Here is a 117,493-nt window from a genome sequence, read left to right as displayed (position 1 = left end):
CGTGACTGGCAGAGGGTTGTCTTCACTGACAAAAGTCGATTCTGTATGTTTAGGGCTGATGGAAGACAACGTGTTTACCGCCGAAGGGGTGAACGAACGGCGGCGTGTTGCGTGCAGGAGGTCGGACCATATGGTGGAGGGAGTGTCATGGTGTGGGGAGGGATCTGTGGGCAGGAAAGGACACCGATGGTCATCGTTGACGGAAACTTGACAGCTCAGCGTTACATGGATAACATTCTTCGTCCAGTTGTCCTACCATTTCTCCAACAGCAGCCACGTGGTGTCATTTATCAGCATGACAACGCTAGAGCCCATACAGCCAGAATTGTCACTAACTTCCTCGCAGCCAACAACGTCAACGTCCTGCCGTGGCCTGCACGCTCACCCGACACTTGATGGATCGTCGTGTTCGACAACGACCACACTCTCCAGCCAACCGGCAAGAACTGATCTTGGCCCTCCAAGAAGAATGGCGTCAAATCCCACGTGACCCCATCAGACGACTGACTTTTTCTGTGCGTCGAAGAGTTTTTGCGTGTATTGAGGCATTTGGTGGTCACACACGCTACTAATGACTTGTTATTGAACGTGAGCGATTGTTTATGTACTCTGCCTATTGTGCATGATTCTGAAAGCTCGAGTTTTGTACCACACCCAACTTTGGGGGCTCTGACGTCATTCTCGGTCGCGGTGTGATTGTCATTTTCAGTGTTGATTATGTGTAGGATAAAGTACGAGGCCGAGGTCATGATTGGAAAAGTAAGGACCTCATTGCGAAGCGGGAGGTCTTACTTTTACACTTCCTGAGTACTGAGGTCCTTACTTTTCCAATCATGACCGAGGACGAGTACTTTATCTAACATATGAACCGTCAAATGAAAAGATTACATTTTAATGATCAAATAAAACAGTATCCTTTATCCAAGTACTGCCGGTCCTAACACTGCATTGTTTATACCGCGCTGGGTGGCACCGAGCTGGTATATCGAGGAGCATGGTCTAATTTTAAAACAGCGCGCACGGCCGCACGTGCTGCACGGAATTTTCGTTACGCGGCATCACGTGTCCTGTTAGAACATTCATTTGACGGAGACACGATGGATGAAGCAGACAGCGACAGAGAACTGTTCATAACCCAGTCCAAAACCGTTGAAAAGAGTGATGAAGCAGAGATCGACGATGACTTTTTGTTTCGTTTCAAGGAACCTGGAGAGATGTTACGTCCGCCTTTATAAAAAAAAATACAGGCTTCTTTGGTAAGATTTCTTTTGAAAAATGGTAAACAATGAATCGTTTGTAAAATGGTTGATATATATGTACTCATCAGCGTCGGTCGAAAAAAGGAATGAATGCAGTCATATGTTATCCTAGTACTTATGTTGTATATCAAGTCATGTTGTAAGTGTCGATGGAAATTCGAAAATATTCCAAGATGTTTATTTCTTTTACTGCAGTAAGGCAGCAGGCGAGGAAACTAATGCATTCTACTTCACAGCACTGAAGAAACTGTCTATATTACCACTCTAAATACTGAACTGTACAGTTTGGAGAATGTATTTATGCAGCATGTATGTAAAACTACTATTTAAATGCATTCTCACTTTGGAGGATTGGAATCTGTTGTAATAGATTGAATTTGTTTCTTCAGTTTAATACTTTATTTAATTGAATTTCAGGTTACCGCAGTGAAGCCGTTCGGGTGTACAAGGGGTCTTCAGATGACCATAAGGCATCAGTTTCCGACCTGTTGTGCGTTGTCCCCGACAGAAAGAGAAAAGTTGATTCTGAACCAACTGCTCAAACTTCTGAACCAGAATCAAAAGTTTCTGTTAACTGTGGAAAATGCAAAGACAAGCAGTATTCGTTAACTATTAATTTCAACTGAAATAAAGAATTGTTGAAAAATTGGTTATTTTTTGTTGTTGAAGGATTAAGAAAATCAGGTATCTGAAACGGGCTCCGATTTCTCGAAACAAACTTGAGAATTCTTACTCAAAATTTTTCTCACTAAATTTCTCTACATGTTTCCAACACTAAAGTCTGATTTAAACCTATACTGTAACTTTGTACAAAATATCACACTAAAGCTTTCATGTGGGCTAAATTGGCTAATGTCGTAAATCCGGTTTTGACTGAAAACTTGGTTCGTTTCGAAATCAGGGCAAGGTTTTACTTTAAACAGTAAGACCCGGTAATAAGTCTTACTTTCAAAAGTAAGACCTGCTACTGGGTCTTACTTTTAAGAAGTAAAACCTCCAACTCGGCAAGAGGTCATTACATGAAATTCGAGTACCACCAATATAATGGGACATATCAGTGACAGGCTTATATGTTGATATATTGATCTTCTCAATACACTTTACAAGAGTGATTTCAAACTCTGGTAAAGTTTCTTTTGGACGTCAGTTTATTATCAGTTTTATTCCTAAAGATGACATTTAAAATAGTAACACAAGACGTCAATATAAGTTCAGCAGACGGTGTAAAGAGGGCGTCTCGAGTTATACAGCACGACAAAAGACGAGGGTGATATGGTAAAGGGTAATCGAATAGCACATCCCTTATGTGTGGGATTTAGAAACGTTGGCGAGTTTAGCTGTGAAAAAAGAGTGCAAACGAGTCAGCCAATAGCAGCCTGATGCCTGTTGGAACACAGGACCGTGTAACTAATAATAAAAATAAACAACCCAAAACTCGTAGACATGACTGTTGTCGGTCTGCGAGTTTGTTTGTTATTCTTATTAGTTACATGGTCCAGTGGTCGGACATATATGGAATCTACACAAACTGAGGTGTCTGGCATTATAGTGATGAAGAGAAATTATTCTTTGGAAAATTGAGAAGAAAAAGAATATTGTGGGGATGAAACCGTATCGCTTGAATTAAATAGGAAATCAATGGGCGTGCGTTGTCTTCTTGGAATTCAAACATATGACCAAAATTAATCGCAAAGAATAACACGAAATTACCTCAAACTTTTATCACAAAAACTTCGCCTGTTAGTCGACCACCAAGACGAGACAGGTACACAGACTGAGCCGTCTTAACCATGTGAGTCTCGCTGTGATATAGTAGACTGCTCGTAGCAGCATGACCCGAGCCATTAGTAAATCAGAGAGGGAACCTAGATTCATCACTGAACACGGTGTGACATGAATGACGGAACTGCCTGCCTAACGCTATGACTATGTGCCTGTCACATTCTTAACATTGACATTGCTATCCTGCAGCTTTCAACTATTTGCGTACAGTTCGATCGTACTGTGCAGAGTTGCGTCCCTTGGACACGCCAGAAACCTATGATTGTGGGTTCGAATCCCGGTTCGCCCCGATTATGTTTCTAGGTTTGTCAGCACCATACCCGTGCTCGTGGGTTTCACCGAAGTGGTAAACGTCTGAGACCTGCATCACTTCGGGCTTTCCTCCCACATTAAGCTGACACGCCGTGATATAACTGGAATACTGTTAAAAGTGGCGTTAAACCCAACTCACTCACTCACTCACTGAGAGTGATGGCACTTGAACCCAGCGTTTTTCCTTGATGATTATCTGAATGTATCCCTGAACTCCACGAGTCTTATCTGGGGGTCCCCACGGTCTGTTGTGTTGTAATCCTCTGGCGACCCTGCCGCACTTTCACATCACCGGTTTGTTTGTCCAAATTCTAAAACTTTAAAATCACACCACTGATTTCTGGACCTCCTGGGTAAGTTTTTCGGCCCAGTCATGCCTGTTGCGTGTCTTTAATGCGTCAATGTCGTGTATTGTTTCTAAATGATGCCTACGGTGAAAAGCAAAAACATCCAGTGATTAAAAGTGTAAGCAACGATCCACGCCGTTGGAGTACGATGACACTCCATCAACCAAGGCACCGAGATTTATCACCCGTTCGGTCGATGTTGTCCTACTGTTGCCAGAGAGTTGTTGTTGTCCTACTGTTGCCAGAGAGTTGTTGTAGTCCTACTGTTGCCAGAGAGTCGATGTTGTCCTACTGATGCCAGAGAGTTGTTGTTGTCCTACTGTTGCCAGAGAGTTGTTGTTGTCCTACTGTTGCCAGAGAGTCGATGTTGCCTACTGTTGCCAGAGAGTCGGTGTTGTCCTACTGTTGCCAGAGAGTCGATGTTGCCTACTGTTGCCAGAGAGTCGATGTTGTCCTACTGTTGCCAGAGAGTCGGTGTTGTCCTACTGTTGCCAGAGAGTCGATGTTGTCCTACTGTTGCCAGAGAGTTGTTGTTGTCCTACTGATGCCAGAGAGTTGTTGTTGTCCTACTGTTGCCAGAGAGTTGTTGTTGTCCTACTGTTGCCAGAGAGTCGATGTTGTCCTACTGTTGCCAGAGAGTCGATGTTGTCCTACTGATGCCAGAGAGTTGTTGTTGTCCTACTGATGCCAGAGAGTTGTTGTTGTCCTACTGTTGCCAGAGAGTTGTTGTTGTCCTACTGTTGCCAGAGAGTCGATGTTGCCTACTGTTGCCAGAGAGTCGGTGTTGTCCTACTGTTGCCAGAGAGTCGATGTTGCCTACTGTTGCCAGAGAGTCGATGTTGTCCTACTGTTGCCAGAGAGTCGGTGTTGTCCTACTGTTGCCAGAGAGTCGATGTTGTCCTACTGTTGCCAGAGAGTCGATGTTGTCCTACTGTTGCCAGAGAGTCGATGTTGTCCTACTGTTGCCAGAGAGTCGATGTTGTCCTACTGTTGCCAGAGAGTCGATGTTGTCCTACTGTTGCCAGAGAGTTGTTGTTGTCCTACTGTTGCCAGAGGGTCGATGTTGCCCTACTGTAGCCAGAGAGTCGGTGTTGTCCTACTGTTGCCAGAGAGTTGTTGTTGTCCTACTGATGCCAGAGAGTTGTTGTTGTCCTACTGTTGCCAGAGGGTCGGTGTTGTCCTACTGTTGCCAGAGAGTCGATGTTGCCCTACTGTAGCCAGAGAGTCGATGTTGTCCTACTGTTGCCAGAGAGTCGGTGTTGTCCTACCGTTGCCAGAGAGTCGATGTTGTCCTCCTGTTGCCAGATAGTCAATGTTGCCCTACTGTTGCCAGAGAGTCGGTGTTGTCCTACTGTTGCCAGAGAGTCGGTGTTGTCCTACCGTTGCCAAAGAGTCGGTGTTGTCCTACTGTTGCCAGAGGGTCGGTGTTGTCCTACCGTTGCCAGAGAGTCGATGTTGTCCTACTGTTACCAGAGGGTCGGTGTTGTCCTACTGTTACCAGAGGGTCGGTGTTGTCCTACTGTTGCCAGAGAATCGATGTTGTCCTACTGATGCCAGAGAGTCGATGTTGTCCTACTGTTGCCAGAGAGTTGTTGTTGTCCTACTGTTGCCAGAGAGTCGATGTTGTCCTACTGTTGCCAGAGTCGATGTTGTCCTACTGATGCCAGAGAGTCGACGTTGTCCTACTGTTGCCAGAGAGTTGTTGTTGTCCTACTGTTGCCAGAGAGTCGATGTTGTCCTACTGTTGCCAGAGAGTCGGTGTTGTCCTACTGTTGCCAGAGAGTCGATGTTGCCCTACTGTAGCCAGAGAGTCGATGTTGTCCTACTGTTGCCAGAGAGTCGGTGTTGTCCTACTGTTGCCAGAGGGTCGATGTTGCCCTACTGTAGCCAGAGAGTTGTTGTTGTCCTACTGATGCCAGAGAGTCGATGTTGTCCTACTGTTGCCAGAGGGTTGTTGTTGTCTTACTGTTGCCAGAGAGTCGATGTTGTCCTACTGTTGCCAGAGAGTCGGTGTTGTCCTACTGTTGCCAGAGGGTCGGTGTTGTCCTACTTTTGCCAGAGAGTCGGTGTTGTCCTACTGTTGCCAGAGGGTCGGTGTTGTCCTACTGTTGCCAGAGAGTTGTTGTTGTCCTACTGATGCCAGAGAGTCGGTGTTGTCCTACTGTTGCCAGAGAGTCGATGTTGCCCTACTGTAGCCAGAGAGTCGATGTTGTCCTACTGTTGCCAGAGAGTCGGTGTTGTCCTACCGTTGCCAGAGAGTCGATGTTGTCCTCCTGTTGCCAGATAGTCAATGTTGCCCTACTGTTGCCAGAGAGTCGGTGTTGTCCTACTGTTGCCAGAGAGTCGGTGTTGTCCTACCGTTGCCAAAGAGTCGGTGTTGTCCTACTGTTGCCAGAGGGTCGGTGTTGTCCTACCGTTGCCAGAGAGTCGATGTTGTCCTACTGTTACCAGAGGGTCGGTGTTGTCCTACTGTTGCCAGAGAATCGATGTTGTCCTACTGATGCCAGAGAGTCGATGTTGTCCTACTGTTGCCAGAGAGTTGTTGTTGTCCTACTGTTGCCAGAGAGTCGATGTTGCCTACTGTTGCCAGAGAGTCGATGTTGTCCTACTGTTGCCAAAGAGTCGGTGTTGTCCTACTGTTGCCAGAGGGTCGATGTTGCCTACTGTTGCCAGAGAGTCGATGTTGTCCTACTGTTGCCAGAGAGTCGATGTTGTCCTACTGTTGCCAGAGGGTCGATGTTGTCCTACTGTTGCCAGAGAGTCGATGTTGCCCTACTGTTGCCAGAGAGTTGTTGTTGTCCTACTGTTGCCAGAGAGTCGATGTTGTCCTACTGTTGCCAGAGTCGATGTTGTCCTACTGATGCCAGAGAGTCGATGTTGTCCTACTGTTGTCAGAGAGTTGTTGTTGTCCTACTGTTGCCAGAGAGTCGATGTTGTCCTACTGTTGCCAGAGAGTCGATGTTGCCTACTGTTGCCAGAGGGTCGGTGTTGTCCTACTGTTGCCAGAGAGTCGATGTTGCCCTACTGTAGCCAGAGAGTCGATGTTGTCCTACTGTTGCCAGAGAGTCGGTGTTGTCCTACCGTTGCCAGAGAGGTGTTGTAGTCCTACTGTTGCCAGAGGGTCGGTGTTGTCCTACTGTTGCCAGAGAGTCGGTGTTGTCCTACCTACTGTTACCAGAGAGTCGATGTTGTCCTACTGTTGCCAGAGAGTCGATGTTGTCCTACTGTTGCCAGAGAGTCGATGTTGCCTACTGTTGCCAGAGAATCGGTGTTGTCCTACTGTTGCCAGAGAGGTGTTGTAGTCCTACTGTTGCCAGAGGGTCGGTGTTGTCCTACTGTTGCCAGAGGGTCGGTGTTGTCCTACTGTTGCCAGAGAGTTGTTGTTGTCCTACTGTTACCAGAGAGTTGTTGTTGTCCTACTGTTGCCAGAGAGTTGTTGTTGTCCTACTGTTGCCAGAGAGTCGATGTTGCCTACTGTTGCCAGGGAATCGGTGTTGTCCTACTGTTACCAGAGAGGTGTTGTAGTCCTACTGTTGCCAGAGGGTCGGTGTTGTCCTTCTGTTGCCAGAGAGTCGGTGTTGTCCTACTGTTGCCAGATGTTCAATGTTGTCCTACTGTTGCCAGAGAGTTGTTGTAGTCCTACTGTTGCCAGAGAATCGGTGTTGTCCTGCTGTTGCCAGAGAGTCGATGTTGTCCTACTTTTGCCAGAGAGTCGATGTTGTCTACCGTTGCCAGAGAGTCGATGTTGTCCTACTGTTGCCAGTGAGTTGTTGTTGTCCTACTGTTGCCAGATGTTCAATGTTGTCTTACTGTTGCCAGAGAGTCGGTGTTGTCCTACTGTTGCCAGAGAGTCGGTGTTGTCCTACTGTTGCCAGAGGGTCGGTGTTGTCCTACTGTTGCCAGAGTCGATGTTGTCCTACTTTTGCCAGAGGGTCGGTGTTGTCCTACTGTTGCCAGATAGTCAATGTTGTCCTACTGTTGCCAGAGAATCGGTGTTGTTCTGCTGTTGCCAGAGAGTCGATGTTGTCCTACTGTTGCCAGAGAGTCGATGTTGTCCTACTGTTGCCAGAGAGTTGTTGTTGTCCTACTGTTGCCAGAGAACCGGTGTTGTCCTACTGTTGCCAGAGAGTCGGTGTTGTCCTACTGTTGCCAGAGGGTCGGTGTTGTCCTACTGTTGCCAGAGGGTCGGTGTTGTCCTACTGTTGCCAGAGTCGATGTTGTCCTACTTTTGCCAGAGGGTCGGTGTTGTCCTACTTTTGTCAGATAGTCAATGTTGTCCTACTGTTGCCAGAGAATCGGTGTTGTTCTGCTGTTGCCAGAGAGTCGATGTTGTCCTACTGTTGCCAGAGAGTCGATATTGTCCTACTGTTGCCAGAGAGTTGTTGTTGTCCTACTGTAGCCAGAGAGTCGTTGTTGTCCTACTGTTGCCAGAGAGTCGTTGTTGTCCTACTGTTGTCAGAGAGTCGGTGTTGTCCTACTGTTGCCAGAGAGTTGTTGTTGTCCTACTGTTGCCAGAGAGTCGTTGTTGTCCTACTGTAGCCAGAGAGTCGGTGTTGTCCTACTGTTGCCAGAGAGTCGGTGTTGTCCTACTGTTGCCAGAGAGTCGATGTTGTCCTACTGTAGCCAGAGAGTTGTTGTTGTCCTACTGTTGCCAGAGAGTCGATGGTGTCCTACTGTTGCCAGAGAGTCGGTGTTGTCCTACTGTTGTCAGAGAGTCGGTGTTGTCCTACTTTTGCCAGAGAGTCGATGTTGTCCTACTGTAGCCAGAGAGTTGTTGTTGTCCTACTGTTGCCAGAGAGTCGATGGTGTCCTACTGTTGCCAGAGAGTCGGTGTTGTCCTACCGTTGCCAGAGAGTCGATGGTGTCCTACCGTTGCCAGAGAGTCGATGGTGTCCTACCGTTGCCAGAGATTCGATGGTGTCCTACCGTTGCCAGAGAGTCGATGCTGCACTACTCGAGACTGGACCCATCAGGGAAGCGAGACTCCATTATTTTAGGTATGTGCTTAATGTTCTTATTTGTACTTGGGTAAGCGAAAATACGTATAGTTAGATGATTAAGAAGTTGGAATTAATGCAAAGAGATAAACGTGTTTTTGTTTTGTTTTAAAAACGGTTAGACGTACATTTTTGTACCTAACTGTGAAGGAATCAGATATCATACCACACCAACGTTGTCGAGGTGCACGGGTGGCCCAGTCTTCTGAGGCGCCGCAGTTCGGTTGTGCAGAGTTGCGTCCCTTGGGCATGCCATAAACTTATGATCTCGGGTTTGAACCCCGGTTCGCCCAGATTATGTTTCTAGGTTTGTCAGCACCATACAGCTGCTCGTTTTTTCACCGAAGTGGTAAACGTCTAAGACCTTCAACACTTCGGGCTCTCCTCCCACATTAAACTGACACGTCGTGATATAACTGGAATACTGTTAAAATCGGCATTAAACCAAACCCACTCACGCATAAAATGTGTGTCGTCTTATTTTACAAATGAACCGATTCTTGAATTTCCAGATGGCAACAGAAAAATAGAAGCTGGTATTCAATTGAAATAAACACGTCTTATATCTGATAGCAGTACCAAATAAGGATGAAACAAAGACAAAGCAAGACTTATTGCCCAAATAGATCTGTAAAACTATACGTCTAAAAGAGTCAAGGACCACCCGATCCTTTCATGACAGATTAACTTTTGTAATATTAAAGACTCAGATGGTACGTTACTTATTTTGAGTAGATAGAATAAACTGGTTCAGCTACAAGGGAAAGAAGTTCGATGTGGCGTAAAGTAAACTAATGGCGTAAAGGTACACGTCTTAACGACCCGCTTTTGTATTATTAGATGTTGTCTCAGGCGGTTTTGCAAGGTGTCCTTCAGAGAATATATATTGATGTGAAGATGATTATGTTTTCTTCCCACATGTGTGCGTCTTTTTAACATTTAATCAACATAAGAATATATCGAGATGTCCTTTCTGAGCTGAGCTCCTTTAGTAATGCATGGCTAAATACACCACTAAAAGAGAAACAGTACGAAAACTGTTCACATATTCCAGCAGCTGCTAAACACACCATCGTGAATACAGTATATATCCCCAGTCAGTATAGTATATATCCTCAGTCAATACAGTATATATCCCCAGTCAGTATAGTATATATCCTCAGTCAATATTGTATATATCCCAGTCAGTATTGTATATATCCGCGTTGTGTTAGAAGAGGATGGAACAGAACTGGATGTGACTACAGTGCACCCCCGTTAATCCGGACTAGACATCCTGCTCTCCTAGAACTTTGTAAATATCCGGATTAACGAGTTTCAGAATAATGGTTTTACGTCCCTTTGTATACGGACGCCCAAGAAACGCGGGGTGTCCGAAATAACGGGGATTCACCTCGAAAAATTAACACGAAGGTCAGATTGTTTTCTTAATACATAAATACACGCAGGTACTACTCACAAGAAGTAAAAGAACACTCAGTTCTTTCATATTACTATAGGGGCGATCGGGTAGCCTAGTGGTAAAAGCGTTCGCTCGTCACGCCGAAGACCCGTGTTCGATTCCCGACATGGGTACAATGTGTGAAGCCCATTTCTGGTGTTCCAAGCCGTGATATTGCTAGAATATTGCTACCAGCGTGTGTGCATGTGTGTGTGCGTGCGTGCGTGTGTATGTCCATAAATATGCGCCAGCTGCTATGCTTTTGTGGGATTAATGTACACAGATAACAATATGACGAGGAAGCCGATGGGATTAACGGGCGAAAGTCAATTAAGTGCAACGAAGAAGTAGTGGGGCTGGGTGTGTGGAAGAATGACATCATTTGCACAATGCTTGCCAGACAGTTCTTTCTTCAAGTTTAGTGTGAGTGAGTGAGTTGGGTTTAACGCCGCTTTTAACAGTATTCCAGTTATATCGCGGCGTGTCAGCTTAATGTGGGAGGAAAGCCCGAAGTGATGCAGGTCTCAGACGTTTACCACTTCGGTGAAACCCACGAGCACGGGTATGGTGCTGACAAACCTAGAACCATAATCGGGGCGAACCGGGATTCGAACCCACAATCATAGGTTTCTGGCGTGCCCAAGGGACGCAACTCTGCACAGCGAATCGCGGCGCTTTAGACGACTGGGCCATCTTCCAGTTTAGGAAGACTTGGAAATGTGATGGTGCCAGATCTGGTGAATACGGAGGATGTTCAATGAGTTTAAAGCCACAGTCATGCATTCCATCCATGACGACAACACCTTTGTAAGGTTTTCGCGAACACCTGGTATCATGTATAATTGATAGTGATTTATAAACACATGCTCATGATATAGTCGGAATCGTACAATTGACTCAAGAAAGTGTGTGTGTGTGTGTGTGTGTGTGTGTGTGTGTGTGTGTGTGCGCGTGCGTGCGCGTGTGTGCGTGTGCGTGTGCGTGTGTGTGTGTGTGTGTGTGTGTGTGATTCATTTGGAGAAGAAGTTGAATCTTTCCGCTGCTTTGACTGTAGTTTTGTCTCTGGCTGAGAGTATTGTACTTGATACATGCAAAAGGGTGTGCTATACAGCCTTCGTAGTTTGGCCTGTTATTGATAGTGTAGGTCAGGCAGTGATTGCATGACCAACGCTCATCGCCAACAGGACACCAAGACACACAGCCAATCACTTGCGTGACCAACGCTCATCGCCAACAGGACGCCAAGACACACAGCCAACCACTTGCATGACCAACGCTCATCGCCAACAGGACGCCAAGACACACAGCCAACCACTTGCATGACCAACGCTCATCGCCAACAGGACGCCAAGACACACAGCCAACCACTTGCATGACCAACGCTCATCGCCAACAGGACACCAGGACACACAGCCAACCACTTGCGTGACCAACGCTCATCGCCAACAGGACACCAAGACACACAGCCAATCACTTGCGTGACCAACGCTCATCGCCAACAGGACGCCAAGACACACAGCCAACCACTTGCATGACCAACGCTCATCGCCAACAGGACGCCAAGACACACAGCCAATCACTTGCATGACCAACGCTAATCGCCAACAGGACACCAAGACACACAGCCAACCACTTGCGTGACCAACGCTCATCGCCAACAGGACACCAAGACACACAGCCAACCACTTGCGTGACCAACGCTCATCGCCAACAGGACGCCAAGACACACAGCCAACCACTTGCATGACCAACGCTAATCGCCAACAGGACACCAGGACACACAGCCAACCACTTGCGTGACCAACGCTCTTCGCCAACAGGACGCCAAGACACACAGCCAACCACATGCGTGACCAACGCTCTTCGCCAACAGGACGCCAAGACACACAGCCAACCACTTGCGTGACAAACTCTCATCGCCAACGGGACACCAAGAAACACAGTCAACCACTTGCGTGACCAACGCTCATCGCCAACAGAACCCAATATTTTATGAGGTTACTGTTGATTGTGTTGTTGTGTTGTTTTTTACCACTATTACCAATAGTCCAGCAAGACCATGGCATTGCAGATCATGCACTGGGCCAATGTTAATCGAATCGGCTGTTTCTCGTGATGAGTGAAGTACACATCATTCCTGTGAGTGAGTGAGTGAGTGAGTGAGTGAGTGAGTGAGTGAGTGAGTGAGTGAGAGTGAGTGAGTCATAGGAAATTTTACGGACTCATAAGGGGTGAAAACAAATGAAACATTCGCCTTTCAGGGCAAGCAGGGGTTGCTGAAGACCTATTCTTCACGGGTTGCATGCAATATATAGTGACTTAGTTACACTTCTGAAGTTGGAACAAAGCCATGTAAAATGATGAGAATATGTTAGAAGCTGCATGTGTAACTATTTTTTTACATTATGATCTCTAATGCATATCAATACTAACATATGTTTGGATGACCACTGGCGGTGGCGGCTTTTGTGTAGTTGTCAATGACTGTCATTGTCCCCAGCTTTTCACAGCACGGCTTTGTTATTTTTCTTTGGCCGGCGCCAAGGTAGCCTGAAGGGTTTTGAAATTAATTATGACTCGGCTATGCCGTATTTGGAGGCCAGTTCTTCAGCTCAGACATTGTAGGACTGCAGGATATATTTTACAATTCTTATCATGCTTTCGCAAAAAGAAGATATGACGGATGTGTTATCGAGGACAATTTATCCAAAACAAACTGGCGCTTAATGAGATTGACAGATTGAAATGTTCAATCGCAGATTTAATCAAAGTCATTTAAACTGATGGTGTCTGGTGACGCTGTGGTTAGGTATCCCAGTACAAGCTGGCAGAAGCGCACGGTCCGATTCCTCCAATAATGTACACTATAAGTTCATATGGTATTGGATCCAAGGTATGCTCTTGTTGCCCATCGTCCAGAAAAAGAAGTGGCTGTATGTCATGTGACATAGACTGGGTCCAGTCTAGTAGCCCGTCAAGAGAAACAAGTGACTGGATGTTATTTCACATATACTGAGGCCAGTCTAGAAGCCCACTAAGAGAAACAAGTGACTGAATGTTATTTCACAGATACTGAAGCCAGTCTAGAAGCTCACTAAGAGAAACAAGTGACTGAATGTTGTTTCACAGATACTGAGGCCAGTCTAGAAGCCCACTAAGAGAAACAAGTGACTGAATGTTATTTCACAGAGACTGAAGCCAGTCTAGTAGCCCGTCAAGAGAGACAAGTGACTGTATGTTATTTCACAGAGACTGAAGTCAGCCGAGTACCCCGCCAAGAGAAACAAGTGACTGTATGTTATTTCACAGAGACTGAAGTCAGCCGAGTACCCCGCCAAGAGAAACAAGTGACTGTATGTTATTTCACAGAGACTGAAGTCAGCCGAGTACCCCGCCAAGAGAAACAAGTGACTGTATGTTATTTCACAGAGACTGAAGTCAGCCGAGTACCCCGCCAAGAGAAACAAGTGACTGGATGTAATGACACAGAGACTGGGGCAAGTCTTGGAGAATGTCAAGAGAGTACTGGGAAAGAACAAGGCATGATGACTGTTGTTGTTGGAACAAATCATCAGGAAAGCAGCACACCGTAATTACCCCAGCACTTGTCTACATCCGGGTAACGCTACCAATTAAAACCCACTTAACCTCCATATGCACGAGTTTCAAGGATCCGCAATGTCGTCCTGACCCGACTCCGCCTGACACTGATTGGTTAATTCAATACTTCATATGATACTGTGTAACATATTCCTTTGTCTTTGTGGTCCGTTCAGACATGCATTAGTATTGATGGCTAGATTCATTTGTCTTAAACAATACTATGAACAAATGAGATTAACGTTGGACATCGTTATCCGATATTTACTGGCAGTTTAGGGTTACGTTTGTTCAAGGTAGTTGATGAAGATCTATTTATGAACAATTCTAAATTGCGACTAATAAACATAACATGTCTTGTATTATTCTATTTCTGATGAATCTGATCTAATATCTGAAATTCAATCAGGACTTTATCGCTGCAAGAAAATGAATTCCATCACATCACGTTTTGGTGCACACAAGTATAGAGCTGTTACGAAATTCTTTAGATTTTACTCTTGTGCCGTAAAGCATATATTCTGTTGGACAAGGTAGTGTTAGGTTGGTTGGTTGGTTGGTTGGTTGGTTGTTTTACGCCCCACTCAGCAATATTCGTGTTAGGTTGAATGATGTTATTATCGACAATGCTAGTTTATCAAAATGTCTCAGTTTAAAGTTGAATGAAGGACCAAAAGGAGACAGGTCGTACATTTACACCACCAACCTGGGCATGGAACTTACAGATTAAAAATCATGTCTGCAGTGAATCTGTGATTTGAATCTATAACAAACTGATCCTGGCAGGAATAAGGGACAGAACTCCTTTCAGCAGTATTACATCAGGGACAACTCTATGGAGCAGTATCACATAAGGTAACTCTATAGAGCAGTATTACATAAGATACAACGCTATAGAGCAGTATTACATAAGGTACAACTCTATAGAGCAGCATTACATAAGGGACAACTCTACAGAGCAGTATTACATAAGGGACAACTCAATAGAGCAGTATTACATAAGGGACAACTCTGTGGAGCAGTATCAAATAAGGGACAACTCTATGGAGCAGTATCACATAAGGGACAACTCTTTGGAGCATTTTTACGTAAGGGACAACTCTGTGGAGCCGTATCAAATAAGGGACAACTCTATGGAGCAGTATCACTTAAGGGACAACTCTATGGAGCAGTATCACTTAAGGGACAACTCTTTGGAGCATTTTTACGTAAGGGACAACTCTGTGGAGCCGTATCAAATAAGGGACAACTCTGTGGAGCAGTATTACATAAGGGACAACTCAATAGAGCAGTATTACATAAGGGACAACTCTGGGGAGCAGTATCAAATAAGGGACAACTCTATGGAGCAGTATCACATAAGGGACAACTCTTTGGAGCATTTTTACGTAAGGGACAACTCTGTGGAGCCGTATCAAATAAGGGACAACTCTATGGAGCAGTATCACTTAAGGGACAACTCTTTGGAGCATTTTTACGTAAGGGACAACTCTGTGGAGCCGTATCAAATAAGGGACAACTCTGTGGAGCAGTATTACATAAGGGACAACTCTGTGGAGCAGTATTACATAAGGGACAACTCTATAGAGCAGTATCACATAAGGGACAACTCTTTGGAGCATTTTTACGTAAGGGACAACTCTGTGGAGCCGTATTACATAAGGGACAACTCTGTGGAGCAGTATTACATAAGGGACAACTCTGTGGAGCAGTATTACAAAAGGGACAACTCTATAGAGCAGTATCACATAAGGGACAACTCTTTGGAGCATTTTTACGTAAGGGACAACTCTATAGAGCAGTATCACATAAGGGACAACTCTTTGGAGCAGTATCAAATAAGGGACAACTCTATGGAGCAGTTCAACACAAAGGAAACAACTCAATAGTATTACACAAGGGACACAACCCTACAGAGCAGTTTTACATACAGAGCTGTGCGGAGTGGTCTGAGTATGATTGGCTGTGTAATAAAGAACAAATCAAATCAAGCAAACGTTTTCTTTATTTAGTTCAAAGAAATATACGTTTGTGAACAAACACTGGGCCTTCCATCAGATGAGGAAAATGAAACAGTATCAAAATGTCTAATCATGACGTTCTACATTGACACATTGAGGGAACTCCTAATGAAAGATTGGCACAAAATAACGAAGTAATCATTCAAAAATATTCAAAGAATCTGTCACGTCAATGTTTTGAGCTGGAACCTTGACAAAAATGATATGATTGGTCTGTTTGGGGTCATATAATTGGAAGAACATTGCTATTTTCATATGTGGGAACCAAAATATGTTTCTGGCAAAATATAACCAAAACATTGCAGATCAGTTAAAAAATACAGAAGAGATATGTGAAAAACATCAGTGAGAACATCTGACATAATACATTGACGGGATTTTCATCAGCGACTTTTCCACAGCATGAGATCAGTATCCCTATGCCGCTGTAGTGGCCAGGTGGTGTCTAACAGGAACCACTTGTTTAGTTTGGAAGAAAAAATCAACATGACCAGTTTTTCTAATTGTCTGGCAATGTGGAAAACATCACTAAATATTATGACAATAAAAATTGCTGAACCTACACCATGGTCCAAGGACTTTGAAAACACTAATTTACATGTATATCAGATATACAGCCAAACACCGCTGTGTTGAACTTTGAAGTGTTGACCTTATGGTTGTCTCGAAGTAAAAGCTTGATCCCTGCGTATTCATTCTTTATTCATCATTGTCGGTTATGACGAACCTATGATAACTCGAAGTACTTACCTTCAACTTCAACACAGCGTTGTTTGACTGTCTTTCACATGGATACAAATATCTTTGTTTTGGCATTCTAATAGTCCTCTGGACATTTTATCATTAGTGTTTAGAATGTACTTCGCTCAGGCTGACTGTACTTAATGTGGACAGAGGGATGAGGTTTTGTGCATGTCTAAACAGAAATATTGCACAAAAACACTGCACAAACAAACCTTTAAAATGATATCCACTTACCATATTCAGGTCAATAAGCACCCCTGACAAATTTCAAGGCCAACCTGTAAGTAATATTAATAACATCCCCATACGAGACCAATATTTTCTGGTGCATTTTAACTACTGGTATGAGCAATACTGTCCAATCACTGAAAACAATTTTTTTAATGAGCACCCCTACACAACCCTTCCCCCATCCTCTGAGGGGGGAAGATCTCTAAAACATAATAATCGTGTGTACTCAAGTTTGAAAAGATAATTGTTAACTGGACCTCCCTACACGCCAAGATATCCCAGACCTCCTGAGAACATTCTCCAGCTAGACCTCCCATTTCTCACACCTCCTGAGAACATTCTTCAGCTAGACCTCCCATTACTCACACCTCCTGAGAACATTCTTCAGCTAGACCTCCCATTACTCACACCTCCTGAGAACGTTCTTCAGCTAGACCTCCCATTACTCACACCTCCTGAGAACGTTCTTCAGCTAGACCTCCCATTACTCACACCTCCTGAGAACATTCTTCAGCTAGACCTCCCATTACTCACAACTCCTGAGAACATTCTTCAGCTAGACCTCCCATTACTCACACCTCCTGAGAATGTTCTTCAGCTAGACCTCCCTTTACTCACACCTCCTGAGAACATTCTTCAGCTAGACCTCCCTTTACTCACACCTCCTGAGAACGTTCTTCAGCTAGACCTCCCATTACTCACACCTCCTGAGCACATTCTTCAGCTAGACCTCCCATTACTCACACCTCCTGAGAACGTTCTTCAGCTAGACCTCCCATTACTCACACCTCCTGAGCACATTCTTCAGCTAGACCTCCCATTACTCACACCTCCTGAGAACGTTCTTCAGCTAGACCTCCCATTACTCACACCTCCTGAGAACGTTCTTCAGCTAGACCTCCCATTACTCACACCTCCTGAGAACGTTCTTCAGCTAGACCTCCCATTACTCACACCTCCTGAGAACATTCTTCATGCCAGGACTACTTGATGGCTTGCTGACAGGGCTAATGTATAATACCATCTAACATACAGATTACATGTAATGTGGAAAACAAGCTTGTTATTTATATCAATCTGCAGCCCAATACAAGCAAAGCTGGTCTGAACCATCTACAACCACTGATTGAATATATACACCAAATATAATTCTATCCTGGGGCTTAGAATAACATCTACTGTAAATGTTATTAAGAAATTAGTATCTTATAGAAGAATAATAACCATACACATAAAATATTGTTTGTCAATATAACTGTATACTGATTGATAATGCTTGGTTGTGCAAATGTCTATTTCTGGTGTGCTGGTGTCTTGTCATGCCATGCCACAATGCTTGTGTAATCATGATAAGAAATCTTATAAATCATATAAAAATAAAACCGATACAGAAGAAACTATAAACACAGGATACACATAGCTAATGATATATGTTAAACATTAGCTTAATTAAGAACAAAAGATGACAGTGAAATGAATATAATACTAGTGTAATGGATACTCTGGGCTCATGGAAGTTTAGCCTGGAGTTGGACAGAGAGACGGCCTGGAGTAGAGATGGCCTGGTGTTGGACAGAGAGAGAGATGGCCTAGAGTAGAGATGGCCTTGAGGTGGACAGAGAGACGGCCTGGTGTTGGACAGAGAGAGAGATGGCCTGGAGTAGAGATGGCCTTGAGGTGGACAGAGAGATGGCCTGATCGTGTTGGACAGAGAGAGACGGCCTGGAGTAGAGATGGCCTGGAGTAGAGATGGCCTGATCGTGTTGGACAGAGAGAGATGGCCTGGAGTAGAGATGGCCTTGAGGTGGACAGAGAGATGGCCTGATCGTGTTGGACAGAGAGAGATGGCCTGGAGTAGAGATGGCCTGGAGTAGAGATGGCCTGGAGTTGGACTGATTGTGTTGGACAGAGAGAGACGGCCTGATTGTGTTGGACAGAGAGGGACGAGATGGCCTGGAAATGCTAGGGCAGTTTGGAGTAAGAATCTATTCTGAGGTAGGTTTAATGATGTAGATTATTTACTAGGCTGCCCTTACAGCTATTGACTAGACAAGAGGCGTCTACAACTTTCAGTGTGTCAAATTTAAGAAAATAAAGTGGTCCCCACTTAGTTGTAAAAACAAGAACCCTGCCATCTGAAACAAAAGAAACTGATCCATATTTGGAATGATTTCTTGCTTGTGCCTTTGATTAATGTTTGTTTTTTCTGGGTTAATCAGTAGTGTAGGAGGAGAGTGTTTTATGTGATAGGTTTAAATGGTCCATAAGAGCACTGCACTAAAAAGAATCTGGCAAAAATAAGACATTTCACATGAAATAATACAATAGCAGCAACTACGAAAGTAGTTGAACTGAAGTTTATGGTACTTACACTGAAACCAAAAAGCAAAGCCACGGTCTAAACATTTGACTATTCATACCACAGATGAGTCAAAGTCATCAGACAGACATCTTGACAGACAGACACAAACTGGCCAAGGGGCATCTCGAGGGTCTGAGTCGGTCACATGTCAGACCGACCCCTGACCCTGACAACATACTAAACTAATTACACAGAATTCTCTCTACATTGCACATATTTTTAACATTAACTTTGAATAACATTGCTTTAAAACAAAATTTACATCAAACTGGAACAAACATCCTACCATATTCAACCCAATAAGTGTTCCTACAGGATATATGTATACTACTCAAAAGAAGTTAAGGATCACCCGATTCTTTCATATTACTACAGGTAATCTCTCATTTCAGGGCAGATTAACAATTGTAATATGAAAGAATCCATGATCCTTAACTTCTTTTGAGTAGTATATCAATGCACCAATTGCAATATGGTGAGAATTCATCATATCCCTAATAGCACCTTTTGTCTTTCACTAACTTCAAAGCATGGCACACATATTGGGTTGAATAAGGTATGCACAGGACTAATAGCACTGGCAAAGCAATATTTAAAACAAAGATGGAATTCAAGGAGTAGGACTAACAAATAACAAGCTAAAATAATGATAAGAAACCAAGCAGTGGACTCTTGTAAAAGGTCATTGGTACTTGGCTTGCAAGGGGCTCAATCATGACTCACTGATGCAATGGGAGATGGCCGGTACCATTACATTGCTTCCAATTCAACCTAAAGTCTACATAAATACAGATTTTTACTTTGTACATGCACTGGAGTTGTTACATTCCTTGAGCAAACTGATATAAGGGAGACAACTCCTAAGTGCAAGGGTTTCAGGAGGTAGGAAACATGAACCGACCTGGTGGTGTCAGTGGTGACATGGTGTATGGGTAGAGTGGGTAGAGAACCATGCGACTTATAATGCTACGATGGAGGAGGCTGTGTCAGACAAACACAAGCTATGCGCAGCCTGTCCCATGATAGCCACCTGGTGCAGCACCACCAGACGGACTGGGGAAGGACAACTATCTACTTTGGCATGTATACTTTACAACTGGGAAATGCAGCTGGCACTGAGAAAACATCTATCTATTGCACCTGAAAATAAGCAGAGCACTGCATGCTCATTTGCATTGTCAAAGCAGGAAAGCAAAGGATAACTGAACATTAGCATAGTAATGTACGAAACCTGTTGACGAGTTCCACTAACTTGTCTAAAAAAACTGGCACCATTATACACAGATGTGGTCACACACTCATCACGCACATGGAGACTACAAGGACTTCATCAAAGAGAACACTTGGATACACATTTAAACACCACACTACACACACTGTGAACACACATTACCCACAGTATCACATAGAACACACACATCTACACACCACACGACACATATTGTGAATGCACACCTACAGACCACACTACATTCCCTGTGTACACACAGTATCACACACACACACACACACACACTTTACACTACACTCAGTGTACACACATCTACACACAGTATCACACACACACACATCTACACACCACACGACACATATTGTGAACGCACACACCTACAGACCACACTACATTCACTGTGTACACACATCTACACACAGTATCACACACACACACACTTTACACTACACTCAGTGTACACACATCTACACACAATATCACACACACACACACACTTTACACTACACTCAGTGTACACACATCTACACACATTACTCACAGTATCACATAGCACACACACATACACTTAACACTACACTCAGTGTACACACATCTACACACATTACTCACAGTATCACATAGCACACAAACACATACACTTAACACTACACTCAGTGTACACACATCTACACACATTACTCACAGTATCACATAGCACACACACACTTACACACCACACTACACTCAGTGTACACACATCTACACACATTACTCACAGTATCACATAGCACACACACACTTACACTTTACACTACACTCAGTGTACACACATCTACACACATTACTCACAGTATCACATAGCACACACACACTTACACACCACACTACACTCACTGTGTACATATAAATATCTATAAATATCTATACACATTACTCACACTGTTCGTGTAGACACACACCAGGCTAAACACACGCTACCACCACATACATCTACAGCTGACATCCCATTACTCACATTGACATTCTCTAGACACACATGTCTACTCATCACACAATATCACACTGACACCTACACACATATCAGTTAATACGTAGATGTAACAGTTATCCAACTCAACTAGCCTGCTGCCACTGTTACATGCAGGGTTAACAAAATGTTGCGTTTCTAATAGGTTTGAGTATAGTCACAGAGTTCATGTGGCTGCGCCAACTTGTTACACACACATACAAAGTACATAGATTCAGTACACATACAGCAACATTCTGGGGCTGATCACACAATTACAAAACTCACACGTTAACCATATAGAAGATCTCACTGGATTTTTTTCAGAAATATCACAGAAAAACACTATCTTTGGCTATGAGGATAAAAAGCAATAGTAGCAAAACCACATGCACACAGGTTCTAGATGCGCCCGCATGATCAAGGGCTGTTCGTGGGCAGCATCGCGTGGTTGTACAACTCTCCATGTGCTTCACACCATCCCGGGAGCAACACTACTGCAAACTTCCCTTGTTGAAAAGTAATGTGGCTCTAAGGGAGTCAATTTCACAGCCAGCTACAGAACTAAGCCAGCACCGGGGGGAACCCATATCTGAACAAATTCAATCAACGATCAACACGCCCTGGAAACAGTCACAAATAGGCAGCAAATGTTGCAGTTTAAACACAATATTATGAGGCATTAGGTGTGAGTCCTTATTGGTTCTCAACCGGTAGCAAGAAGAGTTATCAAGCCCCGGGAGGTGAGAAGCAAGGAGTGGGGCACACACAACACGACTGCAGTGGGTATAGTGGGAATACTGACTGTTCAGTCTTCACGAGTGGGGCCAAGTAGGTGGGGTGGGGCCAAGTAGGTGGGATGGGCTAAGGTATTTCTCACATTCATTAGGCTAAAAAACACACACACCAAAACAGACAATATCTTTTAGTGTATTTCCTTTTTTTCAATCTGAAAAACATATTTGTCAAAACTCAATACAGGCAACCCTGTAGTGGAATTACAGAGGGCTAGTGGAAATACAGGCTTTAGGGGTGTGCCCTTGTATGTTATTCTACCAGGGGCCTGTTACAGAAAAATATCTTAGCTACAATGATCGTAAGTCTATATTAAAGTATGGGAGATACGATCAGCTTAGCGCTGAGATTGCTGTGTTAAACAGGTCCAGGCTTGTAGAATCATGAGGTCCATTTCTATCCCTACATATCCACACACTTATGACAGAAACTCACATGTTTCATCTTCAAATAATACTGATACAGGCTACAAACAATATCCTCAGACATTAAAATCCCACTGACCTCCATGTAACAAAATATCCCTGTAGCAGCTGTCACTGGTCGATTGCTACAAATATCTCTGACACTGGTCCAAATGATATAACACCTAATGCTGGTGAATATGATTGAAAGTCTTGTATCTACAGTGAACTCCATCTCGACAATGGCAGACTGGGGATGAAGTTATGGCTTTATGTGGTCATATCAAACTTACTACAGATGAGTTCAATGCTTTCATCCAACTGAAATGTTCCCTGTATAGTATAAGTAATGCTGCACAGTACTGGTAGTAATTGTGATGTCGCCTCACACACATCAGTCACCCACCACCCCATCCCAATTTAACTCAAATATCTACAATATCTGTACAATCATCAAGATCAAGTTCACTGTCCAAGATGTTTCATTCAGTGTACAAGCATGACAAGCATAACATAGACACATCCCAAGGTAATATTTCCTTGCAAACTTCTTCAAATACTTGCTTCTAACACTCTCCTAAATACACTAACATGTTAATGTGCTGGTATTTTGTAAATATGAAAATCACACAAAGATTAATATCTTGACCCTGAAGTGACCTGTTCCTGTCACAGTCCGACTGTCTTCACAAATAATTACAAAACATAAGTACTTCATGGTACATTGAAACCCTGTATGTGTGATGATGTACAGGAACCACGTGATGTTTGAATGATGAAAATAGACCATGATTAATCTGAATCCCTGCTAAAAAAATTCTTACAATACAAATATCTGACAAAAATAATCATATGTTGGTAATTACATATATTATGGTAAAAGTTTGACACAAAGTGAAACACAAACGATTGTCATTCCATTGAGAATATTCAAAGAGTAGTTTGTCGATTGTTCTTGGTTTCCAGGGGAACATGATGTACACCGTGTCAAGCAGCAACATTGACTGATAGGCTGCTTGTTGGCTCAACTTGCTGCAGATCAGGAGCCATGGTGAAATAAAATTAATATCTAGCATTGTTTCTAGGACAGAACAATTTAATATACTGTTGCAGATTGTCTTGGTCAATATGCCCTGTTGAAGGAGGCAAAATATCACAAATGCTGCTAGGGTTGATTTGAGCATATTTCTTTAAGGTTAAAGAGTTAAAAAAAGGTTTTAAGAAGCATATTTATCATTCTAGCAAAAGTTGTATTTATTTGAATTGTAGTGTAGGCTTGTCCAAACAAAAAGAAAATAACTTTGTCTGGCCTTGTGAAGACTTCGCAGGGTTCCACTTATAACTATCTAAACGAGAAGTTTGGCAAACGGATGTGTCCGTCAGCAAAACCAATGCACCTTGCATCATATGGCCACTCACACCACACATCTCAAGTCAAATGTCTCTCACAACACATCTCATGCCAACTAGCACACTGCCCTATACACTGGGCACAAACACTGGCACAGAGACGCCGTCATGCATCAGTCTGTTGCATACACTGGCACAGAGACGCCGTCATGCATCAGTCTGTTGCATACACTGGCACAGAGACGCCGTCATGCATCAGTCTGTTGCATACACTGGCACAGAGACGCCGTCATGCATCAGTCTGTTGCATACACTGGCACAGAGACGCCGTCATGCATCAGTCTTTTGCATACATCGACACGGACACCCCGTCATGCATCAGTCTGTTGCATACACTGGCACAGAGACGCCTTAATGCATCAGTCTGTTGCATACACTGGCTCAGACACCCCATCACACATCAGTCTATTGCATACATCGACACCGACACCCCGTCATGCATCAGTCTATTGCATACACTGGCACAGAGATGCCGTTATGCATCAGTCTGTTGCATACACTGGCTCAGACACCCCATCACACATCAGTCTATTGCATACATCGACACGGACACCCCGTCATGCATCAGTCTATTGCATACACTGGCACAGAGATGCCGTTATGCATCAGTCTGTTGCATACACTGGCTCAGACACCCCATCACACATCAGTCTATTGCATACATCGACACGGACACCCCGTCATGCATCAGTCTATTGCATACACTGGCACAGAGACGCCGTCATGCATCAGTCTATTGCATACACTGGCCTACTGGCACAGATAACCTATTGCTAATACTGTCAAGTCTATCACACACTCGCTGTGTAAGTTGCAACCTTGTAAGGTGTGTACACGTAGGTTCCACCAAGCCCAATAGTTCAATGTACAATAATAAAACAGATATCCAAATGACTGCAAGCATCTCATGGTAACATCAATTAACTACCAGGTCTTTGAGCAACATGAACAAGTTGGATAAGTAACAGAAAATGGTATCCATGGCAACGCCATTAGTTTTGTAACAATCAAGTTTTCAGAGTGATTTCCCCATCAATACTTCATGGTTGTGTTTCCACTACATTCCTCCATCACGTGTGAAAGCTTACGGCAGAATGCGGTGCACTGGTGACGCGTGTCTATAGTTCTAGATATTGAAGCAATGGGTACAGCAGATGGCAAGAAGGCTGTCACTCATTTTGCTCACAAATATTGCCATTTTTTATCTGAGCACTCGTCAGTTTGAGCAATCATTGGATTCCTGCTCGCTTGAAGCAGGCGTTTGCTTGATTGGTCGGTTAAAAATAGCAACTTCTTGACTCATTAGTTAAAATAGCAACTTCACTGCAAAACAGATGTATGAATTCACAGGTAATGAAGGAAGAGAGTGTATAGAACCCTGTGTCAAACAGACGATGATGTGAGTAATCCACTATAAACCACTGATAAATGTCATGTGAAGTTCAAAAAGTTGACATCCCTGATATCGTGCATTGTTGCAAATAACTACTAAGCTAACAAAATAACCAGCCTGGGACACAGTTAATGAGATGATCACAAAAACATAGCCAAGTCTGCCTGCTGTAAACCCAATTCATCCAAAAAAAATTAGTAGAAAATGTCAATAAAAATTACTGAGTCCATCTGACATTTTGAGAGTTGATCTTTTGGCCGGAAGCAAACCTTGAGCTTGTATGATATGCTTAATAAATTAAAACAATATTTACAAAATGTACACAACACTTATGAATGATTTTCGAGGGAGTTATCTCCCTTACTCCTCTTTCAAGTTTCCATTTGCGAATTGAGTGGTATATGACATAGAGATTGTCCGTTTCTCACGCTTGAAAGCAGCCATCAATCTGGCAATTATTTCCCTGCGCAGTGTGGCTGTAAACTTTGTGAACAAGCAGAGTGCAGTGGTGACGGCGAAGATGACGTTGTAGAGGAAGATGATGTAGAAGTTGCCCAGCCAGTCCATGCTGCCGAAACTTCCAATCAAGTCGAAGTTGGTGATACCTGAAAAGCATTACACGTTCATTGTCTTGCTTGTCTATCAGTTCACAGGTACGTCGAGTTAAGGCCAATGCTGTTATGAATAGCATGATGGCTAACAGCTATGAATATCTAAGGGGTGCAACTCCGCGTAGTGAATTGTGGCATTTCTCTCACTGACAAAACCATGCTATCTTAACAAAGGAAGGCACTTAACTAAAGGTATGAGCTGCTTTGTGTTTCTGGAATAATGGTGAAACTTTATAACATGTTGCCTCCCATCAATCATAGACTAACATCTAGTCTCTGAAATGAACACATTTTTACAACCCCCCAAAATAAGTTGTTAAATAATAGTTATAAAATATATTCAAAAGGAGCCAATTTAAGAGACTTTCTTCTTTTTCCGATGATACTGATACTGCATTAATCTAGACTTGCCAAATATTATAGACTTGCATGGGCTTTATTGGATATATTTGTTTATGGGTCTGAATCATAATTCTATACATTCTAAATGTAGCTCTTGTCTTTGCATTATATTCTGTAAAAAAACACCTTATGTGTGGCAAAATGAACAAATACACAAATAATCACCCCTTTTTTTCGTTGTTTGTTTGTTATTCAACATTGCATTCAGCACTATTCCACCTATATGTCATTGGACTGTAAGTAACTGAATCTGGACCAGATAAATCAGTGATTGATATGATGAGCAACATCCCATGCTGTCGGGGCATGATGACATACAATCAACCAAGTCACAACCAGCACAGCTTGCTGGGGACTCCAAAGAGGTGAGGTGAGGTGACATGGGGTTTAACGTCGCGTCCAAGATTATTGCACTTATATAGCGACGTGCATGCACGTGTATATGTGTGTGTGTGGCTGCTTGCACTAGTCCGGACTGATGCCGATTTATAGTGCTTGCACACTAAGATACCATGCCGCAGTTTAACATGAATACCCCACTCAGACACAGTATACTGACTCCGAGCCGACCAGTCCTTGTTTTATCCCCTTAATGCCGAGCGCCAGACAGGGTAACAACAAGTGCCATCTTTTAACGTCTTTTGGTATGATCGTGTGGGGATCAAACCCCGGACCTTCCGCTCTCTGGGCAGACGGTCTACCATTAGACCACGGAGGCGGTGGACTCCAAAGGAAGGAAAGGGTAATTGTCATATGATTTCAATCCGAGAAAAATGTTATCACACCCAAATTTTGACTGAACATGCAAGATAGATCCCCTGGTACTTACCGAGAGTTTTTGACAAAATGGGAAGCGCTGAGCTGAGAACAAGGAGCACTATACAGTTGGCGATGACCTTCACCATTGGTGTGTCCTTCACCTTAGGTTGCAGACGGCAAAAAAATGGCAAACTGTAAAAACCAACAACTGATGCAGACATTAAGTATCTGAGTCGAGTTAAGGAAGAAATAAATTTCATCTTAAGCTTGAAAAATATGAAGAATGGTTGGTTCTAAGTTTTCAATATAACTTCAGGTCTGTGTACATGGTCAATGTATGGATTAACCCATGAACGTAAAATCATGTGTCATCTTTATATTCTGCAGATACAATGGAAACATCAACTTAGTAAAATCTAAATATTTTGTACATTTGTATACATATCCTGCATTACTCCTTATGCATCTACTGCTTTCCTTTGCCAGAAAAATGAAGCTGTGTGAGGTCCAGCTGAAAAAGAAGTTATTCCAACCTGTTGTTAGGCAGACACATTACACAGCACCCCTGTGACCACGGAAGTGATGACATCATGTATCTACACATTACTGCTTGATCGTAACATCTGAAGACATCTCAGGTAGGCAAGTCTTGCGACGGGTGGGCCCTGAGATGTAGTAATCCAGGATAAGTATACAGATGTAAAAAATATTTAGATTTTACTAAATTTCTTAACTTATCCGGCATTACTCCTTAATGCATCTGTATCGGACGGTATAGAGGTGGGAATGCTCTCAGATCTGACCCTCAGGAACCCTCAAAGACGTCCCGGTATCCGTCCAGTGCAGCTTTTAGCAAGGATTGGCAACCCAAGGACCAGTCCTGTCCAAGGAAGTGAGGTGAAATTGGGTTTAACGTCGCGTCCAAGATTATTGCACCTGTATAGTGCGTGTGTGTGCGTGTGCGTGTGCGTGTGCGTGTGTGTGTGTGTCATTTTTTAACGTCTTTTAGAATGACGCGGCAGGGTATCAAACCCCGGACCTTCCGCTCTCCAGGCATACGCTCTACCACTGGACCACAGAGGCGGTTTTGTCCAAGGAAGAACGAGAGAATGAGGAAATACTGGTACAAAGCAGCGATAGAAACTAGCATATGCTAAGGTCTAAAAACTGACTAACCCAGCCAATGCTTGTAGCATGAAGCCCCCCTGTCTGGCATGCAAACACTGCAAGAGTCGGAAAAGGCCAACACCTGGAGATGGAGTGGCATCTGGGAATGGCGACCTACTGGGTGCCAACCTGAGGACCAAGACTGTGCATGCCTTCAATGTCCTCCAAGGCCACGTCCTGCAGGTAGTTGATTGCAAAGACTGTGTCAGCTGTCCAAAAGCATCTTTCCAAGATGCCTCGTAATGGCGCGTGACCACAGGGAGATGGTGTTGCGACTGACTTCCGTCATGGATGTCTTGGAGACGGGCATGAAAATCCATTTGGGGGCACCACGCTGTGTCTTGGGCGGAAGATAAAAACCTTCAAAGCCCTGACAGGGTACAGGAGGAGTTTGTCCTCATCTTCAATCCCCACAATTGATGAAAGAGGTGGGATGGTGAACGGCTCCCTGCACCCTGTTCTCAAAGTGGACCTAGGAGATGTTGAGTGGGTGCAGCTCGCTGACCCTTGCCGCTGTAGTCAAAGCCAAGAGAAAGTTCATTTTCTTGGTGAGGTTATAGATGGAAGCTGCATGTAGAGGCTTGAATGGAGGTCCGCGCAGGAATCGAAGAGCCACATTCAGATCTAATGCAGGTGGTGGGAACTTGGCCTTCTGATCCTCAAGGCGGAAAGAGCGCAGGAGGGCTTGCAGCTCCGGAACCTTGGTAATTTTTCGATTCTCCGAAACTGCCAACACCGTGTTAATGGTATCATAGGAGGGAACTGGGGCTGTCGGGTCATCTGCGATGTCATGGGAGTGTGGGAAGGCGTAGCCAGCTGGCCAGAGATTGGTGCCTGGGAAGGCGTCGAAGACATTCGTGGAACCCAGCGTTGATGGCAGTGCAAGGGATGCAGTAGTCGGAAGAGTGGACATGATCAACTTCCCACCCGAGTTGGATGGCTCAGGCATGGTACCAGGAGTCTCCAGTACAGGGGAATCCTGAGAGTCAGACATCTTGGTGTGATGAATACACTTCCGGGACACCTGCTCATATTTGTTGAAACTTGGCGGTGATAAGGGGGAGCAAAAAAAACATTTTTTCGCAGCTGAGTAAAGGTATGGTGTGGGACCTTCAGCAATTTCTTGCCAGGACAACCAGAGCAATGAGTGAGCATAAATCTGTAATTCAAGTTGCAATCACCACATGTACCCAACAAAGGGAGAATAAGTAAATGAATAAAAACCAACATTATGGTGGTTAAAATATTAAATTTACATACAATAAAGTGAGGGAAAAGTGTAATCCTGATGACAAGCAGTAATGTGCAGATACGTGACGTCATCACTTCCGTGGTCACGTGGGTGGTGTGTGATGGGGTCTGCCTTACAACAGGCTGGAACAACTTCTTTTTCACCTGGACCTCACACAGCTTCATTTTTCTGTCAAAAAATGGCAGTAAATGCATTACGGAGTGACGCAGGATAAGTTATAAAATATATACTTTGCCTGGAATATGTCTCAGGTTTATCTGGCAATCTTGCAAACTCACTATATATCAGTGCAATATCCATTATTGGAGAACAATCATTGGTCAATGTTGATGAATATACTTTTGCATGAACAAGAATACATTTTAATGATGTTAAAACCAGCGGGATTTTTATGAATATCACCCGTGTAATGAACATGTCTGAGGGCAAGGATACAAAATGAAAACAATCTCTAAAAAGGCTCCAACTGTTCCAAATGTTGAGAGTGATGCCAATCCCAACACTGTATCCTGGAATAGAACAAACACGAGGCTGTGAATAAATGGTGTTGTGGCCGACATTATATCAGAACTACAACATTGCATATCAGAAATACAAACATCTTGTTATTATAGTAATTATCAAATCTTACAAGGGAAAGAAATTGATCTAGAAAATCTACTTGCCCAAATAGTGACAACATAGCAACATCCCCCAAAATGTGTGAACTTCTACCAGCCCTAAGGAAACCATTAACATTGGTGAAACTGCATCAGGCTTGACGGCTAGTGTTAATTTCTATCCCTGCTAACAGTACACTATACCATTTCAGTGCTTTACAGGTCAGGTGAGGTGAAATGGGGTTTAACGTTGCGTCCAATATAGCGACGTGCATGTACGTGTGTGTGTTTGTGTGGCTGCTTGTACTAGTCCAGAGTGATGCCGATTTATAGTGCTAGCTCAGTGAGATACCATGCCGCAGTTTAACATGAATACCCCAGTCAGACACAGTGTACTGACTCCGAGCCGACCAGTCCTTGTTTTATCCCCTTAATGCCGAGCACCAGACAGGGTAACAACAAGTACCATCTTTTAACGTCTTTTGGTATGACGTGGCCGGGGATCAAACCCCGGACCTTCCGCTCTCCGGGCGGACGCTCTTCCACCAGACCACTTTACAAGACCCCCTCAGTTTCTGTAAGGACCAATGAAACTTATTCTTGCTGGTCCCCTGGACCCCTAGTTTTGAATGCCAAGGTTAAAACCCTGACAATCATGTGAAGTACACTTGGGGCTGCCTTTGACAAAACACGTCATCAACATTGGCCCACATCAAAGACACACACACATGCAATGCTCACTTCATGATATTATCCTACTCTACTTTTGAATTTCAACTTTGCAATGACATTTACGAGAGATCAACCATAGGGTACAGGAAAACTGTAAACAGAATAAGTCTTACCTTGGCCCCAATAGGTAGAGCTTTGATCCCCACTAGCAATAACATTGTGTTGTGTGCAACGATTAAAATACTTAATACCTGAAACAGGAGGAAACATCGGTGTAGGTCAGGTAAACAATACTGCTTGACTGGAAACTAACCATGTTTGTATGACGGTCTAAATAACAGCAGCTTCATTCATTCTTTAATGTTTGAAAATAGGGGGCCTAGGGCCCTTAAAACCTTTCTGCTAAGTAGTTATCTTAATCCAATTATTAATTTTCAACAATAGGGGTCATCACAAAAGTTCATATTCAACCACAAGACATAATTTCTTAAATATTTTGAGTGAGTGAGTTGGGTTTAACACCGCTTTTTTTAACAGTATTCCAGTTATATCGCGGCGTGTCAGCTTAATGTGGGAGGAAAGCCCGAAGTGATGCAGGTCTCAGACGTTAACCACTTTGGTGAAACCCACGAGCACGGGTATGGTGCTGACAAACCTAGAAACATAATCAGAGTGAACCAGGATTCGAACCCACAATCATAGGGTTCTGGCGTGCCCAAGGGACGCAACTCTGCACAGCGAATCCTGGCGGCTCAGACAACTGGGTCACCAGGGCCCCCTTAAATATTATGGATGGATGGTTAAGAGACTCATTAATCTTTATTCTACCATGAATTTGGAATCTACTCGATTCTGATTGGTCAGTCAGAGGCTATTAAATCACAATAAACCCCCTCTGATTGAAACAGCTGGTTTGACGGCCGCATCACCGCGCAAGCTAATATTCATAGAATAGTACTATTTTCAGTCATTGTCGGTAGGCATATATAAATAATTATATCTACAATTACAGGTTACAAAATGCACAGATGCAGTTACTACAATATTCAAAGGAAGTGTGGCAATACATTTCGTGCAGAAAACACGATAGAAATCTACAAAGGGAATGTATTTACGTTTTGGAGACAACAGAGAGCTTGGAATTTTGGCGCTTTTCTGTATACGACTGTGACGTCATATCTTTTGCGACACAATGAGCGTCATAATTGTGACGTGTGATGTAGAGCGAAAGCCTTGCAAAGCTTGCTTTGTTTTCTTTAGGGATGCCCACCTCATGTTAGCTTATCAAGCTGCCGTGCTTATATTCTTTCAGTGCCTGTCATATGTTCGAGTGAAGTATTACGGTGTAAACAAACTGCTTGAGTATATATACAGCGCCCTCTCAAAACACTGGACTCAACCCATGCCGCTTCACTCAGTATATTTGCTAACACCAAAGAGTTCGCGTTTTATTTAGTCATGGTAGAATGGAGATAAACATACTGTGTTTTCAATGTAGAGCTAGGTTACCTGGAGATTTAACCGCGCTAAATTTAACATTTGTAACCTCACGCTGCGCGTTCGGTTCCAAATTCAATTTAGCGGGGTTACATCTACAGGTAACCTAGCTCTACATTGAAAACAAAGTATGTTTATCTCCTAAATCTTTTTCGACAAATTTTATTTGATTTTGCATTTGAAAAGAACATTAAAATGTTTTCATGATTTCATGAACTTCAACTTTGATAAATGAAATAATAAATTTCTTTCAAAATATACAAACAATATTTTCCAACCTAAAAACAAGGTATTGTTATCAATTGTGAATTAACATTGTCACTAAACACTAAACAGAACAATTCACTGCATCAGCAGGATGGAGCAGGTGGTAAAAGCTATCAAGCTAAGAGCGATCAACAGTGAACTCTGGAGGCATCCCTTAGTGTTGTGACAAAGACTCCTTGACTTTATTCTTAATTTCAACACTGACCAGTACAAGAACTTACAGATACACAGATCATTATTTCTTCAAAATAAGGAATGGTACCAATCAACCATCTCATGACAAATGGCAAATTGGAAAGAAAACATTCAATCCTACAAGCACTATGATAAGAAATGTTTGGCAACATTGATGACTTAAGCATGAAATCAATAGCAGCCACAGATGCTGAAGTGGCAATGAGGACGGGGAGGTATACTGACTGTGAGTGTGAGCAGAAGCAGCATCACCAGGGGGTACACCAGGTTCCTCCGCAGGGACGATACCTGCTGCCGCTTCTCTGCAACATCACAACAAACAACAGTTATCATACCAGTGTAGGAAACGCTACAGTGTAACAATCATATCTCAGTATGTACATCCGCATGAGGCGTGTTTACGCTGGAGTGAGTGAGTGAGTTGGGTTTAACGCCGCTTTTAACAGTTTTCCAGTTATATCACGGCGTGTGGGAGGAAAGCCCGAAGTGATGCAGGTCTCAGACGTTTACCACTTCGGTGAAACCCACGAGCACAGGTATGGTGCTAACAAACCTAGAAACATAATCGGGGCGAACCAGGATTCAAACCCACAATCATAGGTTTCTGGCGCGCCCAAGGGACGCAACTCTGCACAGCGAATTGCAGCGCCTTAGACGACTGGGCCACCCGTGCCCCTGTTTACGCTGGATTATCAAAACGTGATTTGTTGTTTTTTATCTTACGTTGCAGTCAGCAGTATTCCAGCTATATCACTGCAGAAGGAAAGTATATAACTAAGGCTGGCTGTTTGATTGTGATTGACATTCTACAAGTTGGTAAGTAAGAAAATGTACAAATTAATGGATAACAACTTCTGGTTTATTGTATTAGCGACGTTTCGATGTAGATTCGCAAGCTTGAGAACAGTGTAATAATCTACATCAATACGTCGCTACTGCAAAAAAGAAAACACAAAATTGTAGGCAACCAAGGCCAGGCCAGACAAACCAGTGGTTGATATTATGAGCAATGTCACTGCGGTCTGGGTACAATGATATCCTAATCAGTAGCCACAGACAGTAAACAACAGAGTGCTGGTGACCTGTTCCTGGTTCCCACTGTGCCACTAACATATGCCAGAAACTTCAGAGCATCAGTTTCATAATCTGCATCCCGGTCAGGATTTGGTGATGAAGGATTTTAAAATGTCATAGTGGAAGTTGGTACACCCATGTACACAAACATAGAAGGGGTCAGACTGCACACTTCTTTTCTTCCTTAGCACTGCAACAGTTTCAGGTATGCACCCTCCTCAGGCTTCAGAGTGAGTGAGTGAGTATGGTTTTACGCCGCTTTTAGCAATATTCCAGCAATATCACGGCGGGGGACACCAGAAATGGGCTTCACATATTGTACCCATGTCGGGAATCAAACCTGGGTCTTCGGCGTGACGAGCGAACGCTTTAACCACTAGGCTACCCGACTGCCCTCAGGCTTCAGAGCCTTGCTGTGTGCAACATACATACCTAGCTTCTCTCTCTCTATCTGTGTCTCCTGTAACCTCTGGTGGAGAGTTTCACCATTTGCATGACCATTGGAGACAGGGCTGCTACCTACACACCAACATCACCACATCAGCACAACAGTAAGGCATCACATTCAGCAGCATCCAACAGTGACAAAGTAACAAAACGGCTACCATAATTAAGGGTAATCCGTCACAAGTTATTATATGGCGGTAAGCACTACGCCTTGGCTGTCTGTGAGTGAGTGAGTATTGTTTTAGGCCGCTTTTAACAATATTCCACCAATATCACGGCAGGGAACACCAGAAATGGGCTTCACACGTTGTACCCATGTGGGGAATCGAACCCGGGTCTTTGGCGTGACAAGTGAACACTTTAACCACTAGGCTACCCCACCGCCCCGGCTGTCAAAGAAACAAGAGAAACTGCTGACCTGTTGATTGAACAAAGCCACTCAATCAATGACCGTCAGGCAGATGTCATCTTCAATTATTGTATTGTAATAGTGTAATGATGTCATGTTGCTATGGCAACAAGAATACAATGTAATAATTGTAGCTAATTTGTCAACAAACTAAATCATGTAAACAATTCCATAATTTCTTTGATATCCATACCCCTATGAGCAATATGATAATTGGTCAAATATTAGTCTCATCTCATCAGGCCAATTGTCCTAGAAACAGTTTTCAGTGTGACATGTTATGAGCAGTGAATCCTTGATTGGACGATATTAAAACCCTGACTCTACATACACATGTATACTTACTATGGTGGTGGTTTTGAGATTTGATTTTACGGAGAAGATTTTCCTCTTCAAGAGTAACTGTGTGAAGTTCAACTTCAATGTTTCGTAAAAACTGAAATAAAACAAGAGACATAAGCTGGGTACATGAGGAACCAAAATCTATGGCGCCTTGCTTCCCTCTGTCACCTCAAGCACACAACAAACTGGTGGTTGTGATTTGAGCAAGTGAGTGAGTTAGTGAGCATGCCTTGTGCATGTATATACACATTGTGTTGGCATCCATATGTGAATGAATCCCCTTTTCTTTTGAAAGACAAGACTTTAATCACAAGGCTACACAATGTCCCCTATTCAACATGTCATGGAACTGTACATACCTTAGGTTTGACAATCAGCTGGCCCATGACGGTAAACATTCGGGATATGCCGACGGGAGTACACACTGCCAACAGGGAACACATGCTTACATCAACACACGGTCCAGCAACACATCTAATAATAACATGGTAAGAGAGCCATAAATTAACACTGGATTAAGTAGTAGCTGGAAGTACAGGGGCAGATGAACTACTTCGAGATGTGTGTCATAGTTCAGATCTTGTGGACATAGTCACTAGTGACAGGCACCTCCACATATTTGTATACATGCACTGGATCTGACTAATATACAGCTATATTATATATGACCAAAGGCAGTCATTTCTGTCTCCTATTATTATTGCACATGCTCAGAAGCCGATGATTGATTGGGATATCAAAGTAAGACTGAATGAAGACAACTACTGACTGCCACTCTGGACTTGAGTGTATCATGCAATCTGCAATATTTAATAGTTTTAATACTATACCTTTTTGAATCCCCCAGAACTTCCAGTTTATACTGTTTGAGCCTATTCTCAATTTGTATGCATATATGATGCAATATAGTGTTTGGTAAAACCCTGAAATATTAAATGCCATGTGATTAGCATGTCTAACATCTGACTTGAATCTAACCTAAAGTCAACAGACACTATCACTGAGTGAAGACCTTTTGTCAATATTCCCCTTCTCACCAACACAACACCTTCATATTTGATAGAATAGTTCTATTTAGATCAATCTACCCAAGTGTTTATTTGCCATTACAGCTGATTACTAAAACTACTTAGCAGATACAGCTAAGTTTATCTACAATTGGCTACACTGTTGCACAATACATCTGTATAAGCAGTGATTCATACCATGCATAGAGTGCAGTATGACCTATAGCTTGTGATGGCAATCATGGCAATGCCCCAGAGTGTGAATACGGATGTTATCTCCCTGTGGAGGGAGTGACTTGGGTCATGATAGATAACACTTTTTCATCATTAAGCAAAGTTACAGTTAGATGACCGCATTTACAAAGTGATCTTAACAGATACAAATAAACTCTGAAAACACTGTCAACACTGGCAGCTGTCAGTATCTGTTTCAATTGATATCCATTTGGCCCATAACACTGTATAAGACAGGTCATAACACTTGGTTATCACCTATTATTACTAACATTTGAAAACTAGTTCCAAGCATGGGGTATTCAAGCATGGGGTATTCAGACTAAGTTTTCATTTAAAGGAGCATCCAACCTTAAGAGTCTTTTATAATCCATGTGCAGCGATATAATTATTATAATGCTTCCAAGTCAGGTATGTTTTCTGACATTGGGGTTTTGGAGAAGTTCATACCTAACAGTGAGTGAGTGAGTGGGTGGGTGGGTGGGTGAGTGAGTGAGTGAGTGAGTGAGTGAGTGAGTGAGTGAGGTTTTATGTCGCTATTAGCAATAATCCAGCGAAATCACGGCGGGGAACACCACTAATGGGCTTCACATATTTTACCCATGTGGGGAATCGAACCAAGGTCTTCGGCGTGAGGAGCGGGCACTTTAACCACCAGGCTACCCCACCGCCCTTCATACGTGACAGGACTAGTGACATATGGGAGTGTCAGGTAGAAACTCCATTCATATTGCATCACATTTTTTATTATCACTATGTTATCATAATATCAAGACATGACCTGTGATAACATGGCTGCTATCAATGCTAGATGTAGGACTTAATCATTGCCCAGATTAGATGCTCTAGAACTGGGTTACTAGTGCTGCACACACAGAGTTATGTAAACAATGGTGACAAGAACGTTGGGTTGTGTGTGTGGGTGGGTGTTGGTGTGGGGAGGGGTGTGGGTGTTGGGTTGGGTGTGGATGTTAGTGTGGCTGTGTGTGGGGGGGTTGGTGTTGGTGTTAGGGTGTGTGTGTGGGTCTTGGTGTGTGTGTGGGTGTGGGTGTTGGGGTGGTAGTGGGGGTAGTGGAGGTGGGTGCTGGGGTGGGGTGGGGGTGTTGGGGTTGAGGTATGGCTGGGGATGGAGATGGGTGTTGGGGTGAATGTTGGGTACAGGGTGGGGGTGGGGGTGGAGGTGGGTGTTGGTGTTGGGGTGTTGGGGTGTTGGGGTGGGGTTGTTGATGAGAGTACTCACATAGCAGGATGTGTGTGTGTGTGTGTGTGTGGGGGGGGGGGGGGGGGGGGGGGGGTTAGTGTTGGTGTTAGGGTGTGTGTGGGGGTCTTGGTGTGTGTGTGGGTCTTGGTGTGTGTATGGGTGTGGGTGTTGGGGTGGGAGTGGGGGTGTTGGGGTTGAGGTGGGGCTGGGGATGGAGATGGGTGTTGGGGTGAATGTTGGGTACGGGGTGGGGGTGGGGGTGGGGGTGGGTGTTGGTGTTGGGGTGTTGGGGTGTTGGGGTGGGGTTGTTGATGAGAGTACTCACATAGCAGGATGTGTGTGTGTGTGTGTGTGTGTGTGTGTGGGGGGGGGGGGGGGGGGTTAGTGTTTGTGTTAGGGGGGGGGGTCTTGGTGTGTGTGTGTGTCTTGGTGTGTGTATGGGTGTGGGTGTTGGGGTGGGAGTGGGGGTGTTGGGGTGGGAGTGGGGGTCGGAGTGGAGGTGGGGGTGGGGATGGAGGTGGGTGTTGGGGTGGATGTTGGGTACAGGGTGGGGGTGGGGGTGGGGGTGGGGGTGGAGGTGGGTGTTGGTGTTGGGGTGTTGGGGTGGGGTTGTTGATGAGAGTACTCACATAGCAGGATGAGGACTCCGATGAAGGAGATGCAGGAGTAGAGGTATGGTAGGTGGATGTGCCACACATCTGAAACAATCATCTCAGGTCATGAAATCACTTCACCTGGAACATTGTTATTAGTTACATAGGAGAAAAGAAAAGTATGAATTCAAAAATTTAGAAACATTATTTCCTTTATGTTTACAGAAACATACATGGAACTTTATTAGTAAATAACATTTTGGAGGAACTAAACCATGTAAAATGCAGTTACCAAATAGTGTTTGTTTGCTGTGTTCATCATCGTTGATGAGAGCATTGGCAACCCAGGCAAGCCCCAGCACCATGATGCCAAGCAGACACAGCACAGCTAGCGCCTCCTTCACACGGCCCATAATACCCTGCAACAACATGGTATAGGTACTCATTACACCCTGCAACAACAGGGTACAGGTACTCATTACACCCTGCAACAGGGTATAGGTACTCATTACACCCTGCAACAACATGGTATAGGTACTCATTACATCCTGCAACAACAGGGTATAGGTACTCATTACACCCTGCAACAACAGGGTATAGGTACTCATTACACCCTGCAACAACAGGGTATGGGTACTCATTACACCCTGCAACAACAGGGTATAGGTACTCATTACACCCTGCAACAACAGGGTATGGGTACTCATTACACCCTGCAACAACAGGGTATAGGTACTCATTAGACCCTGCAACAACAGGGTATAGGTACTCATTACACCCTGCTAAAACAGGGTATGGGTACTCATTACACCCTGCAACAACAGGGTTTAGGTACTCATTACACACTGCAACAACAGGGTATGGGAATTACATTACACCCTGCAACAACAGGGTATGGGTACTCATTACACCCTGCAACAACAGGGTATAGGTACTCATTACACCCTGCAACAACAGGGTATGGGAATTACATTACACCCTGCTAAAACAGGGTATGGGTACTCATTACACCCTGCAACAACAGGGTATAGGTACTCATTACACCCTGCAACAACAGGGTATAGGTACTCATTACACCCTGCAACAACAGGGTATAGGTACTCATTACACACTGCAACAACAGGGTATAGGTACTCATTACACCCTGCAACAACAGGGTATAGGTACTCATTACACCCTGCAACAACAGGGTATAGGTACTCATTACACCCTGCTAAAACAGGGTATAGGTACTCATTACACCCTGCAACAACAGGGTATAGGTACTCATTACACCCTGCAACAACAGGGTATAGGTACTCATTAGACCCTGCAACAACAGGGTTTAGGTACTCATTACACCCTGCAACAACAGGGTATAGGTACTCATTACACCCTGCAACAACAAGGTACATAGCCTCTTTTTTTTTTTACTGCAACATGGTACATATACTCTTACTACCCTGCAACAACAAGGTACATATGTTCTTTGTTCCTTTAGACATGGTACACATACTCTTACTACCCTGCAATAACAAGGTACATATGTTCTTTGTTCCCTTAGACATGGTACACATACTCTTACTACCCTGCAACAACAAGGTACATATGTTCTTTGTTCCCTTAGACATGGTACACATACTCTTACTACCCTGCAACAACAAGGTACATATGTTCTTTGTTCCCTTAGACATGGTACACATACTCTTACTGCCCTGCAACAACAAGGTACATATGTTCTTTGTTCCCTTAGACATGGTACACATACTCTTACTACCCTGCAACAACAAGGTACATATGTTCTTTGTTCCCTTAGACATGGTACATATACTCTTACTACCCTGCAACAACAAGGTATATATGTTCTTTGTTCCCTTAGACATGGTACATATACTCTTACTACCCTGCAACAACAAGGTACATATGTTCTTTGTTCCCTTAGACATGGTACATATACTCTTACTACCCTGCAACAACAAGGTACATATGTTCTTTGTTCCCTTAGACATGGTACATATACTCTTACTACCCTGCAACAACAAGGTACATATGTTCTTTGTTCCCTTAGACATGGTACATATACTCTTACTACCCTGCAACAACATGGTAAATATATTCGTTATAATTTTGGGCAAAATAGTACCTGAAACTATTACTTCACCAGGAATAATATATTCTAATATCGTGGTAGTTTAATTGCAGGTTTTACGATATATATTTAAAATAATAACAACAATAACCAAGATTGTGCGGTGGTACTTTGGCATATTGTCAGATACTCTTTATGTATGGAACAATTTGACTGTTGAGGTTTCACGCAATCAAGCTTTTTCCATCGCAAAAGCAATATGTTGATTATATAATAGTCAAACAACAACACATATGACTGCTTATGAGTCAAAGTATGGCAGTTATGATATATGTATCCATTCTCTGTCAGCTAAGGTTAATTTCAAGACGGTAATATGATCATGGTTGCGGTGAATAATGTGAGTTTGTGGTGTCACGGTATGCAGTAAAGCAGACCCTGTGGAACAAGGGTGAACAGAAGTTGTAAGTATTGGAGGGACACATGATTTCGCCTAAATTAATGTTAACATCGTTGAATGAAATTTTGATTAAATTAATAAAATAGATTACAAACATAAGTCCAGATATACAATGAACACTTTTTTACACAATAAACACTTTTATTACCAGATAGTGCAATGACGGGATTAACTTGCGTAATTCAATACAGATTAGTTGATATTCTACTTTAGAAGGCAGATCATCACAAGGAGATGAAGTCTTAGGTTGGTGATCCGGCTAATGCACAAGACATCAGTGTCTTATTTTAAAATATTTATAACGTCTAAATGGGGGCAGGTAAATTTGAAAATGGGAAGCAACACTTATGGGTCACCTGCCCCAGTCTTCTTGGGTTTTAAATATATTTCAAACACTGACGGACATAACATTTTGATACAGATTTCAAGGATCAAGTTAATCATGTTAATACCTCGGCTTAACTATGAGATTGGCTTATCTATGGCTATATACAGAACCATTCCTCATTGTCACCTTCCATTGTAAGCAAGTATCAACTGGACATACCCTCTTGGACCCTGAGAACCCCTCGGCCTCTGTGAAGAAGTATGCAAAGGGCATGAGGATAAAGAGTGCTAAGTTGGAAAACCCAAAGATGTGATTCCATAGACCTGCAAAACAAAAAAATTCTGCAGATAAAATCATGATAATTACAAATGCTGCACACTAAAAACCCAGTTCTTTTGGTACGGAGAACCATCTCACTGATCATGAGGGCTGAACAGAGTTACCCACCCTAAACCAGAGAGGTGATAAGCCACTTGATATTTAGCAGCTCTTGGGGCAGAGGTAAAGCTCCTTGTTACTGATGGCAAAACAGAGTTACCTACCCTGAACCAGAGAGGTGATAAGCCACTTGATATTTAGCAGCTCTTGGGGTAGAGGTAAAGCACCTCGTTACTGATTGCAAAACAGAGTTACCTACCCTGAACCAGAGAGGTGATAAGCCACTTGATATTTAGCAGCTCTTGGGGTAGAGGTAAAGCGCCTCGTTACTGATGGCAAAACAGAGTTACCTACACTGAACCAGAGAGGTGATAAGCCACTTGATATTTAGCAGCTCTTGGGGTAGAGGTAAAGCACCTCGTTACTGATTGCAAAACAGAGTTACCTACCCTGAACCAGAGAGGTGATAAGCCACTTGATATTTAGCAGCTCTTGGGGTAGAGGTAAAGCGCCTCGTTACTGATGGCAAAACAGAGTTACCTACACTGAACCAGAGCGAGGTTAGCTACTTGACACAATAGTTCTTAGTAGCTCTTGGGGTAGAGGTGTAGCACCTCGTTACTGATGGTGGCCATGTAACAGTTACCTACCCTGAACCAGAGAGAGGTTAGCCACTTGACACAATAGTTCTTAGTAGCTCTTGGGGTAGAGGTGTAGAACCTCGTTACTGATGGTGGCCATGTAACAGAGTTACCTACCCTGAACCAGAGAGAGGTTAGCCACTTGACAGGTTATTTTCTGTTTTGTTTGTAGTTAAATGCCACACTCAGCAATATTCCAGCTATATGACGGCTGTCTGAAGATTATCAAGTCTGGACCAGAGACATGTTAAGCCACTTGACATAGTGGCACTTGGAGCAGTGGTAGAACGCCTTGATACTGATGGTAAAACAGAGTTACCTACCCTGAACCAGAGAGGCGTTAAGCCACTTGACATAGTAGCTCTTGGGGTAGAGATGGAGCACCTCGTTGCTGATGATAGAGACCGGCAGAAGCAGCACAGCCCCCGCCGACACAGAAAGTGTAAATGTACACAACCACAACCTGCAGGACAAAATGTTCATCAGTAATAAACATTCCCATCACAACAGTTTGGAGAAGACACTCTGGAGTGGGGATTAAAGTCCAGTTTCATCTTCCACACTGAATTTCATTTATATAAATGACATAATTCTCCCACACTAGATTTCTTCCTGAACGGAAGCTGTTATTGAAAATTGGTCCCCGGCGTAACGATAAAAGTTACATTGTATTCCTGAACACATCAATAGCTTATCATGTGACACATAAACTTGTTATTCTTGTAGCCATGGTTACTGCGGTAAATAAATAGAGACACTTACGCTATCCGGTACACCAGTGCATCCTCATCACCTGGAACATAAACCAACTGTCATTGTGTCATGGAATCCTCATGTTAGGAGATAACAATCAAGGAATCAAGACAATGTCCCTGATTAATTCCAATTTCCATAAACATGATAAAGCATGTTAAATTTTATCGGATATTCATTATCATCATGATCATGTAATAGAAACATTTATTGTGAGGCTTAATTAGTTAAGCAAATCAAACATGGATGAACACGGACATTTTACATTGCAAGTATAGAGTTACAGTGGTGAATAACTGATAATGGCTGAGATGTGTGTTGATACCGATGTGATCATACCTGCATACATGTCCTCAGAGTCAGCTCGCTTGCGGATTTGGCAGATGGAGGCGTAAGAGCTGACATAGAGGAGGATGAACAACAGCAGCCAGATCTGAAGCACAACCGACAGACATGTGAGATCAACTCTGTTGTACAGTGCTGGATCAACACTACATCGAAGCATGAGGGAGAGACATATGAGATCAACTCTACATCAAAGTACCACGGACAGACATGTGAGATAATCTTTACATCACAGTACAATTAGTAAGTGAGTGAGTGAGTGAGTTGGGTTGAACAACGCTTTTAACAGTATTCCAGTTATATCGTGGCGTGTCAGCTTGATGTGGGAGGAAAGCCCAAAGTGATGCAGGTCTCAAACGTTTACCACTTCGGTGAAACCCACGAGCACGGGTATGGTGCTGACAAACCTAGAAACATAATCGGGGCGAACCAGGATTCGAACCCACAATCATAGTTTTCTGGCGTCCCCAAGTGACGCAACTCTGCACAGCAAATCGTGGCGCCTTAGACGACTGGGCCACCCATGCCCCCGCAGTACAATTAACAAACATGTACAGCATTATAGTTGACTGCAGATAAATCAACTCTACATCAAAAGTTAATTTAAAAAAACATATAACGTTATTACTGTTCAGCAGTATCTTAGTTTATGTTTTTGGTGAAATGGACATTCTGCCCATGTGCAAGCCTCATCAACAACATGTCTCTGAATCCCGTACACAGATCACGTATTTGTAAATGTCTGATACAACTGTGACTTCATCTCAGGAAAACAAGCAAATAAACCTGCTCATCAGCTCTGCTGCTGAGTTTTATAATGTGGAATCCATTCTGGTTCTCACTCATTAGAACTAAACAAATAAACTCAACATATGGCAAACAAAATCAGTTGATACGGAACTAACAATACTGAAGTCCCATCAGGCCCCTCCTGGTAATGGTTGGATGTCGTGAGCTTTGTTATGTGTTGTCCTGCTCAATACTGAAAACTGCAGCTCATATCTAATTCAGGTTGTGTGTTTGAACAACAAATCTGACTTAATTATGGACGCAATCAATCGGACAGTAAATATGAAGCTGCAAATATAAGCAGTGTTTCCAACAACTGATTGGGTAGTCTTGGTATTTATAGAGACAGTGTGTCTCAAACAATCCTGATCCAATTAACTTCCAGTGGTTGAGCCTGAATGATAATCATGATAATATAATAGCATGAGCTCAAAGCCTGTGTTCACACAATTAACAGATATAGAGGGGAAAAAGATAAACTTCAAAGTTTTCTGTTTCAGCAATGAAATAGCAGCGAGGAATTTTATTTCTGTTCACAAAACCCATTAAACATGTGGTAGAAAGTATCGGGAGGGTTACCATAACAGTCTGTGCCAAAAGCTTTTCAGTTTACTTGTCTAATTGAAAGTCCTTGGCATAACGTTCTGGAGATGTAAGACTGACATATGGATTGTTAACATGGTTATTAGATCAGCTTAAGAGCACTATAACACATCATACGGGCTGTGGGCAAGGACTTGTGGCTAAAGAGGCAGACTGCCAAATTGTGAAATGTCATTTGAAAGGTACAAGGTGAGTTGAGGTGAAATTGGGTTTAATGTCGCGTCCAAGATTATTGCACTTATATAGCGACATGCATGCACGTGTGTCTGTGTGTGTGTGGCTGCTTGTACTAGTCCTGACTAATGACGATTTATAGTGCTAGCACACTAAGATACCATGCCGCAAGTAAACATGAATACCCCACTCAGACACAGTATACTGACTCCGAGCCGACCAGTCCTTGTTTTAGCCCCTTAATGCTGAGCACCAGACAGGGTAACAACAAGTACCATCTTTTAACGTATTTTGGTATGACGTGGCCGGGGATTGAACCCCGGGCCTTCCGCTCTCTGGGCGGACGCTCTACCACTAGACCACGGAGGCGGTCGAAAGGTACAAGGTACTAGGTTTGAAGGTGTTAGGATACTACCACCATTACCACAGTCACACATTAAGATGATAACATAATGATTAATACTGTGACACTACCATCACTACCACTCTTTACTATCCAAAATGTGTCACAGTCATAGCTCTCTATCCTTGGAGAGTCATGAAGTTGTCAAGCAGTGGGATGGAACTTGGACTGCAAACAGCTAACATGGCTAAGGGGCGTCACTATAATTTACAAGTGATTCAATCTGCAGCAACCAACAATCACCTGATCTAACTTACAACATATCTACTGCCACATAACCCACTACACAAGGCATGTTTATCTGTAACTTAGAGACTCAACAACCAATGGGGAAATACAATCAATCCACAGCGATGTTGTGTGACAAGTAAGTAGTGAAACCAGAAGGTATAGAATTTCACGTTCTTTCCAAACATGCTTTATCTCTAAAACATGATAAAAGGGAATGAGAATATGTAACTTTCCTTATTTGCCATTTCAAAAGATGATATAAACATGTGTTTGGCAAGATGGTATTCCATTTCAAACTGGTTGTTGATTTCTTGGAGTTCCTCTTTAAATTCAGACAATCTATATTGTGTGTTGCTTAGAGCAACACTTGTCATCATCCACTGTTTGATGAAAAGAGACTTCATTGTCTCTCCAGAGAGGTCTTGGTGTTTATCATCATTCTGCAGCATGGCCATTTGACTTAATAGGCACAGTCATTCTGCAGAATGACGATATCACTTTCTTATTATATTTCAGTGTCAAAGACTGAGCTTTCTGAATTTGAGAAAAGAGATATTTTTATTGCAGTGAAATACACTTGATATTTCACTACAGTGACCATAACACTTTGTCAGAAATACTGTCATACAAGAGTTACCTCCCTCAAATTGTCTCCCTTTATTGTACGTGTCTAGCCGGTACACAAACTGTTGACGTCCTTTTTACGTTAATTCCACATTGTCAAGGCAATTATCACTTAGTTAATATCACTTCTTGCCGTTTTTTATTCTAGCTATATGACAGCGATATATAAATAATCAAGTCTGGGCCAGACAATGCAGTGATTGATATCATGAGCATTGATCTACGCAATTGGGATACAATGACATGCATCTACCAAGTCAGCGAGCCTGACCACCTGATCTCATTAGTGGCCTGTTACGACAAGCAGTCACCTTTTCGGCAAGCATGGATTGCTGAAGACCTATACTACCCCAGATCTGCAGGGGTGGCATGACCATATGAGTTTATACCCATTCTGCAGGGAAACAATTTGACTTTATACCCATCCTGAAGAGTGGCAATATGACTTTATAGCCTGTCAGTGACCATATGACTATCACAAGCCATTCTTCATCATGACCATATGACTTTATAACCATATCCTCAAGCCATTACATGTAATAGATCCACACCTTCAAACTACCTGCCTTGTATGTATTAGATCCACACCTTCAAACTACCTGCCTCACCGATCCTTTGCAACTGTGTTGCCACCTGAAGCAATACTCTCAGTCCCTCGCTAACCATCACTGGTCAAAGAGAAGCCGAGACATGTGGATCTAACAGTTTGTGGTGCAACATTTGCCCTTTTTTTTCCACTAAAAGTGGCAACCATGATGTGTGCATGTGCTGTAACGGTAGAACATATGTTGATATGGAGACTCGACCTGATGCTTCCTAGCTCCCTCACTGACAGCTGATGGAGTGACTGGGATGTATCTACCCCATGTGACTACCTGTCTAGAATGCTTACCACATGGCAAACTGTATAAACATCTTCAGAGGGTTCAGTAGTTTGTAAACAACTGATGAAAATATTTACATTCCATACACGTGAAATACACACGCAGGGTTTTACCTTGACTTACAAAACCTGGGATCCAGGGACCCCAAATAATTAATTTTAAGGGCCCTTGCAGGCAATATGAGGGGCCTGTAAAGTAATGAAATGGTGTAGTGTACTGTACTCTCTACATTTGTGCATCGCATAAAATCCTGCACATGATAAAGCAAGCAGGAAGTATTCTATCCCCACCGTTTCTGCCTTGACAGTACGTCAGCAGTGAACCTTTGTACTGTCTTACAGGTCTAGAGGAAGCATAATCATGATAATGGAGGAAACTAACTGCGATCATCAACATGAGCAAGTGATGACACATCACCCCAGGTCATGGCAAAATGACATAAAGTAATATTGACTGGTTTTGAGATATGCTCCAAAAATAGACTTAACCCTCAACTGATTCAAAGACCTACTTTACTTTAATCCTGTGAATATAAATGGCAACATGACATTGGCAGGCTTGATGTGTTTTCTAATTAAGACTTCCTCCAAATATCAGAGCAGTATCTCCTAGGTTCCTTATCAAGCTTATTGCTCTGCTTGTCAGGGTTTGACAAATGGAAGGACATATGGACGACTGACCCCTTTTTCCCTCATCACATAGCAATAAGTTTGCCAAGTTCACTTGCAAACCTGATTCACACCTGAAAACACAGTGGTTACTAAGGCAATGGGGAGCCATGCAAATTTGTTTACTTGAGTGCCCCGCCCAGCATATCTCTCCTGTGTTAGTGCACTCTTTCACTGTGAGGAGCTGCTCCAATGTGTTCACTTCAAGGCCATGTTTACATCCCCCACACAGCTGACTGAATGAATGGGGCTCAACACACACAATACAGCCTCGCGGCCTGGTAGTTACTGGAGTATATACACCAGGGACTATATCAGCGTGAGTGAGATAGTGAGTGAGTGAGTGAAGGAGTGAAGGAGTGAAGGAGTGAAGATTTTTCAGCCATGTATTTCAGACACACTCACCTAGATCATTTCTGACAGTCACCAATCAAAGCCATAATGGCCACTCAATCACCAGCACTAATGAAGTATTGCAGCACTATGCTTCCCTGCCTTAGCAGTCTGATGTTTACATGATCAAACATAATAGATGTGGGGGTTTACAGACATGTTAGAATCACAGCCAAGAACCAAGAACACTAGTCAAATTTCTAACATCATCATTATTACAAAGCACTAGATATATATATAATGCATGCAATGTGCATGCAATGCACATGCAATGTGCACGTAGACTATGTGCACGTACATTTAGATTTACATTAATCATGTTTATCATACTAATAGGCATGTTAGAGAGTCTTTCATATGATTAACGTGATAATTATTAATGAAATGCCACATATATATATATATATAAAATGTGCACATGTAAAGCGCAAAATGCCAGCATTGATCACAGACTGTGATCCATATCATAGCCAGTTCACTGTTTCAGCAGATGCACACTTTGTGCAGTGGGCAACACATTTGAAGACAAATACCAGTAAATCATAAAGAACAGATGTGTCCAGGACTTTAATACAACATTCAAGCCCCAGCAGAACATCAATGTTAGCATGCGTTAATTATGTGATACAGCAGAAGGGGTATTGAATGTGATGATGCTCAGCCTGTGACACATGGAGGGTCTCATGGCCACGGAGGAGAGTGCTGTGACCTGGTGCCAACATGTGCTGGCGATCAATAACCAGCATACATCCACCATATGTCCAGCTCATGGGGGACAGGGGAGCTCTCACTATCCGCTCTGGTCAGCTCCTGCCACCAGCAGACCAGGTCATGCTGACCTGTGCTAAACAGTATGGGGTGTTACAGCTGACATCATGAACATAGCAGAAACATCTCAGATTCATGTATTCTGACATGAAATTTTACCACTGGTTGGTGCTTTGACAAATTGCTGGCAACAGGTGCTGCAGTTATAGGCAACATTCCAGTGCTTTATTCCAGTTCCATTAAACAGGACAAAAGCTCCCTCATCATATTCCTCTCACATTACCTATATTAACACTATTGATCTCTCGCAATGCAAATCATAAAAATTGCTCTTTGAAATAGTATGTCAATTTACATAAAATGACTGCACTACTGCTTTTTACTATCTACCATGTCTAATGGCTGATTTACCAAGAGAGAAACGGCTCATCATTGTGTGAAGCATTAATATAGCTATCTGGTGCTGTTTTACTCATTAAAACATAAAACCTTTAAAAAAGGCAATAAACATTTTTTTCAACATCTTTACAAAACTAGTCCAATATTATATCCACTTTAAACAATGTCAATCACAAGCATTGCTGGACCATGTGGATGGCAAGGTTGAAAAGGAAACTAAAGTCATGAATTTAGGAAAAAGTTATGTAATATTGTCTTGTGTCCACCGAATCTTTGGGAAATGTTTAAATCTATGTACCATGTGCACATGGTGTATTCAACCATCATAAAGCCGGTGTTACTGACTTACTGCATTTATTTTCCAAGCAAAATATTATTTGACTTACTTCACTGCCACTGTTCAGGACTTTAAATCATGAGTCATGTAACAACATCCTTTCTTTACAAACCATCACTCTTAATGAGACATGAGGGAACGATGAGGTGAAATGGGGCTTAACGTTGCTTTAAAAACTATTGTACTGATGTGCATGTACATGAGTGTGTAGATATCACTTAGATACCCTGCCACAGTTTAACATCGATAGTATCATACCCTCCTCAGAGCTGACTAGTCCTTGTTTTATTCTCTAAATGCCGAGCATATGTAAGTGTACAAGAAGCACCATCATTTAATTTCTTTGGGTATGATGTGGCCGTGGATCGAATCCCTGACATGATTCCTCTCTCCAGGCTGATGCTAAATCCACTTGACCACGAGGGTGATCTCAGGAGGGAAAGAATGTTTGCCTCAAGTGTATGGTGAACTGCAGCATGTTCAAGATGTGTCATGGTGACCCAGTGTCGTGTATGATTGTGTGCACAGCTCACACACTGCTTCCAACACGACACAGGCAGGCAAAGCCAAGTCGAAGTGAATGCTGGTTTCAGTTTCGCTCAGCAATATTCCAGCTACATCAGCAGCCCGATAACATTTTTTATTATGATGCAATTGATATCTTATTTCTGAGTCACTGTCGCAGATAAGCTGAGACACCAACTTAGGGTTGATGACATGGGCAACACTTCACAATGTGAGGGTTAGAGCACCACACAAACAGTCAGGCAACATCTGTAACCACCTGGTTGCAGTTGCACACAACAACCTTAGCGTTAGGTACAGAAATTACGATCTTCTTAGCACTAAGATTGCTTTGTACAACAGCACCCTGATCCTCAGTTTACTCGGTTCTTACAGCAGCCTTTCCAAAATCCTATTGTCAATCGGAATTACCGTATTCGTAATAAGTGCCCAGGGCGCTCTCAAAATTAGAAATAAGGGTCTCTCATAAGAGTTGAAAGATAAATTTTATGGTTTATGCTGACAACCTGAAATGTTTATGTACGACAGATAGATACTGTTTTTTTCCCCAGAATTTAATTGCCCATATTTAAGGATGCATATAACACACGAGTGCGTATTATACGCGAATAAATACGTTTTGTGTACATTGATCAATCGGAAGGGGTACTAATCGGGATTGTTCACTAGTCAATATCTTTGCAAATGTCGCTGTGGGCGCTTATTAGAGCGGGGCCCTTATTACGTCGAATACGGTATTGTTGATTGGAAAAAATATTAACGATTATCGCCATAAAAAATGTGTCATTGATAATATCTTACATAAACTATGAAATAAAGTTTAGATTTACCAATAGACTTGTTATTGCCAATAATGTCTATTGCTAAGGATGGAGAGTAATGTTTTTGTTATATCTTGAATGTCCACAAAGTAATCCCTGCATAAATGTGCCACCACTCACCAGAGAAGTGAAATATGTGGATTTCTTTCGATTTCTTTCTGCGTACTTGCTGAAAGGTACTTCTCCAATATTTATCGCTAATTGATTGACATTTAGCTAACGATTATCAATCTCTATGATCTGTATCGATAACCAGCCCTAGTTATTATGTTGGCTATTATTAGCCGAGCAGCACCAAACAGAATTTTACTAGTTATTATCCAGTAATGACACTCTGCGGTAGAGACTAACAGTTTTCTTCCACTAGTTCCTACAATGATAACATATAGCAAAACCTTCAAAAAGGCATTTTCTACTTGTCTTTATGATACTTTAACCATTGGTCAGTTTGGCAAGGACTACAGGACTAGTGCCAGTTTCTAACGCTGACTCTGTAATTACCACACACTGGAGTGGTCATGAGACTGGCACACACAACAGTAGGCATCATTAGTGGAGGCCGATTGTCGATTGTCGTGGACAATAGGACTGATGAACAAAGTGCAACACTTCTGTCAAACACTCCTCAAACAAGCATTGTTCTCACACAGCTTGCATGAGACTTGTCAAATAATATTTCAAAACATGTGGAGAAAATAAATTATATCATGTACATTGGACCTTAAGTGAGAGTAAATAAAAGTAATAAATGAAACTTATCATGGTACATGTACTTGTCACAGAAATATTATGTGTGTGTCAAACTGGGTTTGACTCAATGAAATAAGCAGAAGGTGAGGTGAGGTGAGGTGAGGTGAGGTGAGGTGAGGTGAGGTGAGGTGAGGTGAGGTGAGGTGAGGTGAGGTGAGGTGAAATGGGGTTTAATGTTGCGTTTCCGATTACTGTACTTAAACAGCAACATGCATGCACTTGTGTATGTGGCTGCTTGTTCCAATCCAGACTAATGCAGTTTTTTAAGTGCTATCTAAATGAGATAACATTCTACAGTTTTAACATGAATACCCCACTCAGACACAGTTTACCAATTCCGAGCAGACCAGTTCAGTTTTATCCCCTAGTACCGAGTACTGTTCAGGAAAATAAGCTGAAAGACAACCTGAATACTATCACCATGATAATACGTGTTAAAATCATGCTGTAATACTGCTCTTCAGCTATTCTTTGGGAAGTATATCTTAATGTCAATGACAGTAGGTCAACTATGGACCATGTTTGGTATGTCACGTTTTATCATGGGTGGCTGTAAGTGGTACAGGTGTTGGCAGGCATGTGTCCATCAAATCTGAATCTGTCATCACAAGCTGATATCCTCCTTACCAAGATAAAAATGCTATCAGGGAAACTACAGATGGGCCGGTTGAAATTTCTTAATTGCCTAGTTTAGTTTTCCCTCTGTTATCCAGCTCATCCCTCCAGGTCCTGTCATAACTGGTTACCTGATAACCATGATAACCACACACATGGCATTCAGCATGCAACACTTAACATGGCAGCAATGTGTATGCCCAAGTCTACAGGTGTACACACAGTGTCCTACCTAGTCCTGCACCATGACTGTGGAATTTATATTGTTTAGGTATCTTTTTTTACTAAAAGCCAAGGCAAGTCTAGATCAAACCAACTAAGTCTAGTTTGCTTGATTCCACAAAACAGCAGAAGTGGAAAGGTTCTTTCAAAAAGATTTTTCTAAATATTTTAAAGACATGTTTTCATTGACTAAGTGTTAGTCTATGTACTACCAAGCAATAGTCTACAGGCGTACACAGTGTGTGTGCCCAGTCTACAGGTGCACATACAGTGTGTATGACCAGTCTACATCTGAAGATTAACCATTTTAACCACAACTTTGTCAAATTAAAACAAATTCACCCCAAAACCTTACCTCTGTCATGAATAAATCTTGTAGCGTAAGACCATTCATCTCATAACAATCCATATATTTCACATGTAATACATAGTCATAATTATTCCTACATTATTTCACATGAGCTAAACACAATGTATTACATCAGTGTAACATGGCTAAATATTTCATATATCCATTAAGCATGTTTATATGTCATACATAATGTATGTGTGATATAAATGATAAATGTAACTGATACCTGACAAACTATTTTTGATCTGCAAAACAGTGTAACATGTTTAAGGGTTTGAAGTTCCTTGTATGTTAGCACCAATGGCAGAGTTAGAATTGTAACAGCACAGCTAAAATAAGGACCTGATGCCTGAAGGGCTGCGGCCCTTTTAAACAACACTAGCTTGTGACGATGTTTATTACATGAAACCATAAATAAATGTGACAAACACATGGAAGATGATGAACCACAAACACTCCTTACGATTCACTAAATGAAAAGGAAGAGGACAAATTTTCTCAATTACCCGGAACAACTGCTTGTTATCTAGCCTTGGAGGAATATCATTCACCAAGTTTGAGGATGGATAACAAATATGCTTCACGTTGGCACACTTTAAACATCATCATGAGTGGCACAACTGAAAAAATCCACACATTTCCATATCCCTGTGTATAATAATGTCGAAGTCTGTTCACTTATATGACAGTGATGCCAGCCCTTTCGAAGCACCCACTTAACTTGTGGTATTGTGAGGTCAGCTACCCAACATGACGCATAAAGTGAACAGCAAACAAGCCATGATTAACAGTGATTCTACCACAAATTTAGGAAATACTTCATTCTGATTGGTCAATCAGAGGTGTCACATCACAATAACCACCATGCTGATTGAAACAGCCGATTTGACGACTGCATCACTGTGGCAGACAATATTCATACAAAAGTACTTCTTTCTCATACATTATGGGAAGGCATGTATAAAAAATCATATCACAAATCTACATGTTTAGGTATGTGATATATGTACAATTATGGGTTATAAAATGCAGATTTGCAGTAAATACAATATTCAAAGTATGTGTGGCAGTGCATTTTGTTCAGAAAACATGATAGAAATCGACAGAGTGTATTTTGGAGACATCAGAGGGCTTGAAATTTGGCCTTTTCTGAAACTGACTGTGATGTCATTATGAGCAGTGTGATGTCATAATACTGACGTACAGTGTAGAACTAAACCTTGCAAGGCTTGCCTACTCTTCCCTCAGGGTGCCCACCTCATATTGGCTTCAGAAGTAGCTGTGCTGCACACTTTCTATGCCTGCTATATATGAGAATAAAGTAAGTTAATGGGAAAAAAATTCCCTCAAGCACAAAGTGCCATTATTTGTTTAAAGGCTTTGTTTCCTGAACTGAACATGCTGAAATCGACAACCCATTCAAAACAATGGACTAAGCCCATGCCGCTTAACACAATATCATCAAACCCAAAAGAATTCAAATTCCGAATTCAATTCAGAGCAGATATATCTACAGGTAAACTTGCTCTTAGTCTAATATGAAAACGCAGTAAGTGTATCCCCTAATCAACTTATCATGCTTATAGTAATCTGGCCCAAATTGGCATTGCTAGATTGGGTAAAAAAATGGCATGATCATAATGTCGATCACTAGATTGTCTAGCCTCAACTTGATTATTTTCTCTATCATTTGTCGTAAACTTTGAATTTGGCTGAGTGCAGCATTAAACAACGAACAAAGTCTTTTCTCCTACAAACAAGAGATAAGTAGCCAAACATGGTCACACAGTACATTGTTTTAAGACTCTCCAGAATTTGCACCTTCAGATGGAACACCTTCAACATGTTTATCACTATTTGTCTGTTGTCAGTCAGTATTGACATACTATTACAAAACCTACAGTCAAATTTAATTTAACGGGTACAGACAGGGTGAAACAGATCTATTTATGTTAGTTAAACATGGATGAGTGTTTTTTCTGAATCAATGCTGCTCTCTACGTGCATTATTGAAAGCTTTAACTGCATTCCATAGAATTGGCTACACATTAATATGCTCTACTGAGGTGTTGGCACAACAGGTCGTCTGAATGGTGTAGACTGTCCACATAAAGCTGATCACATCACCTGGGATAAAGCTGCATGCTCGTTATGACAGTCTGCCAATACCAGACTGTTCAATACACTAAAGTAGGCCACTCATGCAGCACTGACTAGACCTCCGTCCTTGAGGAACCTACATGTCAGAGTGAACAGTAACAACAGTCTGAGGGGACACTGTCTGTTTGGGTGTCGGAGGAGTCCTGTGGTAGGACAGCAGAACCTGCACTCACCATGGGCGTGGCACTGGAAGAAGGACCTGTTACAACATCTCCACCATCTCATCTAGTATACTTATGATATGCATACAACCAGTGTTGGAAGCAACAGGGGGTCCTGGGGTCCTTGAGATCCTCAGTGGAACAAGTTAAAAAAGGAATCCAACTCATGCCTAGAATGATTTGGCAAGTCTATATTGCCTTAGCTCTAGCATGTCTAGGAAATTAAGCATCGTTCTGGGCTTCATTTGGATTATATTTTTGCAGATATATATTTTGAAGTAAGAGTTAGATGACTTAGTGTATATCTGGGACTAAATCTTAGTCAAAGAGACCCCCTTCATCTTTATTTGTTAACATAAGCAATAAGGGTTATGAGAAGTACATTCGATTTTCTTGTTCAATTTCCAACACTGTGTTGGTCTTAGTCCTCGCAAGATACACCAAACTTGTTAATGATATTTTCCAAATTTTGTTGACATTGTTAAGATTGAAACAATCCACAGCTGCACAGATTAAAGGATGCACCATGATATTAAACTCAGGGTGCATTATATCATATGCTTCATTGTCTGTATCTATCATGTCTATATTTATATTTATATTGATACAAACAGTATAAGATATAAAATAAGATATTCAGTGTTAGAAAATATGGGGCAATCTGGGCTCCTTGTGGATTTCTGTTACAGTATACATATCAATGGACCCCTTACACTTATCCCTATCATTAGGGTTATATATTAACAAGGAGCCTTTGTCTGAACAAACTGGTAGTGATCAACCATTCAGCTAAACCTCATACTATTTGAAGCCCATTATTAAATCTCATTAATTTACTTGACATTAACAAACAATACAATTGACATGATAAACAAAAAAAGGTTTTGCTTCTTATCATGTTTGTAATCATAGTCACATAAATCCAAAGAAAGTTTACCTGAGAATAGTATCATGATCTGTGTCATATCACGAATAAAGAATTGTGATCCATATTGTCTAGCTATTTTCCTTTTGTGAATGTCAGCCCTAGTTATGGGATCAGAAGATTCCGTCTTGTCTATATTTCAGTTTCCCTCTCAAATGTTGAGTAGCATATTCATTCAAACTGTGGCAAAACTTATCTAAATACCGATTCATCATGATCATCACATAGTTGAAATCCTTATCATGAACCAAATATAGTAATAACTTTGTGAAGTCAGTGTGTCACAATTGAGTCAACTGACTGATGCCTTAGCATCCATTTTCAAAAATTAATACAGTGTTTTAGTAACAATTTTAGTCAACTTGTCCTTATAATAAGAACAAACAGCAAAACCCACAAAAATGGCAAATTTTGACCTGTCCTTATGATACCTTAAACTATTGGTCAGTTTGGCAAGGACTACAGGACGAGAGCCAATTTCTAACGCTGTAATATTTACATTTTGCAATAGCTCAACCAGATAACTACTTACGCTAGAGTTAGCATAATGCCGACCACAAAACAAAATGCTGAGTCTGATTGTATAAACCTACCACAACAGGCCAAACTTAACATGCTTATCCAGTGAGTCGTTTTTAAGTTACTGGTTGACAGGAACAACTTTTTATGAGCCAGGCCACATGAATTTCATGAAAAAGTGGTGCAATTTAGAAGCACAATGCATATGATATTGCGGTGCAAGTATCGCAATATGTATGCATACAGGTTAGTATTTAATACCGTATTGGCTGTATTAAGCATGCCGTTCCAATAACCACGCTCTGACCAACATCTACATTAATCTGGAAGTAACCTCTACAATTGCTCTGTACTAAACTCAAAATTTACATGACCATGATGACAGTTCATAATTTCTTGTGTATACTACAGATTTTTTACAGAAAACACAGCAGTGTAGGAGAAAAAAAGAAAATAATTGCCTTGTAACTATCATTATCATCATAAAAAACATCTGAGTTTCGACATTTGGACCAAGTTTGTCCTCTTCCACCCAATCTCCGACAACAAATTTAACTTGTGTATGGTTTTGATAAGCTAACTTAAATATACTGAACAAAATTAGGTTAAAGATCATGAATATTTTATGAAATTGTGATTTTCATCATCACTACAAAAAATATACCCCAAAATATTCATGATCCCTAGTATTTGTCAGGAGATTAGCTTTTTTTTGATAACTGATGAATCAAACCATACAAGCTACCGTCTGTTTTCCAGAAGCCTTCATGTGAAAGTGCCTGGTTTGAGGTGACCAAATCATGAAAGTATGGCCTGTTTGTTTGCCTGCTACAACTGAGTGTAATTATTTAGAGATCTACCAAAACAAGACACAATCACTGCGACTGACATGTACGCAATAACCATTATAACGTTTGTGTCAACATGGACACTTAAAATCAGTCACTGCGTCAATACTGCAGTCACCATTTGTCACTGTCATGTATTTATCTTATGACAACAGTGCAGCTTGTGGTTTATCATTCCTTATCATGTTTTTGAAAGGAACAAGTTTCATGTTTTTTAAGATATTCAGAACATTGATTATGTTGATTGCACATGTATGAAACATGCAAAACAAGAATTTTCCCATTTCTCATGTTCATAATCATGTAGCATGTATATTTAACACAAAACTGCAAAAAAGCAGAGAAAATAATAATTTCCTTTATTTTAACTAAACATGAGAAAGGAAATAGAATTCAATATGTACACATCAACACCAGTTAATTTACCATTGCACAGACAATTATGCCTATTTGACAAAATGTACAAGAAAAGATGAATTAAATACCAATGTTTGCAGTGAGTGAGTGTGATTTATATATTCCAGCAATTCCACAACGGGGTACAATCAGAAATGGGCTTCACACATTGTGAGGACGCATGTGAGGAATTGAACCCGGCCCTTTGGTGTGACAAGCAAATGCTTTAACCACTGGGCTACCCCACCACCCCACTAATGACTGGAAAAGTTGCATATATATTTAACAATATGATAACAATGGAGGTTTTTAAAAAATGATTCTATATAGAATGCTCACGTTTGCAAAAGAATAAATATACCAAATTAATATATTCAATAAATTCCATTCAAATATTTGAAAAGCAGGCTGAGTAGCACTGGGAGCTCTGATCAAACAAGCCCCTGTTGTGTGTCTGGATGATTTTAAGATCCCCATCTACCCCTATACACGGTCCAGGCAAAGAATATATTTACCATGAATATAAAACAGTCAGGTGAGTGGCTAGGTAATACAATAGGTGTCTCACTGTCTAGCCTTCCTTTTAATGTTGCGACTCACCGACCGCATGGTATGTAAATGCCACAACAATGGGGTCAGGTATGTCAACATATTTGGCACTGTAGTCTACATTTACAATAGAACCGTCAACATTCCTTCATAAAGTAAAGGGAAAGGAGAGGGGGCTGAGCAAATGGCCACTGACAAGTTGACATAGGCACTCAAGACAGGACCTCTAACTAGTAAATAAACCCCAGAATTTGGAGGTGAACAAGCAACGTCAATAGCTTACTCCAAGCAGGTGCTTGAAGGCCTCTAGGTCATATAATTTGTATCTACTATTACATAGTACACAGAAAACTGAAAAGTATGCAATAAGCATGATATGAGCCATGTTCAAAACAAGAGCCTGCCTTTAGGCCCTTGGCAGATAGATCTCATGTATGTAAAGGCCTGTAGTTTCACATTTGTATGGGTCTTATGGCCTGCAATAAATTTGTGTCGATCGATTTGTCACAATAAGCTGCAGCTTTTTTACTGAGGGCTTGAAGAGAATGTCTATAGGTCCTGGTTGGTATTTTAATATATTACCCTGACAGTTTAAATGATATAAAAACCTTAGGATGACACAACAACTTAACTACAAAGAGTGTCTGGCAAGGAAAAAGAGGATGTTAAGCTTCAGTGGTTAAATCATCAAACCAGAAATAATCAACATTTTAGTGTGCATTCAAGTATTAAGAAAGTGATGAATATCTTACCCACTTGATATCTTAACTCTTTGCAACAGTGTCATGCTTAGTATTACTATTAATCTCTTTCTTGTACCACTGTTGTATATCAATTGCACAATTTCCGGTTGTATGAACAGAATGAAGACAAACTCACATCAACAAGTAACTGTAACCCAACTGTGTCTTGTTTATGATGGTTATATTGATGGAACCAGAGTAGGAGAACCAATGCGACAAGTAAGACAAGGATGAATATATGAGGTCACATATAACAAGGATAACTAGCTAAGTTATAATGTATCTTACACTGGAATTAAAAGTATTAAAACTTACTAATACTGTGTTTTCAGACCAAAACAAACATTTCAATAGTTTGCTTTTCTCAAATATGATTAAGCTTGAAGTTATTGAGAATAGGCAGTAACACAAATAAGATAGTAATAACAATTATGAGTGTTTGGAATTGCATAAGAAAATATGAATACATCATAAAATCTAACCAATGATTGTGCCATCATCAACATGATCAAAATTAACTGGTTAGTAATTTGAAGTTGTATCTTGACAATTGATCATGTTGATAATTTCATAAATTATTTGTTTTTAGTCTGACCATGTGCAGGGTTCACTCTAGGAACTTTCTGAAATGGGCTCTTTATATAAAAATTTGAAATATTCTACAGGTACGCCCATACAGCACAATGTTAAAATGACCCATTGTATTTGAAAATGTGGGCCTTCTTTCTAATTTAGGGGCTAAAAGCACAAGGCCCCACCCTAGAATTATCCCTGCATATGTTCAATCTACCACTGAATTAATATCTATTCACCATGTTCACATTAACATGTATTATCATAATAATAACTATAACATTGGGATAAGTGGCTAAATGTTTAGAGCCAAATAAATGTATTGTTTACTTCAATACTTATGGTGCATAAATCAAACTTTCTTTATTCTTGGGAGATGATGAGAAAAAAATTGTGTATGTTTATTGTATCATGATGTTGATATATTGATGCTGCCTTGTAGTTATACTTATCTTTACAAATAACCATCAACAGTCTATGGGCAACCAGTTTGACAAAAAGCAAACATCTGTCTCCACATGTACCAAACAGAAAGTGTCTTATAATCTTCACCATGCTAACAAGGCTTTAAATTATAGATTTTTTAGTCATGCATGCACATAAATGTCCATCAACAGTGACACTTTGGGTAATCTGACCATGTGGAAGCTTTGTGTTGATCAATCTACCAATACATTCTAGTGACCATCATGAGTCGACATTACATAGTTCTCCCATATCATCATGCCTATCAGCAATTCCATGGCTATGCAGTAACCAGGTAAGCGGGGTGAGACAAATAGTGTTACTTTATCAGAACTTTGGGGAAGACTTCCGCCCGTATCCCCCATCAAAAAGTTTTATATGTATGCATTGCTGCTCAGTCCTATTTTTTTAGGGGGGAATATGGACGGAAGTCTCACCATTATTCAAACCACAATATAATGACTGATTATAGATCACGGTCAGAGAAAGAAATTAACAGTTTTAGTCCACTAGTTGTAATGATAACATATATCAAAACCATTACAAAGGGCAAATTTCTACTGGTCCTGATGATACCTTAACTATTGGGCAGTTTGCAAAGACTATAGGACTGGTGCTAATTTCCAACGCTGACGGTACTAACAACAACTTCAACAAGCCTACTGCCAATACTAATAGAACCTAATAATTGTGTATTATTACCGTCCACCTTCTTCCAAAGATAATAAGCATGGAAAAAGTTGGATTTTTTTCAAACAGAACCCCCAAAAGCAATATTCACAAGCTTTCGTTCATACATTCCAACAAACATTAACACATACCAAAAGACACGTGTACGAACTGTCAAATTGCGTTATATAGTGCTGGCCGAAACTGGGCAGTTTAGGATCTGAGCTGTCACAGATGATACTCACAATATTTTCCCGCACATAGTCGTGAAATAGTTGTTCCTGCACTGATACGTCTGGATCCTCCCACATGGTGAACCGATTTTTTTAATATGTCCTTAGAAATCAGTCCACTGAATATTTTTACTCCCTCGACATTTCATGTGTGTAATGCACTTCGGCCATTGTTGTCATTTTCCCGATTTAAATAAAGTTTCTTCGTTTTTCCACGTGACTATCTATATTGCAATATTGTTCTTGTAAATGTATCAGTTGTGTATAGAATAAACTGTTGTTATATTATCCTCATGTAAAGATATATAATTGTGTATGGTTAGTACCCCCCATTAAATATTTCGCATGCATAAATTTCGATGAAATTTAATCTTCAAGAAATCCTTTTACATTAAAGCGAATTAGTCGTAACGAAATATGTTTAAGTGTATTCAGCAATCCCATAGTTCACTACGATATGTATTAAAAGCACTGCTTCCGGTAAATTGTCATTTCCTTCATAACAAGCGTCGAGGTAAGACGTGTGGTACTAGCTGTCAGGTTTATGTCAATGGCTGTGTCCAGTTTCATGTATTCGCTCTACACGAGGGGATTGTGAGCCAAGCCGCAGATTAGATAAAAGTGACAAGAAATAATTTTGATTAAACTCATCTCTTGCTATCCAACACTTGTATCGTGATACTGTTGACAAAATTGCATAACCATTTGTGGCACGGAAATTGAGATTAATCATAACAGTAAGCAAGGATCTAGGGCTGGGACGAGTCCAGATTTACTACCCGGGTACCCAACCCCTACTACCCGGGTACCCAACCCCTACTCCCCGACCCTACCCGGATACCCACTGTAGGCCTCAAGAGATAGGTACAAAATGTCCGATGGGGAATTTTTTTTACCATAACCCTGGCAAAACGTATTGAGACACATGTATTAAACAATCTGGTCATGCATACACTGAAGTTGGCTTAAGTTATATCTTTATTCAACCCTATGAAAAGTCAGATGGAATGGGTTTATAATTTTTGTCATTTAACAATATATCACATGACTAACCACGGGTCCGGTAGTTCTGTGGGTACCCGAGTCCTACTCAGTACCCACCTGACCCGGGTACCCGAGTTACCCGTCCCAGCCCTACAAGGATCAGTGTTTCATTCAACATTTGGGGCACATCATGAAAAGCAATGGAGCATTGTTTTACTGTGATTTGTAGATTATGCCAAATTTATTGGTTCCTTTGAAACGTTTCCAGTCAGAAACTGGTTAAGGCCCCGAAGCACAAAATAATAAAGAAACCAGGGCAACGATGAATAAAATCAACTGTTCATGTCCTGTTTTATTATGTTTATCTACACACCCCATATCCCATAAAAATATATTTCCTGAAAACTGTAATACTGTCATTTTCATGGCATTGTCTTACTGCCATAGTGTTTGTTGTGTGTTTGAGAGTACACATGTGTGAGAGTATTAAGCCCTGTTTGTTTGTGTTCTGCTTTGAGATATTGAATGTACATGTATGTGGATATATTTCAGATATCATGCCAGGACATACCAAAAACCGTTTTCTCCTCCTGTATGGCTCGCAGACTGGCCAAGCTAAAGCCATATCAGAGGAGATTTGTGAGAGAGCAGAAAAGGAGGGACTCCATGCTGAGACGCATTGTCTTAGTCAAACCGAAAAAAAGGTTATTTCGTCTGATAAACTTTAGATGTTGACCTACAGTATTTTTAACTGTTCTTGCAGTATCAACAATGTGTTTACCCCTGTTAAGCATACAAGTACCTCATTATGATCAGAACTCATAGTCAAGCCCTGTTAAAATGTGTGACTCATCAAGAGTATGTTATCAAAGTAAATTAACTAGTACAGAATTTATGTAACAGGCATTAGAAATGTATAAATTATTATCTAGTACAGAATTTATGTAACAGGCATGTATAATTTAGATGTTTTCTTTGTTTATATGTGAATTATTAGTAATTAAAAGAAGACGATTAGACGGTTAGGTATTGATTCTGATCATCGACTTTGTAAAATGTGTAGTTCAGGCTGCATTTAAGATGAAATACATGTCGTATTCAAATGTCCTGCATATTTTGATTTGAGACTTATGTACATCCCCGATATATGTCATGACAGTAACATGTCATTTCACTGATAAGGCTATTAAATTGTAATAGTAATCAGTTTGTTGTTATAAATGTAGCTAAATATATGACAAAACCCCTGAGTGTACGATTACGCAATCGTTATTGTCAAATCAATTATTGTCACAAATGCACACACATGCCACCTGAGAAAATTACTCATATAAATCATGTGTACATGAGCATTTTTTTAATAGTATGTCATCAGACAATCCTAACTGAACTCAAATGTTGATGCAATACATATATGGAGTCAGCAATATATGATACAGTTTTAAGTCCTTTGATGCAACCCCCCTCCCCCTCTCCCTAATCATAAATGACCAGTCCCTAAAATGATATCTAGTGTAAGTTCTCAATAGCAGTAAATACTGTTTTATTATGTGTATAATGCTCAAGCAAGGTATGATGAAAATGCATGAAACAGAATTTGTATATATTTTCATTTGGTCTTTTAGAAAAAAAAGAATTATATAAAATTTACATTTGAAAGTTATGAACAGCCAGTATGCACTAATTGAATAAAACATCAGATGTGTAGTCTTTCATTTTTCATTACCGGTATATATGTATCTTTTTTGTAATTGTTCAGTTGGTATGATTTCAGTTTAACATAGAGAAAGAAAGATGTGTTGTCATCGTCACATCAACAACCGGTGATGGAGAGCCCCCTGACACAGCCTGTAAGTTTGTGCGGAGGTTGAAGAAGAAGACACTAGCGGAGGACCACCTTGCTGGGCTCCATTACACCTTGCTAGGTATGGCTGTGTTGGCAGACTTCATGTTTCTTGACGCATCACGTAAAGCATCAGTCAGTGGTCAACACGTTTAGTAAACCTTGATGCTTGGTAACTTTAACTTAACTTAAGAGTCAACTAGCATGATCATTTTCTGTAGACTTTATTTGGAGTATCAACTATGCTCATAAAACAAAATAATTGGACTGCACCCAATCTTTGGATGTATGGCTAAAGTCACAGACTGTACTGTAAGTATAGTATGTATGTATTTGAGCAGGGAGGCTGATAAGGGGTCCAAGGTTTTACCACAGACTGATTGAAATGTAAATTTTAAACTTATCCTATCTCAAACTATGCATTTCTCATTCTTCTTTTGATCTTAAGTGGAAACATGCTTAAACAAAGCTTTCCAGCTTCAAAACAAAGCAATCCACCCAAACGTAGATTGCCTCACCATGGTTACCTCCCAACAACCTGGGTCCTGCACGCATGTACATGCGCTGAACACAGGGTTTCCCCAGCCAACTCATTCTCTTTCTTATTGCCACACTGTGGAGATTGTAATGATATTAGTGAATACATTTGTCTTTTTCATGATGTGCCCAGTTTACCTCAGTAATTGAGGGGAAATGGAAGTCGAACCTAAAATTGTCCGACTTGTCTTTGATAAAGAAAAACAGACGTGTAATTTCCACCTATGATTCACATGTTAGAGGTTGTGTTTGTTGCGCTTACAGCACCCAAAGCAAGACGTGTCTTCTGTGTTCCCATTTTACAGATAATTCTTTAGTTTTTACTTACACAGCTACAATGACCAGTGTTCAAAGTCTAAAGACACGCTGCCAATGACAAATCGGTATCCCAATTAAAATAGAAACCTGTGAGTAAAAACTCAATTGCTCAAAAATGTATCTGGAGCTCTGCATGACATTTTGACCCCCTCATCGTTTCCTGCACAGGGCGTTCCTCCGAGAGCCACAGCTCCTGTTTAACCTGAGGTTTCTACTGTGTCACCTGTCATCTGTGTCTTTTTCACACCTCTTTTGCTGCTGGCATCAACTACGCATCCGGTGCTTTTCCTTCCCCGGCCAATCTCGATCTTCTGCCCGGGAACGCCACTACAGCGGGAATCGATACTAGTACCTTCACATGGGCTTCTTCCCTTATGCATCGCTAGGCTGTTATGCATCAGTAGTCATTATACAGATTACAATCTATGTGTGATTACTATCGATATACGCCTCATCAGGAGTGAGTTGGATACACAGATCGACGTCGACTTTGTCTCAACCTCCCCGAGATAGATTTATAACCTATCTTCACAATTTACAAGCATTTGGTGGATCAGCTGTTCAATGATTTGTTGAAGAATTCTGTACTTTCTTCAACCAAAAAACCTATGCAGACAGGTCTCCCTCATTATCGTCCCTCCCTCATCTTTTTCCCAAACCACATCATCAACCATAACTTCCCTTTTATGAAGGGGTACGCTCTATCAGTTTTATTCTCCTCAGCCGATGTTTCCCACCTGTACAGTGACCATGGCTGAAGTGCGCAAGGACACACGTTCGCCTTTTAGAGTTGTTCTGTCTTCAGCTGACCATCAACCCATACTTTTTACTTAGCCCTAGAAAGAGAATGAGTTGACTGGGGAAACCATGTGTTAAGCGTGTGTAGGTCAACCGGCACGAAAAGCGTGCAGGACCCAGATAGTTGGGAGGTAACCATGGTGATGCGAAGGTGTGTTCGGGTGGTTGCTATGTTAGAACGTGGAAAGCTTTGTTTAAGCATGTTTCCACTTAGGATTGAAAGAAGAATGAGAAATGCATAGTGTGAAATAGGATAAGTATGTAAATATACAATCTATTGTAAAATTTACATTATTTTCATTAGATACAATTATGTTCTGGTATCAGTTACTAGTACAAGCCTATCATGCCTATATCTGCTGTTATGAGGAATTGTTCATGCTACAGGCCTGGGAGATTCCAACTACACCAACTTCTGTAACTGTGGGAAGACAATTGATCGGCGTTTGGAGGATCTAGGTGCTGTCAGATTCTACAACAGCGACTGGGCCGATGATGCTGTGGGGTAAGTTGTTGGCTATTGTTAATGTAGATGCAGGGTTAAAATTAATTTTAGTTGTTACCTATCCTGAATAATTACATCCACAGAGTTGCCATATTCCTAATGGTAAAAGTAGTAGACCATATGGAAATGTCACTAGGCCTTCCTAAATGTTACAAGACATAGACAAGTACAGTCAAGTCCCGTTAATCCAACATCGTTGGTTGCATATGATTATGTCGGATTAACGAATAAGTCAGATAAACAAAATTAAGTAGTACCAACGTTCGTGTTTGAAAATTGGACAACTACACGATAGGTAATGATACAAACATGTAAAAAAAAAAGAAAAATGAAATATTCATATTGTTATATTACTTTATTAGCTGAATGTGTTTTCTAATCATGTAACCTCTTAAGCTTAGCACAAAACAACTGTTACAGACTGTATGACTGTACTATCTGCTTGACCATGATCTGTCAAAGAAGTTTGACAGTGGAATGACATTCTAAATGGTAGACTGTTTTGTTTTATCCTGAGTAACATATAGCTTGGTAAGGACAGCAAGGCAAATGGTCTCTATAGATGTCTGCTGCTTTATGTTTGTGTTTCCTAAACAAAGTTATGTTCATGTATGTCCAAGACAATGTATCTCTTCATTGGTATGTACTTCCAGCTTGGAGGTTGTAGTGGAGCCATGGATTGACGGATTGTGGGCTGCTCTCAGAAAATTTTTGGATTTACCAGAACCTGATGATCCAGGAAGGTCTGAAGTTGTTGAGTGTTGTGAGAACTCTGATAACAACACCTCCATCCCATCAGGGGACACACAAAGTAATATCCAGTCAAGTCTTCGTCAGAATGGGAACACATCTCTTGAAGCAACAGAATCTCAAGTCCCTGCCATGACTGACCTGTCAAGGGAGACAACTGTGACCAGTGTGACTGATTCTGTGACAGCCTTGACTTTAAATGATGACAAGAATAATCATATAAAAAATAGCAATACACCTTCACATACTTCAGAGGTTTTGATTATTGATCAAAACAATTTACTCAACAGGACTAATAAAGAGACTTCATTAGCAGCTCAGAATAGGACTGAGAATTCAGCTCAGAAAGGGACTGACCAGTCAGCTCAGAATGTGTCCATAGAAAAGCAGACAGTCGCATCTACCTCTGACACAACGCAAGGAGACTGTTCCGTCTCCACCTGTGTACCGAGTCTGTGTGTTTCTGTTCCGCCACTGTGTGAGAGTGATCTGTCTGTTCCAGCTCTCCCGCCTGCGTTCCTCACCTGCACCCATATGCCCGAGAACACTTTGGTCAGTTAAAAGTTCACCTGTTGTGTCATGTTTAGGCCAGACATTATTATTATTATTATTAGTAGTAGTAGTAGTAGTAGTAGTAGTAGTATTAGTTCTTCATAAATGGATCTGAATATATTGCCATGTGAGCAGTAAGGCTTGTGCCATCAGTCTTGCATGTTTTCCTCTCACTTGAATATTTTCATTACTTGATCATGCTTATGTAAAACTGCACCTCATTTCAGGATACAACTTCATTGCCAATGCAAAATGGCTCTAAGTTTCCGTCTGCTTCAAGTGATGTCGCCATGGTTACTGTTGAAGATGCAGAAGTCCTCACAAGGGATGATGCTGTCAAGAAGACCTTGCTGCTCTCTTTAAACACTGAGGTAAGTAAAATAATGAAGCAAGAATGAAATAAACAGGAGCAATAAGCTGAATAAGTCTTACTCTGTGGTCGAAACTCAGTTATTCACATGTCAGTATGCCTTGCTGAGTGCTGCGTAAATAATCTGCACTCACTGGTTGTTATTCAGTTGTGGCAGTCATCCATTATCCAACGGAATGAGACCGCCTCTGTGGTCTTGTGGTAGAGCGTCCGCCCGGAGAGCGGAAGGTCCGGGGTTCGATCCCCGGCCGCATCATACCAAAAGACGTTAAAAGATGGTACTTGTTGTTACCCTGTCTGGCGCTCAGCATTAAGGGGCTAAAACAAGGACTGGTCGGCTCGGAGTCAGTATACTGTGTCTGAGTGGGGTATTCATGTTAAACTGCGGCATGGTATCTCAGTGAGCTAGCGACCGCCTCCGTGGTCTAGTGGTAGAGCGTCCGCACGGAGAGCGGAAGGTCCGGGGTTCGATCCCCGACCGCGTCATACCAAAAGACATTAAAAGATGGTACTTGTTGTTACCCTGTCTGGCGCTCAGCATTAAGGGGCTAAAACAAGGACTGGTCGGCTCGGAGTCAGTATACTGTGTCTGAGTGGGGTATTCATGTTAAACTGGGGCATGGTATCTCAGTGAGCTAGCACTATAAATCGGCATCAGTCCGGACTAGTACAAGCAGCCACACACAGGTACATGCACGTCGCTATATAAGTGTAATAATCTTGGACGCGACGTTAAACCCCATTTCACCTCACCTCCAACGGAATGAAGTACTAAGTATGGTGCATTCAACTTCAGAAAGATCTGTGTGAATGTTGGATTCTTGTTGAATTAACAGTTTAAGAAAGAATCTGATGCTGATCTCTTTGTTGTGCAGGGGAGTGGGCTGACTTATGAGGCTGGCGATGCTGTGTCTGTCGTCTGCCCTAACGACCCTCAGGAAGTGGACAGGCTGTTGGACAGGTAATATGGAGAGTTGGTTGTTCTACACTGGTTGAACAACAGAGGATATATTGTGACTGGTTGCATATTTCACTGTTACAAAAGTTGCTGCAGAGTTGTGTCCCTTACTTAGGCATACAAGAGGCCATGAGAAGGTTTTGGGCCTGGCATATCTAGATTTTTGTTTTGCTTATGTGTGACTTACATATGAGTATTAAACTTTGTAGAGTAACTTTCCCAATTTGGCATGATTCAGTTCCATGATATGGACTCATATTAGACTCTAAGCTACCCTTCTCTTTAGATTTGGAGACCCGTGAAGATCCATGGTAGAACAGGTCTTCAGTAAGCCATGCTTGCTGTAAAAAGCGACTATGCTTGTCATAAGAGGCAACTAATGGGATCGGGTGGTCAGGCTCGCTGACTTGGTTGACGCATGTCATCATATCCAAATTACGTGGATCAATGCTCATGATGTCAATGACTGGATTGTCTGGTCCAGACTCGATTATTTACAGACCGCCGTCCTATAGCTGGAATATGGCTAAATGCAGCGTTAAAAACAAACAAATCAAACATACAAAACTTTAGGATTGAAATAGACAAAGCTGAGTAGAAAGCTGTCCTCGGAGTCGTTTCCCAGAGAGGGTCAACCACCAAAGAATACTGACCGCGTGCTGGTTGCATTCTTGTTTATGAGGATGCTTCTCCATCCTATGCCTCAATTTACTTTGGGTGAAGGAATTTAAGTGTTGGATGGAGGATTTGGAAGATGACCCCTGCTCAAGGCCCTGTTCCACAAAGCGATCATGATCATAACTCTCATAGGCTTACGACAGTTGTAGCGCTATGATTGCTTTGTGGACGAGGCCCTGGTCAACCCACCACCACTAACACTAAAGAAGCCATCTATACCTGGCATTAAGCAATAGGCTTATTACACTTAGAGTTTGACGAGACCACCGGTTTCCCTTATGGGTCTATAGAAACAATCCTTCAGGAACATTGACATATATCAAAGGTTTGTACCTGATGATTTCCGTGAATGCTATCGGATGAAATGAAGCCTGCACAAGTCATCACATCTAATGCCCCTAAAATAAGATATATTCACAACCCAAATGATTTTCATTTTGGGCCAGTGACAGAGCTGATCGTAAAGCGATCGTAATGCTACGACTGTCATTAGTCTATGTTAAAGTATGGGAGTTATGTATACCAATATCACAATGATCCCGAGAGAAAACAAGAACCCTTCGAGTGGTTCCACTTTGGGAATCAATTCCAAAAAAGTCTAAATCAGCCAGATCCAATAAGAAAGTTATGGCCACCTTCTTCTGATGATAGCAAAGGCATTAAACAGATCGATTATTTACCACACTGAACAGCTATGCACCCTTCTGCTTTATCAAAAATTGAAGAGGGTGAAGGGGAAAGTTAGAAAGTTCACAGGGTTATGGATTCTTGTGTTGAATATGGAGGAAGTTTATGTATGGGATAATTTTTTGTGCTAGATGGATGGAGTTTTGCGCTAGATGGATAGAGTTTTGTGCTGGTGGGGGTTTGTATGTGCCTTTGAGTTTTGTGCTACAGGGACATAGTTTAGTTCCGAGTGAGGAATTAGGTGAGTGAGAATGTTGTGCTAGAGGGACATAGTTTAGTTCCGAGTGAGGAATTAGGTGAGTGAGAATGTTGTGCTAGAGGGACATAGTTTAGTTCCGAGTGAGGAATTAGGTGAGTTAGAATGTTGTGCTAGAGGGACATAGTTTAGTTCCGAGTGAGGAATTAGGTGAGTTAGAATGTTGTGCTAGAGGGACATAGTTTAGTTCCGAGTGATGAATTAGGTGAGTTAGAATGTTGTGCTAGATGGAATGATGTTACATTGGTCTACAGTGCCTTGGATTAACTTTTGTGGTGATCAGATTCGATAGAATGTGTGACACTGTATGTCAAAAGTCATTGGCATGAAAAAATACCAGAAATTTATGCCCTCATATTAACTGTCGATCTCATACAGATACCTAGGTTATGGCTAACAGCTACCAGACTGACTCACGCACTCTATTATGCTCAACTCTTCTCTTCTGTGTGTCATGTTTGTGTAAAGATGACTACGGTTCCATTTTCAGACTTGATCATGCAAGTGATGCTGACTCAACTGTAGAGCTGAGTGTGATCCCGGGGACCAAGAAGAAGAATGCTACCATTCCTGCTCACATTCCTCCTCTGTGCTCCCTCAGACACATCTTCCTCACATGTGTCGACATCCGGGACCAACCCAAGAAGGTGAGACCCTTTCCACTGCCCTATAGACTCTCACTGTCTCCTCTCTCAGAGTGTGCACCCTCAGACACATATTCCTGTCATGTCGACATCTGTGGCCAAAGCAGGAAAGATTTAACTTTTCCTCATGCCAAACACCCAGATTTAAGTCCCCAAATGCCTTCTCTGTTAAACACCCTACTCACTGTTCTACACTGAAGGCTGCTTGTACCTTACATTTGATAGCATATGGATATTATTGATGGTACAAAGTAACTACAGAATAGTCATATGTGTAATTTCCAGGCACTGCTGAGGATATTTGTGGAGTTTACAAGCGATGATTGTGAAAAACGACGTCTCCAGGAACTTTGCAGCAAACAAGGAGCGGGAGATTACGCTACTTTCATCCGAGAGTCCAGATTGTCTCTACTGGATGTTCTTACTGCCTTCCCCTCATGTCACCCGCCGGTGGAGAGGGTCATCGGTGAGATGTATTTTAATGTTGTTTTTTGGCTGTGGTGTAGAGATTCTCTGTCAGGCACCCTAAAAATTGCTATGCCTTGAAGGGTAGGAGTAGTAAGGATATATGAGTACTGCAATGCTATCCTATCCCAGTTATGCTTCTTGCTGACTCATCATCTCCTGTGTTTCAGAACAACTCCCCAGACTTCAGCCCAGGCCTTATTCAGTGTGCAGGTAGGTTGACCCATCAACAGCAGAGAATTGTGTATGATGAAAGGGGCATACATGTATGCATGGTAACCTGCTATTATTACTATCCTGCTAAAACAGTATGCTGTTTGCTCCTTATCCACAACAGTGAAAACAGCTCTAACACACCCTTGAAGTCAGTCATACATACAAGTTAAGTGTCCTTGATCTTCCTCTTGCCTCGAATCGTTATATTGCATGGAATGTTGTTGTCTTGAGCTCTGTGATATCCTTCATAACTTCATGTTTTGCGTGGTTAGAGTACAGTTAGTGTTGTTATTTATAATTCTTTATTGGCTCCAGTTGTATGGTTCAAAGAATTTTTTATATCTACCACTGTTTTAATCGTAGAGGCAAAGATTTTTTGCTTCAAATATGAACTATGTTTGGTCCTCAGTTCTCCTCAGACACAACTCAACAGACTCAACATTGTCTTCAACATCGTGTGCATCCCTGGCACTGATGGAAGATCAGCCCCCAGGAAGGGTGTGTGCACTGGTTGGCTGGATACTATCACCATGGCAACACAAACCAACGACAGTTGTCAGAACAAGGAGGGGAATGATCTCAAGGTACATCAGACAATTTAGTAAATCTGTTTCATTATATCTTTTGATGGGGGAATATTATTCTAATGAATGATATTATAAAATAATAATAGTAAATATTCTATAGTGATATGATTCAAAGTAAATATATTTGTGAGAAACGCGTCATCCTTCTCAGGTTAACCGTTTTTATTTACTGATTGCAGGTTCCCATATTTACACGCACCAATCAGCTTTTCCGGTGTCCAGAAGATGTTTCTGTGCCCATCATTCTGATTGGTCCAGGAACAGGCGTTGCTCCCTTCATTGGCTTCCTCCAGCATAGAGCATGGCAGAGGAGCCAGTCAGAAGCAGACGTGCCATATGGGCAGACGTGCCTATTTTACGGGTGTCGACATCAAGACAGAGATTACCTCTTCAGGTATTTCTGATGTTATTTGGAGGAAGAAATTTGTCCGGTATAGCTGTGTTGAGCTCAGTCATTCTAATTCTGTCAATTCTCCAACAAGATTACACGGATAAGACTTTGGGCTTTCAAAAATAGCAAAACATTCTAAATTCTGATTCTACCACCAACTTGTGAATTCTTGCCACAACAAATCTGGACTGATTTGGGACAAATCCTTTGCAAGTATTTACAGAATGCTGGTTCAGTAAGTTACTAACCAGGTTATACTATCACAGCCTGGCAATATTTTGGATGTGCAAGCATTGTTTATAACATGACCCTTTGCAGCATTATGTTAGCTTCAGTTTTTCAATACGTGTGTCATGTGATTAATTGTGCAGTGTTGTGATAATAATCTTTGGTCAGTGAGCACCGTCCCCAAGCTCATGGGTTTCACCAAAGTGGTAAACATCTGAGACCAACATCACTTAAGGCTTTCATTCCACATTTAGCCAACACACCTTGATATAATTTAATTACTATTTAAAATTAGCATTAAACCAAACTCACGCACAGTTCAAAGACCACTGCAAAAATAATCAATTTTCTTTCATAATTCAGAGAATGAAAATCATCACATCATCTTTACCTCACATTATTTTAGAAAGTGATTGTGGTCTTAGGTTAGGATATCACTTGCTATATTTACAGGCAGGTGTTTAGATACATATATATCTCAGTACAAGCAAGAACACTTTGGGTTTGTTTCAGGAAAGAGTTACAAGAGTTTCAAGAATCAGGAGTCCTCAGCCATCTGTTTGTCAGCTTCTCCAGGGATGGTCAGCCGGAAGGCTCCCCCAGATATGTACAAGACCAGCTCCTGCAGCAAGGGGAGCTAACTCTAGATCTGATTGAGAAACAGGGTGCTGTTGTGTATGTATGTGGTGATGCTCGCAACATGGCCAAAGACATAACCAATGCCTTTGTACAGATTTTGAAGGAACATCAGGGTAAGTGTGACAGAGAAGGTTTTAGGTTTAGTTTAGTTTTAGAATATCACCAAATCTTGAAATGTGAGCTAATAAGTTTCTAGTATTTCGTGTACTCAGAATATATAACTCTAAAACAGTCATGTTCTGTACACAGTCCGCTGTGCAAAATTGCATCCCTTGGGCACACCAGAAGGCTATTATCATGGGTTCGAATCCCAGTTCGCTCGATCATGTTTCTAGGTTTGTCAGCACCACGCCTGGGCTCTTGGGTATCACAATAGTGGTAAACGTCTGAGACCTGGGTCACTAAGGGTTTTCCTCTGGCATTAAGCTGACAGGCCGTGATATAACTGAAATACTGTTAAGAGCGGCATTAAACCCAACTCACTCACTCACTGATTATGTTATGTACGCTCTCATTTGACCAAAGTGTTGCAAGAGTAGTTACTGCATCAATAATCAAGCTTACTACAAGAAGAAGACTGTGAGGTGATCACCTTGTTTATTACAGTTTAAGTGACATTTCATTATATATCTCAGTGGCAGATACTCCCAACCACCCCCTTTTGAAAATAACATGTGGCCCCCACTCTTATTATTGAAATACATGTATATGCCATGCATGTGTCTGTCAACACACTGCCTCAGTGGTCTAGTGGATAGAGTATCTGCCCATTGGTTTACTCCCCTGTTGCTGTCATACCAAAAGACGGTACTTAATGATACAGTGGCTTGTGCTTGGCATAATGGGACAAAAACAAGGACTGATAGCCTCAGAGCCACTTTACAATGTCAGAGTTGGGTATCCATGGTAAACTGCAACATGGTATCTAAGTGTCCTATTCTATAAAACCAGCATAAGTCCTGACTAGTACACGCAGTCACACGTGTGCATGCACGTCGCTATATAAGTGCAATAATCTTGAACGTAACATTAAAACACATTTCATGTCACCTCTTGTTGACATAAGATCATGGCGCCGCCTCTATATTCTATCTTATTCTACACAAAAATGTTTGCTGTCGATCATCATATGTTGTCATGGGCTGACATGTTAAAGCCACTGAAAGATAACAGTCTGTCTGTGGTTATGTAATAATAATGTATTGATATTTTGAAATATAAGCACAAGTTTGTTGAGGCAAATAAGTACAGGGGCTATGGGGGGCTATGAACATTAGGACTCACTCACTCACTCACTCACTCACCCAAGCACTCACTCACTCACTCACTCACTCACTCACCCAAGCACTCACTCACTCACTCACTCACTCACTCACTCACTCACTCACTCACCCAAGCACCCACCCACTCACTCACTCACTCACTCACTCACTCACCCAAGCACCCACCCACTCACTCACTCACTCACTCACTCACTCACCCAAGCACCCACCCACTCACTCACTCACTCACTCACTCACTCACCCAAGCACCCACCCACTCACTCACTCACTCACTCACTCACTCACTCACTCACTCACTCACTCACTCACTCACTCACATCTCTGTTGCAGGTATGAGTGACACTGATGCCTCAGGGTACCTGATGAAGATGAGACTACACAAGAAGTATCTAGAAGATGTGTGGACATAGACTGGCGGACAGACACAGTCAAGACATGTGGACATAGACTGGCGGACAGACACAGTCAAGACATTATGTGGACATAGACTTCCGGACAGACACAGTCAAGACATGTGGACATAGACTGGCGGACAGACACAGTCAAGACATGTGGACATAGACTGGCGGACAGACACAGTCAAGACATGTGGACATAGACTGGCGGACAGACACAGTCAAGACATGTGGACATAGACTTCTGGACAGACACAGTCAAGACATGTGGACATAGACTTCTGGACAGACACAGTCAAGACATGTGGACATAGACTTCTGGACAGACACAGTCAAGACATGTGGACATAGACTTCTGGACAGACACAGTCAAGACATGTGGACATAGACTTCTGGACAGACACAGTCAAGACATGTGGACATAGACTTCTGGACAGACACAGTCAAGACATGTGGACATAGACTTCTGGACAGACACAGTCAAGACATTATGTGGACATAGACTTCTGGACAGACACAGTCAAGACATGTGGACATAGACTGGCGGACAGACACAGTCAAGACATGTGGACATAGACTTCTGGACAGACACAGTCAAGACATTATGTGGACATAGACTTCTGGACAGACACAGTCAAGACATGTGGACATAGACTGGCGGACAGACACAGTCAAGACATGTGGACATAGACTGGCGGACAGACACAGTCAAGACATGTGGACATAGACTTCTGGACAGACACAGTCAAGACATTATGTGGACATAGACTGGCGGACAGACACAGTCAAGACATGTGGACATAGACTGGCGGACAGACACAGTCAAGACATGTGGACATAGACTGGCGGACAGACACAGTCAAGACATGTGGACATAGACTGGCAGACAGACACAGTCAAGACATGTGGACATAGACTTCTGGACAGACACAGTCAAGACATGTGGACATAGACTGGCGGACAGACACAGTCAAGACATGTGGACATAGACTTCTGGACAGACACAGTCAAGACATGTGGACATAGACTGGCGGACAGACACAGTCAAGACATGTGGACATAGACTTCTGGACAGACACAGTCAAGACATGTGGACATAGACTGGCGGACAGACACAGTCAAGACATGTGGACATAGACTTCTGGACAGACACAGTCAAGACATGTGGACATAGACTGGCGGACAGACACAGTCAAGACATGTGGACATAGACTTCTGGACAGACACAGTCAAGACATGTGGACATAGACTGGCGGACAGACACAGTCAAGACATGTGGACATAGACTTCTGGACAGACACAGTCAAGACATGTGGACATAGACTTCTGGACAGACACAGTCAAGACATGTGGACAAAGACTTCTGGACAGACACAGTCAAGACATGTGGACATAGACTGGCGGACAGACACAGTCAAGACATGTGGACATAGACTTCTGGACAGACACAGTCAAGACATGTGGACATAGACTTCTGGACAGACACAGTCAAGACATCTGGACATAGACTTCTGGACAGACACAGTCAAGACATGTGGACATAGACTTCTGGACAGACACAGTCAAGACATGTAGACATAGACTTCTGGACAGACACAGTCAAGACATGTGGACATAGACTTCTGGACAGACACAGTCAAGACATGTGGACATAGACTTCTGGACAGACACAGTCAAGACATGTGGACATAGACTTCTGGACAGACACAGTCAAGACATGTGGACATAGACTGGCGGACAGACACAGTCAAGACATGTGGACATAGACTGGCGGACAGACACAGTCAAGACATGTGGACATAGACTGGCGGACAGACACAGTCAAGACATTATGTGGACATAGACTTCTGGACAGACACAGTCCAGACATGTGGACATAGACTTCTGGACAGACACAGTCAAGATGTGTGGACATAGACTTCTGGACAGACACAGTCAAGACATTATGTGGACATAGACTGGCGGACAGACACAGTCCAGACATTATGTGGACATAGACTTCTGGACAGACACAGTCAAGACATGTGGACATAGACTGGCAGACAGACACAGTCAAGACATGTGGACATAGACTGGCGGACAGACACAGTCAAGATGTGTGGACATAGACTTCTGGACAGACACAGTCAAGACATGTGGACATAGACTGGCGGACAGACACAGTCAAGACATGTGGACATAGACTGGCGGACAGACACAGTCAAGACATGTGGACATAGACTGGCGGACAGACACAGTCAAGACATTATGTGGACATAGACTTCTGGACAGACACAGTCCAGACATGTGGACATAGACTTCTGGACAGACACAGTCAAGATGTGTGGACATAGACTTCTGGACAGACACAGTCAAGACATTATGTGGACATAGACTGGCGGACAGACACAGTCCAGACATTATGTGGACATAGACTTCTGGACAGACACAGTCAAGACATGTGGACATAGACTGGCAGACAGACACAGTCAAGACATGTGGACATAGACTGGCGGACAGACACAGTCAAGATGTGTGGACATAGACTTCTGGACAGACACAGTCAAGACATGTGGACATAGACTGGCGGACAGACACAGTCAAGATGTGTGGACATAGACTTCTGGACAGACACAGTCAAGACATTATGTGGACATAGACTGGCGGACAGACACAGTCCAGACATTATGTGGACATAGACTGGCGGACAGACACAGTCAAGACATTATGTGGACATAGACTGGCGGACAGACACAGTCAAGACATTATGTGGACATAGACTGGCAGACAAACAGAAAAAAGGCAGACAGACAGACACACAGACATGAAGATGAGGTTACACAAAAAGTATCCAGACTTTGTGTGAACACAGACAGACCCCTAGGAAACTCAAATCTTTGTATTACTAATGCAGGCAGCACACTCAGATGTGTATGTATTTCTGGAAAAATCTCTAAAATCAAGGTGGTTTGTTTTTCAGCCCTTGACTTTTTATAAGATTGGTTTTGGCAGGGTTATCCTTGTGTTTGTTAGTGAGAGTAACTCCACAGGGTCGGAGTTTTCTCTTTGTTTTTGTCAGACAACAGAAATACTGCTGGAATGTTTTACTTATATGTGGCCACTTTTATTTTGTTTATTTCTATTTATTAGATCATTAAAGGGCTCTTTTTACAAGTCAGTGTTTTAAGTGGTTTTCGATGCAAACTGGAATTATGGGCTGGATGGCCTGCATTCTTAATAAACATTGATTGATTGATAGATACGCACGCACTTACAATCAGTAATTGATCTGGAACCTGTTCCACAAATCGATATTAGTGCTAAGTTGGTCGTAACTCCCATACTTTATCATAGGCTTACGATCAACGTAGCACTTAGATCGCTTTGTGGAACAGGGCCCTGTACAGAAGGTCTGTTGTGGACCTTTGTAGGAAACAGTGGTAGAAACTCACTCTTCTACCCAGAGTTCCATGCGGCCGGCAGCCAGCCAGCATAGTACCTCTGCCACAGGCCAGCGCCATGTGACGATTCATCACATCTTTCACAGTCCATTCAAGATATTGCATATGCTTTTCATCCGTTTCATGTTTGACAAGTCTACACATTTTCATAAACAAATGTCAAAGAATGGTTACGGTTCATTAAGAAAGTATGCTAATACGTGAAAATCTACTTGTTTTTTCGTAGTTATCCTTTGTTTACATTGGGTGTACGGCTCCACGTGCTGTCATCGAAACCCAACGGAGAGCTAGCGATACGGCCACTTTGATGCATAAATATATATTGTCATGCAACTCACTGTCGCAGTTGAGGTAGCATATCTATATAATTATGCAAAACAATATGTAAAGCGCCCCATAATACTTGCTTCAGTCCGTTCTATACTGATTTCTGAAAAAGCGCGTTTGTTTACAAACAAGAGAAAAGTCCGGTCACGTGATATGCAAATTAGCCTGTGGCAGTGGTGTTATGCTGAGTCACCACTGCGCCGGAATGTGGTAGAAACTGGCACTAGTCCTGTAGTCCTTGCCAAACTGCCCAATAGTTAAGGTATCATAAGGACTAGTAGCAATTTGCCATTAATAAGGGTTTTGCTATATGTTATCATTATAAGGACTAGTGGACTAAAAATGTTAGTTTCTACCCCTGGGAAACCTGCTGTGAGGATTGACAGACATTCCGTTTCCCAATGGTGACATCCACCAAGTCAGATGATTGGTGTAAAACTCATCCAAGTGAACCTGCATGCTGTTGGAAGTGTTGTGATGGAAGATTGTGTTGTAAGAGGTTATTTTGTTGGATTAACAGTAATTAAGCAGCTTTCTTTCCCCTCGATTTGTTTGGGCAACAGGTCTGAAACTACTTGTTCATAATAAATACTTGCCCTCAGCAACAAACATTTGATTATTTGTAGGGTTTGTTGTAAGTATTATTGATGAGAATTATCTGCACACATCCTTGAGAATGGTTCTCACGTCTTTGTTTGGCCTGATTGTCCAGGGCCTGTCGGCATCTGTAAACATCTTTTCAGAAACTACTAGATAAAGGAAGCTAAAACCTTCACATGCTTGTTCCCAACATATGTTTCTTATATTTTTCACAATTGACATATTTTTTTAACCTGTTTACTTTGACCATGCTCCAAAATTCTCTCAAAATGCACTCGTGGCTCTGTAAAATATCGCCTCGGTAACCACTGCACCAATGAAGCTGAAACCTTCACGTTTCTTCCCAAAATGATGACACCTGAATTTGTTGAAGTTGTTCGAAAATTATGTTCAACATGGCTGCCATAAATAACTAATTTATTGCCACTGCCGAGGATATGACGTCACGTAATGCTCTTAAAATTCACTCAAAATGCATTTGTAGCTCTGCGAAAATCTTTTCTGAAATTGCCAGACTGACGACTTTGATCTTTGGCATGTTTTTTTCTTTTGATGACATATGTTATTTAAATGATAAGGATTTTACTGTGTTGTTTGTGAAACAAATGGAAAAATTGTACAGAATTTGGACAATTATTCTCCTTAGAAATCATGTGTCAGAGATGAAATTGTGTAAAGTAATTTAACAGTTGTACATTGCAACATTGTTGTACAATAGTACGTTTCATTTGTTTATACTTTTGTCCTCAGTGTTTATGCAGAAATATTTGAATAGGAATGCCAACAGCAACTTTTATTATTTTGTTGACATTTTAAACTTAACTAGGGGAACTGAAGCACTATTTGATATTTTGGGGTTTACAAATCAACCTATCATAGCTCTAAACCACACCGCCAAGTAGTACCCACAATATTGCCACGATTTACTCCACCTTCTTCATTTATCAATGGATGAGGAAACTGGAAGGAACCCTCCACCTACCAGATCAGTTTATTGCATTATATGTTGGTGACTCACACAAACCCTTCTGGAAGGTTATTATATCTATCTTTCTTATATCAGAATAGACTGTATGTGTTTAGTTTTCAGTATATGTTTGATAGAACATTTTATTTTATTCCTGCTTACAAAATGTCAAGCAGATTAAATGAGAGTAATATTTTGGGGGTCAAAGGTATTTTTTATAATGACCCATTCTTACTGTGGCCTTTACCATGTTAACACTCAAATTATTCCTTTCTACACAGTTTCTATGACAATTTTTGGGGGATTTGTCTTTTAGTAAATGAATTCCACATATTGCATGTTTTATCATTGGATTGTCTGGACCAGACTTGATTATTTACAGACCTCCATCATATAGCTGGAATATTGCTGAGTGCAGCGTTAAAATAACAAACAACAACAACCATGCCAGGATAGTGCGTGAAGCTCTCAAGCTCACCTTGCCCACCTTGCCCTGCAGGGAGCTTGTTGAAGTCTGCCTGGAACGACAGGGCATGGTTGGCTGTTTGTTGCAAGAATGTACAGGGGTTTTCAGAGATCAGGCTCATGGCTGTGAAATGACTTGATGAAATTCATTAAAATAGATTTCAATACAACACTTCCTTGTTTGTCATTTAATCTGTGAAAATACCTGTGAAGATCCGGATTAGAATAGGTCTTCACAAACCCATGCTTGCTGTAAGAGGCGACCAACGGGATTGGGTTGTCAGGCTCGCTGACTTGGTTGATGCATGTCATCGTATCCCAATTGCTTAGATCGATATTCTTTACAGACTGCTGTCATATAGCTGGAATATTGCAATGTGAGTGTGACGTTAATCCAGAAAGAAACTAATCCGTGAAATGTTGAAAATGAGGACAGTGAAAAAGTTTGTATTGGGTATTGTACACTGGGTATATGAGCACATTTCAAACCCAGTGTCCTTTCCTTCAACTCTTGTGATAATTTAAAATATAGTGTATGCATTTGTGCAAATTTTGTTCAACTGTAAAGTGTAACTCTTACTGCAATGAAACAATGACAGGCTAATAACGATAACGATACCAGGCACCAAAAGAAACTACATGTAATTTGTGTCTTAATTTTTTAGTCGATCTGTAGGGATCTGTGGGGATGAAACAATCGCACCACCTTCACACATGCATTGGTAGGTCATGTGACCCATTTGAAACATTGTACACGTTAATCCATGTGAAACTATTTTCTGTCATTGATTTTGCAAGTTGATAGTGGGCTCATTCAATTGTTCACCATTAGACATTGATCAGAACATTACCGTCATGCAACGTCAGTCAAACACAGAGTAACCAAGCAATTGGAATGCTATGAGTTTTAAGATCAGGATGTTGCTAGGCACTTTAACTGTCATCGAAAAACGCCATTTCATTCAGAGGAATCTAGATTTCAAGTGTCAAGTTCCCATGGTCGCCAGCGCAAGTATTGCTATAGAGTTGAGAATTAATCTCAGGAATGTGTTCTTGAGAGAAATTGTTTGGGTGGCGGCTCGGATGGTATGGGGAAGAATTACAGTACGCAGTCAAACGTTCCCATCATTCAAGGAAACTTGACAGCTCTTGCATGTCATGACTCCAGTCATTCTGCTTTTCCTTCAACATCGCTGGGGGGCACGGGTGGACCAGTCGTCTAAGGCTCCGCGATTCGCAGTGCAGAGTTGCGTCCCTTGGGCACGCCAGAAACCTATGATTGTGGATTTTGCCCCGATTATGTTTCTAGGTTTGTCAGCACCATATCCATGCCCGTGCTCGTGGGTTTCACCGAAGTGGTAAACTTCTGAGACCTGCATCACTTCGGGCTTTCCATGACACGCCATGATACAACTGGAATACTGTTAAAAGCGGTGTTGAACCCAGCTCACTCACAATTCGCTGTGCAGAGTTGCGTCTCTTGGACACGCCAGAAACCTATGATTATGGGTTCGAATCCTGGTTTGCTCCGATTATGTTTCTAGGTTTGACAGCACCATACCCCTGCCACAATCGGCCACAGATTTGTCTGGTCAAGCCTTACAGAGCACCTTGAGTGAGAGAGAAGGGTTTAACGCCATTTTTAGCAGTATTTTAGCAGTTTCACACCGGTGGTACCAGAAATGGACTTCACAATTTGTACCTATGTGGGAATAGACCCTGGGTCTTCATGGCAATGTTTTCACCACTAGGCTACCCCACAGATGACCTTCACATTGCTGTAACATTGCTGACTTGAGTGAAGAAATCACTCATAAATGTTGCTTTATCAGTACAATAGTATGGTTACACAAAATTAATTATCATGAGCTATCACCAACCACAGCATACCATCACCATCTAGGCCTGACCATGCTATCATTGGCCTGTCCGTACATAGCTGCAATACTACTGGTGAGGTTCACTGCAGTATTTACTCACATCCATGTGTCAGCATCTGTACAAGTTGGTCATAAAGCATCCTTCCAAGTATTGCCTGTGCTGCAGAAAAGGGTGCACAGGCAACCTGAACTATCCCTTCTGATGATAAGCTCAGAGCATGTCGAACCTGCACAATCCCCACATCTATCAGTGTATGTTGTACATCATTATGTGATTAGATCAACAACAGACAAATAAGTGACTTCTGTTTATTTCAAGCCTTTCAGACATACATCTATTGAGCACTGTATCTGGTTTCAAAAAACAACTTTCATCAAGTCTCCGGCATCTGCTACAACCAGGATCTGTCTCCGGGGACAAAACACAGAAAAACATATCACTTCCACTACTAGAATATGAAGATCAACTCCAGATATGACAAAGATGAATAAAGTGAATATCTGCTAAATCCAAGACATCTAAGATCTGAATATGTATTTGATTCCAAAGGCACTTGCAGTATAAGAAAGAAACCACAAAATTGATTCCTACAGCCGATGTGGTATCTTCCTGAGGCAAGGGAGTTAACTGTCTGTAACTGTCCAGTTTCCACCCTTGCCGAACTAGGCTGGAATTTCTGGACACGATCGTAGTGCCACCAGTGGCTATTACGAGTTATGTCCCTTCTTTGTCCCTCCTACTGCCTCTGTGGTCTAGAGGTAGAGCATCCACCCGGAGAGCAGAAGGTCTGGGGTTCGTTCCTTGGCCGCGCATCATACCAAAAGATGGTACTTGATGTTACCCTGTTTGGTGCTCAGCATTAAGGGGCTAAAACAAGGACTGGTCGGCTCGGAGTCAGTATTACTGTGTCTGAGTTGGGTATTCATGTTAAACTGAGGCAAGGTATCTCAGTGGGCTAGCACTATAAATCGTCATCAGTCCGGACTAGTACAAGCAGCCACACAAACACACACACGTGTATGCATGTCGCTATATAATCTTGCACGCGACGTTAAACCCAATTTCACCTCACCTCACCTGTGCATGTGGATTGTAGCACAACGCTTGAGCACCTTGATTAAAAACATGAACAGATTTAGCAAATACCTGCCAACACCCAGCTGACGGTACACATGCTTTGCAAATCCTTCAATCGTTGTTTCAGTTTCATGTTGTTTAACGCCGCACGGCATGGCTGGTTTTTGTTTGTTATTTTAACGCTGCACTCAGCAATATTCCAGCTATATGATGGTGGTCTGTAAATAATCGAGTCTGGACCAGACAATCTAGTGATTGACATCATGAGCACTGATCCATGCAATTGGGATACGATGACATGCATCAACCAAGTCAGCGAGCCTGACCACCTGATGCTGTTAGTCGCCTCTTACGACAAACGTAGGCGCATTTTAAGGCATGCATGGGTTGCTAAAGAGCTGTTCTACCCTGGATCTTCATGGGTCTTTGTATATGGACCATATGGCGATTTTGTAACGCGATTTTTATTGGACCATGAAGAGTCGTTAGTCCAGCCAAAATGTAACTCCGAAATTCCAGCCTACTTCAGCAAGGGTGAAGACTGGACTTTCATAGTCAGTTAACTCCCTTGCCTTAAGAAGATGATGTGGTATAATGGTACAACAATACCATGTGATACAACAGTACAACAGTACCATGTGGTATAACAGTACAACAGTACCATGTGGTATCATGGTACAACAATACCATGTGGTACAATGGTACAACAATACCATGTGGAAGAACACTATAACAATACCATGTGGTATAATGGTACACCAATACCATGTGGAATAACAGTACAAAAATACAATGTGGTATAATGGTACAACAATACCATGTGGAATAACAGTACAACAATACCATGTGGTATCATGGTACAACAATACCATGTGGTACAATGGTACAACAATACCATGTGGAAGAACACTACAACAATACCATGTGGTATAATGGTACACCAATACCATGTGGAATAACAGTACAACAATACAATGTGGTATAATGGTGCAACAATACCATGTGGTATAATGTTACAACAATACCATGTGCTTTAATTGTACAAAAATACCATGTGGATTGTTGTTCGTGCTATCAGCCACTGGTTGATGATGATGATGATGTTGGAGATTTAACGAGCGCTTCCGGTGTTGCCGATTTCGCACTCGGACTGGTTTGCTTGACCATGATTTGACTGCAGTGACAAAGCGGGAATATTGCTGACTGCATTGTTCGACAACACTCACCCACCCACCTACCCACCTCCCCCCTTCCTGACTCTCTGTCCCTTCCCTCCCCTCGGTCCCTTCCCTCCCCTCCCTCTTTATGATCATGTAGGTATGTAGGGGGTGATGTGTTTCTCCCACTCCTGTTGGAAGCCGACCAGTGAGGAAATCACACCACAGAGAGCCCCCACGCCCGGGTTGAACATATTCAGGCCCGACAAGGGAATAAACATATCACAGAAATCTTTATAAAAATTTGTCTGAACATTATGAAGTTCAGTTTGAATTTCAGGAGATATTTTCTCCCCCTCCACTCTCCTTTTCAGCCTGATCTCTTTTTCGAGCTTTCCTTTAATAATTTTGAGTTTCTTGACGTCGGCAGCTGTGGAGGCCACGAGTGAGATGAGCCAAACCCTCAGGGCCCACTTGCTCCACATGGGTTGGTCTATCTGAAACAAGAATATTCCGTATGTACACTGCTCCACACGTGTTGGTCTATCTGAAACAAGAACATTCTGTATGTACACTGCTCCACTTGGGTTGGTCTATCTGAAACAAGAATATTCTGTATGTACACTGCTCCACATGGGTTGGTCTATCTGAAACAAGAATATTCCGTATGTACACTGCTCCACATGGGTTCGTCTATCTGAAACAAGAATATTATGTATGTACACTTGCTCCACATGGGTTGGTCTATCTGAAACAAGAACATTCCGTATGTACACTGCTCCACACGGGTTGGTCTATTTGAAACAAGAATATTCCGTATGTACACTGCTCCACACGGGTTGGTCTATCTGAAACAAGAACATTCCGTATGTACACTGCTCCACACGGGTTGGTCTATCTGAAACAAGAACATTCCGTATGTACACTGCTCCACACGGGTTGGTCTATCTGAAACAAGAACATTCCGTATGTACACTGCTCCACGTGGGTTGGTCTATCTGAAACAAGATTATTCCGTATGTACACTGCTCCACATTGGTTGGTCTATCTGAAACAAGAATATTCCGTATGTACACTGCTCCACATGGGTTGGTCTATCTGAAACAAGAATATTCCGTATGTACACTGCTCCACACGGGTTGGTCTATCTGAAACAAGAACATTCCGTATGTACACTGCTCTACATGGGTTGGTCTATCTGAAACAAGAATATTCCGTATGCTCCACTTGGGTTGGTCTATCTGAAACAAGAACATTCCGTATGTACACTGCTCCACACGGGTTGGTCTATCTGAAACAAGAACATTCCGTATTTACACTGCTCCACATTGGGTGGTCTATCTGAAACAAGAATATTCCATATTTACACTCGCCAACTGCAATGGAAAATAGCGACCTGAGTTTATTGTAAACTTAGGTTACTTTTAAACATTGTTGTGGCAGTCTTTTTTTCTTAAGTCTGAAAAGAGGTCAGAATTGTTCTGATTTTTAGTTAATGACTATCCTGGACCCATTCACCACCACAGTTTTGTTTAATTTAAGTCTGCTTCAGGGCATCCCAACAGAATTGATAGTACTATGAACAGCAGTAGGTAACTAGGTACATTACCTTCATGATGTGAAAGACGTAGCCAAAGAATAGAGATTGTGACATCAGCAGGTGTTAACTCTATTTCACAACAAATTGATTATACAAGTTTGTTGGTATAGTTGCATGTCTTCCATAAAACAGCAATGTAGCTCACTTGAATTTGTGGAAGTTTTCAAAATAAAACAAACATTCATAATCATAATGAAAGTATAATCATTTTCAAGGGCAAATTTCAATATACTAAAAAAACAGTTGTGTATCCAATGAAAGTAGTTGTGCATTATATATCAGCAGTATTGTATCGTATGTACCCAGAAAGTAGTTCTGTGTAATCTCATTTGCATCTGCTGTGCATCCCATGTAAGCATTTGTGTATCCCATGTAAGCAGTTGTGTATCCCATGTCAACCGTTGTGTATCCCATGTAAGCAGTTGTGTATCCCATGTAATCAGTTGTGTATCCCATGTAAGCAGTTGTGTATCCCATGTAAGCAGATGTGTATCCCATGTAAGCAGATGTGTATCCCATGAAAGCAGTTGTGTATCCCATGTAAGCAGTTGTGTATTCCATGTTAACAGTTGTGTATCCCATGTTAACAGTTGTGTATCCCATGTAAGCAGTTGTGTATCCCATGTAAGCAGTTGTGTATCCTATGTAATCAGATGTGTATCCCATGAAAGCAGTTGTGTATCCCATGTAAGCAGTTGTGTATCCCATGTAAGCAGATGTGTATCCCATGTTAGCAGTTGTGTATCCCATGTAAGCAGTTTATCCCATGTAAGCAGATGTGTATCCCATGTAAGCAGATGTGTATCCCATGTAAGCAGTTGTGTATCCCATGTAAGCAGTTGTGTATCCCATGTAAGGAGATGTGTATCCCATCTTAGCAGTTGTGTATTCCATGTTAACAGTTGTGTATCCCATGTAAGCAGATGTGTATCCCATGTAAGCAGTTGTGTATCCTGTGTAGGCAGTTGTGTATCCTGTGTAAGCAGTTGTGTATCCCATGTTAACAGTTGTGTATCCTGTGTAAGCAGTTGTGTATCCCATGTTAACAGTTGTGTATCCCATGTAAGCAGTTGTGTATCCTGTGTAAGCAGTTGTGTATCCTGTGTAAGCAGTTGTGTATCCCTTGTTAACAGTTGTGTATCCCATGTCAGCAGTTGTGTATCCCATGTCAGCAGTTGTGTATCCCATGTAAGCAGTTGTGTATCCCATGTAAGCAGTTGTGTATCCCATGTGAGCAGTTGTGTATCCTATGTAAGCAGTTGTGTATCCTGTGTAAGCAGTTGTGTATCCCATGTAAGCAGTTGTGTATCCCATGTTAACAGTTGTGTATCCCATGTAAGCAGTTGTGTATCCCATGTCAGCAGTTGTGTATCCCATGTAAGCAGTTGTGTATCCCATGTAAGCAGTTGTGTATCCCATGTTAACAGTTGTGTATCTCATGTAAGCAGTTGTGTATCCCATGTAAGCAGTTGTGTATCCCATGTAAGCAGTTGTGTATCCTGGGTAAGCAGTTGTGTATCCCATGTAAGCAGTTGTGTATCCCATGTTAACAGTTGTGTATCCCATGTAAGCAGTTGTGTATCCCATTTTAGCAGTTGTGTATCCAATGTAAACAGATGTGTATCCCATGTTAACAGTTGTGTATCCCATGTAAGCAGTTGTGTATCCTATGTAAGCAGATGTGTATCCCATGTTAACAGTTGTGTTTCCCATGTAAGCAGATTTGTATCCCATGTAAGCAGTTGTGTATCCCATGTAAGCAGATGTGTATCCAATGTAAACAGATGTGTATCCCATGTTAACAGTTGTGTATCCCATGTAAGCAGTTGTGTATCCTATGGAAGCAGTTGTGTATCTTATGTAAGCAGTTGTGTATCCTGTGTAGGCAGTGAGTACCTGCAGCACTCCAATCTTGGAGAACCAGAGGCAATGGTCCAGGAACAGCCAGACGGCCTTGAATAGATTGCCTGTCACACTGAGAATCATGAGTCTGTAGTCCTGAATACTGAAGGAATCGACAGTCTTGTAGGCCAGGTCCACCGAGTTGCCTAGCCGGAACACTGAAATACAAGGAGAACACACATCAACAGCTGGAACACTTCACCAGCCAAAACAGTGGAACACATGCAGAACAAAGCTGGAACACTGGAATACATGCATCTTCCTGTGGCAAGTGTGGCCACTAGCCTATATCAAAGCCACATCAAGGCCACTTTCCTGGGCTTGACCATGGCGCCACCTCCCCTAGCTCACGAGTTGTGTCCCATGTTATGAAAACGCAATATCCAAGCAGAATGCTGTTCTTATCTCGTATAGCTTCACAAAGATGGCAACTACCATAGGCGACGACCAAGTTGATCAGACGACGAAAACAAGCGCGATTTCATCCCTGACACAAAAACATAGCCAATCATTGGGGGTTTATAAGAAGAAAAAGACATATTCCAGCAGGAAATAACTTTTATACGAAGGTGTTACCAGTTGTAGATGTTGATTTTGTGAAACATTCTCTGCTTTGACTATCGATATGTGCGATAGTCAAATCATATTTTGCCCAGGAAAGTGGGCTTGATGTGGCAAGGTATGGAAACAACACTTTGATAAAAGGCTAGTGGACGCTCTTGCCTTGGGAAGATGGAACACACATCCTCAGGCGGTACATTGATACAATAATACTCTGCCAATAAACCGTTGTTCACATCACCACACAAATGACAACGTTATCATCCAGAAACCAGTCTCCTGACCTTGACTTAACACGGAATGTCATCGTAAGAAGCAGTACCCTTGGAGCAACCTGTACCAAGCTATCACAAGAAAGCAACTGTGTTTCCAGTACAGTTACCATATACAGCAAATCATACCAAGCGACACGTATTCCTAGATTTTCTTTAGTAGACCAATAGACAATCAAACAAATCTATAGAAGGGGGTCTGCACAGGGATCTATAGAGGCAGATCTACACAGAAGATTTACGCAATCTCCCAGGATCTGCACAATGGATGCACACAGATGACCTACATAGTGAATAGCCTTGCCTTCGATTACGACTGCCATCCCACGTTAAAAACAAAAATATTACATTTCCTGGACAAAGAGAGCGCTGCTTCCAGGCGTCGAAGTCGTGTGATGAGAGGATCATCTTTCCCTGTGTCGAGGTACCATGCCATCAGCCTGGCACCATACTGGAACGTCCTGGTGGATCAGAGAAAAGACATCTATAGAGCTCTACCATATCTGCTGTGTTAAACTTAAACCTGAAACGTTGCTTTCACAGATATACTACTAAATTTGTCAAACCATACATACAAATACAGCCTGATCTTCCACACATCAGGTATAGTCTGTTATGTAACAGATTTCCATGGAATAAAATAAAGGATGGCATGATGAATGGTTAGAAACAGTTCGTATAGTTCCACATCCAATGATACCTGCATGAAAATGTTCACAGTTGAGAAATTTTGGTTTAACATCGCTTTGAACAGTAGTTCAGTTGTAGCACAGGGTGTAAGCTTCATGTAAAAGGAAAGCCTGCAGTGCTGCAGGTCTGAGAGGATAGTGAGTGAGCGAGTGAGTGAGTGAGTTGGATTTTAGCAATATTCCAGCAATATCACAGCGGGGTACACCAGAAATGGGCTTCACACACTGTACCCATGTCGGGAATCGAACCAGGGTCTTCGGCGTGACAAGTGAAAGCTTTAACCACTAGGCTACCCCACCGCCCCTCTTAGAGGATAACCACTTACGGTAGGTGAAATCCATGAACAAGGGTATGGTGATTTTAGGATTCGAACCCATGACCACAGGATCCTGGATGCCTAAGGAACGCAACTCTGCAAATCTATTTGCTGTGCTTTAAAACCTGACACACACACACAACCCATTCTGCCTTTTTGCTACAGAAATTTGTTATCAGAAAAAAGATTGGTCTCTAAAGTTTAATTTCATTCCACATTTGTGAAACGCAGACCAGGAAACCATGCTCTAGAAATTAATAATAACTCAGGTTATTTAGTGCAATACTAGTATCAAGTCTTTGAATGGCATTTAGAACTGATACATATGAGGAAGAGAATTTATGGATTTATTATGAGGAAACACAACATTTCGGAGTATATGATTACTCCTTCATCAGGTGAATGAATGCTATGAGGTAGAGAGCATATATATGTACATGTAACAAAAGTACTAAGATAACAAAAGATGGAAACTAACAAGGAGGCCAACAGATAATTGCCACTAATGGGTGAATAGCAAAAGACAGTGGAAGCCAACACTTTACAGCTGATACTAGTATGCATACATGACACTTTTTTATGGATAGCAACTTCTTTTATTCTTTATACGACGATGCAGAGCTACTTATTGCTCCTCAGGTGAATAATTCCAATGCCTACCACATACTTTAATACAAGTAGGTGTGTACCCAACAACTACCACTAAACAGGTTGTGTATCAACAGCTTAAGCCTGTAATAATATATGATTAGCTAAACTTTCTTTTCAAATAATTGCACAGGTGTGAAATCTTAGTGGATGAAAGGGTGGTGGTATTTCCTGGAGATACTGTGACTCAGGTGGAGGAGAGAAGCTATTTAGTTATTTGAACAATAGGCACTCTCCTGCTTACAGTGTGTCATTACTACATAGCTCAGTTGAATGGGAGACATTAACTGCCTTTACATGCTTAAGTGGGTGTGTCCCTCCACCCACCCCCCGTCGTGTTCATGCCCATTTCTTAAATGATCACAAGAGGGAGTGAGAGAATGTCATTTTATGTCACAGTCTACTGATAATGGGGAAGAGAAGTTATGGATGTCAACTTCTTCCTGAGGAAAATGTTTCCAAGTACCGAATTCGACGTATCATGTTGACATAGAATCGTCAAACAAAAACAAATATGACTTTTAACGAGTCAAAGTATGTCATTTATGATATATGTATCCATTCTCTGTCAACTAAAGTTTGTTTCAAGGCGTCAATAGCGGTATTCTGACCGTGGTTGCTGTTAATAACGGTGAGTTGTGCGATCTTCCGATCGCTTCACACACGATTTCGCCGAAATTAATAAAAACAATATTATAAGGAATTTTGAATAAAATCAATGACATAAGTTACAAACATAAGTTCAGATATACAAAGAACACTTTTTATAGCCAGACAGTGTAATTACATAATTATTTTGCGTACTTCAGTATGGATTTGTTGACATGGTATTCCCGGTGTTTTGTGCTCACGGTAATGTCTTTCCATGGGGGAAAAAAACATCCAAACTCATAATTCGTGTATAATGCGCACCCCCTTCTACAATGCTGTGTTTTTTCGAAAAAAAGTGTGCACTATACTCAAGAAAATACGGTAAGCACCCAGGGCGCTCTCAAAATTAGAAATAGGGGGCTCTTATTTGAAAATTATTTTGGTGAAAAAAAAACGAGTTGAAAGATAAGTTTCGTGGTTTATGCTGACAGCCTGAAATGTTTATATACAACAGATATATTTTTCCAGAATTTAATTGCCCATAATTAAGGGTGCATATAACACACGAGTGCGTATTATACACGAATAAATAAGTCTTGTGTACATTGATCAATCGGAAGGGGTGCTAATTTGGATTGTTCACTAGCCAACATATTAGCAAATATCGCCATTGGCGTTTATTAGAGCGGGGCGCTTATTACGTCGAATACGGTATATACTTACTCCTTCATCAGGTGAATAAATGCTATGAGGCAGAGAACATATATATATGTACCTGTAAGAACACCAAAAGTAATAAGATAACAAATGTAAACTTAACAAGGGGGAGCCAACAGATAATTGGTGCTGATAGGTGATTAGCAATGGACAAAAGGAAGCAACACTTAAGTTATCATTGATTGGTAATGAGCAATGGACAATGGGCAAACGGGAGGCCGGGGGTAATTAGCACTGCTAGGTAATATAATGGATTTAATATGTTCTCTGCCTCATAGCCTTTATTCACCCATCTTCTTGTGGCAAGGGCATTAACTGACTATTAAAGTCCAGTTTCCACCCTTGCTGAACTAGGCTGGAATTCCGGAATCATACTTTGGTTGGACCAACATGTCGATGCATAGTCCAATCAAAATTGAGTAACTAACTAGACATCCGTTTCGTAAACAACGTGCAGATTTCGGTCACCTGAAGAATTTGCCAAGCATGTGTACCGATAACTGGGCTTCAACAGATATTTTGCAAATCTTTTTAAGAAAGATCCTGCCAAGAAATTCCAGCCAAGTTCGGCAAGGATGGAAACTGTACTTTTATAGTCAGTTAATTCCCTTGCCTTGGGAAGATGTTATTCACCTGATGAAGAAGTAAGCATATACATATACTCCGAAACGTTGTGTTCCTCATAAGAAAGAAGCTGACATCCATAAATTCTTTTCCACATGTGTATCACTTCTAAATGCCATTTAAAGACTTGATACTGATAATTGGGTCTGAAGTATTACTGGAAACGTTATAAAATCGCTTTTGCCCCATACAAATCACTACACTGCACCATTCATAAATGAAACAATCAATTTCAAAGGAACTTATCAGTCAAAACAGCCAGTAGTAAAATGTGGCAGTGTTTTGTGGTACACATCTGAAAAATACCTGTTTTGTTGATGATTTGTCTGAGTCAATAGCCTTTACATCAGTAATTGAAACCGACAATAGGTATAGTGTATAAACATAAAACAAGCGGCTGATATAATTAGTGTTAGGGTCCACCATTTGATATTCTGTGGTTTGGAAGGTGCTGGGATTTTGTAATGAGATTAGGTTTGTTTTCAGCTACAGCTACAAAACCAGATATTACTTATCGAATTCGACGAAATAAGCGCCCGGGGTGCTTTCAAAATTAGAAATAGGGGGCTCTTATTAGAATATTACTTTGGTGAAAAAAACAGAGTTGAAAGATAAATTTCGTTGTTTGTGCTGACAGCCTGAAATGCTTATGTACGACAGATATATTTTTCCAGAATTTAATTGCCAATAATAAAGGGTGCGTATAACACACGAGTGCGTATTATACGCAAATAGGGGAAGGAAGCGGTGCGTATTAAATGCGAATAGGGGTCGGAAGGGGTGCTAATTGAGATTGTTCATAAGCCAATATATTAGCAAATCTCGACGTGGGTGCTTATTAAAGCGGGGCGCATATTACGTTGAATACGATAATTCAAAACTATGAGCCTGAATTTTCTTGTGGTAGTCAATATCTTGTTTTTTTCACCATTTTCAAGCATGATTAGTTTTTTCAAGATTTTTTTTTGACAATTCTTTGGGGGGGGGGGGGGGGTATATAATGCGAGGTCCCTCCCCTCAGAATATGAAATGGTCGGTCCCATACATTTCTTTGATAACTAATTATTAACATTACATATATTCTTTATCATCTTTATGCCAATGTGTATATCATTGTCAACAGAGTGGATCAGTAGATTCAAAGTATAGGTTCGAATCCCATCATGGGACTCGGAAATTTTATGGCCGCTACTTATGCATAGTCCAATCAGTTTAGTTAACAAAAACATCAACATTTGGCGACTGCCGTGCAGATTTCACTCGAGTGCAGGTTTGCAGAGCATGTATTCCGCCAACTGAGCGTCGAAAGATATTTTCCGAATCTTTTCATGTTATTAATCAAGGTGCCAAAGTAATTTGAAGCACTTCGCAAGGGAAGACTCATTTTATAACAATAAAGATCTTGATTATTGATCAGATGGTCTTGACTGGGTGCAGCCATTTTGTTTGAAGAAAATGCAAGTGATATGAGAGGTGGAAGCTGATTGGTCAACAGGTAGGACATAGAAGGGACACAACTCATAATCGCCCCTTGTGGTGCTATGATCGAGCCACAAAATTGTAGCCCAGTTCAGCAAGGGTGGAAACTGGACTTTCAACACCCTTGCCTCAGGATGAACTTTAGTTTGTAGTTGACAATGTGTTGTTGTTTATGGCATACTCAGCAATAGTCCAGGTATATTATGGCAGCCAAAAATAAACGAGGCTGTATTTGATAATCCAGTGATTGATATAATGAGCAGCGATCCATGCTGTCAGGATATGATGACATGCAATCAACCAATTCACCGAGCCTCACCACCCAATCCAAATAAATCGCCTCATTCAACCAGCATTTATTGCTGGAGACCTATTTTTATCTTGTTTCTCCACAGGGTGGTTGTTTATTGGCTGACATGTAGTCACAGGAATAATGTTATCTTATTTAAAAATTCATATCAACTCAATACAAAATAAAATCCAAATGGAGCCAAGAACGATGCTTATTTTCAGGCTATGGTAATCTAGACTTGCCAAATCATTCTAGGATTATATTCATTTTTTAATTTATTCTCTAGGGTCTGGGAAACAGACTAGGTGGTGGACAATGTTACAAGATTTGGACCTATAACATCTTCATGCACCGCCCCCATCTGGATCAGCATATGAACTTCTGGCCAGTTAATATTCTCATCAAGTTTAATTCAAGTCATTCAAAACCAAATGGGCTGCCAGCTCAACTGATATAGACATTATGAGTACACTAATCATATATAATATCTCTGTTTAATATGTGTGACACCCAGTGAAGATACGGATAAGAATTGGTCTTTAGCAATCCATGCTTGTATTAAGGGTGCAATTATAGAATGTGTTCGCCAACCAAAAGCATCATAAAGACTAGAGTGAGTGATTGAGTTGGATTTAATACTGCTTTAACCAGTATTCCAGTTATATCATGACAAGTAAACTTCATGCGGGAGGAGAGACCGAAGTGATGCAGGTCGTAAGCATTTACCACTTTGGTGAAACCCAAAAGCATGGGTATAGTGCCAACAAACCTAGGAACATAATCAGGGCAACCTTGGATTTGAACCCATGATCATAGTTTACAGACCGCCATCTTATTATGTATATAAAGCTGGAAAATTGCTGAGTATAGTACAAACAACAAACAATTATGACTAAGACAAGGCCCAAACTGCAGCTTCTGGAAGTGAACTGGAAATGGACACAACACCATGGAGCATAGTCCCCTTTAAATCCCGGAACATTGTGTACAGTCAGAAAAGCGCTACATCTATAATAACTTGCTTAAATTTGTACTTTGGACACGTCACACAAGACCTAGATGTAATGCACATCTCGATTGCTCATGGCCTAATGGATGATTATGCGTCGATTACGATTTTACCTGTAGAATTTATCTCTTGCTGACGTATGTGTGTTAAATTTGATGATATTTCTTGACAAAGACATAATGACTGCTCACAAGAGGTCGTTTGTATGCACATCGACATGTGTATGTATGTTTACAAAGGGGGGTTACTCTGTTTGCCTTACAGTATGTGTATACCACTAGAAAGAAATTAACATTTTGTTCCGATTGGCTTTTTTGACATTGTTAAACGTAACAGATATCAGAAACTCATTGTTGGAATCGGATAAATGTTACGTTACATATCTAAGACCTTTTTACATTATGATTTGCCGATGATCAGGTGTGACGTTCTGACGTAAGTATCTGTTGCGGATCTATTTTGTTTACAAAAAACCCGGCGCGTTATCAATGCCAGGTATTCCATGTAAACAGAAACCTGCTGAAAAGATATGACCGTACAAACACGTGGCGGACCCGTACTGACCTCCTGGTTAATTAGTTCACGAAAATATCACGTGAGACACACGCGTACACACCTCTGGATCTGCATTTGAGTTGTATGAGCTTCGTGCCAATAATGACAGTCTCATCAAGTCATTCAAAACCAAATGCGTCTGACAATGATATATTAACGGCCTTAACAAAATCTTTTTTTAGGAAATGGTTAATCGTTTTGTTACATTTACCTAATATCATATTAACCGTGGATAGTGACATCCTCTAATCCGTCCCCCAAAAATGTCCAAGCTTAGAAATAAAGCATCAGCAATGCTTAATTTTCTCTCTTATGTCTGCCTTTCTCAGCCTTGTCGCAATTAACTCATGTTTTCATGACAATGAGTAGCTGCATCAATGAATGAATTGTTGTGCGAATAAAAAAGATAAAAATAGATAAAAGATTGCACGAATTCAATAAGTGGCGACAGCCGTAAAGATATCCTAATGCTCGCAGAACGCTGATATGACCGGGAGGGGTTGTTATCGGCTTATAACGCCACATACATTCCGTGCAAAACGTATGATCTGACAACAGGTATTGATCTATCGACCTGCGTGTGCTTTGATGGAAATACTTGATGACACAATAATTGTTGGCGGAGATAAGGTAAATGATGCATGTAAGTGGACGTGTACGATCTGATGTCACACAACACGACGCATAGAGCCACACAAATACTGCAAGCCGTATTTCATGATTAAAAGACGCACACCTGTGCATCAATGCCTTATGACGTCATGAATACCATGAGGTCATGTCACTGATAAGTCAAAGTGTCCGTCTCATTTACCCTAACATCTAGGAACTAGTGTTCATTTCCAAAATGATGTTCTTATTCTGTCAATTAAGATAAATATGTTCGGTTTTGAGATACAAAAAGCATATATGTATGATGTATTATCCCCTTGTTAAATAATAACTAAACTTTATTGCTTTCCATCTAATAGCCATATTTATGGCAGTAGCTTATATTTCCATGATACATCCTGCAAGACACGAAGGTAGTATTTATAAACCATGCAGGTGTTCTGCTGTTGGAGGAGGCGTTCTTTGAGACAAGCAATCTGCCGCGAGTTGCTCTGAAGTGATGTTGAGCTGGAGGCTAATAAACAGATTGGGCTAATCAGCGTTTTCAGAACACGTAGAGTGAGTGACATTTGTAGGCTTGCTGGGGTTTAGGCGTGCCGGAAACCTCTGTTCGTGGGGTCGAATCCAGATTCGCCCTGACTAGCTGTGTTGGTTTGTCAACACCATATTCATGCTCGTGGGTTTCACGTCTAAGACATGCATCACTTTGGGCTTTCCTCTCAGATCAGGCTGACACGCCGTGATATAACGGGAATAATGTTCAAAGCGACGTAAACCTAACTCACTCACTTGATCTGCCTCCTTCTTTGGCGCTCTTCTCGTTGTTATTTGTGTCCTGCACTTCCGTTGGCATCCTTCCCTCAGAAGAATAGTTTTTAGAATAGGGTTGTGTGTATGATGTAACGATTCGATACAGCTGTGGTTTTGAAAAAAACCCGAAAGCGTTTCAAAAAGCATCCCTGCTCTACCTTGATTCATCACGTCATATTGACCAGTCAGATCACTCGTATAAGCTCCGCCCACCAGAATGCGGTAGTTCCTACCGCAGATGCCCCTTTAAAGGATTCTATGAAACCCTTTTTAAGAAGATAAAGCGCAACTTTGCACTAAGTATTCCATCTAACTGTTTTGACGACGCATGGTGCATCATATTCTTGTTTACCGAACTCGTTTACCGAACTATTTGCAGGACGTATTATTGTAGGGCCTGGGGGACCGTAAAAGCTGATTTATTATGGTTATCATATAGATCGTTCATATGACAGACGTTAGTCGCCTCTGATGGCATGGGTTGCTGAAGACAAATCGGTGACCCGCCTCTTCACGGGGTTCATCCGCAAAGAAGATACAAGGTGCAGCAATACAATGGGGCTAACGTCGCCTTCAATATTATTGCACTAATAGCGACTCAGGTAGACTCAAACCTTCCGTGATATTGGTCGCGGTGTCGAAGTGTCGAAGCTGTGCAGAGTTACGTCCCTTGTTCGAGCCGGGAACCGCTTGTTGTGGGTTTAAATCTAAGATTGGTCCCAATTTAGTCAGCGCGACCTTCGACCAGGGTTTCTTCCCGCATAAAGCTGGCACGCCGTAATAACTCAAAGTCACGCATACAATTAGCTGCTTTGTCCTTTCTGTGACCGAGTAAATGCGCTGTTTTAAGTGAAGAAATCTTAAAACTTCTGGTTCACTCTCCTACATTAAACTGACACACCGTTATATCATTGAAATAGGTCAAACCAAGAAAACTTACACACGAGAACTGCATAAATTAATTCCGGAATATAGATTTGTAATACTGTAGGAAGTCTTTCTTGACCCTCCAATTGTGAAGCCCATTTCTGGTGTCCCCTGCCGTGATATTGCGGGCATATTGCTAAGAGCGGCGTACAACCATACTCATTAGCCAAATAACAGAAATCTACTTTGGTTGGGGGAATTCGCGGTCATCATCGGATGTGATTGTTCAGATGCTTTTGCAAATGATTTCACAGATTTTCCTTGTTTTCAGACTGAAGTTTAAAAATGTGAAATATGTTTTTCATATTTTATATTTCGCTAGATTATTTTGCTAATATTGTTCATAGTCATTAATGACCTTGTCATCCGTTACAATATCTAAACTGACGGCCAAAAGAAACGTTACCAACGATATTTCTAGGATAAAATATGACCATCACAATTTGAAGCAGCAATAACAATTGTATTGTAGAAATTCATCATTCAGAACAGTAAAACGCGATTTTACTAATTCAACAACAAAGTCCTTGACCTCCAACAGGGACATTTCTTGACAAGGGGTCATTCGTCAAGTATTCGATCAACAACATTGGTTACAACTTTAAGGTGACGACGGCCCAGACCGTTCAATACGGGATATGACCTCCATGAGCGGCAATGCATCTTCCGATGCGGCGTCGAACTGAGTAGACAAGCGTCCTCACATCGACTGCAGGTATCCGATTCCATTCCTCACGGAGGGCAACGATCAACGCTTGTCTCGTGAAGGGAGGATGTTGACGTTTCCGAAGACGACGCCCCAGCTGGTCCCTGAGATGTTCTATGGGTGACAGATCTGATGATCGAGCTGGCCATGGCAGGACAGTCACGTTGTTGGCGTTGAGGAAGTCTCTAGTAATACGGGATTTATGGGGTGTGGCGTTATCTTGTTGGACCACCGTCCGTTGTTGACGCTGGATGAAAGGAAGAACCACTCGCCGTAAGATATTGTCAATGTAGCGTTGTGCTGTCAGATTGCCTTCGATGATGACAAGTCGTCTTCTCGTCCCCGCAAATGCCGCCCCAGACCATCACACTTCCGCCCCCGTAAGGTTCCACCTCCTGGACACAACAAGGAGCCGTACGGTTACCACGTACGTCGTCGATAAACTCGCGTCCGCCCATCAGGTTTGAAGAGTTGGAACCTGCTCTCGTCACTAAACAGCACTCGCCGCCATTCCCTTTGTTGCCATCGCTGAGTTTGCCTACACCACGTCAATCTGTCACGTCGATGTTGACGGGCCAAGGTCCCGTGAAAGGGCGATAAGCCCGGAGACCATAATGTCGTAGTCGTCTGGTCACTGTTTGTCTGCTGACCGTATGTCCTAAGCTGTTGGCAGCTGATGACGTCACAGTATGAAATCTGTTCCTCAGATGAAGTACCCGTAAATAGCGGTCATCCTGCGGGGTCGTGACCTTTGGTCTGCCACTCCGTGATCTGTCTACGGTTCTGCCAGTCTGTCGGAGACGTGCGACCAGTCTGGTAATGGTCATCTTGGAGCAGTTCATGGCAACCGCTCTCTGTGTCGCTCCCATCTGCAGCATACCTATGGCTCTCTCCCTCTGGACAGCGGTCAGTCTTGGCATGTTCGTTGGTGTTAATCATCGCAACCAATGATAGGGAACAGATCCGTGCGTAATTTATACCCGGAAATTGCACGATAATTTGGGAAGGAATGTTTTATAAAATTGCTGAAAAACACCAATATCTCCCGAAATTCGCAAAGCACGTGCAAAGAACGACAGAGAACATGAAGGCTGTATTCGTGAGATGTGTTCTTTACTGTTTTTGAACAGGTTGGCATCTTTGTTTCAATGTGGCAAATCAGTTAATGTTGGTAACGTTTCTTTTGGCCGTCAGTTTACAACGGCAGGCCATGCGTGATTTACAAGATATACTAGTATGCAGAGCTCTAGATAAGCCTTTTGGTTATTTGGGTATTTTACCAAGGGGTTTTGATTGGGTATCCATTATTTTAGCGTTTTCAATTTACTTTACCCACCTGTTTGTTGAATGTAACTTTTGGTAAGTGAATTTCGCGATCGGCTGATACACACTCATTTTATCTATAGTTGTAATATACGCATTTGTTATATATCAGTAGCGTATTTATAGTTTTTGTTGCGTATTTGATCTGTCTGCGTATTCAGTTTATTTCAAGTAAATCTCATTAAAATCAGATCCTAGTTCTCGCTATCGCTAAACAAAGATCTGAGGACACCCCATTATGGGTCACGTCAGAGCGACCTTTCATCCGACCAATCAGGGCGTCGCTTACCAGATCATGAAAGTGACAGTCGGAATGTGTTTCCTAATCATGCAACCTCGAAAACGTCAACACGGGGTATTCCGAACGACAGTTACGACCCGTACGACTCATTCGTCAAAATTATCGTCTATCTCTCGCTTCAGTGGGATAAACATTTGAACGGAGGAGGCGTTGAACGGTATGTGGGAAGCATTGCTATACAATCTCAACAATATATGAGACATTCCGGAATGTTCGTTTGTTCAGTTTTCAAAATTTTAATCGAGAACTGTGTCAACATATTCAAACGTAATCTGAAATGGAAGTCGCCAGGTTGAAACGATTGCCGTAAAGCTCGAGAAAGCTGCTTTCTAATAGGCTGATGTCGACTTCTTGTTTGTCATGTCAGTCGTCGGTCAAAGTTCGTGAAAGGTCGTCCTGACGTGACCCATAATGGGATGTCCTCAGATCTTTGTTAAGCGGCAGCGAGAACTCAGATCTGATTTTAATGAGATTGATTTAATGTGTATTTTACGCAAATATGGAGCTTATCTGGAGCTCTGATGTATGCAACTTCAATACATATTTTTGAAAGGAGTGCAAGGGCTCTGTTATATTAGCGTGTAAGTGACTTGCTGTTTGTGTCTAACAACCGTGTAGACCTTGTAGGAAAATAGACTGTTAATGACGTCAAAACCTTGCCCTAATTGGATGTTCGTCATATTCCTTGAAAATAGAATCTCGCAGATAGCAGCATTTATCATAATAATAGATAGTGTTATCGATGCGATAGACCAATCCGAAAAACTAGGTATCACGATCCGATAATTATAGAAATGAGGTCACCTTTCAGGATCTACTTTTAATCTCCATACATCGATTCCACGTCTGATTGGCTAATAAAATATTGACCAAAGTTCCCAGTAAGTTTAGATAATAACCGTAGTTCGTTATAAGCATATAAACAGCATATATTTATCAAATGGCCGAGACTAAAAAATAAGTTCGTTATCAAAATAAGTTCGTTATATCCGTCAGTTCGTTCTAAGCGTGTTCGTTATAAACGTAGTTTACTGTAGTTTGTTTTATGAGGTATTGGTTGTTGGATGATAAACATGGCTGCAAATCATTTGGCACTATATGATAATTGTGTTGGATCATTCAAACATTGTATTCATAGCCGGTTTTTAAAGTTCCTTTATTGAGCGAAATTACGACTATTAGCAACTCTCTTTCTTCGCGTACTCGAAAAGCATTGAGACAGTCTCGAATGCTACGAGATCACTATACAATGAATTACGTCACATTTTAGCATGACAACTTACTCCACCATGTGAGGAAAAATCAACTGGTTTTCCGTTTGAAACATATTGAAGTCAGTTCACATTAATAAAGAAATGAACAATAATAGCTTCACAGAATTCTTATTTAATCATGAACACATTTTTTCAAGACAACCCTACGATATCAGTGATACCGTTATTAGGCGTGGCTTACTTGTTGTCGGTTTATAGAAACATAAACGCAAAATATATTCCTTCGTTAGTCAATCAAATGGCATGAACTGACTTGCAATTCATTTATATCATTTCTTTCCATTCACTTTACATTTAGTATTGGTATATTTTCATGTTTTTTTGTTCTGTTGTAAAGTGTTACCAAACCCAAACCCAACTAGTAAAATTGAGTGTTAATATGGCATCACCAAGGGCTACAATAGCACGGTTCTGGTACCGTGAGCACATAACAAACACCGCTTTTCTGAACAAATATCTGTCAGCAAAATACTTATATGAATGTATCATAATTGAGTCAATCGGTTAATGACCGATACTGTATGCCATGCCATTCAACATCTTCCCGAGGCAAGAGAGTTAACTGACTTTAAAAGTCCAGTTTCCACTTTTAAAGTCAGTTAACTCTCTTGCCTCGGGAAGATGGCCATTCAAGGGTTTAAACGAACTCGGCCACTTTTACTTGTTTTGTGATTTATGTCATGAACCTCCACACTGATCTCACGACATTTGTGACATCATTGACCTCGATTGTCCGGCATATAATAAATACGCATTGTTACGTGTTGATTCCCAAATTCAAACGCGAAGGTTAACCCTAAAATCGACAAGTACAGAAATATATTGTGAAATCAGCAAATAACAGCAAAGGATTAATGAATATTTAACAAATTATATTGAAACGCAGGATTAGGTTTACAATCATAAATGGTAATACAATGAGTCAAAATATATGGCAGCAACAATAATTAAATGAGGCACGTGCTCCGTACTAGAATCCAGGAAACGGTTGAAACAGTCAGAAAAGTAGCTAATTCTCAAGTTAGATCGTAAAGGGCTGGACTCTTGCTCTTGGATAGGTACAACCAGCCTTCTAGAAACTGTTTCCTAATGAAACTTCTTGAACAATGTAGTCTATACCAGCGTCGATAGTCAAAGTCGGACAATTCTCAACCGTCGTTAACAAAATCTAGAAAAAACGGCACTTGACATTTTACGACCGTTTCAATCTGCTACCACTAATATAATAATCACCACAAATAGACTTACTACATCTACCTCATAACACCATTATCTTTCATGACTTTTGGAACGTGATTCCCAGAGAATTAGTCTAATTTGATTGTACAACTATATTAGCCGTAAAAGGCGATTATGCTTGTCGTTAAAGGCGACTAACGGGATCGGGTGGTCAGGCTCGCTGAGTTGGTTGATGCATGTCATCGTGTCCCAATTGCGTGGATCGATGCTCATGATGACAGCGATGAATTGTCTGGTCCAGTTTCGATTATTTACAGACCACCGTCTGAAATATTGCTGAGTGCGGCGTTAAACAACAAACAAAATCATTCGAATCGTTCTCAAAATGAGGCTGTAACAGCATTAGATCCAGGATGCACAATAGAATGGAAATATTCTAAACAGGATATAGTCGAAGATGCAAGAGGGTCTCTCCCCCTTTATTCCTACATTGTATTATCACTGCATGGCTCAATAAAAAGAAAAGATTAACATTGTAAATCAATCAATAAGTTGCGTTTCTTTATTTCTTCAGTAAAATGTCTCTGTTTCTGCCTCGACCATACTTGCTAATTCCGAATGTGGAGGAAAGTGATCGTCTATTAAGCCTATTAAGAATCTGGGGAAAGGAAGTGACACGAGTTTTGTAGAATAATTCGCGTATCACTTTTATGATTTTAAAAGCGCTGCCAATGCAGCATCTGTGAAACGCAACACTAAAATACATTAGTGTTACGCTCACGTTCCAGGACGGTGTACGTTTTCACATTCGTAGAGATGCAGCACTATGCGACAGGACAAATAAAAATGTGCTTGTACAAAAACTTGTCATTCTACCACTAATAAAATATTTACAGATAAATTAAAACTAAGAGCAAATAGTGTTAGACTGAACTAGAATGCATGTATTGATTCCTCTATGATATCAGTTTGGCTTTAACGTATCTGCAAACTGCAGAGACCCGGGTTCGATTCCCATCATGGGTACAATGTGCGAAGTGTTCCTCGCCAAGATATTGCTGGAATATTGCTAAAAGCTTATATTGTAAAACCATACTCACTCACTCTAATAGTGAGTGAGTGAGTGAGTGAGTTTGGTTTAACGCCGCTTTTAACAGTATTCCAGTTATATCACGGCGTGTCAGCTTAATGTGGGAGGAAAGCCCGAAGTGATGCAGGTGTCAGACGTTTACCACTTCGGTGAAACCTACGAGCACAGGTATGGTGCTGACAAACCTAGAAACATAATTTGGGCGAACCGGGATTCGAACCAATAATCATAGGTTTCTGGCGTGCCCAAAGGACGCAACTCTGCACAGCGAATCGCGGCGCCTTAGACGACTGGGCCACCCGTGTCCCCCTCACTCTAATAATATAGAGCAGAGATTATTTGAGACTAACAACAAAGTTGGGAGAATAACGGCGTATCAGTGAATGTGATCATTCATATCCCAAGTGAATAAATTGTGTAAACCACTGCCTTTGGCAAATATGACAGGTAATCCATAATTCCGATTTCAATGGGGTGTTTTTTTATACATTGTACCTTTTGACATATATTTAGTTAGAAAGGAAAAAAACCGAATGAACATTCAACTCTTCATAGAAAATTACAGCATCCTTCCTTCCTAGTGGTAGAGCGTCCACCCGGAGAGCGGAAGGTCGTTGCATCGATCCCTTACCGCGTCATACAAAAAGACGTTAAAAGGAGGTACCTGTCTGGCGTTCCGTATCAAGGGTCTAAAAGAAGGACTTCTCGGTTAGGAGTCAGGTTCCTGTGTCTGAGCAGGGTACTCATGTTGAAGCTGCGGCATGGTGTGTTAATGGGCTAGCACTATTAAATCTGCATTAGTCCGGACTAGCACAAGCAGCCACGCACACAAACACACACACACACACACGTGCATGTACGTCGCACTATAAATGCATTCATCTTGGACGCGATGTTAAACCCCATTTCACCTCACCCACGTCCTTGCAGACGGCCACCACTACAGAGTAGCATATGTTTATTTGTTTGTTGTTTAACGCCGCACTCAGCAATATTCCAGCTATATGACGGCGGTCTGTAAATAATCGAGTCCGGACCAGACAATCCAGGGATTGACATTATGAGCATTGATCCACGCAATTTGGATACGATGACATGCATCAACCAAGTCAGCGAGCCTGAACATCCGATCCCGTTAATCGCCTCATACGACAAGCACAGTCGCTTTTCACGGCAAGCGTGGGTTGCGTGGGACCTATTCTAGCCCGGATCTTCACGGGTCGACTCGCATATGTCTCAGTGTAGTCCTAGTTGTTAACTGTCAAGGTGATGTTTTCAGTTTGTGAGTCAGTTAAAATTTATTCACATCCCTTATATTTCAGCCGTGGTGTAATATGGTTTCAGTTTGTGACGTCGTGAACAATTAATGACGTCACATCGTATTTTATCAAGGATCGAGTAATATTATTATATCATTATGTGGGTGTTTTCATATAGGTCTTATACAGCCAATACAGCCTGCATCGGCGTTGCTTTTGGCATATGACTAACCGAAGACCTATAACAAGGCCAATATGAGAACACCCATTTAATGACATATTTATTAATTGATTACCTGAACTATATGTTCCCAAGTATTAATTGACTTCCTAAACTGTATGTTTCCTAGAAAAAAGGATCCACGCTCTTACGGACTGTGATGGCGGCAGTCTATCGTCTTGTCGAGCTGGAGAGAGAGTTTTTCATGTTAAACACATATATTGGTCGTAATGCTGAGATCGCTTTGTGAAACAAGTCCCCGACTATTATCAGTAACATTGTGGAAGAGAAGTGGATTTCCATAAGTGATGTCCGGGAATACTTGTGACGAGCTCTGAGTTAAAGCTAACTGATTGTAAAATTAGCGATTTTATATAACTGAACACCAGAAATTGTTATTTGGGGTCCTTTGGGAGCTTTCCGAATGTAAGCTGGTGTCACAAAACAGCTGGTGATAAGCCAATCAGACCATTCTCGGCACGGCACAACATGTAATAGAGAATGGCCATCAGTGAGAGGAATTGGGACCCATAACACGAATTACGGTCCGAGCAAGCGTTTCTAAAAGGTTTGGTTCATATATTGTCACCAGGGACTTATTTTCATCATTTTCACACCTGTCTGGCGGGGTCATATACGCTGGTAGATTGCCTTAATTGCCCAACAGATCAATACGTTCTATATCGGCCTGTGAAATACAACGGACAACCAATATGATGCACATGACTGACCAATGTCTTCAACGCACCCAAATCACGATCACGTCTGCTTCTAAATCAAGAGTTTATGTGATTAGTTTTGACTTCTGTTCACGTCACTAGCAAAACAACATGTCATGATGTTATGAAAGCGCTAAACATAGAAATGTATATTCGAGACTCGGATAGGCGAGCACATTACACATGCGCAGTTTTGTTAAAGAGATCATCTCTCAAAAGGTCAACCGGTTTTGACCTTTAGTAAAATCGTCAACATCTTTTCTTGCAAAGATCAGTGCTCCCGCGTCATGCAAAGCTAACGATGGAACGACATGTGACCAGACGCTGTAGGTTGCAAGCTCGGCTAATTCTCGTCTGTAAGTGTAGCGGCTGCTCGTCACAACGCGCTGCCACCATCTCACGATCAATAGTCACCGGGGCGATATGACGTCACAGCTCGTGCTCGCACCAGTAGAACAATACCTTCTAAATGGTTATGACGTCATTAGCTCGTATTGGGACTATCTTGTAACATTTCCGTGTTTTTCTGGGAATAACTCTTGTGAATCGGTGCCGTGCAAGTCTGAAGGTCGGCAGGAGCGACTCTAGCGCGTCTGATATGGCGTGGTACATGGAGGCGCACGTCACAAGGTTGACAAACACATTAGCGTCGACAATGAACAACTTATTTCCAAGAACAATATGGACATATACAATGCATGCATTGAAAAAAGGCTGTCTCATTTAATTTTGGGTATGATGTCATCGTTATCCAGAGGTTTATCATGGTTATCCCGGGGGTTATCATTGCGTATATTTTATTTATTTTACAGGCACATTAATTATATCTCAGTGATGACAAAATGGAGAAGATATTGGACAAGTCCAATGCTTCCGTTACCGACTGGACCAATGACAGACATGGCAGCAAGATGTTTACAGTTTCAGAGCAACACACAACAACGTACATAGATTTTGGAGTTAAACGTATCTCTATTCGGTTTACTGTTTATTCAATCACATGGAAACATACTAAAGATTTAAAGAGGATTTTAACAAAGCTAGCTCAAGCAAATATATTTTTTAAAAACAGGAAACTTTAATATACTTACCCCCTATTTTTCTCAAGTTAGCCCGTATATATATTCGTGTGTCCCTGAAAATGCCACGAGCCCGCGGCAAGCATGTGTCTTTGTGTGTCGCCTGCCCAAGGACAATGAGTGTTATTCTTCTAATAATAACCTGTGCATCTTTATTTATGTTACGGCTGCCAAATATCAACATGTTTACTAATTCCGGCATCAAATGTCTGCCATGACTTCACAACGCGCTGATGACGTCAGAGACCTCGATTCAGTCACTGATCAGCGTACGTCGCCATTTCGGGAAATATGAACATTGATTTGTTGGCGGTAATAGTTTTAAATAGATGCGGGTGTCTGATTTCTAGACCTTGGAAGAAGGACATCGGCTAAGCGAAGCCCAGACAGACCGTGGTGTTGTCAGACATGTTTGAATGAACAGTGTCCTGATGCTCACCTACATATACACCTGTATGGTGGCGGAGTGCACCTATACCGTATACAACAGGCATGGACGATACTCACTCAGACAATTTTTCTAATCGATCATTGCGGATGCTTGTTTGGAATGCTTGTAATGGCGTAAATGTATACACATCATATATTCCGTGTGGGGATTCAGGTTGTTGGTTGGTTGGTTTGTTGTTTAACGCCGCACTCAGCAATAATCCAGCTATATGACGGCGGTCTGTAAATAATCGAGTCTGGACCAGACAATCCAGTGATTAATATCATGGGGATTCCGAGCCAGAATTGATCACCAATATATATAAAAAGCAACTAAATGTGAATCGTGTTTTTGTTTGTTTTTTGTTTAACGCCACACAACATTGTTCCAGCTATATGACGGCGGTCTGGAAATAATCGAGTCTGGACTAGACAATCCAGTGGTTGACATCATGAGCATTGTCAACGCAACTGGGATACGATGACGCAATGAAACATGTGACCGAGCCTGGCCTGCCAATCTATGTAGTCTCCTCTTACCACAAGCAAGGTTGGTGCGGGTCGATATTCTTATCCGGGACCCCGAGTAAGAATGGAGATAGGGTGGTCAGGCTCTGTGGCTTGATTGCGTGCGGCATGGGACATTGATCCGGTTCATATATCAGCCACTAGTGACGAATATTTACAGGCCGCCTTTAGAATTGCCTTCAGAGCGTAAAACAAAACAAAAAGACAACATGCACCGTTCTATATAAAAAATAAACAAAACAAAACATTATGGTGAGGAAAGCCTAAGTTTGGATACGCAAAGACCGGGTTTTCGACAACATAATTTTGATACAATTTTAAACATGGCCGTTATGGCAACCATATTGATTGTTTTTTGCCCATTACAATTTGTGTACGTATTTGATATGCAAATTAATTAATAATATGCAGAATAAGTTATGATGTTTGGTGTAATTTTGATTATTTTTTTACCCTGCTTGATTAGGCCTTTTGACCATGTAAGTTTTTAACATGACCTCCGTATCAGCCATTTTGAAAAAGGTCTTTTTTATCCCCAAAACATTGCCGTTTCTTCTTATATCCCTTTTTAATTGTGTATGATGTTGTGCGATGTTACATTTTGTTGTGTATTGTGATACTTGACACATCAATCTTTCGCCCAACTTTTATCTGTGTATCAATATGTACGTACCGTGAAGATATGTTACTTTCTTTTTAACCTTTGTAAGACATTTCCCATCTTATGTAATATACCGGAGTGTGAGTGAGTGAGTGAGTGAGTGAGAAAGCCCTAAGTGATGCACGTCTTAGACGTTTACCACATTTGGTGAAACCCCCGAGCAAGGGTATGGTGCCCTCCAAACTTTGAAACATAATCAGAGCTAATCGAAATTCGAACCACAATCATAGGTGTCTGACGAACCCCATGCAGGGACGCAACTCTGCACAGTGAATTGCGACGACGGGGCCACCCGTTCCCCTAATATTCCGGAACATTTAATGGTGAGGTTGGGTGCATTCTGTTTTTATTTTTATATTGAATGCAGACATATAAGTTACTTTTTTCAGTCATTTGTTTCCTTCATCAGCCCTTCAGGGTTTGTGTTGTGTTTACTACTAGTTTTCTATCAGTAACAGCCTACTCATTTCATGGCGGCCCATGTAAATGCAACCGCTCAAAGGTTGTGAGTAAAAATCATTTATACCAAACTAAGGAAGGTTAAATGTATTTTTTTTATTATCTGGCATCAAACACGATATTTACATGCCCAAACAAAAATTGTAAAACCGCCCTTATTCCATTCACTCAGTCGACGGTATACAGTACGGGGTCTAGCTTTCCGCGTTGCCGTAATGCTTTGCTTGTCTCCGCCTGCTGAAGTTGGTGTGTGTTGAAGTAAGGGTTCATTCACGACAAATTTGATAATTTTCTACAATGCACATTTCATCTATATCTATGTCATTAGATCGGTAATATCAAATCTGTATTTAACCCATATATACGCCAGTGCGATAAAAATACACGGCATTCTTACCACGGTGATGCGAATGTCCTGGGGTGTGATAGCTTTGATTTCTGAAAAATCAATTGTAGGATGTGAAGGTAGTGTAGCCGCCCTCGCGTGGATAGAAAAAACACCATTTGACTATTAATGATAGGACGTTTTCATGTAAATCCATGAAAGGTATTGAAGCCTCTTTACGTTAATGTTACTGAGTGCGACTAACATGGTGTGACACGCGACTTCATACAGGTAATGAAACAAACACGGAGGAGTAGTGAGTGAGTGGGGTTTAACGCCGCTTTTAACAATATTCCAGTTATATCACAGCGTGTCAGCTTAATGTGGGAGGAAAGCCCGAAGTGATGCAGGTCTCAGACGTTTACCACTTCGGTGAAACCCACGAGCACGGGTATGGTGCTGACAAACCTAGAAACATAATCGGGGCAAACCAGGATTCGAACCCACAATCATAGGTTTCTGGCATGTGCAAGGGACGCAACTCTGCACAGTGAATCGCGGCGCCTTAGACGACTGGGCCACCCGTGCCCCCACACGGAGGAGTAAACAGACGAACACATGATACAAATATTCCAGCAATATGACGGCGGGGGACACCAGAAATGGGCGTCAAACATTGTTCCCATGTGGGAAGCGAATCCGGGTCTCCGGCGTTACGTGCAACCACTTTAACCATCGGGCTAACGCACCGCTCCTTGATATAAGAAAGGAGATGAAAAGGAGAATAAGAAGGAGAGAATGTCAATATGGATTCCTTGTTAATGATTGTTTCGTTCCCAATTTTCGTGGTTTGTTAAACACACTTACGTGAGAACGCCCCGATTTCCCACATTACATCAGTTATATATGTATGACCATTGGACACAGAGATCAGTGTCATTTTGATTCTAAAAACACGTTTATAAGACATTTAACGTAAATGTTTCGAGTAAAAATACCTTAGAGAACGGTGAGGTAAAATAGGAGAGAGAGAGAGAGAGAGAGAGAGAGAGAGAGAGAGAGAGAGAGAGAGAGAGAGAGAGAGAGAGAAACCGCTCTGGTGTTACTGGGACACATGATCCATAATATGGATACTTCCAAACCAGGCTAAACATTAAACAAACACAAAGTGACCATTCTTTGGTGATGTATTTAACACGGGTATCTTAGTTGTGTTTTGGACTATGAAAGTGTTTCGTGTTTTGGAAACTGTTTTCAGGCTATACTAACGTTCTGATAACGATGGTACATTTTTTGTCAAATCCAATTTTCATGTACATGTATATACTTTCTTTTGCCCAGCAGTTTATGATTAAAGTAAAAACTCCATTGAGAGGGGTACACAAAGTACGTGATCTAGACTACCAGTTGTCGGACTTTCATTTTTGTTGAAGCCTCGGTGGCTGAGTGGGTTGGACTTTGTGTGCTGGCGATTAGGTGCCTCACTCTGGCAGTGTGGGTTCGAATCCCGGACGGAACTCAACCCGAAAAAGTACGAGAATCTGTACTTTACTCAGAAAGTGTTATCCCAAATATAACATTTGGTACAATTCCATTAAGGTTACATACGATTAAAATGACTCATTAACATTGTCTTGAAAAATATAGATCTTACTGGGTAACATGAGAGAAAGGCGGCATGCCAAATCACAGATCCTTCCACATGCATCGTGCAATCAAGACTTTTACCCAAAATGCAACACGGCTCCACGGTTCAACAAGTCAGGAGTCCCTAATGTAAACAGTTGAATAATATGGACGGTGATCTCCGCTCTGCAAGTTGCCGTTACTTTTAGGAAATAGGTTGGGAGAACTTATTCCTGCCCAGATCCTGTTAATCCTATTCAGTTAGGTTATTAATACCGTATTGTGTTGGGCCGTCAAAACAGCCTGGCGGGCCACCAAACCGTGACCTTCAGCTCGCTGAGCTTCAATGCGTGGGAGGGAATCCCCCGCATGTGACGGAAAAGGCCGAACACATCCGAGGTGTCTCGAAGAAAACAAGCACTGTGCGAACTGCCATGTACTTGATGAAAACAGTCACTGAGTGGGATTGCTTCTCAAGTGAATATCGGTTCGCATCACAAACATTCACCGCATTCCTGCATGGTTTGAATGGTATGATAATCAATGTCAACGAGGAACAAAGGCTCGACCTGTGTCTCGGCCAGCTAGAACAATGTCATTGATATCATTTAAATGACTTTTAGCTTGAAAATATTATGGGCCTGATAAATAAAATAAAAAAGAGTTTATTGGTAGAAATGTATCGATCTAACTATAAAATGTATATACGAACTAAAACATTGATAAGAAGGAATAAAATTATTTATTTATAATATTTATTATCATCATGGTATTACAATACGCATGGTAGCAGTACAGTTATTATTTCGATATATACACACGAAACGTCGTATCTTTTAATGATTTAGATACATACAAGCGCGACCTACAGCAACCCACGCGTGTAAGAGGCGACTAACGGGATCGGGCGACTAACGGGATCGGGTGGTCAAGATCACGGACTTGGTTGATGCATGTCATCGTATCCCAGTGTTGAGCAGTCTTACAGCTATTTGTTGTGTGTTACGTGTGAGAAATATAATGTGGTGTGTTAGTAACTAGTTTTCCAGTGTTGGGTCACCTTTATTTTTAATGTACAATGCCATTATGATACCTGTATGCTTCATCTGCATCTGTCTTCCTTCGTGGTATACTTCTTGAAACTCTCACACTATTTATTTCGGTAGTTCCTTAATAACCAGTATTATATTGAGTGCCACATTTGTAAGTAACCGTGTCCCAATATAATCAAAGTTAAATCCTAAAAAAACGTATTTGTGCTTTTGCTGTAATACTTATATTTCAAGTTTAAATAGCAAACCCATCTTATACTGGTATGATTATCAATTTTAATTTTCTTTTGTTAATGAGAAAGGCATGTGTTCGGATATTGTGTTATTTACATAATGTGTACTGAGTGATACAGAAAAAAAGGTTAGTACCTTAAAACTCACACAGGTCATTGTTTTAGGTGTATTATTTTGCAATGTCGCCAACAAGTCGCCAAATATGAAATTAAAATTAATACTAATCCACCACTGTAAATGAAAATCTGGAGTCTTACTTGAGTACATGAGTGAGTTTTTTATACCATTTTTGAAATTCACTGCTGTTTAAAAAATGTATGTGGAAACCCATGCACACTGATACATGTCTTACAAACTGATACATATCTTACATGTTCACCACTGTGGTTCAAGACACACGCACATGTACACGATGCTGTCATACCAAGGACATTATCAGGACATCTGGGATTCGAACCTTCGACCAACGGATCCTGGTACAACAAAGGGGCGCAAACTCTGCATATACTATTGGCCTTTCCGCGCTACCATTCCTCACAAAAGCGGTAGAGAGCAGTATGATCTGAATTTAATGAGATTGTCGACGATGGCGAAGTGTGCGGGCTAAGTGCATCCAGGGGAATGGGATTAAGGTGCCATGACGACACTGTATTTTAATACTGGATGAGATTTGGCGGCATCGGAAATATCATATCTACACTATAGACTCATTCCTATTTCAAGACGACTTCAATGGGCAGCTATAATGCAGTGAGTTATTATATGCGTTTGTTGTGTAACGCCTCACTCAGCACTATTCCAGCTATATGGGGGCGGTCGGGTAGCCTAGTGGTTAAAGCGTTCGCTCGTCACGCCGAAGACCTAGGTTCGATTCCCGACATGGGTACAATGTGTGAAGCCGATTTCTGGTGTCCCCCGCTAAAAGCGGCATAAAACCACACTCACTCACTCATTCAAGCTATATGACGGCGGTCTGTAAATAATTGAGTCTGAACCAGACAATCCAGTGATTGACATCATGAGCATTGATCCATTAACTGGAATACGATGACATGCATCAACCAAGTCAGCGAGCCTGACCACCCGATCCCTTTAGTCGCCTCTTACGACAAGCATTGTCGCCTTTTACGATAAAAAGTGGATTGCTGAAGATCTATTCTACACGGGTCTGCAGTGAGTTAAGGATGTCTCTGGCAAGAGTCAGCAATATATATAAACACTGATTTGTCTGGTCCAGATTTGATTATTCACATTCCCCTGTCATGTAGCTGGATTATTGCTGAGTGCTGCGATGAAGAACAAACAAACAAACAAAACACCTTTAACATGTTGGGAGGAAAACCCATGCAAAGTGATACCTATCTTTTGTTCCCCACTTTGGCGCAAACCACAATCACAGGTACATGGTGCTGACAAGCCAAGGACATGATCAGGACGTTCCTCCAACATACAACGACCGCCTCCGTGGTCTAGTGGTAGAGCGTCCGCCCGGAGAGCTGAAGGACCAAGGCAGGTCTGGGGTTCGATCCCCGGCCGCGTCATACCAAAAGGCGTTAAAAGATGGAACTGTCTGGCGCTCGGCATTAAGTGACTAAAACAAGGACTGGTCGGCTCGGAGTCAGTATACTGTGTCTGACTGGGGTATTCATGTTAAACTGCAGCATGGTATCTCAGTGTGTTAGCACTATAAATCGGCATCCGTCCGGACTGGTACAAGCAGCCACACACACACACGTGCATGCACGTCGCTATATAAGTGCCATAATCTTTGACGCGACGTTAAACCCAATTTCACCTCACCTCACCTCCAACATACGACCAACGGATCCTGTCACAACTAAGGGACGTAGCTCCGCGCAGACGAATGGCAAATGTTTGTGACTGTAGTCAATGATTATTGCAATAAATATTTTTTTTAAATAACGAAGAGTAAAATACCGTATGAGTATCAAGGCACAGTTGATCCGCCATAGCCATTATATAATTGCATAGACGACAAAAGCCTATCGACGTATTGATCACGACATGGATGATCGCAGCTGAAGATGGCAGATGTGATTACTGTCAGCCCAAACTGTTTATATTGATGGGATGAATGGTTGTGTTGTTCTGTTGGCGTGTGATACCCAACGTTGTTGTGCCAGCCACCCTGTCGGCTCAATAAGCTTCTCCGCCCAGATGAAACAGCATGTCTCAATGACCGAGGGCTGTTGGTGTTGCGTGCATGACAGGAGATGCGGTAGTTATTCCGATCATATAATCATATAGTTATTATGTTCGGTCTCTTTTTTAGCTGGACTTTTTTCAACCATATTTCGCACATCTTGCTTGCGTATCAGGACAACCAGTACCTGCCCATTCTCCCGGTTCTCTGCCTATATATCTATCCACTCGCCAATCTGGCTGCCTATTCGCCTGTACCTGTCCACCTGTTTTTCTGTGCCTGTCCACCTGTCTATCTAAGTGTTTATCTATCCATCTGTCTATCTATATATCTGTCTCTATGTCCACCAGTCCATCTGGCCACTATCCACCTGTCTATCTGATCTGTTTATCTATCCACATATCCATCTGTCTATATCCTCGTGTCCATCTGTCCATCTGGCCGCTATCCACCTGTATGTTTATATATTTATCTATCCATCTGTCTATTTTCGAGTATCCACCTGTCCACCTGGCCGCTATCCACCTGTATATTTAAATATTTATCTATCCACCTATCTACCAATCCATCTGTCTATATTCCAATATTCACCTGTCCATCTGGCCGCTATCCACCTGTATATTTAAATATTTATCTATCCATCTGTCTATTTTCGAGTATCCACCTGTCCATCTGGCCACGATCCATCTGTATATTTTAATATTTATCTATCCACCTGTCTACCTATCCATCTGTCTATATTCTAATATTCACCTGTCCACCTGGCCGCTATCCACCTGTATATTTGATTGTTTATCTATCCATCTGTCTATATTCTAGTATTCACTCACCTGTCCATCTGTCTTCCTGTCTACCTAATTGGTTATATATCCACCTGCCTACCTTTCCTTATGTCTATCTGACTGTTTACCTATCAACTTGTCTAGTATCTAACTATACCTATGTCTGTCCGATTGTTGACCCCCCCCCCCCCCCCCCCCCCCCCCCCCCGTCTAAATGACTACCTCTCAACCTGTCTACCTGGTAACTTATCCACCTGTCTATCTATCTCCCTGTCTACATGTATTAGCTATTTGTTCACCTATTTGTCTATATATCTATCTGTCTACCTATTCACCTGTATGTCTAGCTACCTATCCACCTGTATATCTAGCTACATATTCACATGTCTATCTAGCTACATATTCACTTGTCTATCTGGCTACATATCCACCTGTCTACATGTATTGGCTATATTTGTTCACATATTTGTCTATATATCTATCTGTCTACATATGCACCTGTCTATCTAGACACATATTCACCTGTCTATCTGACCTTTTTTTTAAATTAATGCCCGCTGTGCCTATGCTGTTATGTTAACACATAAATGTCCCTATGCTCAAACATAAAGCCTCCAGCATGTGTATATTGACTGATCCTTTCATCTGGCACAAGCACACGACTCGAATGTGCAGCGAGGCGATGCAATGGGCCACACCCATGCAATGATTCGTCACTCGTGTTGCACCAAAGTCATTTAACTAAAGCTATTATTTATATTCACTATCAATATACATGTTCTTCACATAGTTAGTTCTTCAAAATAGGGATGTCCATGTTGCTGCTTGTGAGAACTAGAATAAACTGCTATTCATGTTTGATAAATCCACATTTAAACCTTCGCGTGTATGTTAAGACAAGCGATGCATGGTCAATCTTGCTTGTGGGACGGGCGTTCATAGTGATATACAATGGATAAGCATGCTGTACATTATAACAGAACCAAGTAAACTACTCCTTCCTAGTGCATGTACCACGTTGGCATCTTGTTCCCTAATATACACGACCATGAAGTGAAGTACGCTCGGTGTATATTGAGCGTACGTTGTGTAATATATCCGTGTATAGGGTGAATGCAATTTGGAGGGAGGTGGTGGAGGGGTGTGAGTGAGTGTGCGTGAGAGAGAGAGAGAGAGAGAGAGAGAGAGAGAGAGAGAGAGAGAGAGAGAGAGAGTGTGTGTGTGTGTGTGTGTGTGTGTGTGTGTGTGTGCGCGCGCGTGTGTGCGTGCGTGCGATTATAGGCCACCTGAAGTATACACCTTATCTGTGCTTGCCATGTGATGATGTAGTCTGCTGTCGGGCAAAATAACGTATTCACCTATGTTTGGTGGCGGCTAAAATGAAACAACCAAGAAATGGTTATTTAATGATGTATTTGATACGGGTTTTGTAGTTGTGTTTGGACCTTCAAGAGTTTGCATAGTTTCGGCGACTGTTTTCAACCCAGTGCCGTTTTGATAACGTTTGTAATGCAATTATTTATATCCATTTTTTATGTGTATACTTACTTTTGAGAGGCAATTTATGTTTCAAAAGAAATGAATTGCATTATAAAATATTGAATAGTATATACATATTGCTAATTATATCTATATTTTATTTCAATTGCGTCATTTGTTTGTG

General features: G+C 41.6%; 3 protein-coding genes across 4 annotated transcripts; 1 reads left to right on the top strand and 2 right to left on the bottom strand.

Moving 5' to 3' along the window:
• Positions 1 to 21,078: 21,078 nt before the first annotated feature.
• LOC124113347 (limb region 1 protein-like) lies at positions 21,079 to 60,993 on the bottom strand. Its single transcript, XM_046473649.2, has 15 exons — positions 60,830 to 60,993; positions 43,013 to 43,106; positions 42,683 to 42,713; positions 42,244 to 42,383; positions 41,121 to 41,224; positions 38,338 to 38,464; positions 38,082 to 38,150; positions 35,370 to 35,434; positions 35,014 to 35,104; positions 34,245 to 34,331; positions 32,964 to 33,040; positions 30,953 to 31,030; positions 29,944 to 30,017; positions 27,160 to 27,317; positions 21,079 to 25,922 (listed from the first exon to the last, which is right to left on the bottom strand). The coding sequence occupies exons 1-15, from the start codon at positions 60,893 to 60,895 to the stop codon at positions 25,678 to 25,680; spliced, it is 1,506 nt and encodes a 501-aa protein (XP_046329605.1). The 5' UTR covers positions 60,896 to 60,993; the 3' UTR covers positions 21,079 to 25,677.
• Positions 60,994 to 61,284: 291 nt separating this feature from the next.
• Positions 61,285 to 75,803, top strand: LOC124113360 (methionine synthase reductase-like). Of its 2 annotated transcripts, none has more exons than XM_048382028.1 (15): positions 61,285 to 61,331; positions 62,354 to 62,505; positions 63,576 to 63,726; positions 65,685 to 65,802; positions 66,456 to 67,104; positions 67,332 to 67,475; positions 68,350 to 68,435; positions 70,544 to 70,700; positions 70,983 to 71,163; positions 71,333 to 71,375; positions 71,788 to 71,962; positions 72,145 to 72,359; positions 73,098 to 73,336; positions 74,837 to 74,912; positions 75,665 to 75,803. In XM_048382028.1, the coding sequence occupies exons 2-15, from the start codon at positions 62,359 to 62,361 to the stop codon at positions 75,666 to 75,668; spliced, it is 2,385 nt and encodes a 794-aa protein (XP_048237985.1). In that variant the 5' UTR covers positions 61,285 to 61,331; positions 62,354 to 62,358; the 3' UTR covers positions 75,669 to 75,803. The 2 variants fall into 2 exon arrangements, 1 of the variants encoding a protein (XP_048237985.1); XR_007218081.1 differs by lacking the exon at positions 75,665 to 75,803 and adding an exon at positions 75,019 to 75,040 and having other exon boundaries at positions 61,286 to 61,331; positions 74,837 to 74,978.
• A 9,139-nt stretch (positions 75,804 to 84,942) lies between these two features.
• On the bottom strand, positions 84,943 to 95,764 carry LOC124113368 (peroxisomal membrane protein 11A-like). The gene is made up of 4 exons (XM_046473672.2): positions 95,630 to 95,764; positions 89,499 to 89,611; positions 88,312 to 88,475; positions 84,943 to 85,312 (listed from the first exon to the last, which is right to left on the bottom strand). The coding sequence occupies exons 1-4, from the start codon at positions 95,692 to 95,694 to the stop codon at positions 84,968 to 84,970; spliced, it is 687 nt and encodes a 228-aa protein (XP_046329628.2). The 5' UTR covers positions 95,695 to 95,764; the 3' UTR covers positions 84,943 to 84,967.
• Positions 95,765 to 117,493: the final 21,729 nt, after the last annotated feature.

The sequence above is a fragment of the Haliotis rufescens genome, unplaced genomic scaffold (genome assembly GCF_023055435.1).
Source record: "Haliotis rufescens isolate VD_foot unplaced genomic scaffold, xgHalRufe1.0.p SCAF_4, whole genome shotgun sequence".
Lineage (NCBI taxonomy): Eukaryota > Metazoa > Mollusca > Gastropoda > Lepetellida > Haliotidae > Haliotis > Haliotis rufescens.
The sequence above is the reverse complement of the archived record's forward strand: the minus strand, read 5'-3'. Positions and strand labels throughout refer to the sequence as shown.

Coding starts and splice junctions, on each gene's coding strand:
- LOC124113347 (XM_046473649.2), bottom strand. CDS start 60,895: ATGTGGGAGGATCCAGACGTATCAGTGCAGGAACAACTATTTCACGAC. Junction 33,041..34,244: donor GATAGAGAGAGAGAAGCTAG/GTATGTATGTTG, acceptor GTGATGTTGCAG/AGAAGCGGCAGCAGGTATCG. Junction 31,031..32,963: donor TGCTTCTGCTCACACTCACA/GTCAGTATACCT, acceptor CTCCTGTTTCAG/GTATTAAGTATTTTAATCGT.
- LOC124113360 (XM_048382028.1), top strand. CDS start 62,359: ATGCCAGGACATACCAAAAACCGTTTTCTCCTCCTGTATGGCTCGCAG. Junction 67,476..68,349: donor TGCTCTCTTTAAACACTGAG/GTAAGTAAAATA, acceptor TTTGTTGTGCAG/GGGAGTGGGCTGACTTATGA. Junction 71,963..72,144: donor AGGAGGGGAATGATCTCAAG/GTACATCAGACA, acceptor TACTGATTGCAG/GTTCCCATATTTACACGCAC.
- LOC124113368 (XM_046473672.2), bottom strand. CDS start 95,694: ATGTCTTTGTCAAGAAATATCATCAAATTTAACACACATACGTCAGCA. Junction 89,612..95,629: donor GCAAGAGATAAATTCTACAG/GTAAAATCGTAA, acceptor CTGATCCACCAG/GACGTTCCAGTATGGTGCCA. Junction 85,313..88,311: donor CCAAGATTGGAGTGCTGCAG/GTACTCACTGCC, acceptor TTCTTGTTTCAG/ATAGACCAACCCATGTGGAG.